At 43.6% G+C, this 144,179-nt stretch overlaps 3 protein-coding genes across 4 annotated transcripts in view; 2 read left to right on the forward strand and 1 right to left on the reverse strand.

The window, feature by feature from the left end:
- Positions 1–6,747, forward strand: part of LOC147618881 (complex 1 family protein / LVR family protein) — an 18,108-nt gene extending 11,361 nt beyond the window's left edge. Inside the window, exon 2 of the mRNA XM_086773980.1 lies at positions 6,526–6,747. Within this exon, the coding sequence (XP_086630106.1) occupies positions 6,526–6,599 (74 nt within the window). The 3' untranslated portion in view covers positions 6,600–6,747. The remainder of the gene's footprint in view (positions 1–6,525) is intronic.
- An 11,751-nt stretch (positions 6,748–18,498) lies between these two features.
- Positions 18,499–88,336, reverse strand: LOC147618882 (exosome complex component RRP45A-like). Of its 2 annotated transcripts, XM_086773982.1 has the most exons (9): positions 88,152–88,336; positions 58,722–58,773; positions 58,530–58,618; positions 58,339–58,434; positions 58,113–58,227; positions 57,955–58,035; positions 57,678–57,866; positions 19,096–19,412; positions 18,499–18,997 (listed from the first exon to the last, which is right to left on the reverse strand). In XM_086773982.1, the coding sequence occupies exons 1-9, from the start codon at positions 88,262–88,264 to the stop codon at positions 18,697–18,699; spliced, it is 1,353 nt and encodes a 450-aa protein (XP_086630108.1). In that variant the 5' UTR covers positions 88,265–88,336; the 3' UTR covers positions 18,499–18,696. The 2 variants fall into 2 exon arrangements, with proteins under 2 accessions (XP_086630108.1, XP_086630107.1); XM_086773981.1 differs by having other exon boundaries at positions 58,564–58,773; positions 88,152–88,335.
- Positions 25,688–27,845, forward strand: LOC147618883 (uncharacterized). Its single transcript, XM_086773984.1, has 2 exons — positions 25,688–26,519; positions 27,345–27,845. The coding sequence occupies exons 1-2, from the start codon at positions 25,911–25,913 to the stop codon at positions 27,426–27,428; spliced, it is 693 nt and encodes a 230-aa protein (XP_086630110.1). The 5' UTR covers positions 25,688–25,910; the 3' UTR covers positions 27,429–27,845.
- Positions 88,337–144,179: the final 55,843 nt, after the last annotated feature.

Genomic DNA, 144,179 nt, shown 5'->3' on the forward strand with positions numbered 1-144,179 from the left:
TCCAAAGCATCCATAACAGAACGGATCCGCACAGAATAAGAACCTGTAAAGATGAGGTCATCAACATAGACCACAATGATAACAATCAACCCCCTCTCAAGGAGGATATAAAGGTTCGAATCTGCATGAGAACGGCGCACGCCGAGCTTCTGAAGGAACTCATCAATCCGCTGGTACCAAGCCCGCGGAGCTTGCTTTAGACCATATAAAGCCTTCTTCACCCAGTACACATGATCCTGTTTGCTCGGAACAACAAATCCTGGCGGCTGATCAATATAAACCTCCTGTGTAAGCTCTCCATTCAGGAAAGCCGACTTGACGTCCATCTGGAAAACGGGCCATGTATGATGTCCTGCAAGTGCAAGAACGGTGCGAATGGTAGTTATCCGGGTTGTCGGAGCGAAGGTCTCATCGAAGTCGACACCAGGGCGCTGAGCATAACCCTTGGCAACCAACCTCGCCTTGTGCTTGTCCAAGCTGCCATCAGCTCGGAACTTTGATTTGAAAATCCAACGCACACCAATCACCTTACGTAGGCCGAGGCACCAAAATCCAAGTGCCATTCCGTTCGATAGCATCCAGCTTTGTCTGCATAGCATGACGCCAAGACTCATGTGAAAGAGCCTTGTCTGCAGAAGTGGGATTAGAAGGACCATTAATAATTGTAGACATAAGAGCATAATTAACAAACATGTTGCCCTCATGAATTCGTTTCCTTGTAACTCTGGAAGAACGCCAAAGAGAACCAGGCGGAGGAGCAGAAGGAAGCTCACGTAACCCAGAGTCACGAACTGTCTGATAATACCAACCAGGTATAGATCTGCTCAAACTCGCCGGAGGAGGAGCAGGGTCATCATCATCTGATTGAGTATCCTCAGCGGGAGGTGTAACAATAGCAGCGGGAGTAGGAGGAGGAGGAGGAGGTGCAGGAAGAAGAAGCTCACCACCCCCCTCTGAAGATGTAGGAGTCTCGTCGAACACCACATCACGGCTCACAACAACTTTACCGGCCTGAGGATCATAAAGACGATATGCCTTGGACACAGTGTTGTAGCCGAGAAAAGTCATGTGCTGAGACTTCGAGTCCAACTTGGAGCGGTGCTCCTTAGGCACATGAACATACGCCGTACATCCAAATATCTGGAAATGAACAACGGAGGCCTCTCACCATGGAAAGCCTCATATGGAGTTTTGTCGGAAAGAGTAGCAGTAGGAGACCTATTCTGAATGTAGACAGCAGTGGAAGCCGCCTCAGCCCAAAAACATCGAGGTAATGAAGAATGCTCAAGCATAGCACGGGCCATCTCCATAATGGTCCTATTCTTCCTCTCGGCAACTCCATTCTATGATGGAGTATATGCTGTAGTAAGCTGTCTCCGAATGCCATGTGTCTTGCAATATTGCTGAAACTCCTGGGATGTGAACTCACCCCCTCCATCGGTCCTGAGAGCCTTGACCGAGTGACCGGTCTCTTTTTCCACCTCGGCTTTCCAATCACAGAAGTGATGAAAAGTCTCATCCTTGGTCTTCAGAAAGAAAACCCAAGTATATATGGTAAAATCATCCACCATCACGAGCATGTACAACGCCTTACTCAAAGACACGGTACTCATAGGACCACATAAGTCTGCATGAATGAGAGCAAGTGATGTCGAGGATCTGTGTGTCGCCTCCTTCGAAAAGGCGGCTCGGTGTTGCTTCCCCTGTAAACAAGAGGAATAAGCAGAAGACGGAGCCTTGATGGTCGGTAATCCATCAACCAACCCATCATTCGAAGCTCGCTGCAGAAGCTGATAGCTCAAATGGCCAAACCGAGCAAGCCAAAGAGCAGAAGAAGCACCAGAAGAAAGCAGAGCGGTCAATTTGTAGAGACCACTATCTTGGACTCCCTAAGCCAAGATGCTACCAGTTGCCTTATCACTAACGAGAAAAGATCACCTCAGCACCGTGAGCTGTAAGAGCACTCACTGACAAAAAGGTTAAAAGCCAAATCTGGAATATACAGAACGTCAGAGAAGTACCTCTTGTCCTCGTCAGAACGGAAGATGGGGATAGTGCCATGACCATGCACTGGCACAGAAGAAGAATCACCCAGAGTGATCTCGCTTGATCTGGCAGTGAAGTCCTCGAACCAATCTCGATGGGGCGTCATATGAGCAGTAGCACCGCTATCAACAATCCAAGACCGTGACTGAGAAGTCACAAGAGCAAGTATACGCCGAGTACCTGCTAAGATAAGAATTCCATCATCCTTTTTGGGTTGAGACACCGCCGTTGAGGAAGAGTTCTTTGTTGCTTCATCACGCTTCTTCTTGTGACACTGGGGTGACTTGTGACCCTTCTTGCCACAATACTGACATTCAATGTCCTTATTCTTTGAAGATTTGTTGTCTTTATCCTTATCGGAATCCTTGGAGTTCTTGTCAGAACCCCCTTTTCCTTTCTTTTTTTGAGTCTTCCCTTTATCTCGTGCTGCCAAAGCTCCATCAGGGCCACCGGAGGTGCCAGTCCGCTCCTCAAAGCGAGACTCAATCTGCATAACGGAGGGGAGAACTTCCTCCCAAGTAACTGGACCAGGACGAGGAGAAGAAACCAGAGACTAAAAGTATGCATCAAACCTCTCTGGAAGTTTGGAGAGCAGTTGAATAGCCATATCCTCTGTGGAGATATCCTTGCCACAAACAGCAAGCTCGTTCCGGAGATCTTTCATCTTCGAGATGAAAGCAGATAAAGATGGAAACGCAGAAACTGATAAGTTCATAAGTTGCTTTTCCAATGCCAAAATCGACCCGGAGACTTAATCTCATAGAGATCTGCAAAAGCCTTCCAAACTTCATGTGCAGCATCTGCTGTACGCACATGAGAGAGAACGGCATCCTGACAGTTCAACATCAGGAAGGAGAAAACACGTCGATCATTCGACTGCCAAATATCAATCTGTGCTCGAGTCACACCACCGGAAGCAAGGGTGGGAGGGGTGGCATTGGCCGGTGTAACAAGCCAATCCCAGAGATCCACGCCACGCAAGGCCGATTTCACCTTCACCTTCCATAGGGTGTAGTTGGAACCATCCAACTTGGCAGACTCAGCAAACATATGAAGAGAAGTGGGAGCAGCCATCACAAAAGCTTGGGCTCAATCTCAAGAAATGCACAAACTCTGAAGAAAAGGTGTCCTCCACAGGTACCAAGAGTGCCACCAAAGCGTGCAACACCACAAGCCCCCTCTGCAAAGGGAAAGGGCCACTGGAGAGGAAAACGCAGCAGTGAAAAGGTGCTGTCGTGTAGAAAACAGGCCGCCTGCAGTCCAATCTCCAAGTGGGCAATGAAACGCTGATCAACAAGAGCCAGATGGTTGAATTGGTGAAGCCAATCTGAAGGAAAAGCGACCAGCAGGGTGCTGTCCAGAAAACGCAGCAGCAAAAGCTATGAAAGAAAACGCAGAGGAGTAGGTGCTGAAAACAGGGCTGAATATGGGGCAGCAGAAAGGTTGCTAAACCGGGATCGATGATACCATGAAAGAGTGCACAGAGCGGAAGCAGAGTGGCACTAGAATGTGCTGAACAGAGAGTGCAAGAGAGAGAGAGATATGGAGCAAACTATGCTGATCCAAATCAGCCCACTCTCATCGGGGGAAAAGTCGACATGGTCGGAAAAGAACCCACATGGTCAAAGAAACTATGACCAATTTGGATACTATTCTCCAAGATCCCGACTTGATGAGAATTTTTGAGCAACTATCTAAGAAGATCGAGCAAGAAAGGGGATGAGCAACCAACAAAGGAGGATGCGGCTGAAAATCAAAAGTCTTCATCAAAGAGATCTCCCTCAAAGAGATCACCTAGTCCTCCACCTTCTCGTGGAAGGAAGAGGAGCCATTCCAAATCAGCCCACTCACATCGTGGGAAAAGTTGACGTGGTCGGAAAAAGTCCAGGAGCCAACTCCTTCTTCTTCTCCTTCTTCCCCTTCTAGGTCACCCTCTCCATGGCATGGAAAGAAAGGGAAGAAAGGTAAAGCGCAAAGCTAAGAAATTCAAAGGAGGAGAAAGGATGGTGTAGTTTGCAACATATGAAGGAGCCTATGGTTACACAGACAAAGCCCTCACTTTTATCCGCTGCCAATGCAATATTGCTTTTGGATTCGGAGTCATCCAAGATTTGCATGGCTAGTTTACATATCACGGAGACGGCCAATGCATGGTGGGGCTGTCCATCCCCTTTCCAACAAGTACTTTGGATTACGTAAAGCTTTTGTAAATTACTTGCTTTATTACAAAATTCAAGGTGTAGGCAAGATTTCAAGTGCAGGGTTTAGTGAAAATTGGGGATTTTTTGAAATTTATGCTGAATTGCATGATTCAAGGCAAATGGGACAAATTTCATGCACACAATTGCAGAATTTTTTGATTGACTGCAGGAATTTGGGGGTTTTCAGAAATTCGTGCTTAATTGCACAATTGCAGCTACAGGGTACATAGAGATTTGGGTTTTTTGCAATTTATGTGTAATTGGCACAAAATTGAGCCGAATGGTGCATTAAAATTTGGGGCTTTTCGCATTTGTGTGCAATTGGCACATCATTCAGCTCTCTAGTGCACAAAAATTTGGGGCTTTCCAATTCTACAGGCCTTGATTGGATGTTTATGCATTGATTGTGGAGAGATTTGCATTGCTTGTGTTATTAGGACACTCCGAACAATTACTGCAATCTTGTATTGAGGCAAAAAAAGTTTGCTCAAGAATCTGTGATTGCCTAGTATAGCACTCCGGTGCATTGGGTTTTTGCTTGTAGGTGCTTTTTACAACATACTGGGTGCAAGCGTTTGCATATCTCTTGGTAAAGAAATTTCAGCGTTCTGGCTAGAAATACAACCGATATATGTGGAGTTTTGTCCCAAGAGGACAAATTGGATGGTAGTAACTACTCCCTCTGGAGTTTCATGGTCCAAAACCTTCTTGTGGCCAAAGGCTTATGGGGTTATGTATCAGGTGAACATCAGATGGTGCAAACTTATGTCTTCCAGATGTATTGTATGTGCTTGGGATTAAGAAGAACTTGCTGTCCGTCTCCTCTTTTGCTAAAAGAGGATACGCAGTGAACTTCGAGGACGACAGGTACAGTCAAAGACCGTGAAGGTGGCTATACATTAGTCACTTCCGGCACATTGTACCATGGGTTATATCAGCTTGATGGGTTTGACAGGAGAGAGCATAATGCTCATTTAGTTACCACTTTTACACTTGTCATGCTAGAGGCAGAATTGTGGCATGCTAGGTTTGGGCATGTGAATTATGGTAGTTTGATGCTATTGCAAGGGCATGAAATGGTGCAGGACATGCCTCATGTAGAATTGCCACCAAAACATGTATGTGAAGGGTGCATATTGGGTAAGATGCAGAGAAATGCATTCCCAAAAGATGGATCAACAAGGGCTGTCTGGAAATTACAGCTTGTGGACAGTGATGCGTGTGGTCCTATGCGGACACCATCTATTGGAAAGCATCTATTACTTTGTAACCTTTATCGATGACTACTCTAGATTTGCTTGGGTGTATCCCTTGAAAGCAAAATCTGATGTATTTGCATGTTTTCAGCATTTTGCGTAGTGCAAACCCTCCGTACATATCGAGGGGGTTCTACTTTCTCACCAAGAATTGCCCGTCGCTTTGCTATCTTACAGAATTTGTGACGCGGGCAATCATGCTATCCCTTCTTGCATTTTCAAACCATGCAGCCGTTTTTTGAACTACAAAAACGTGCTAGTGCCGTTGACTCCAAAATTTTGCACTAAAAATGACCCATGCATCATAAAATGTTTGTTCAATCATAATAAGAGGAATCAATATGCTACTTATTGAATTAGCAATTATGCTCAACGCTTGACCATCCTTTGTTTCCCATTCTGCAAGCCTTGCAGGAGGGCTAGTGGGTTTGGCCTCTTGATCGAAACCCTTAACCAAAGAGCATCTTCTCGTCCTGAATTTCCACACAATATATTTTTTCATTTAGCTTCTCATCACCCACGGGCAACTTTTGGCTGCCAGCCATTATTCAAGGACATGTAAGGGTTCCACTGCAAAATCTCACAAAGAATAGAATGAAATAACAAGTGATAATATGCATCCTTATGCTCCAAGGCTCAAGCCACCACTTTTTGTTGACAAACCAAAATTTGAATTTCCTTAAGACTGCTTGCCCCAAGTAGGGTTTGATGGAAGATCCGAAAAGTGGACTTTCTAAATTCTTTTGTCAAGCTTATGCCACTGCAATTATATCTTATATTTGTTGATATAATTGATTTTCTGTTGATTTGCAACTTTTATTATTTAGAGTTTGCTGTTTAGCAAAGCTACTGCTGGTTTTTGTCGTTTTGAAGCACCAAAACAGCTAGGTTTTGTCATCTGGGTCATCCACTGCATAATATGGAATTTCAAATTACTGTATTGAGGATTCATGGGCACTGTAGTTCAATTGTGAAGCTTTTTACTGCAAAATTTTTACCCTAGCTACAATGTTTACCTGCAGAAATAAAGCCCGGTATGGAACACGTTGGAGCCACATTGGAGCTCCCTTCACCTGATAGTAAAAAGAGCTCATAACACAGTTTTTTTCCAGTACAGAGATGGATTATGTAATACCTTTTGAATAAAAAATAGTTGGCAGTTTTTGTTCTTTTTGGAACCTATGTTGACTTGCCCAAAACAACTATTCATTGAAGCAGTTATGAGAGTGCTGGCTTCTCCCTAATGATACGGATCCACCATTGATTTGGCTCTTTTTGAAGGGATGAATTATATATAGGAGTCTTTGTTTGAACTTATAGGCAGTGGTTGGTAGGCCAAAGTGTTACCACTTGGGCTAGATCCCACCCCACCTACTGTTAAACAAAAAAGAAGGTTTATTATTCTGCATTATCAGCTTTAGCATGGAGAGGTAAAGGAACCAGTAAGGTATACAATTTTGTTGATAAAGTTGACTTCTTAAATTTTAGTAGAGGTGCCATACCACTTATAGTTGTTTTTGTTTTGTCATGCATGAATTTCAAGGGTTCACCTGGTATGGCTAAGTATGGATGTGGATTGTGTGACTAAGAAGGGAGAACTTGGCAAGTTTGAAGAGGCTGTCTAGATTATGGTGGTGGTGCTCATTGGAAAAGTTGATAATGATGGTAGGTTTAATCTTGGAAGGTGTGAATGGCGATCACGAAAAGTTGAGACTCAAAGCAAGGTAGCAATGATTAGCTTGTCTTTTGGTTGGACAACACATGGCCAATGATTATGGGTTAGTAAAAAAGGCATACTTGATTGAGTGGATGGAGTGCTTGGGAGTTTGAGCCATTGGCCAAAAAGTTACTTGCTAGACCACTCCAAGGTGGACCATAATTTCATTATAGAGATATTAGTGAGGAAAACATGTGGGGATTTGGACAAGTCCTTGTTGGTATAGTTCTGTGAGCCATATTGATAAGTTGGCTAAAACAAAGTGGTGTGTAATTTGGGCCACAGTTACATTTAGGGTAGGTCACTACCAAATTCAATACAAAGGGCACCACATGTGCTATGAAGCCAAGAACTCGATAGGGTTATTAAACATTACATCCATAGGACGTGCATACAAGTAGAGACATTTCTCTTCAAGATGAGCACAAAAGATGGGTATATCCAGCTTGAATACTTAAGAAATGGGTCAAATTGGGGTGTCATCACAGCTAGAAGAGTTGGCACTCACATGTCAATTTGAGTTTTCCCTCCATGATAGAATCGACACTCGCAAGAATGAGAGATTTGTGATGTGCATGAGGTTAAGATGAGGGAGCTTTCCATCGTTTGTAACTAGCATAATAGCATACTATGAAATTAGAGGTTTCTCCCATCACCTTTTCAAAGACGGGTTTAGTTCTCAAAAATTGGCCATAGAATATGAGGACCAAAGATGTGTGGCATTATTCATGAGATACAAAGGCATAGAGACAAACTCATGAGTCTAAGAGGATACAACATGCATCGTATTATGCAAGCAAACCGCAAGAAGTAGGATCTTTCACATCACAAAACTTCAAATTCTAATTGCACCACCATAGAGAATAATAAATATTTTTGATGCGATACAATGGATGGCAAAGCTTCATACCCATGTGCTGTTGTGGAAGAGGTTCGATGGCTTATCTAGAATTACAAATAAAAGCTAGATATAAAGCTAATAGTAGTAGCTAATGAATTGTAAGGAGGAGGAGTTGATAGTGTCTATAAAAAGGCCTCGATACGTAAGGTGACCATGACTAGACTACATTGGTATGTGATTTAAGTCGGTCCTATTGTGTTTAGAACGTTGAACTAGCCTATAAAGAACTAACCAACAATTGCTATGCAAATATCTCACCTTCCACAGCCATCGTGGACTATCTTGGGACTCGCAAACTCCAGACAAGGTATCCAAGAGTAAAGTCTAACAGAGTGAGACTCGCTCGTCACTATGAGGATCTTTACTTTCCTGATCCAGTAGAGCGACGTTAGCATATGTGGTTCTCTGGAGGGCGAAGTATTCGCGTCAATACCAATCAACGATAGAGACTCAAACAGAATATCTTGCTAGCCATTATCTTGATAAGACTAGGAGTTGTTCATTATGTACAACTCTATAATCACTCACCCCAGAATTTTAGTGGAAAAGATTATCTATGTGAAAGTTCTTTGAAAAAAAAAGGTATCATTATAGGTGGGAAAAATAAATTTTGGAGATGCTCTTCAAAAGAGAAGAGATACATGTAAGACAAAGGCCAAAGGAGTTATGGGATTTACATGTGTTATTTTTTTTCAAAGGCTAAAGGAGTAGTGGGACTTACATATATCTCATAGAAAAGACTATTCATGTGTGAAAGGTCATAGGTGGGAAAAATCAACCCTGGAGATTTCCTTTAAAAGAAGAAGAGAGATATGCAAGATATTTTTTTGTAGTAGTCAAAGTGAATATTGAAAGGAGATATTTATAAGGTAAGAGACATAGTTGTGTGTGATGATGACATTGACATTTCTACTAATGTAGGTCATTGGAAGGCATGCATTAGATCAATTTTTTCCATGCAATGTAATGGTGAGTTCATGCTTGGTTTTTTTGGAGCCAATTACTATAGGTAACATATTTTGATTGAAGATAGTATTTGTAATGAAGTAGATTTGGTGTCACACACACATGGAGGATGGAGCCTAGGCACTTGGGTTTATTTAGAGTCATTTACATATGTACCTTTGGGGGACTTGGGCTATATGATATGTTGGACTCATGGGCATTGCTATTATCTTTCTTGGAGCTTCATGCTTCTTGGCTATGGTGGTACTCCCTTGAGTGCATGTGGTACTCCATCAGAAGTGCATGTGGTACTCCATTATGAGTGCAATCTTCTCTCTCTCTTTTCCCCATCATTATAGTGGTATCAGAGCCTTGTCTTTGATCCACGATTTCTGAAAATTTCAAGTTTCTTGATTTTCTTGGAAATTTTATTGATATTGATTGAGTAGGGCATGGGGAGTGTGGAATGCTTGGATTATCTTGAATTTTTGATTTGGTTAAAGTTTTGGGGTCATGGGTTGGCTGAGGACCAATTTCTGAGGCGGTCACTCCAAAATTTGAAAGGAGGGATCAAAAATTGAGAAAAATTAGTGGCTTATCTTGATTAAGTTTTCCGAATCCAAAAAGTTTTTGATTTTCCCTTCATCTATACATGCCTGATTTCTGAGGGTAATAGAGATTTCTTCCTTTTCCATTGATCAACATTTCTCTAGGGTTTTGATGAAGCTTTTCAAGATCTTCCAAATGATTCTAGTAATGGTGCTTATGCTTGATGGATCATGGAGACTTATGGATTGAATTGCACCAGTAAGGCGATCGTTTTGCAGTCCGTTTGTTGCATTTTGCTTACCTTTAGCTTGGCTAAGCTTAGCCTAAGCTTAGCTTAGTGTCAAGCTTACAAGGGGGGCAAAGCTTAAGCCACGATTTTCAGCGTATTATGAAGCGATGAAGCCACCGGTTGCTGCAGTTTTTCTACAACCTTCGTGGAGATGACGCCTTGGATCTAGCACCTATCAAGCTTGTCCAATGATGCCTTGCAAATATTGGAGTCTTTGGAGGTGCATGAAGGTGATGGAGCATGGAGAAGAAGGTGGGAAAAAACCTAGTAAATGGGTATCGTGCAAGCTATTTTGTCAGCACCAGTGGCTTGTACCTTACCTTTGCTTGATTTGATAAAGCTTTGACCAAAGTTGTGGAATGATATTGCCACATGTTTGTCAGAGCAGGTATTGCTACAAAAGGGTCACCATCAATGTACTATACACCCTGAGATAAAGCATGTTATGCCAGTTCCTATCAACAAAGTAGGAAAATTTTGTGAGGACGATCAGGGAAATGCTACCCTCCCATTAGAAGTGCGAAAAGTTGCTTCAACTGCAATGGGGCATGTTAACCTATGATGGACATTGGGACGTACTATGTTTTACGTCATGTAATTAATTTAAGTATTCTGATGAGTGATGAAGACGAGGAAAAAAAACTTTTTTTTTCAAAATTTTTAACTTAGATTTGTTATGAATCTATTTATTTAGGGTTTTTTTTGGAAGGGGGGAGGGAGGGGCTTAGAGCATGCTAGGAACTAGTTAGTTACATTTAGAATGCATAGTTGCATATAGTAGCTTTAAATCTAAAAGATGTTTACATTTCTAGCATAAAAGGTTTTGGATAAGCCTAGAGCTTAGATCTATTTTTTCATTTGATTTATATTATTTTTCTTACAATAGAATAGATAGATAGGTTAGCAAGGCATTAGGAAAGATGAATCAAGCAAAAAATCACACAAAAATTGAAAGAAACTCTTGATTTTAGCTAATTTCCACTAATCCACTAGTTTTAACACTTGGTAGAGTCAAGAGATGAAAAACAAAATATTGCTAATTCTTGCCAATTTTTACTAATCTTTTGGTTTCATGCTTAATATAGTCAAGAGATGAATGTTGTATATTATATTGATTGGGTCTCATTGAATTTAAAATCATAATGTCCATGCTTAGGAAATCCAATCTGGATGCTAACGGCATGAAAAATCATCCCAAATTTTTTTAAAAGTTACATGGTTTTTCACGCGTGGGTGAAATTTGTTTTTCATGACATTAGAATTATCTTGCTATTCTCATCAAAATGATAGGGATTACATGGCTAAGAATAGAGCATTGTTCGGATAACCTTATCCAAAAGTCAAAATTACCATGAAAAACCACATATTTTTAAACATGTGAAAAAGAGTTTCATGTGAGTTTTTCTCGGTACGACCAATTGAGCTTGTACGAGTCTTTCATGTTAGAGTTTTTCATGTTTATGACCAATTCACAAGGTTATGAGTTTTTTAGAATAGAGTTTTCCATGGTACAACTAGTACGATTATTTTACGCCATGAAAACCAAATACTTTCATGTCATGAAAAACTAGAGCTAAGGTCAAGGAAGGGCAATGAGACTTTGGGATAAGATTTGGAGAAGTGGGAAGATACTGTCCACCACAAGCTTAGAAGATATGGGGAGGAAAAAAATTGAGACTCAAGACACCCCCTTAAAGTGGACTTGGGGAGATAAAGGAAAACTTACCTCTCAAAAAGGGTCGAGGGGTTTGTTATTTCTTTAAAACAACACCAAAAAACCTAGACCCTTAAAAAATCAAAACAAATTACAAAACCCATAAAAACATCCAAACAAACTATAAAATTCACCAACTCAAATGAACAAAATTAGATCTAGTAGTAACTAAAATCTACCAACCCTTGAGGTCCATGTCTCAAGTACAACTTCATATATCACATATGCCGTGTATTGGACCCATCATATATCTTTGAATGTGCCACCAGGGTTCACAACTTTAGTGACTCCTATTTCCCAGTGTCTAGTCCTTTGCCAACCATAATGATTCCCAATTTCTTGTAAATGCTTGGACTCTCAACACTCAACACTCAACGACCCTTGCAACCCGTAGATGCCCAAACTTTAGCGATATTGAATAATCTAGGAATGGTGCTCTAAACTCAAGAGAGGACCTACACATGGTCCAAGGGAGACATTGAGAACTATGGCCATAATAATATCCAAGCTCATGAGAAAATATGATGGATCTACTGATCATGTGCAATTGTTTGAGCATCGATGTGAAGCTTGAATTGCCCCACCAAGGTGCATGCAATTGTTTGAGCAGCGATGCGAAGCCTTTGGAAATCTGAATTGCCCCACCAAGGTATATGCATTGAATCTATGCTTAGGGGGAAAGGCCAATCACTTTGATACCTGTAATTAAGATAAAGTTTAGAAATATGAAGATAGCCTTTACCTATGGATTCTCTAAGCAAAGCACTAGGTGGAGTGTAGCAATAGAATTCTACATCATAGAGCAAAACCCTAACAAAACTATAAGGGATTATAACTTGCACATGTCAATAGTAACACTATTTCCTCATGAAATTAATGAGAAACACTTTGAAAAATGAGATCATAGTCTCAAATCTAGATTCTTTGCATCAATGTTGCAAAAAGAACTAATTTGGTTAGATGACAAGATAATGGGGGAGGATAATTGTGAAATGAAATATTCCTCGTAAGTAGTGTTCGTGAACCATTATCTTCTTTTGTTGCCGGTTTATAGAGCTTCCCCAAGATTCCAAATGGAGGCAAGGTCTAAAGAGAAGAGAAATTGATCTCTGAAATGTCCATGAGAAAAGTATATACCACCTTGCTTGAAAACCTTGGAAAGAAACCCCAAAAAGGGGATGAGCTCACAATCCCTCAAACATCTTCCACTTGTGGAACAAATGTGTTTTGTGATGTGTTATGTATATTGTCAGTACTACCATCCCAATTCACATTATCCATACCCTAAGTTGGTATGTCTATACTACATTTATTGTAAAACTTTACATCATGACACATCACAATGTCTCCATTCATGTTTAATAATTATACTAATGTAATCTCAAATCCAAGGAACCCCATACACACATCAAGTCTCCTTTTTCCAAATAGAAACAACCCAAGGGGTAGAAACATCTAAGGAAGCCATTGGAATTAGACAAACATTGCAACACTTTTATTTTCAGGAGACCACATAAGGTGGAAAACTATCTTACTTAGAGAACTTTAACATCTGTAGTACATGAAAACTTACAACCTATGTAAACATCATGCCATTGATCACAAGTTTATAGACTACCCAAGGAGAGTTGCTTTGCAAGGCCCCTCACAATACTCAACACACAATATCATAAGTGTGTAGAGTGGACTATTGTCCAAGGTCCCACTAAATGCTTACAATCCAAGGTGCGAGCAAAGGAAAAAAGCCAGCAACAAATGACTCTACACAATGGGTGGAGAAGAATGTTTTAAAATAGAAAACCACCAAAAAGGACTAGCTCCTAAACCCAAAAGAACTAAAGATACAAAAATTGAAGAGGTTAGGTACCTCTACACAAGGAAAAGCACCATGCAAATGATGGGTCCAAAGAGGTGAAGGCCACACACAATGTTGAAGCATCCACCTCAAAAGCTACCCATAAAACCACAAAACCCACATGTGCAACAAGTGTTCAAAAGACAGTTCGTTCTCATCACATATGGACAAGTGATGAGAACATGATGATCCAAGAAGTGCCCCTAATATCCCCACCCATGCACCAAAACCTACCTTATCACCTTAGGTTGAGAACCACATCCTTGGAGCACATGAGAAACATAATAAGCAGTCAATGTCTAATTGGATCACCTGTTGTAATTGAACCACATAATGTTAAATTTATAAAAGAAACTTAAACACAAAATAGAAGAGGATGTGCAATTTCCCTTAGGAACTATTTAGCAAAACCAATTTTTTGACAAGAAAGAGTCAAAAGAAGAATCTACATACGATGTTGTAAGCTAGTCATCAATTGGGATTATAAGATATAGAAAATCTAAAGGTGGTGTCGCTACACCTCATTACAGATCCATATTAGAAGCGCACTTACCTTGTGAAGATGATGATGTAGCTTCCATCTTTGCATACCTACCTGAAATGCACCGAGACCTAAAAGACTATATGGAAGGGCATTCTAATGCTGAAGGTGAATTACCAAGATATTCAATTCCCAGGGCTTACCTCTCTCACTCTTACTTACTCTCACATAATGAGAAAAGGACAGCACCAAGAATCACATACTCTACTCTTATCTCTCTTTCTCAACAAGATAGAGCAAATATACATGTGTAACTCAATTGGCACAAAGAGGGATTGTGATTTTTCATTATGAGAAATTCACATATATATAACTGGTCCTTATTCACTTATATACATATTCACACGGGTGCTAGAACTTAACCTTAACCTACTAAGCTTAGTCATTTGCTAGCTTTTCTCATAATATTAACAACTATTTGAGTGTCATTTTTTCCATTTACATAGTACTTATTGGGGTACTCCCATGTGTAGTAGGGAGCCCAAAGTGGGGTTAACATCCTCCCCTACTTGATGTATGTTCCGCCGTCCTCAGGACATTTAAGGCTTAAAATCCCTGTCTCCCCAGCTTAAATCTGTAATGATTCCATCTGGCTTGTATCTTGTCGAGAGTTCTTCTAAAAGTATGGAAGGGGTGTCCAAAATGATGTTGTTATGGCTCACCCTAACCTCCCTTGAAACACATCCAACAAGAGATTACCTGGTGAACCGCAACTGTCGTGAGATGAGGATCTTTCCAATGGCCGAGCTCGTAACCCTTGAGGTCTCCAAGCTCTACAACTCCGTGAGAAGCATTTCCACCGCGCCTCCTGTCCGAGTGTTGTCACACCGCCGCGTTGCACTACGGGTACTCGTCCCTCCTCTCATCTCACTTCACTCACACACACTCACTAGCATGCATTAGGGAGAGAGATTAGCAAGAGCAAGACTCAATCACAATGGGAGAGTATGTTGTATTATGAGAGATATTCACTTATATACATGGCCATAAGTGTTCAAACTCACTTAAACTGTGGCCGACCAGGCAATTTAGGCTCAGAAGAGACCTAATGCTATTACAATGAGACTACTCTCATAATATATCCATGAAGTACACCACTTAGGACTTCATCCTAACTTGCTACCACATGCTCTTGAAGCGAAAATCGCCATAAATACTCTGTCACACCATTACGGACGCCCGTCCAAGTTGTAGCTTTGGACACTATTGTCAGCAGGTAAGACTTGCATCACTTGGTCATACACCCAGCGATCCTGAGGTATGCGAATCCCATCTATAGTCACAGAGGTGTCGGCCCTGGGAGTACCGAACCAAAATAAATGGATCATCTTCAACTTTTCAATCCAACGAATCCGCTTTAGGTCGATGGTAAGATTCCCAATTCGATCTGCTCGGATGAAGAAATATCTCGGCCCACAACTCTAGAAATCTCTACCCCATCCTCTTTCAATACGAGAGAAATGAGGGAGGGACATCTTCTCTAGTATCTGCACCATGGTGTCACAGAACTCGAAATTTGAGGAGTGACTAGCAGTCTCGAGGATGCATTGAAAAACTAGAAACTTCGAGTAAGCATCTTCCTCTTCCTACAATCATTCAAACATCAATTCAACTTGTTTTTTTAGTAGGATGTTTTTATTAATTAGCATTATGTTAGGTAAAACATTCATTGCAAAACAGTCCTTAAATGGCAAATCCTAGGAGCTAAGATCGGCTTTGATACCAATTGTAAGGTTCCCCCTTCTAAAATAGGGGAAACACTTAAGATAGCCCACTAAGTCTTAACTTGGAAAAAATTTCCTATTCATCGATACCTTGACCATGTAGAGATTCAAGGATACGATTCATACGTAAGACTTAGTCCTATCCCGCAGGGAGAGCGTGATCTTCTAAAAATCAAATCACCCATAGAGTAATTGATCATAAATTGGGCAACTACTAGACTTGATTTCTAGAGGCAACGCTTTTTTCCTCATCCATGCAAGGCACAGCCGCTGGCCTAGTCTTCTAGAATAGAGTTGTCCAAGAACCTATTTATCTAGCGTAGGGCTTTCACTTAATCTGTTGGAAAGCTACCCGACAAATCGGATCCACCCGTCCGCAGGATGGTGCCATCGGGGGATTCCATCCTCCCACTTTCCACCCTACTCGCGTCAATTTATTTTCTAATTAATCCTACACCACTGTTTGACATAAATAAACATGTTCCTTAATTAAGGCCCTTTCACAAGATTTGTTAAAACAGTCTTTTTCTACGATACAATAATGCCAAAGATAAGATTTATAAAAAAAGTTTATACATGAATCAATTCCATACAAGTCAAACCGGCTCTCTTATTCTTTTCCTTTATACTGCCGATGATCTAGAATTCGACCTTCCAACCTCTACATGCTGGGCAAAACCCTACGAGACCATACACCTTATCGTCGTGAGAACTCAAGCTGGCCTGTCACCCTCTTAGGCTCCATCGCTCGATCCTCCCGTCTCTCAGAGGCTCTCAGAGGGATGTCTGCACACTAGGGTGGGCTTTTCACCACACTAGCCTGGGCCCTCAGAACTAGACAACATCATAATCTCTCACCTCAATCGACGAACCTTATTCTCCCAATGGTATGAGGGATACCTTGGGCCATTCCCGGGCTTTGCTATAACGACGTCGCCCGGCTACACAAGCACGGAACGGAGTTGGCGTCGAAGCCAGGAAAAACTTCCACTCTTTAAAGATAACAATTTCAATGCAATTCATTGAATACAACATCACTCAATTCGTAACTTCATACAATTTTATGTCATTATTTTAAAAAAGAAAAGATACACATTTATTAACACTTATACTTAAAAAAAACTCTTCTTTAAAAGATAACCAAGCTAACTTGGCCATCATTTCCTTGAGGAGCTTGTAAAGGGAGAATTGGAGCCGCATCGGGAGCATCTTCTCTAATCTCGTTGCGCGCTCCTCTCGAGGTAATATTCTGACGTTTCCGAGAAGGGACCATCTTGGACGTCGTCTTGTAGGGCTTGCTGTCGCGGTCGAAACGCTCCAGTCAGATCTCAATTCTGAGATTGTTTGCTCACCGTATGAGCAAAAGACCACAACGCATGAACCCTCTCCAAGGCTAAAACCTCTTGCTAAAGTCCACGCAAATTGGGAGAGGGAGGGGGGGGAGGGGGAGGGGGGCGGAGAAGAGTTAAGGACACTACCTCCTAGCAAGAGGGAAATAGAGAAAAATTACCTTATCTGAAAAGTGACAAATGAGGGGATGTGGAGAGGGGTGACTGTACTATAACAAGTACACTGTACAGAGACAGACGGCGGTACGAACGCCGACACATCAGAGCATAAGCTACGCAGAAATGCCTGTTGTCCATGGAGCACCCCGAGGGTTTATATAACTGTGGGGTACGAGTATGGGCGCTACGCAAAGCAAGGACAAAAGGACGGTGTACCAACAAAGGCTGTAGATCAATGGCCTACATGGCTCAAGGGGAAAGATACGGTGTCGGTTAACAAGAAAAGGAGTGGTACGCATGTACCTTATCTGATCAAGGACAGCATGGGTGTCCACGTAGCTACGTGTGGACCACACAGTGGACGACCGTCCTTTGGTTCTTGTGCGGCCATCGTACGGGCACCCTGGTAAGTATGTACGGTCCAAATTTTAGAGCGAGGTCCCTAAATTTGGGACGTCGACCTCGATTTGCGTGCCAGATTGCCTCGGGGAGAAAGGAAATTTTTTTTTTTGTCCGAGATGTTCTCCGGGTCGTTGGGGTGCAGACCGTTCATCAATCGGACGCCCGGTCGTGCATTTATTAAGGTTTAAAGGTCGTCGCTTTTTAACTAAAAATGACTGAAATTTGTGTATAAGCTTGATCCGGTGTCCGTTTTGGATGCTGTAAAATCCTATATTAGGGTAAAATCGCGCGCAGATTCTAAATTTGGGCTCAGAATTTAAAGATTCTAAGTAGAAATGACTCATTTAATAAAATCATTGATTTTTATACCATAAAAACTCATAAATTTATCTATTACATGGACATTTCTTTATTAGTGAAGATGGGTATGTTACACCTGTACTCCATCCACGAGGAGGAGAACACATGATGAGCCCACTAGTCAACAAAGACAAGCTCCCTCAAAAGAAATTCTTCTCTTTTTAAGTACTTGTTTGCCTAAAGGTCAAGGCTCCAATATTACTAGCATTATCTAATTATCAAAGCAAAAGTGGGACATATGTAAAGTGCACCTGATCAACCTTAGTAACTTATTCTTATAATAAGATAACTAGCCCACAATGAGCAATGCCCTTTACAGGGGTGATATCTGGTGTGATATGCACAGCGCTTCTGTAGAGGTTGGACTTCAATTACAGCAGGCTCTGGCCCAAGGTAAGAGGTACCATAGAGAAGAGAATCTCGCAAACAAGAAAGTTAGAGAATCGAAGACTACAACAAGATTTTCCCCTCATAAACAAAATGAGCCTGCTTTCAGCAAAAAACGGAGTATTCATAATATTGCTTTAAATTTATCAAAACTGTACAGTGGGTTGTGTGCCCAGATGTACTACTTGTGGTGAGGAAAGACCAGGAAGCAGAAGTTGCAACCTTATGGCCACATTAAGGACATTCAGTAGTGAGTGAGGCATACTGAGTAAACACAAGCAGAACCACACATCCCAAAGGGTCAGGCTTTTGGGCCACCTGCCTCCTTTTTCTTTAAATTGTTCCTTTTTACAGCATCAAGTAAACTGAGGGGCCTGCTCTTCATGGCAGATGGTGCATCCCTCTCTGTATTTCCTTCCTCTCTTGATGCCTGGATGCCTACTCTCCCCATTTTCTGAGAAACTAGACTCGTCTCAACCTCCGATGCTGACGCCATTTTCCTGTATTGGTCCTGCCCACCAATGGACCATTGGAGCTCACCGAAAGCACTTGCTGCGGATAGCCTTGTTGAAATTCCTAAGGACGGTATTTTATCATCTTCCCTGCAAACACTTCACAGTTAGCTATGTACAGGACTCTTAATGCCAGGAGCCTTGGTTTGGTCTACAGCTTGTCTGAGAAGATCAGCTGTGAAACATACCTCTGTGGAACTGCACCTTGAAACAAGGAATTTCCCGGGCGCCTCTCAAGCCTTACAGTTCTCTTAACCTCCCGCTTTACAACTCTGCCAGACCTGAAAGAATCATAAATCTTCTCCTTGTCACTGTTTGAATCATCATCACTGTCGTTGCTGCTTGAATCATCATCGTCTAAGGTGCCCAGATCACTTGTAACTACTTTTTCTAGCATGGTATCTCTCATTTGATCATCTTTCTTTACTGTCACATCCTCCACCCTGGAGATATTCCTATGCCTTCTGATCTTCCTTTGTGCTCTTTCTAACTCATGAGCTTCAGCCTGCAAACACATACATGAACAGACATCACATGAATTTTATGAACTTGACAACCTACCATTCCAATGCATTTGAATCATACAGATCACTCGTTTATAAAAACTGACCAAAAACTTGACCCAGTCAATAATGGGAAACTAGCGATGACTATTACTAGAAAACTGTTAGCCATGTCTAACTATTGAAATACAACTTCTTGAAGAAGTTGCTAGAGCTTACAAGATTCCCCCATTCTAGATGAGGTCACCCAATGCTTTGCTCCAAGACATTCCAACTTCTTCCCACAAGTCAAGCCTAAGGTGCAAACATCACCTGCCTATGAAGAACCATGCCCCCACCCCATCCTGCTGTGCACACCACCTCCTTCAATAATTGCACCCTACAGCTTATTGTGCTCCACCACCACGTTAACATATCTTTTCCATGCCTCCTTGTTCTGAAGATTGTGTTTACAATAACAAGGTTCATGGATTTTAGCTAGCATCTCTAGATTTTTGTTCCCACAAAGGATGCTTCGCCGATTCCTTTGCATTTCCACTTTCAGTATACCAAGAGTCAAGTTCCTGATTTCTCCCTGCCTCGGTTGTCTCTTTTGCATAATCAAAATTATCTGAACAATTCATATGTAGCAAGCCAAATCCAAATCTTTTATTATCTTTCAAGATGGGAAGCTGAAGTTAACTCGATAAACATATTGAGCACTATATCTACACTATTGAAGCAATGATCCCATGTGAGGTCGTATGAAAATCCATTTTGTCCCTACAAACACAAAACAGACAAAACGTTTTGAAACGAAACGAAACACTCTCAATCGATATGCCAATGTGCAGCAAGACCATCTCAGCTACTACGCTTCAAACTATCTAACGGTCCCAATAGCCATTTCTCATGTATTTGATTTTTTTATTTTAAAAATTTGTTCTCCACCTCTTCTTCTTCCTCTTTATATTAATTTTCTTTAAAAACCCCTAATGACGAAATGATGAAATAGACGAAACGTTTCTTGTGACCATGTGTAAGTCCCAAATTTGACTTCTTGGTAATTGCACCTATTTTCACACCCAATTGTTAAAATTTCTTACCAGTATTCCACTAGTTCATCAATTTCTCACTTTTTCCCAATTTATAAATCCCAATTTCATACTCTCAACCTCAATGGTCGAAACACCGTTTTTCCCCAATTCGACTTCTTGGTAAATTTCATCTAATTTCACCCGACTGTTGAAATTTCCTAAAAGTGTTTCGTTGGCTCTTCAATTTCTCACTTTCTAAAATCCCAATTTGATACTGAAGCCTAATTGCACCTAATTTAACACCCAATTGTTGAAATTTCCTACAATTTCTTCAATTTATCACTTTTCCCCAATTTATAAAACCCAATTTCATACTTTCAACCCCAATCTCATCTGAATTATTCAAATTTCCTAAGTTCTCCATAATTTCTCACTTGATGCCATGCTTATCTCATCATCCTGCATACAAGATTTAGTGAAATCCTTGAGCTCCGGCATCTCCATCTTGAACAACTATTGATCTTTAGAGAATAAAACCTGTGCTAGCTTTGACTCGACTCATCCTCCTCCATACAAGATTTAGTGAAATCCTCGAGCTCCGGCATCTCCATCTTGGGCAACTATTGGTCTTTAGAGAATGAAACATGTGCTGGCTTTGACTCGACTGCCACCGACATCGGTACTTCCTCAAGATCTTCCACCAATATACACTCCATAATTGGGAAAACGGTCTCCGGTGCCACCACTTGTCTTCGATGCTCTTGGATAACCTTGGAAACTCCCTCTTGCTAAGTTTCTATTATGTATCTAATGCTAACCGTAGGGTTAATCGGCCTAATCAAGGGGCTAGGGAACCTAAGGCATTAGGAAAAGTAGGCTGATTATAAGGTTTAAAGATAACCTAAACGCAAGCGTCTGATGCTCACTTGGTGGAAAATGCAACTCCTACAAGGGCAGTCCAGCAAAACACAAGCATAAAACGCACATCACAAAGTTGTCCAGTAACTCCTCCATCAGAGGACCAGCATTCAGTCCAAGACACCAGCTTTCTGCTCGCTGCTGGCCACTGTATGAAGTTGCCCAGCACCAGCCCATCAAATTGAAGCTACTAATTTAGGGCTTTTGCAGAAATTTAGAGCTTTTGCAGAAATTTAGGGCTTGAGGGAGGGAAATTGTGTGTGTGAGAGAGAAGTTTGTGTGAGCCTTTTTTTTCAAAATCAAGCCTCCTACATCAAATTGGAGCTTTTGCAGTGCACTGGAAGGTCTGAGCTTCTGCGTTAGGGTATCGTTGCCTTCCGCTACAAAATCTCCATCGGCATTGGCATGGAAATGTTGTCGAAAGAGACTACCCTGTGCACCAACTTGTCACGGCTTGAACCTCCATCTCTCTTTGCACATGCTCCATCCTCGCACCATGAATGCTAACACATCCAAGGGTCCATAAACTAGTAGTTGAGTAAAACCAATGTTTATTGACCTCCATTGGGGCACATATACTAGCCTTCAATGAAGCTTATGTCCAAGACAATGCGACTATGCCATAAAGTGTTGACTAGTCATCTCAGGTGTATTCTAACAAGGAAATTTAAGCTAAGCGTAGGTACATATGCTTAAGTTCTTAATTCTTAGGGAATTCTAAAGTAGCATTTGTTTTGTTGGGATTTGGTAGACCTATAATAATCTCAGGATGCTTGTATATACATATGTATTGAAATCATAGTTGTCAAAACTTGGCATTGGTAAGTACTAAGGTCCCAACCCCGTTCTCACGTTTTTGCGGAGGAGCCGTTGTTGTCAACCCCATTGAAATGTTTGCATTCCAACTTGTCAGCCAACCTTTTCCAACTCTGTCTGTCACACAAACACGAGGATGAATAAGACCTTTGTAGAGATGCTATAAGCATATGCTTAAGGCACCATCTGTTGGCTCCTAAGTGTGCGAAACTTAATAGCATAGTCTTTTACAAGTAATAGGCTTTTGTTGTAGATTGTGCAGCTAATCCAGCAGCTGGGAAGATATTTTATCCGTATGAAACCTGAGTAAAAAAGCTTCTTTGAGGTTACCATATGTGAGGAAATGATTCTGATCACATTGTGGTAGCCATTCAGTGGCCTTTTTGCCTAAGGTTCCACGTTCATCCATTTTCGTTCATCCAAAACTGTGGGCCTCATTCCATTGGCCAACCATATGTTCTCAAATTGTGCTAGCAGGATGAGGTCTATATTGGCCATGGGTCAATAAATAATAGCAAAGGTGGAGACGGCTTCTAGTTTGATTCCAGTTTTAGGACCTACAATGGTCACATTGCTCGTAGGTCAGAGCCAAGAACACTGCAAGTCCAAGGTGTCTAGGAACTGGGCCCCTTGTAAACTCGAAGGGCATCTATCAAGCCATGCATGATCTTCTAGACCCCATTTATAGGGTAATGTGTATGGTAAGAGAACTATTGAAAAAGAATTTGCTCAATGCTCCACCCTCATGTTGTTACTGCTGGTGATGGATGTGCTCTGCCCCCTATACAATGAGTAGCCATTGTGTGGGGAGCACCTGGGTGCCGCACGGAGTTCCAGGTTAGACCCTGGATGGTGGCCGAATGTGGCTAGACAGCTAGGAGACAGCTTATGTAGACTTGGCACTCTCCAAAGTAGGATGAATGCTTGTGTAGGCTTTGTGACCATGTTAGTGACTACTAAACAATAAACCGAGGATACACTATTCTCGGGTTGCGGGGCCCGTTTGAGGGTCCAAACAGTCACATAGCTTGCACAAGCAAGCATCCTACTTGGCACCGCAGCTTCCACGCCCATCTGAGACCGTATGGACTCTCAAAGAGGTCCAACAACCCAAGAATAGTGTATCCTCCGTTTGTTGTCCAGTGCTCACTAATGTGGTCACATAGCTTGCACAAGCAAGCATCCTACTTGGTGAAGTGCCAAGTAGGATGCTTGCTTGTGCAAGCTATGTGACCACATTAGTGAGCACTGGACAACAAACGGAGGATACACTATTCGAAGTGCCAAATAGGATGCTTGCTTGTGCAAGCTATGTGACCGCATTAGTGAGCACTGGATAACAAACGGAGGATACACTATTCTTGGGTTATTGGACCTATTTGAGAGTCCAGACGGTCTCAGATGGGCGTGGAAGCTACACAAAGTCCTTACGGAATCTTGTTGTAGTCTAATATGGTCCCAGTCAGATGATATGGTCGGTTGGTCATTTTGGACCAAGCCGTGGCTTGGCCAATGTGGCTGACCTACATCCATGCCAACCCCAGACACTATATGTTGACTAGTTTGCTAGCCTTTGTTTTCAAGCACTCTTGTAAGCAATGAAGGCCTTGGACTGTTAGGGTTAGGGTTTGGAGGTGCTGCAAACACAGGCGTGGAGAAGCAGAGAGAGAACACGACTCTTTATGTGTATTCAGATAATGATGTGAAGTACAATAGCCACATAATGGCGCACTACACTTTTAACAGGCTTTTGGGCGGCTGATCTGCTCCTGCGAGCTCCGCCTCTCCCCCTCCCGCTGCTTCTCGCCGTCGTGCCCCCCTCTCTCCCCCCCGCCTGTCCCCCGCCTTCTCCTCCGTCCTCTCCCCCGCCTCCTTCCTCGCACCATTCCTCGCCATCTCTCCCCCGCCTTCTGCCTCGCATCCTCCCCCGCCATCGCTCCCCCGTCTTCTTCCTCGCATCCTCCCCCGCCTCCTTCCTCGCATCCTCCCCCGCCTTCTCTCCCCCCCCCCCGCCTCCTTCCTCGCTTCCTTCCCCCGCCATCTCTTCCTCCGCCGTCTCTACCCCCCACGCCTTATCCTCCGCCTCGCTTCTCTCCCCCGCCATCTCTTCTCCCCCCCCGCCTTCTCCTCCGCTGCGCGGCTCTCCCCCCCCCGCCTTCCGTCTCGCCCCTCCCCCCTCCGCAAGCTCCCCCGCCTCAGCTCCCCCCTCCCCCCCCCGCCCCGCCCCCGCTATCCTCTAACCTTCTGCCTCTCCGTTTCCTCGTAGGGCTGTGTCCCTCCCGTTGGTGACCCCAGTTTCTGGCCTTTTCCCTCTGGAGGACTCCATGGAAGCCGCTCCGACTACCCCTGCCGATTCCGGTCTCCGTCTGGAGTTCACAGCTGCAGATCATCAGTTGTTTGTTTCCACAGTATCCGCTCTTGAGGCCTCCTCCTTGGTCTGCAAGATAGTGGGTAGCCGTCCGATGCGGAGAGAGCTTCGCGACCTTCTGCAAGGCAGCCTCGTTGGCGTGCCTGCCAAGATCGTCAGCGTCGATTTTTTGGGACGTGGCTACTACCAGGTGGATTTCGAGTCCCCCCAGGCAGCTCAGATGGTGCTGGCTTGGAGCCCCATTGCCCTCCGCTCATCCCGGGCGTTCTTGGCGCGATGGACTCACGGTTTCGACCCCGCTTCTGACCCGCTAGCAGGCGCGCCAGGTTTTCCCATCACTATCTGCTTTCCTGGACTCCGTAGGGAGTACTTGCCCCTCTTGTCATCCATTGGCAAGGCGTTCGGGCAGGTGGTGGAGACGCCTCAGACAGCGGCTTCAGTGATAGCTTGGGCAGCAGGACTCCCGGCCATTCGTGTTGTGGTTCCGTCACCGGAGTCCCTCCCGAAGACGATCCTCCTTCCTTGTCTTTCTGGAGGACATTTGATACAGCGCGTGGAGTATTCGGGCCTCCCCGGCCAGTGCTACACCTGTCGGGAGATGGGCCATCTCGCACGTGCCTGTCCCCGCAAGGGGGTTCATCCTTCACGCTCTGCCGCCTCTGGACCCCCTACAGGAGACCAGAGGGGTGGCCATCCACCTCAAAGACCGGACATCCCTGGCTCGTCTCAGCAGGCGCCATCATCTGACGAGCAGGCCCCGGCGGAGGATGCTGCGCAGACCCAGGAGGCTGGCGGATGGCAGGAGGTTCGCCGGCGGAAACGCCCGGCCCGCAGGGACCGTCGCAGACGCCAGCAGGCAGCACAGGCTGGCGGACAGGCGACTCCGGCTGGCGTCCAGGCACCTACCCGCACCTATGCTCCAGTCAGGGATAGGCGGCCAGCAGGTCCTACCCTGATGGACGAGGATTCAGACTCAGTGCCCGTTGAGGCCGCCGGTGGAGCCCCCCACGTGGAGACCCCGCTCCCGCCTCCCCCCGCGGGGGACCCCGCCCCCTCCATGGAGCAGATTCCTGAGGATCCCGGGCCGCACTCTGCGACCCCCGGCTCCTCTTCCCCTCACCCGGAGAGCACTCCTTCCACCCCACCTCTCCCCCCCAGCCCCCCCCCTCCCGCCTCCCCCGGCGGCCCCCCCTGACACCTATCCTCTGGCAGATGCCTCTCCATCCTCTCCTCGCTCTCCCCCCTCCTCTCCGCGAGCCCCCATCCCTCCCTCGGCCTCTCCAGGATACTTCGCCAGACCACCCACTGCCCCGGGGCAGCGCAGCTGGGTAGGCCAGAGTTCAGTCCAGCGGCTGTTCCACCGCCACTTCGGGCCGGTGGAGATGGCGATCCTAGCTTCGTCCGCCACAGAGTTCCCTCCAGCCTCCCCTGGGGGGGCCCTGCAAGTGATGGGGCTCCCAGTGGATTACGGTTTTTTCAGGTGCCTCCAGCTGGATGCTGGCCCGTTCGAGACACTGGTCGCGCCCTTGCGAGTTTGCGTGGTGTGCCATCCCTCTCGTTCTCCTTCAGTGGTGAGCAGCATGGTGGCCTTCTCCTTTCCTCTCAGTGTTGCCCCAGACACAACATGGGATTGCAACTCTGTAGAGGAAGTTTTGCGTGATCAGATACTGGAGTTTTCTCACCACTTCAGTGACTTGGGGCTCACGGACCTATTGCAGACCCGATTACACTCAGCCCGCATGAGCTTGTTTGGTATAGGAGATTGGCGGGCGGATCCGGTCCACACCTCAGTTGAGGCGGTGCTACTGATTCTCCTCCATGCCGCCCCGAGGGTGCAGCCTACCTTTAGATACATATATGCAGAGGATTGGTCTCACGCCTATGCCCTGGACAGGGCGAAGGCGGAGTGGGGCTGGACACAGAGACAGGTCACCCTCTTTTTGGAGAGACTCCGCACCCGGACAGACAGTGACTATTCTCCCTCCAAGCCGGTGCCCAAGACTCACAGAGTGGAGGGCAGATCATCCAGGCCGGCTGAGAGGGGTGAGCCAGTGGCGGCTGCTTCACTTGCCATAGCTCATCCATGAGGATCCTCTCATGGAACATCCAAGGTCTCGGTGGACATCGTTGCTACATTGGTCGGGGCAGACTTCGCCAAGAGATCCAGAGGGCTCTCGTTGGAGGACCCATAGATATCCTTTTCATCCAGGAACACCACCTTTCTGCCGAGCGTACCCGCACCTGCGGGAAGATCTTGCCAAGCAGGAGTCACACTTTTTGGTCACCGGCATATGGCTCCCAGGGGAACCATGGTGGAGTATGCATCTCAGTCAGCGAGCAGCTTCTATCCGAGGTTGTGGATTCTGGCACTCTGGTCCAGGGTCGAGCGCAGTGGATCATCCTTCGGGTTGGGGAAGACCGCATTGGCTTCCTCAACTTCTACGCCCCTAATGGGGCGACCGGGAGAGCCGAGTTCTGGAGCACCATTAGGCAGTCCCTCCCCATGGCAGACCATTGGTGCCTAGGGGGGGATTGCAACATGCTGGAGGATGCAGAGGACAGGATGGGGGCCAGCCACCACGAGACCATTCATGGGCCGGAGCTCGCTGCCTGGGAGGAACTAGTGCTGCAGGTGAGAGGCCAGGATCCGTGGACTCTCTCGGAGTTTGGCAGGTTGCAAGGGAGTTTATCTTTCTCGCGCTCGGATAGACGGGCCACAGGAGTTAACCTTTCCCGCATCGACAAGTTTTACATTGATGAGTGGGCTTGTGATAGAGGTGGCACTGTGGGCATACTTGCAGGCTCCTCGTTTTCAGACCGCTTTCCAGTGCTTCTCCAGATCGAGGACCCTACGAGAGGAGAGCGAGGCCAGAGCGTCCGGATTCCAGATTGTCTCATAGAGGAGCCCGAGATTGCGACCAGAGTTGAGCAGGTCTGGCAGGAGCTGCAGTTCAGGAGAGGATCGGCAGCCAGCGATCTTGCCAGGGGCTTGCAGGAGATCAATAGGATGCTCAGACAGGCTGCCCTGGACCGTCTGGAGGCCTTCAGAGAGCAGGAGAGGAGCCTGCGGAGGAGTCTAGCGTCCCTTCAGAGACTCCAGGAGAGGGATCCTACGAGCCCTTGGATCTCAGAGCAGATGGAGTCAGCTCGCACAGAGATCAGATCCATCGAGGAGAGGAGGGTGGAGTTCCGATTCCATGCTCGGGCTTCTTTTTGGACACAGGCTAGAGACAGAGTGACTCGAGATTTCTTTGAGGCGACAGGGCCTCGCTTCAGGCGAGAGGGTCTCAGGCGTCTTCGGCAGGCTGATGGCCAGGTTGTGGTGGATCCCCCCAGGGTTCGGGCGATAGCCACAAATTTTTACAGGGATCTGCTCTCTGCTGAGCCAGCAGACGACAGGGTGAGAGAGGCTCGGGAGGCAGTCTGGAGCTTCACGAGACCGGTTGTGCTGGCCCATTTGCAGCACTCCCTTCTCTCCCCCTTCTCGGATACAGAACTGGAGGAGGCTCTTCAGGCACTTCCTCGGGGCAAATGCCCAGGAGAGGACGGCCTCTCAGTGGCTTTCTTCCAGAGGTACTGGGGTCTCTTACATAGGGGCTTCAGATTGGCATTCTAGGAGATTATGGAGTCGGGAGACATGCCGGACAGCATGGCAGAGGGGTTGATTCACTTGATCCCCAAAGAGGGAGGAGACAGACTGGAGATTAGACAGTGGAGACCGATCACCTTGCTAGGCACGGCCTATAAGGTCCTAGCTAAGGCGATCAGCAGGCGGCTTCAGCCTCACCTTCCGGACATCATCCACTCCACGCAGACAGGCTTCATCCAGGATAGGAGCATCTTGGATAACATCTTCTCTTTTTGGGAGGCTACGGCTTTGGCTAGATTTCGGCAGGAGGATCTGGCACTGCTCCTTCTCGACTTCGAGAAGGCATATGATCGGGTGGACTGGGCCTTCTTGGAAGGCACTATGGAGAGGATGGGCTTCCCCCCTCAGTGGATCCGTGGGGTCTCTGCACTCTACACATCGGCTCATAGCCAGGTGCTGATACAGGGCGTGCGCGGAGAGAGGTTCCAGCTCTCGCGCTCGATGCGGCACGGGTGCCCCTTGGCGCCCTTTCTTTTTCTTTTTGTGGCGGAGGCCATGAGCACTTTTTTGACGGCACAGGATACAGGTTTGCGGGGCCTCCAGCTCCCCATCCGCACCTCGGAGGAGCTCCTAGACTCGGAGTTTGCGGATGACACTGCTGTCTATCTTCAGGGAGGAGAGGAGAACCTCCGCCGCTTCGCCTCAACCATGGACAGGTTTTGCAGAGCTTCGGGCGCTTTGATCAACTGGCACAAGTCGTGTGGGTTGTGGGTCAGTTCTATGCCCCCCCCGACTTGGAGGCCAGTTGATGGTTTTCAGTGGCTGCCCCCCGGCACTACAGTGCGCTATTTGGGATGCTATGTGGGCATTGACATATCTCCGGAGCAGCAGATAGCCCCCCTTCTTCTGAGCATTCGGAAGAAGCTTCTATATTGGAGTACTGCTCGTTTATCTTTGGCTGGCCGAGTGGTTGTGGCCAACCAGGTTCTGCTTGCTACCATGTGGTACATCACTTCTTGCTGGGCCTTCTCTCGGGCGTGCATTGGCCAGGTGCAGAGGCTCATCAGGAACTTTCTTTGGTCCGGTGGCGACAGGCGGCCCGCCAGGGCCAAGGTGGCATGGGCTGTGATCACTCAGCCGAGGGAGAGAGGCGGCCTGGGGATTGTTGATCCTATTTGCCAAAGCCGAGCTTTGCTTGGCAAGTTGGTAGTTTGTGGCCTCCTACCAGGCGTTGAGCCGTGGAAGGAGTTTCTTGTTTCCAGGATTCTCAGCCGCACTCCTTCTCTTAGCGGCCCCTGGACCCCCAGCATCAGGTGGATCTTTACAGAGCAGCGATCCAGAGGAGTGGGCCTTGGCTTCGAGGAGCGTTTTGCAGCTAGCCTTCTGAGGGCCTGGGCACATCTGAGGCCGTCACTCTTCCAGACTCCCCCGGGCACCAATGAGGAGCGCCTGAGGCAGCCATTGATCTGGAACCCCTTGATCCGACTTCCCAGTGGTCATATGGTTGGATCGCGGTCTCACGTGTCGTGGGGCACGTTGAGCTCCGGCCCAGCCCAGTCCCTGGACGACTGGATATGTTTTCAGCAGCCGCCTCTAGAGGCTCAGGAGAGGAGACTCAGCAGGATGAGGGGCAGAGAGTTGATGAGACAGGACATTGAGGCGGCCCTCCCCCGGGAGTGGCGGACCCCAGTACAGGACCCTCCACCTCCACTGTCACATGCACTCTGCACTAAGTGCATGGTGACAAGATGGCTCATCATCAGAAGTGCAGCATTTGTACAGTTTTAGAACCCAATAGGATGATTTTTGTCGTACGCCGTGACCCCATTGTACATCCTCAGTCCAGGATAAGTCAGGCACGAGCTACGTAGGTCATTCCTCAGCCATAGCGGGTCAGTCAGTCAGTCAAGTCCCTTAACCCACTTGGAGAGAATCATTCATGCATGTAGAGTCAGTAGAAGCCTTAGGGTTTGCATCAGAAAGCACTCTGCATCTTGCATAATATGCATACATATGCCTGTGCATCATTTAGAACATCCCCAAAGCCTTAGGGAATTTACTGGGATTTATCTGGTATTTTTCCCATATTTATTAGTATTTATTTATCATTATTTGCATTATTGGGCATTTATAAATATTAACTTTATTAAATGACCAAGCTCCAGTTAGTATAAATAGGCTTGCCTAGAGCCTCTTTTGCTCATTCAGTCTTCATTGTGCTAAGAGCTCTCCTCTCTCTCTTGCTCTCAGCATAAGACTAATCCATGCCCTAGTGCCCATAAGCTTTCTTCTCCAGCCCTTGAGAACCATAGCTTCAGTCCAGCCCTAGGTGTTTGTCCTCAGCCTCTAATCAGCCCAGATTCAGCATCAGTTCATGCCCATAGTTCAGCCCACAGTACAGTAGAGTTCTACGCCAGATTTCAGCCTGTTTTCTCCTGCGTTTTCTGATTCAGCAGGGCAGCAGTGCTGCGTTTCTGTCCAGCAGCTCCAGATACCTGTGTTTTGCAGTCCAGCAGCCCTACAGGTCTGCGTTTCAGCTCCTCAGCACCCCTACTCTTCAGCGTTTCTGTCCACAGCAGTTTCCAGCCCTGAAGATTCAGTCCACAGCAGTTTCCAGCCCTGAATCTGCTGTTTGCATCAGTGTCCAGCCTTCTATGCATCATCAACACATTCAGCAGTCATCTGGTGAAGGTAACACAGCATTCATATGTGTTTTCAGCATTCTAACAGTGTGTAGAACAGTCCACCTTTTGCTTCTTTGAGCCTCAGGTGTGCAGCCCTTCCTCATGCCCTTGGGAGGAGTGCATAGGCTCGAGATCAAGTCATTGAGGTGTTTCTACAGCAGTGTACAGATCAGCCCTACTCCGATCCTCCGAGATCTTGCGTTTGGCTTATCTACAGTCCAAAGTCATTCTCTCTAAAGTAATAAAGCAAATACTATCTCGTTATCGGGATAGGGGGCCCTTCAGTGGGTAATTCGGGACCCAATCTGGTGTACAGTGTTCATATCTCTCTCTCAACTCTTTAAAGTTTGAAGTAAATGAAATGGATTGCTAAACTCACGAAACTCAGGATACAGAAGACGGTGTGAGCATATTGTGTGACAGGATCAACCAATACAAAGACTTCCGCTGCATATCACATTGGTATCAGATTCAGATAGTCCACACACACCGTATCCTAGCGTGGGGGCATCCTCGGATGGTTAGATTGCGTTCCGGCACGACCACCGACTTCAGCATCATGTCTACAAGAGAGAGTACTCATCAGCCGGAAGACGTCTCCCCCGAAGGAGACCTTGCTCTTCCGCCTACAGCAGACACCATAGCTCTTCTAAGAGCTCAGAACCAGCTACTCATGGAGCGTCTCCAACTCTTGGAGGCAGCAGCAGCACGTCCTTCTACACCTCCAGCAGCACCCGACTACATCTCCCTCTTCTTTCAGATGGAACAACAAAGGAGAGAGGATGAGGCCCGAAGGAGAAGAGAAAAAGAAGAAAGACGGGACTATGAGGAAGCCCAACGCAGGATCGACGAAGACCGGCGTCAGGCTGAACTCGCCGCTCGGGAACACCAACGTGAGCTTGATCGAGAACGTATGTTGCTCGAACACCAACGGGAAAAGGAGGCCATACACTTGAGGTATTAGCAGCTCTCCTCAGTCTCCCCAGTCATAGGTGTCACCAGCCAGCAGCCCGCATCAGCAACCACCATCATTCGCAGTCAACCGAATTTCAGCAAGTATGATGGTAAGTGTGATCATTCTTCAATTAATCAATTTGTTCATCAATTTAATGCTCATTTTCCATTAGCTAGGATCACAGACCCACAAGACAAAGTCCACTTAGCGGCTCCCCATCTCACTGGTGAGGCAGTCACTTGGTGGCAGCATTGGTCTAGTATTCATACTGACCAGGCCACAGGTGTCACAGCCTTTGACTGGGACATCTTTGTCCATGACCTGAAGACCAGATTTCTCCCGCCCCAGTACATGACCGGTCTGAAAGACGAGTTCTATGGACTCAGACAGAACGGTTCCCCAGTGCTTCAGTTTTCCGGTAAGGTTATTACTTTAGCACAGCAGTTAGGGTTATCTGAGCAGGCCAAGATGGAGCAATTCATTCGTGGATTGGACTCCAACATTCGGTTCACAGTTCGTAACTTTGAACCAAGTACATATGACCGGGCTCTGACTCTCGCTCAGAACGAAGAAATGAAGCTCAACGGGGGCAAGCCCAAGCAGACATCTCAGTCCAGTACCAAACCCCAGCAGCAGCAATCAGCTGCACAGACAGGGAAAGGTAACGCATCTTCTAAAGATGCTAAGAAGGACAGCAGTAATAGCTCCAGTTCAGGGGGTAAAAAGGATAAAGAACCTAAGAAAACCCCTGATGAAAAGGCTAAAGCAGGCATTACTGGAGGTTATCTTCCTCCAGAGGAGCAAAAGAAGTACCAGTCAGAAAATAGATGTTTTTTCTGTCATATTATAGGGCATGGTAAGAAGGATTGCCACAAATGGCAAGCGGCACAAGCTGCCAAAGCTCCTTCTGCCACAGTTGCCACAGCCTCCCCAGCTCCTCCAGCCCCGCCTACTACCTCAAATGCAGTTCAACTTTTACCTTCCATGCATCCTATACCATCCGTGGTATTTGATGCTAAGCAGGAGGGTGAGAGCGATGCTGCTCAGAAGAGCCTTATCCGAGCTTATGGCTCTGCCCAGGGCCGACAGTTTGTAGTCCTTTTCGATATGGGTAGTTCTGAAGACGCCATCTCTCCCCAGTTGGCTAATAAATTGAACTGCACTTTAGTCCCATATCATCTGGATGTGGACGGGTTTACACCTGGTCTTCGCACCCACATTTCCCAGAAGGCACAGCAGTTTGCCTTTGAAGTTCAGAAGGCCTCATTTCAACGAGATTTCATCGTCTCCCCTCTGTTAGGGTGTGACATGATTTTAGGAATTCAGTGGTTCCGTCAGTATGAGCCTATTCCCGATTGGGGACAGGACACTTTTACTATTTGTAAAGGTTTTCCTGAGCCTGTCATGATTCGTGGGGATAGAAGCATTCTTGGCATCCCATTGATTTCACATCTCCAGGCCAGACGAGCTATCCGCAAGGGAGCAGAAGGAGCACTCCTTTATGTTCGTGCTCAAGCAGCCCCTCCCTCATTAGTAGCATCCATTACATCTTTAGTCCCTCAGTTAGCAGACCTCCTATCCAGACACCAGGACATTATGCTTAGGGACGATCTCCCACCCAGTCTCCCACCCTCTCGCCTTGAGGACCATCACATTGATTTGGTCCCTGGATCAGATCCTCCTAGCAGGTTTCCCTATCGTCTTTCCAAGACTTTAGAGGGCGAGTTGGAAAAGCAGTTATCTGAGCTTCTCCGAGCCGGATTCATTCGGCCTTCTTCCTCCCCATTTGCTGCACCTATCCTATTTGTCCAAAAGAAGGACAAGTCTGCACGCCTTTGTGTAGACTACAGGGCATTAAACAAACTCACTATCAAGAATAAGTTTCCTATGCCCAGGATAGAGTACATTTTGGAGCGTTTAGACGGTGCTAAATTTTTCACTAAAATCGACCTCAAGAGTGGTTACCATCAGGTCCGCATTTTTGAAGTTGACATTCCAAAAACAGCTTTCAGGACAGAGCGTGGTCACTACGAGTTCGTAGTCATGTCTTTTGGGCTTACAAATGCACCCGCAACGTTCAATAAGATGATGTCTAGGATTTTCGCAGTCCACATTGGGAAGTGTGTTTTCATATTCCTTGATGACATACTAGTCTTCTCAGCCACTGCGGAGCAGCATGAGAAAGATGTGGAGAAAGTCTTGCAACTTTTGCGAGATAACCAGCTCTACATAAATGCCAAAAAGTCTATCTTTGGTGTTAAGGAAGTTCAGTATTTGGGCTACATCATCGGTTCCGATGGGATTAGACTGGACCCCTCAAAGGTTCAAGAGATCTTAGATTGGGATATTCCTAAGACCGCCCAAGAAATCCGTTCATTCGTAGGTCTTTGTCAGGCCTATAGCACACATGTCCATCAGTTTTCCAACCTTGCAGCACCTCTTACCGACTTGCTCAAGGAGGTGAAGACTCGCAAGCAGAAAGTCTCAGTTACAGGTAAGGCACTTGATGCATTCCGTGCACTCCAGAAAGCTGCCTCAGAAGCACCTGTATTAAAGTTAGCATCATGGGACGAACCTTTCGAGGTCATCACCGATGCCAGCAATGTAGCCATAGGTGCAGTCCTCCAGCAGGACAATAGACCCGTGGCTTATTACAGCAGAAAGTTGGATGTCGCCGAAAAGAATTATTCGGTATATGACAAAGAGCTTTTGGGTGTGATCACAGCGCTTAAACATTGGAAGCCTTTTCTTTATGGACAGGCTTTCACAGTGAAAACAGACCACCAAGCACTTAAGTGGCTTCAGACTATGCCAAGTGCCCAGTGGAGTGATCGACAGGCCAGGTGGAGTCAAATCTTCCAACAGTTTGGAGGTATGATTGAATACATCCCTGGTAAGCATAACCCAGTAGCAGATGCTCTCAGTCGAAAGTCCAGCATCCAGGCAGTTCAAGAAGCTACCATTCTCGAAATCACGGGGAAGGACTTGGATAGTATGAAAGACCAATATGTCGACTCCCCTGAGTTTGGTACTCAGTATAGTTTGGCCCTCACTTCCGAGCCTGGCCACTATTCAGTACAGAACGGTTGGTTGTTCTACAAGAACCGTCTCTGTGTTACTCGAGAAAAGCGTTCCGCTCTTCTCCATGATGCCCATGACTCCTTAGTTGGAGGACATAGGGGTATCAACAGTACCCTCGAGAAATTAGAACGGTCCTTTTATTGGCCAAAGATGAGGCGTGATGTCTATGCACATGTACAAGCCTGTAAGATTTGTCAAAAAGTCAAGGTTCCCCATACAAAGAAGGCAGGTTTACTTCAACCTTTGCCTATCCCCGACGGACCTTTCATCGACATATCTATGGACTTTGTAGGGCCTCTACCAGCATCCACTGGATCCCGTAACACTCAGTGTTTTACCATTGTGGATCGCTTTAGTAAGTTCTGCATGCTCATCCCATGCACGCATACGGCCACAGCCGAGGACGTAGCCCGTCTGTTTCTCAAGCATTGGTATCCAATTTGTGGTTTGCCTAGCACCATAACATCAGACAGAGATTCCAAGTTTACCTCGCATTTCTGGAGGGCATTATTTGAAAACTTTGGAACTAAGTTGCAGTTGTCTAGTGCATTCCATCCCCAGACAGATGGCCAGACAGAAATTTATAATCAATTGGCCTTTGATGTCCTCAAGTCATACTGTCATGACCAGCAGTCCAAATGGGAGCACTATCTTCCGCTGGTCCAAGCTATCTTGAACGACACGCATTCATCCAGTGTCGGACGGACTCCATATGAAGCAGCCTTTGGTCGCCGTTTTTCTTCTCTTTTGACGAGAATGGTGTCTCCATCTTTAGAGGCTAATAAAACCACGGAAGCATTTTCCGAGATTATTGAGTCAGTCAAAGACCGCTTGACCAAAGCTCAGGAAGCATATAGCAGACAGACAAATAAATCTAGACGAGATGTCCACTTCAAGGAAGGGGATTGGGTCTATTTGCGTATCATGAAGCAGAGATTGAAACAAGTGGGCAAACGTTGTCCCAAGCTTTCTTTCCGTAGTTTTGGCCCTTTTCCAATAGTTAAGAAGATAAGTGATGTCTCAATGAAGTTAAAGTTGCCTGCCAGTTGGACAATGCATGATGTTTTCCATGTTTCTTGGCTAAAACCATATGTTGGTCCAGAAGTGTTTGATGTTTCAGATGAACAGCAGCCAGACGTGGTAGACGAGGCAGAAGTTATGGAGCCTGAGCAGATCCTTCTCCATCGATGGAAGCATGGTTCCGGTCGACGGATTCGTCAGTTCTATACGAAATTCCGAGATCGAGGCACCCACGAAGCCGTATGGCTCGACGAGGAGTTCTTCCAGGAGTACCCCCAGTTATTGGCGGACTACTTGGAAGCCATGAACCTGCCGCCAAGCTAATCAGGAGGGAATGTCACATGCACTCTGCACTAAGTGCATGGTGACAAGATGGCTCATCATCAGAAGTGCAGCATTTGTACAGTTTTAGAACCCAATAGGATGATTTTTGTCGTACGCCATGACCCCATTGTACATCCTCAGTCCAGGATAAGTCAGGCACGAGCTACGTAGGTCATTCCTCAGCCATAGCGGGTCAGTCAGTCAGTCAAGTCCCTTAACCCACTTGGAGAGAATCATTCATGCATGTAGAGTCAGTAGAAGCCTTAGGGTTTGCATCAGAAAGCACTCTGCATCTTGCATAATATGCATACATATGCCTGTGCATCATTTAGAACATCCCCAAAGCCTTAGGGAATTTACTGGGATTTATCTGGTATTTTTTCCATATTTATTAGTATTTATTTATCATTATTTGCATTATTGGGCATTTATAAATATTAACTTTATTAAATGACCAACCTCCAGTTAGTATAAATAGGCTTGCCTAGAGCCTCTTTTGCTCATTCAGTCTTCATTGTGCTAAGAGCTCTCCTCTCTCTCTTGCTCTCAGCATAAGACTAATCCATGCCCTAGTGCCCATAAGCTTTCTTCTCCAGCCCTTGAGAACCATAGCTTCAGTCCAGCCCTAGGTGTTTGTCCTCAGCCTCTAATCAGCCCAGATTCAGCATCAGTTCATGCCCATAGTTCAGCCCACAGTACAGTAGAGTTCTACGCCAGATTTCAGCCTGTTTTCTCCTGCGTTTTCTGATTCAGCAGGGCAGCAGTGCTGCGTTTCTGTCCAGCAGCTCCAGATACCTGTGTTTTGCAGTCCAGCAGCCCTACAGGTCTGCGTTTCAGCTCCTCAGCACCCCTACTCTTCAGCGTTTCTGTCCACAGCAGTTTCCAGCCCTGAAGATTCAGTCCACAGCAGTTTCCAGCCCTGAATCTGCTGTTTGCATCAGTGTCCAGCCTTCTATGCATCATCAACACATTCAGCAGTCATCTGGTGAAGGTAACACAGCATTCATATGTGTTTTCAGCATTCTAACAGTGTGTAGAACAGTCCACCTTTTGCTTCTTTGAGCCTCAGGTGTGCAGCCCTTCCTCATGCCCTTGGGAGGAGTGCATAGGCTCGAGATCAAGTCATTGAGGTGTGAGCATATTGTGTGACAGGATCAACCAATACAAAGACTTCCGCTGCATATCACATCCACAGTGGATGGGCGTCTTTACTCAGCATGAGATCCTTCTAGCGGTCTGCGGCACAACAAAGAGAGTCGCCCCACTCACTTTCGAGGTGGGAGAGGGTGGCCAGCTTCAGAGGACACGACTAGATTTGGATGAGCTCCAGGGTTGTATTTTTCAGAGGGTGCGGGTGGTCGGCTTTCATCAGAGACAGTGGCATGTAGACCCCTCACCGGCCTCGATAGGGGAGGACTGTTCTTGGAGATTATGGGCTTGGGACAGCAAGCCTCTTATTCGCCTTCAGTGGGATCCAAGTGAGTGGTTTTGGCGAGATCCCTACTCGGCCCCTACCAGCCCAGGCATCCCCTTTTTTCAGTACACAGCGAGGCTGGGGCGGCGGATTCAGAGGCACAGGATAGCGGGCACCCCGGCGGCGGCCGAGCATTGGCGGCGACAGGGGCTCTCCCCTGCCTTTCTTAGGGACTTCTGGCAGCGCCTTTGGGCCAACTTTCGGCCCCGGAAGGTGACGCTTTTTCTCTGGCTTACAGTGCATAGAGGACTGGCTGTGGGGGCCTGGCTAGCTTTTGGCAGACACCCAGCGTCCTGCCCTCGGTGCGGCCATGCACAGGAGTCGCAGCGGCACTGCTTATGGGATTGCCCACAGGCACAGCAGGTCTGGCAGCGCGCTCCCAGGATGGTTTTTGCAGGCTTGCCAGGTGAGATGATGGTGACGTGGGGTGCGGTGGCTTGGGCCACGGACAGCGGCCCGGCCCTTGGATATGAGGACGTCCCTGGCAGTGCGACCATCCAGGTCTCTGACAGGGCGATGGCGGTGGTTCCGATGCCAGACTTTTCTTCAGCAGTCTCCCAGGAGGGGGACGGGCACAGATGGGAGATGATCAGCAGCATGACGGCTTGGCACATATGGAGAGCCCGATGCAGGGAGGCCATTGACCGCCAGGCGACTCCACCGGCGGAGGTCATACAGGCCCTCTGGGTGGACATCATTCACACCTTGAGAGGACACTGGGGGAAACTTCAGGGCGACTCGGATCGCATGAGAGGTCACTGCAAGGCTTTCCTCCGCACTTGGCAGCCTGGCCCTTTCCTCATCGCGAGGGGCGAGGATGTCACTTGGCACTATAGGCCTCCAGTTTGGCTCTCCTCACCTCCCACATGTACTACTAGGTAGCCCCCCCCCCAGAGAGCGGCCAGCCACGGGGGTGGAGCTCAGGTGTTCACTGTGTGGTTTTTTATCCCTCCTTGTGAGGTGGACTTTGTAGCCTTATGGCGTTTTCTCATTAACTAATAGAAGGATCGTTTTTCCCAAAAAAAAAAAAAACAATAGCCACATAATAAAGTGACCTAAAAGGATGTGTTCACATGTCCGGCCATAAAATGTGCCGGGTGGACCAAAACACTTATAAACTGCTTATAAGTGATACTAAGCTAAACTGGGGGAAAAAACCTCCACTAACTGAAGTAAAAAGTGCCCCAGTAATCTACTGATGATCACTAGCACTCCTCTGGATGCATACACAGCATAAAACCCAACAAACCCCCCTGGAGTGATATGTGATCACTGTACATCATCCACCAAAAGGAAACAAATTCAAAGCAGTGCGGAATGCTTCGAATTTCGGACGTGGTAATGCCTTGGTGAAGATGTCTGCCACATTCTGATCTGTAGGACAGTAGATCAGACTGATATCACCTGCTTGGAGTCTCTCCCGAACAAAATGATAGTGAATCTCAATGTGTTTCGTGCGAGCATGAAACACAGGATTCCTGGCCACAGTAATGGCACTCTGACTATCAGTATAGATAGGTGTAGGCTCCTCCATTGAAATATCCATATCAGTCATGAGACGACGCAGCCAAACACACTCAACAGTAGTAGTGTAGGTTGCTCTGTACTCTGCCTCACAAGACGAAGTGGCCACTGTGGTCTGTTTCTTGCTTAGCCAAGAAATGCATGAAGAGCCAAGAAAGAAACAATTTCCACTAGTGGAATGTCTGGTATCAAAATCACCAACCCAATTTGAATCACTATAAGCGTATAACTGCATGTCACCCCCCTCAGGATAAAGCAATCCAAGAGACAAGATACCCTGCAAATATCGAAATACACGCTTCACAGCTTGCCAATGTGACAACCGCGGGCTGTGCATGAATCTGCTCAACTGAGAGACTGCATACTGAATATCTGGCCGTGTAGTACACAAGTAAATAAGGCACCCAACAGCCTGAGCATATGTAGTGGCATCAAAGGAAATACTATCATCTTGTAGTGACACTTTTATCCCAGGCTCCATAGGAGTACTAATAGGCTTGCAATCCTGAAATTTAAACTTCTCCAGAAGTTTAGCAACATACCGAGATTGCAACAACCCAATGCCTTTGTTATCCTGCATAAACTGTATGCCCAAATAGTAGTGTACAAGCCCCAAATCAGACATGTCAAATGTCTGTTGCAGTATCTCTTTAAAAGCTGCAATTTTGTCATCATTAGATCCCATGAGCAAGAGATCATCTACATAAAGACTGATGACCAGCAGATCTGTCTCTTCTTTCTTTACATACAAGGTGGCTTCTGATGGACTGTTCACAAATCCTTGAGTGAGTAGGAAAGCATCTATCTTTGCATACCAAGCTCGTGGAGCTTGTTTCAAACCATACAAGGCCTTTTTCAGCCTGCATACTTTCCTTTTATGACCATGTTCTGCAAAACCCATGGGCTGATATACATAAACTTCCTCCCCCTCCTCGAGGTCCCCATGTAGGAATGCAGTCTTTATGTCCAACTGGTGAACAACCCAACCACGATGCGCAGCCAATGCAATGACACACCTAAGTGTCGACATACGGGATGTAGGAGCAAATGTCTCCTCATAATCAATGCCCTTCTTCTGTGCATAGCCCTTTGCAACTAGACGGGCTTTGTACCTGTCAATGGATCCGTCTGCATGTCTTTTCAACTTATAGACCCACTTAGTACCAATTGCTTTCTTGCCTTTGGGCAGATCAACCAAATCCCATGTTTGATTCCTTTTAATAGAATCAAGCTCATCCTGCATGGCTTTGTTCCAATGCACATTATCTCGTGCATCCACGAATGAATTAGGCTCATCATCATCCTGTAAACTGGCTGCCATAACCATATTCAAATCCATGATGTGTGCATGCTCATTGGTCCGTGTCTCCCTACGAGTACGACCAGCAAGAGGACCCTCTAAATGGCTGTCCTGTAATGTCCTCAAATACCATCTAGGTATGTGTCTGACCTGTGGTGCCTGCTGCCCCATATTTGGTTCAGCTTCTGGCTCAATTTGCTGCTGAATTTCTGCACCACCTTCATCATTTGCTGGCTGTCCTGTACCCTCATGAGTTGGATCACCAACTGTGGAATGAAACTCCATAGGTAGTAGACCTTCAAACACATCATTTTCAGCCTAATTTGCATCATAACCAGCCATGGATATTTCTGATTTTTCATCAAAAATCGCATCCCGACTAGTGAATATCTTCCTGGATAGTGGGTCATATAACCGGTAGCCCTTGCTCTCACGGCTATACCCAACAAAAATGCATTTTGTGGCTTTATCATCCAACTTCCTCCTCAACTCTTTGGGTATGTGTGCATATGCAAGACACCCAAAGATACGAAAATGTGATACAGAAGGCTTGCGGCCATGCCAAGCCTCAAAAGGAGTAATGGAAACCAATGCCTTTGTGGGACATCGATTCAAAATATGACAAGCACACATGACAGCTTCCACCCAAAAGATATGTGGTAGCCTCTTTGCCTTTTAGCATACATCTGGCCATCTCCATGAGTGACCGATTCTTCCTTTCTGCAACCCCATTTTGCTGTGGAGTATAAGGAGTAGTATACTGATGTTTTATACCTCTACTCTCAAGAAAGGAATTCAACATGTGTGACATATATTCCCCCCCTCGGTCAGAACGGAGAGTCTTAACCTTGCATCCTGACTGTGTTTCAGCAAGTGCTACAAAGGCCAAAAATGCATCATACACCTGTGATTTATGTGTCAAAGGATAGACCCAGCATATACGAGAGAAGTCATCAATAAATGTAGCAAAATAGAAGCAACCACCTAATGACTTCGTCTGCATGGGACCACAAAGATCACTGTGTATAAGCTGCAACTTTGCAGTTGCTCGTAGAGCCTGATCACGCGGGAAGGAAAACCTATGCATTTTTCCCAAAATACATCCTTCACAAATGTGATCTGGAGGCTTCTCCATGAGAGGTAGATCTGTAAACATGTTATGTCGCTGCATAAGCATAAGACTACCAAAATTTACATGCCCCATGCGAGCATGCCATAACTCCGAATCAACCATAGCTGGAGTAAGAGTGAATGCATTATAAGCAGACTGATCCACTGGCTGAAATGCATCCAACTGATAAAGTCCATGACATAATATACCAGTAAGCATCAAGGTCAAAGCATTAGCTTTGTCTCTGACCATGCATTTATCATCATCAAAGTGGACTTGCATACCACAATGTGCTAGAGAAGAAATGGACAACAAATTCTTCTTTATCCCTGGTACATATAAGGCATCTGTAAGGCGGAGAATGGAGCCATCAATGGCTGTGAGCTGAATCTCCCCAATGCCACGAACTGGATATGAAGCATTGTTGGCACACTGAACAGTTTTGCCAACAGGGGCAAGGCCAACATCACAAAACAAATCCCTGCGAGATGTGATATGCTTTGAGGCACCACTATCAAAATACCAAGTACATGCATGCTCTGTCATACTGAGTGCCTGTGAAGACCAAGAGGCATCATAGCTGCATGTATAGAAACAGTAATCCCTGTCCTCAACAAAAGAAGCAGTCTCTGGAGGAGCTTTAGAGGCATCATTTACAGACATCCTAGATTCTTTTGCCTTCTCTTTGGCAATCCTCTTTCTACACTCTGTGATGTAGTGACCTGGCTTCTTACAGTAATGACATTTGCCCTTCTTCTTGGGCTGTCCATCACCTTTCTTGGTATCCTGAGATGAACCACCATCACTTGAATTCTGATTTGAACTCTTTGGCTGAGTTTTTCCTTTCCCCTTTTGACCTGTAGTAAATGCTTGTTCAGCACTTGTGTTCATATTCATATTCTTCCTCATTTGCTCTTCTTGTAGCAAGAGAGCAACAAGTTCCTGATACTTAAGGGGTTCAACAGCATTCCTCATGCTGAGGTTCAAAGAGATATGAAAAGCCAAGTAAGATCTTGGCAAAGAGTGCAAGATGGTGGACACAAGCTGTGTCTCAGGAATAATCTCATCCACATTGATGAGTTGCTCTCTCAAATCCTGCAGCTTGTTTAAGTGGCTAGACATATCATCTCCTTCATGCATTTTCTGATTTTCCAGGCCTCTTTTCAAAAATGAGATCCGAGCCTCATTACGAGCAGCATACATCTGCTCCAAAGTCACCCATGCATTCTGTGAAGAGCCAACTGAACGAATATGAGGTATAATAGACCTTTGTACTGACAATGCAATGAGTGACAAGGCTTGTGCATCCCTGGCATCCCATGTCTTCTGAGCATTTGTTCTTTGAACAGGCAATGGCTGCCTTGGAGCCTGTACCTGTTGTCCTCGTCCACGAGCACCCCCTTGAGGAGGAGTCTTTGGAGCCAATGGACCTGGACGTGGTTCATCACCACTAACAAAATCCCAAAGACCTTTTGCCACAAGCACATTTTTCAGCATAAAACTCCACAAGGAGTAGTTCGTGCCGTCCAATTTGTCTTCCTTAGACAAATACGTGAATACATCACTCTGCTGTTGATTTGCCATTATGCCTATGCACAATGTTGTACCTGTGTATCAAAAAACCCAATAGCAAGAACCCTGAAAGCAACTGTACTCCACTGAATACAGTTGACCCAAATATGCCTGCACTCTCAATCCTCTGAATGTGCAGCTCAATGCACCAGTGACTGAGTAGAGCAGCAAAAATGGCTTACACAATGCCAAAATGCCCAAAAATGCCCAAAATTACTGCACCCAAATTTTGCAAGAAACCTGTAGAGTTTTCTTTGCAAGAAAGTCTGCCTGTATTTGCCTGTAGATTTTCACAGAGAAAATAAAAATGCCCAAAAATCAAAAATTGTAATGCTTACCACTGTTGTACTGAGTAGGTTGTGGTACCTCTGTAATGAACAAGTACAGTTGACTGTACTGTGCAGGTACAGTCGACTGGTACTGTACGAAAGCAGGTACGGAATCAGTGCAGAGGTTGGGCGAGCAAGTACAGTACGAAAGCAGGAGGCGACTGTAGACAGATGTGCATAGCGGGTACTGTGCAGGTACGTTGATTGTACTGAGCACTGTACGGAGCAGGGCGACCAGGTACACAGCTGGTACACGTCGTAGGTAGCTGCAGTCGATTGTATGCAGGCAGGTACAGTACGGTACTAAAGGCGGCGCTGACAGGTGCAGTACGGTACTGAAGGCGGCGCAGACTGTGTACGAGCAGGTACAGGTGTACGGGCAGGACAGTACCTGAAGGAGGCGCTGATGATAGGTGCAGTATGGAAGGTGGTGATAAACAGTACCAGTACGGGCAGGGCAATGCAGGCCAACCTGGAGGCTCTGATACCAAATGAAGGCCTTGGACTGTTAGGGTTAGGGTTTGGAGGTGCTGCAAACACAGGCGTGGAGAAGCAGAGAGAGAACACGACTCTTTATGTGTATTCAAATAATGATGTGAAGTACAATAGCCACATAATAAAGTGACCTAAAAGGATGTGTTCACATGTCCGGCCATAAAATGTGCCGAGTGGACCAAAACACTTATAAACTGCTTATAAGTGATACTAAGCTAAACTGGGGGAAAAAACCTCCACTAACTGAAGTAAAAAGTGCCCTAGTAATCTATTGATGATCACTAGCACTCCTCTAGGTGCATACACAGCATAAAACCCAACAAGCAAGACATTCTCCGTCTAGAGTCTGCCTAGATTGCCATCAAAGCTCCTTATCCGAAGCACACAGGTGGGCAAACAACCATCACTTTATAATCAAAGTTTGCAAGCAGTAATAGTGTTTACTCTCTACTTCTTTCTACAATTAATTGTTTTGTATTATGGAGATCTTGCTTCCACTATTGTGTTTTCTTACAAGAACCTCTAGCTTTAACCATACATGCAAGTTCGATGCAACCTTCTTCCATAAGATTGAAGTTGGGTGGTGAGATGTGAAATGACCCTAATTGGTTGTTCCCTCTAACCATATATCCCACTCCATGATTCTTAAAAAAATCAGGAGCCTTTTAAAAGGCCATGCTAGGAGAGAAATCATGAAGCCATGAGGGGAGCAAGCATTGCATGAGGGCCACATGGATGTAAAACCGTAGTATGAATCTAGTAAAGCTCTTAGAACAATAGACACCATCGAACTCTTCGAATAGGCCTCGTCAATACATGCAAACTACTCTCTGAGATCTTTGATCCTTATAAGAAACTCATCCAATCTCCCTCATTTATATGCTCAGACTCTAACTGCTTGTGTAAGTAGGCCACTCATGCCTCGTTATGCACCTGGTAAAGCGCAACAAACGCATCCCAAGCCTGCTTGGCAATTTACATAAGCGAATATGAGAAATAATGCTCCTTTTTAACGGAAAGTGCCACCAATGCATATACATGTGTAGCATCCATGCCATCCCGCTTGGCTTGTTCCGTTTGGTGGAGGTGTGGAGACAAATGCCACAATTACATCTAAACTAGTATCACCATCCAAAGTACCTGTACTATCCTGGGTTGGCGAGACAAGGTGTGTCTCAAAGCCAATAACAACATTCCAAAGCCCTTACATGATGCATCATATAGAACCACAACGGATAGTTGGTCCTATCAAGTTTATCCTCGACAGAAAGCATCCCAAATACATCACTCCCTGCAAATAATGAATCTCTAACACAAAATGCAAATATCCCAACAACCTGCACGTATTGTCAATGTCCACACTAAATGCAACCGAGATGGCTGCCAGTAGATCATTGATGACGAAGAAACGTGCAAAGTGTATGAAAAATGGCATAGTGTAGAGTGTAGAAATGTTACTGACAAGGAGACAAAAGTCGATAACAATGATGACAATGCTAACAAAGCTATATGATAAGCTCGAAGATCCGATGTTGATGTTGATGCTGAAGCAGCGATGACGGCCCTGTTTGCACGACAGATGTATGTTGCTGCTCTACAAAAAACCTAAAATCGAACAAAGACAATGCAAATTGAAACTCCCCTGAGATGTTTGCATAATCTTACAGCATGCGAACGAGCTCCAAAACGCATCCGAAACGGCCTGGAAGGTGCCAAAACTTTGTTAACGTAATGAATGTAGTTAACAACACACTATAGGGCACACCTTCTCCACCTAAGAGGATAGCTCAATTTGAGACAATCAGAAGAGCACCTCAAGAAGGTGACAACGAGGGAGTGAGAGCCAAGAGAACTTTGCTATGATACACAAAGGTAGCAACACACAAATAGATGTAGGAAGCACGCAGAGATTGAGAGAAGCACAACACTTATATTGATGCGAATAAGTGACGTACAAGTGAAGTGACACGATACGGTCACTTACACAATCACTCATAAGAGTGTGTACACACGCTCGAGGGAAAAACCTCCTAAGGAGGAAAAAAATGCCCCAGTCCATTACTAGCCTACATCCACACATCAATACCATAAAAATGGCTACAGCACTACGACACCACAATGCTCCGTGAAAGTCTCGTCCCTCCCTCCTCCCTCCCAAACCCAAAAAACCTCTTCCTCGAATCTGCCCCTAAAGAACAAAGACCCTAACAAGCCCCACAACCGCAAGCGCCCAACAGGCAAGAGTGACGAAACCCCCACCAGTGAGGCTGACGCGATGGGAGCCACACCCTAGTGGACATCAAATCCTTGGTGTAGGTTCATGATATTAACATGGCAGAGCCCAACGGCCGTTCCGTGGACCCCCACTAGGTCCCACCCTCACCCCTATCCTCCTCATCTTCACGTGCTCCACCTACAGTTTCGACCCCAAGCGCAACCCATCAATACATCCTTGGCTTCTTCTTCGACACCCCCCCCCCCCCCCCCCCCCGCGTTCCCCCTGACCTCTGTCTTTCATCCGCCTCTTAGTGGAACGGTAGCGGTGGCTACCCTCCCGCAATCCTAACCCCCTCACATGCAATATCGATCTTAGCAGCAATACTCAAACTACATATGCTCCTTCCCAATATCAACATTCTCCCAGAGTCCACTAGAGCCCCTCTTGTAGCATATGCCAAGCTATGACCGTGTGAAACAACGAGGCCTTCTTTAAGCCCGAGTTTAGTGGGTCTTTAGCAATCCTTTAAACAGCATACATGAACTGAAAGATGTAGTCGAGACAACACCAGATGGGGTCCCAAATTACCCACTGAAAGCCCCCCCCCCCCCCCCCCCCCCCCCCCCTTTTCTCTACAAGCATGAGTATTTGCTTTATTTCTTTTGGAGAACTGAATACAAGCTGAACTGTGTCCACAAGACTAAGTGGACCAACGGACTAACTGACCACCAAACGCAAGGACAAAGAGACCAAACGCTGGGTAGAACTGTGCATAAGCTGTAGGCGAACTGTGAAGCTATCTTTGAAGAGAATACACAGGCCCGAGACTGAGGGTTGGTGTGCTGAGAACTCTGGGAAGAGACTGAGCTTCTGATGTCTTGGGCTTGAAAGCACAAAGGATGCTGAAAGTATGCAAAGCTGGATGCCTAAGCACACATGCTTGACTGATGCTTGAGAACTTGATTTTTATCTCATGATTTATGGTCTATGGATGGCTCACCCTTTTATATGCCAAAAGAGTGCTGGTCGGCTGTTTTCCTGCTGTCAGCCTGTTTATTATCTGCCACAACTGGTTTATTAGCAGTAAATGCTCGCTTTGGGTCGTGGGCTTGTTTGTTTGCTGGCCGACTGCAGTCAGCCCTGGTCGATAGCTGTCTGGCCTGGCCAACTGCTGCCCAGGCCCTGTCTAGGGCTGCCGACTGGGCCTAGATGGTGGCCAAACGTATTTAATGCTTTTTGCAAGGCTGCCGTTGGCCTTGGTGGTGACCTTAAGGTTGGCCCCTACTACATGGATGCAACTAACATGTCTCTAATGCATACTACTCCTAAGGCTGACATCTACATGCACCTACACGAGGACTACTTGCTGAATTCTCCAAAGTGGGTTAAGAGGACTGACTTGACAGACCTCTATGGCTGGGAGACTAACCTACGTAGATCGTGTCCTGGACTGGGGCTCACAAAGGGGTCACAGCATACGACAAAATATCCTATCAAGGTACTACTTCTGTACATGTTTCTTGCATTGTTGATGAGCCAGTTGTCACTGTGTACCATAGTGCATGGGTGCATGTGACATTCCCTCCTGCTTAGCTGAGTGGTAGGTTCATGGCTTCAAGGTTGCCAATAACTGTGGATACTCGAGGAAGAATTCTTCATCTAGCCAAACGGCTTCATGGGTCCCTCGATCTTTAAACTTGGTATAGAATTGGCAAAGTCGTCGTCCGGAACCGTGCTTCCAATGATGTAGAAGTATCTGCTCGGGCTCTATCACTTCTGTTTCATCAACCATTTCTAGTTGCTGCTCTTCTGGAACATTCTACATGAAGGTCCGATATAAGGCTTTAACCAAAAGACATGGAAGACGTTGTGCGTTGTCCAACTGTTTGGCAATCTAAGTTGCATTGCAACATCACTTAACTTCTTGATGATGGGAAAAGGACCAAAACTCCTGAAGGATAAATTTGGACAACGCTTGCCCACTTGCTTGAGTATTTGCTTCATGATCCTTAAGTATACCCAATCGCCCTCTTTGAAGTTGACGTCTCTCCTTGACTTATTTGCATGTCTGATATAAGTCTCCTGAGCTTTGGTAAGGCGCTCTTTGAGTGACTCAATGATGGCTGAAAATGTTTTTGATGTCCTATTCGCTTCCAAGGAAGGAGATATCATCCGCGTAAGAAGGGATGAAAATCTTGGACCAAAGGCTACCTCGTAGGAGTTCTACCAACACTTGATGAGTGTGTGTCATTGAGAATCACCTGCAGCAACAGGAGACGAAGCTCCCACTTCGACTACTGATCATGGCAGTTGCTTTAAGCACATCGAAAGCTAGCTGATTGTAAATCTCGATTTGGCCATCGGTCTGAGGATGGAATGCACTGGACAATTGCAATTTGGTACCAAGGTTGTCAAGCAGAGCTCGCCAGAAGTGAGAAGTAAACTTTGGATCCTAATCTGCAGTAATGGTTTGTAGCAAACCACATACTGGATACCAATGTCGGAGAAAGAGTTGGGCTATATCTTCTGTTGTGGCCGTCTATTTGCATGGTATAAGCATATAAAATTTACTGAATTTGTCAACTATCGTCATACACTCAGTATTCCAAGATCCAAAAGATGCGGGAACTAGTCCAACGAAATCCATCAAAATGTCGTGAAAAGGACCCTCAGGAACAGGCAATGGCTGAAGAAACCCTGCATGTTTTATGTGAGGTACTTTCACTTTCTGACATATGGGACATGCAAAAACATAGTTGTATACATCCCTGCGCATCTTCGGCCAATAAAATGATCTTTCTAACTTCTCCAAAGTATTGTTGATCCCGCCATAGTTATCAGGTACGAAAAGTTCAATTCGGTATGGTACGTTCAAATACGGTCCCGGAACGCACCGCTAAATTTTAAAAATAAAAATACGGTGGAGGTACAGTCCATTAAAAAATACTTTAAAATATAAATATAGATGCAAAACTTTTACCCAAAACATAAAAATTTAGAATGTTGCAAGTTGCATAGAAAATAAAAGTAGACAAATGTACACGTGACATGTCAAAGAGTCATGAATATATATAAAGCCGCAAAAGTCGGCATGCCACATGGGCAAGTACAAAAAATGTGGGTACAAAAATGCAAAAAGCCCATAGAGGACTATAGAGGCTAAAAGCCTATGTCACCATCTATGTCAGGAGTCAAGACTCAGAGCTATCGCTAGGCTCTTCAATATCCTCACTAGAGGAGGACACCTCAGAGCTCCCACCAAAATCCCCGTCGCTAAGAACATTGCCCTCATCGTCATATTCGGGCTCCCGAATATCACCATGAACTGCCGAAGAAGACTCCGCAATGAAAGCATCCTCAACTCTAATCGCTGCGGAGGTAGAGCTCCGAGAGCCACATCTTACATAGGTAGCAACTGGGCGATCAGAGCCTCGAGAGCCAATGGTAAGAATAGGCCGAACCTCTACTCCACTTCTAGCTCGACGGCCATGACGAGTGCGAGAGACTCGCCTATTAATCTCCTCTAGCTCTTTGTAGAGCTCTGCATATATGGCCTCCTCTCCATTACGCTCCTTGTGGACACTTTTAAGAGTGTCCACCGTCAACTTGAATTTGTCGACGTCTACCTACAAGTTTTATAATTGATTAGGGGCTAAATAATAAAACATTGAAAGTTATGTAAGTCTAACATGTTACATAACAATATACCTGTCTAGCTTGACTCATATTATGCATTGCATGCACAATGCGCAAGTTATTGCGGCAATAGACCAGCCGCTCTAACGGTCTCGTGCTCAGTCGATTGCGTAACTTAGTGAGTAGGAACTCCAGTTCCTCTCACATGCACCCGAAGAGCAATCCTAATCCATAATAAAAATAAACAATGCTCAAGTTTCTAGTATCTACACATAATTTAGTAACTTGGTGCCAAGTGGTTAGTGGTTACCTGCGCTAGAATCCTCAAAGCCACTCTTTGTAGGTGAGGTTGTTGGTAAGCAAATGACTCCCACCAAAAGAGAGGCTTCACCATAGAATCGCTCCTCCAACATACCGCATTGGCGAATGCGGAGCCCCTCTGATCATTATAGTTGATGAGCTCCTGTAAGAACTGAAATTGCACATTCTCATCATCGGGTAATGCTTTTGGTAAGAAAGCATCCCTAGCTGAAAGCAACTCTTGATCAGTGAAAAGTGGGAGTGTTTTGTAGGCAGGATGCAACAAAGCAGCAAGGCCATGGATAGGCCTCTTCATCCACTTCCATCTCTTCTCCACGAGTGCCAAGATAGCATCACGTCGAGGAGTAGCCTCAAGGGGATCACTATGAATTTTAAAATAAAGGGGAGAATATCGTATATGAGAAAAATGAAAGAACAGGTATTTAGATTCAACATTTTATTTTAGTTTATTACTTATTCTTAAAAAGTTGAATCTTATTTACCTTGTTAGCATATACTCTCGATCAAGCTCATCGAGGACTGTGGTGCGGGTAATCTCGGCAATGGCCTCTCTGATAAAGTGAGTGAGGAGCCCCATGGTAGCCCCCTCCATGCTTGTCATGCGTGAAACCCTATACAAGGGAGTAACCGCAATGACTAGGGCGCAGACCTGGCGCCAGAACTCCTCTCTCAAGCATAGCCGTTGAATGGCTCTTGCCTCATCGACACACGAAGGCATCTCACCTTGTATCCATTCCTACCACTCCGGTGAAACCACTGTTACTTGGAGCTTAGGCGTGACATCATAAAGGCACTCTAGAAGAAGCCACATGTAGGCAAAGCGCGTCGAGGATGGCTTCTCCATCTCCAAGTAGCTGTGATAGCGGAAGATAGCAAGGGCCTTGACTTTTTGACTGAAAAAAGTGACAATTTGAGTGGCTTGTGTCACCACACTCTTCACCCACTCTAACATGCCTATGCCCTCCATAAGCAAGTCAAGGCAATGAGAGGCACAAGGAGTCCATACTATGGACTTAAACTCCTCCTCAAACAAGCGGTCCATCTTGCAGCAATTGGACGCATTGTCCGTAACCACTTGAACTACATTTTCAGGGCCAACCTACAAGAATGATGGACCATGGATCATGGATGCAATCATGCATGATGCATGAAAAAGGAAAAGAAATGAGACTTGAAAAGTTGAAAGTTGAGTAAAAGGTAAAGGCTAAACTTTGAAGCTTCAAACTCAAAAATTAAAATTGTATCTTACCTCAATTATGGCTTGTCGAATGTGGCGATAGATGACCTCGCCCGAGGTTTTCTTCCCCGCCTTTCCGGCATCCACGGCCCGCAAGAAGTACGTGCCAAGAGGACAAGATACTAGAATGTTGAGGATGCCCCTCTTCTTTCTATCGGTTTATCCGTCAGAGAGGATGGAACACCCATACTTCACCCATCCCGCTCGGACAGGCTCGAGGGTCTTGTTGATTCTTTCCTTTTCTTCATCAAGTGCCTTCGTACGCATGTCGTTGTAGGTGATACCATGCCAAGGGCCATGGCATGGTCCTACTTTGGCAATGGCCCTCACCATCCTTTGCCATTGAGGAGTTTTGAGGACACGAAATGCGAGATTGCACTCAATGATCGTGCGTGTAATCTCCACATTTGCGTCTTGTTGCTTTGCTCGGACCCAAGAGAGAGAGGCCACATTTGCTCCAATGGAGCCTCCAAGAGTGGCTTGCCTCTTGTGTGGAACCTCAAACTCACTTTGCCTCTTTGATGAGGGAGTGGAGTTGGTGAAGGGGGAGAAGGATGCGGAGAATGATGAAGAGGATGTATCCCTTGCCAGCGGGATGACTTCGTCTTGAGCGGTGGGAACGGCAGGGGGGACTATTCCACTATCACTTGCTTTGCCAAGCAAGGAGTACTTCTTCACAATGCTATCAGAAATGTCTTGAGGGATCATCTTGCAAGGTGCAACTTGCCCCCCCATCTTGGAGAGATGTGCAAGAAGCCTAGTGGCACTACTAGTGTAGGCCTTGCCACAATACTTGCAAGTCCACTTCCATGCCCCCGACTTCCCCTCGTTCTTCTCATGGGTAATGGCATGCAAAGTAAAGGCTTCATGCTTTTCTCTCATGGTGAAAGAGGAGAGAAGGGTCCCGGGAGAAGGAAAGGGAGAGGTAGGGAGAGACTTGAGGAAGAGGGAGAGAGAGGGAGAGGGAGGGAGAGGCTTGAGGAAGAGGGGGAGGCTTGAGGAAGACTCAAGACTCAAGAGGGAGAACCTAGAGGCTTGAAAGTTGAGGAAGAGGAGAGGCTTGAGCCTTGGCCCTTGAGGAAGAGGGAGAGAGCCTAGAGGGGACTCAAGGGATAGGATAGATCATAGACTTGAGCACTTGTGAGGGGAGGGTTGAGCAATGAGAACTTGTGAGGATGGGGTTGGGGAGGACCTCTTATATAGAATCTAGATAATAGGGAAAAGAGCCTAGAGCTAAGAGACTCAAGGCTCAAGCCTCAAGCAAAGGCAACCAAAGGGTTTGGGCCTTAGCAAGTTGGCAAGGCAAGCAAGCAAGAGCCCCAAAAAACGCCCATCAAACGGCTCTCCAAACGGGTAGAAAACGGCAGAAAAAACGGGCGAAAATGGTGAGAAAAAAAAAGGGGCAAAAACGGTCAACTCTGAAACGGATCGAACCGAATCGTTCGAATCGAACTTTCCCGGCGGTTCGCAAACCGGAGGCAACTATAGATCCCGCAATGAGACCACCAACAAGTGAATCATGAGCATCATGGAGGAGTACCTGTCTCTTCTCCCTGAGAACACAGAGTCGACTCTTGTAAAAGAACCAACCGTACTGAATGGTATAATGACCCAGTTCTAAATAAAGGGCCATACTATAAAGAGTTCCAAATTCTAGATAATCTGCATACTGTGTCTTCATAGTAAATACTATCTAAGTCTTTTTCCTTGTATCCCCAACACACTGGACTCATGTACTGTCTCAATACTACCTTTCCAACTAAGGGCATATGCTACAGGGTTGTGCTTACCCAGCACATACTCAATCATTCTGCCAAACTGTTGGAACACTTGGCATAGTCTATAGCAATTTCAAGGCCTAGTGGTCTGTCTTCACAGTAAATTATTTTCCATAATTAAAAGGTTTCCACTGTTTCAAGGCTATGATAACCCCTAGCAACTCTTTGTCATAGACAGAATAGTTATTTTCGGCATCATTCAACTTCCAACTGTAATACGCCACGGGTCTTCCTTCTTGTTGCAATATTGCTCCAATGGCGAGATCACTAGCATCCGTGATCACCTCGAAGGGATCATCCCATGATGCGAGTTTGAGGACTGGTGCATCAAAAGCCGCTTTTTGCAGAGCAAAGAACGCCTCTAAAGGCCTTACATGTGAGATTGAAACCTTTTGTCTTCTTACGGAAACTTACTGGGTGGCTCAGCTCCAAGTACCAAATCGATACGATGGTCTTCAGAACGAGAGGGTGGGGGTCTGAGTGGGAGATCATCCCGCAACATGATGTCCTGAAACTACTGGAGGAGTCATGTCATCTGTGGCTCTAATGGAGTCGTGGTGGATGTCGATATCTATCATGGGGGGACATAGATCATCGCACACTCTGCTCCCTTTCTAATAGCTCTATTAGCCTAGAGATGGGAAATGAGCGGAATACCCTGAATGCTCCGATCCCCACGGATGATAGCAGGCTCAAGCAAACCTTTGACAATCGTGAAGGTGTCCTGTCGCCATCAAAAATGGGTGCATACTCGTGGAACCACTAAATCCCTAGGATCATGTCACGCCGGAGAAGGGGCGAGACAATGAAATCCCTCTGAAATTGGGCCTTCTAGACTATGAAGGTGAACTGTTGAGCTTTCTAGGTGATATGGGTACGCAAACCAGGAGTGAACCCGTCCACATCCAAATGATAAGGGACCAGGGCACATCTTATCTTGGTCACCAAATGTGGAGAGATGGCATCTTCGGAACTGGCCATGTCGAAGAGAACAACAACTTGTTGCCCCTTCGATGTGCCATAAGCTCTGATGAGACCTTTCTGACACTCCTCAACTCTACCTTCCTGCTTATCATCGAATACCACTACGGGTACTGCATTCAAAGCAGGCAAGAGCTGCACAGCATTGGTGGTTAAGGGCGAGGGTGGAGGGGGTGGTACAGCTGTGACGGTAGGCACTGTAGAGGCTTGTTGCTTGCCATTTGAAATAATCCTTCTTGGCATGTCCCGTAAAGGTGGCAGAAAAAACAACGGTTCTCTTTGAAGTACTGCTCCTCATCTGACTGTAGGAATCCTCCAATAAGGCCCTCCTTGATCTTTTCTAAGTGTCTTCTTGGGTCCATCTTGTCGCTCCTTCCCAATAGAAGAGCTATTCTGGCCCTTCTTCTTCTAATCTTTGTTGTTAGATGTCCCCCTTACTTGACTGTTGGTTAAACGCCTGGTTTTGTTGGGTCGTCTACGTTTGCTGTTGCTACTAAGGTTTGGAGGTGACTCAAGTGGTTTGGGGCTTACCTCCATTGAGCATCATATCGTGGTTCTGCACATGATTCAAAGCTCTATTGTAACTCTGGGTTTCGAAGTTTCGAACAGGAAACCAAATGTTTGGATCCAACCCCCAAATGAACTGCTTCAACTTCTCCTCGGACTTCCCCAACTGCCAAGCTGATGTGATCACTTTGTTGGAGTAGGTGAGCAGAGGGAAACCGTCTTGGGTGAGTTTGTAGAACTCGTCTTCAAGATTAGTCATGTACTGCGGAGATAGAAACCTTGTCTTCAGATCGAACACGAAGATGTCCCAATCCTAGTCCAGTAAGCCAGTGTAGGACGCTGTGTGCAAACAGGACCAATGTTGCCACCAAGTGACTGCATCACCTATGAAGTGTGTAGCCGCCAAATGGACTTTATCTTGGGGGTCTGTGATCTTGGAAAGAAGAAACTGGGCAACAAACTGGTGGATGAATTAGGTCACAGCCGAATGGTCGCACTTGCCGTCATACTTAGTGAAGTTTGGTGAGGCACGGATGACAGTTGTCGAGGCTATGGTTGGGGTTGTGGAGGACTGAGAAGGGGTGAAAGAAGTTACTAGAGTCTGCAGTGTTTGTTGGAACGGGTCCCTCAAGTCTTCTCGATCATGTTGCTCGTGGTTCGCCTTTGCTTCGAGCTCTGCCCGTAGTCCTCCTCTTTGGCCTTGCGTTTGGCTTTCTCTGCCAGCTACTCAGCCCGTCTTGCTTCACAGTCTCGCTCTTCTTTTTCAGTCATCCATCAACACCACTGCTCCATTGAGGAACTTTGTTCTTTGGGTGTCTCTTGCTCGGCCAAAGTCTCTTGTAACTCTGCCAATTTTTTTCCATTTGGGCTCTTTCCAGTTGAATTTGGAGTTGCCTTATCTGCTCCCTTGACTTCCGGTTGTCTCATCTTCTTTTTGCAGACGCGTTTCTTCGAATGGTTCTTCTTTTGTAATGCCTTCGAAGCTTGATGCCATGAATGGGCGAGTGGTTTTTCCCAATCTCAGCTTTACCATCCACACAATGCTCTCACCCTAGGTTGCCAAGTTGAATCACGTCCCAAGCTATGATACCAATGTAGCATATGCCAAGCTAGGACCGTGTGAAACAACGAGGCCTTCTTTAACCCTGAGTTTAGTGAGTCTTTAGCAATCCTTTAAATAGCATACATGAACTAAAAGATGTAGTTGAGATGACACCAGATGGGGTCCCAAATCACCCACTGAAGGCCCCCCCTACAAGCAAGAGTATTTGCTTTATTTCTTTGGGAGAACTGAATACAAGCTGAACGATGTCCACAAGACTGAGCAGACCAACTGACTAACTGACCACCAAATGCGAGGACAAAGAGACCAAACGCTGAGCAGAATTGTACATAAGCTGTAGGTGAACTGTGAAGCTATCTTCGAAGAGAATACACCGGCCCGAGACTAAGGGTTGGTGTGCTGAGAACTCTAGGAAGAGACTGAGCTTTTGATGCCTTGGGCTTGAAAGCACAAAGGATGCTGAAAGTATGCAAAGGCTGGATGCGTGTTCAAATCATTTTATGTTGGTAAAGTTAATAGCCTTAGGAGGTTTGATTTATAGCTTTTTCACATGCATAAGGGATAGTCATGTTGTAAGAGGCCGGTTCTGTTGTGGGAGATGTTTAAGCTTTGTAAGGGTTTATTTTTTCTCATTCTTTCCTAGGAATGGCACTTAGAGAGAGTTTTTTTGGGGAAACATTTGAGTGCTTTGTGAAGTTTCCAAATTCTCTTCTCAAGAGTGGCACAGGGGAGTTTTCTTTGTGAGGTGAGTGGCTATGTGGTCACAACACACCCTATGCTTAATCAAGTGGGGGTGTTGAAAAATAAAATGATCAAAGCTATGTGATCAAAACCTTAGTATAAAAACACCATAGCCTAGGAAAATCTAGGAAAAGTAGACGTGTGTGTTTACACTCTTTTAGAAAGGTGTGGCAATCACATGGGTTGCTAAATTGTAAAAGTGGTGTTTGTGCTCTACATAAAGAGCAATTTTGAACTTAATAAAGTTTCTACGTGGTTGTGTAGTGGAAAAACATATCATCTCATTATTGTTCGTCTTGTGCATCATTTCTGAGAGAGAGAGAGATATCAGTTTGTGTTAAGCTCCAAAGTTCTAAGCTTTAACACCAAGGAGAGACCTTGAAGGGCGGCAGCCTCTTCTCTTAGCCATGCGGATCACCTCATGGAAAGTCTGCGGTCTAGGCAGCGCCGATAGCATTCAGTGCAAGATGGCAGTGCAGGACCTTTAACCTTTAGAGGGCCCTCATTGGGAGCAATCTTGACGTTCTCATAATTCCAGGAGGCAGGACTGTTAGCTGCAGGAGGCTTCTCCTTTCTGATCCTTCGCACTATTGGCCCTCATAGGAACCACAGAGGGGTTTGCTTCTCCGTCAGTAGCCAGCTCCTGACCCAAGTGGTGGATTTCGGTCGATCAATCCATGTACAGCCCATTGGGTGTTGCTCTCTCTTGGGGAGAGCATGTTGATCTCCCCAACATTTACACACCAGATGGGGCGAGAACGAGAGACCAGGTAGACTTTTGGATACAAGTGCAACAGGACCTTCCCCAAGCAGACCACTAGTGCATGGGGGGGGGGGGGACTTCAACATGATGGAGGCTCTAGAGGACCATAGCGGTGGCAGTACCGACATCACAGTGGATAGGATGCATGGAGCTGCGTGGGGGGAACTGTTTTTTGCAATGAGGGGCCAGAACGCTTGGCACTTATCATAGTTTGACCATGATCTTGATTCCCCCAATCTTGTACAGCTTCATTACTTCTTTTGGTAACAAAATACCCTGGAAAGGGGGAAGGTATTAAGCACTGACCACATAGAACACCCACAGGGTAGAATACCCACTACTAGGGCATTCATTCTCAAGCACATGAAAATAGAGCTTTAGGGAAAGCAAATAATAAAATTTTACTTTCCGAATAGACACGAGCTAATGGCTTTCCTAATACTCACAGCCTTCTTCAATGATACGGTGACGTCTGCAACCCTTGTGGATGCGATCCGTAAGCAACGCATGATATCACTAGAAGTCACGCCAACACCGCCTCCTTTCTGAATGGCACAAATATCACCGTGTATGTTCAAAATAACAGTCATCCTTCCTCTCATTAGCAGTTCTTCTTTGTAGCTTGGGTCCATGACCTGTAATATTCTACACCATTGTCAAATGTAAGGCATAGAAATCAGCATAAATAAGCATTCAAAGGAATACTAAAAGGAAAACAAGTACCACAAGTTCTCCTTCTCCAAAGAACCCAAACGTGACAGCAATTGGCAGGTAGTGAATGATCAATGGAAGAGGTTCCCGTATCTGAAACACATTCCCAGTAAAAGCATATATTATAAAGGAAAACAAGCATTTTAGAACAGTGTAAACAGCATTCAAACCTCTGGAGGATGGATGACAACATCCTGCCCCTCAGCACCTCCAATACTGCATTCAGGTCTGCGAAAAGACAACAAGGCAGCTAGTGCTGCAATGCTTGCTGCATCTATCAAGTTCCTGCAGAGGCCCAGGTAGAACCATTGATGGTTAAGCTCTTCTCAAGCTGCAACATGCAGTATATAATGGATCATAGCTCGTGTTGAAGTTTAAGCATAACCCATCACCCACCCTCCATTATCAAGTATACAGATATCAATGCGTAACGACCAGACTGCCTTTCCCGATAGCACACATAAGGACTCTGTGTCTATGGCCCTGCTTTCCCTGCATTTGGGCAGGATAGTAAGAAAACAACAAGCAATTATTTAAGATGAAAAAAACCACTCTTTTGACTTTGCAAAGGGGTAAGAGAGACAGACACGATACAAAAGGGTAAGAGAGTCCAGTCACAACCGCAATCCACGATCAATGACTCGCCCGAGCTCCACGGCACTCTCTCCTGGCCGGCCTGCTTCAAAAGTAGGATCAGCCATGGGAGAAAACTCTGTATATACCACAAGAGTACCCTCATTCGGTCGGTCAAAGTAGGGTTGCACCAACTGGCAGCTCACCACACACATTACATGAGTCTTGCCTAGCTGGACCTCTGCAGCACCATCTTCCCTGGATCAATGATAAAAATTAGCATAGAAAACTACATCACAAATTCCCTTCTCAACCCTCTTTACAAAAGCATTTTGTTAGTGTATTGTGTTTGTCCATAAATCTTTAAGCGTTAAAGTGTTTAACTATTTGCATACGGTGCCCAATAAGTGCTCACACCTACCTAGGTGAATTACATTGGTATCAGAGCCTAGTTGTTTCCCTCCTCTCAGCAGGGAAACGATCTTGTGGGATTAAGCACCGTATGCCCAATTCAACTCCACACACATGCTTTTCTAGACGCCCAATTCAATAGCATCCCATTCATGCTATCAATTCTCGGTTTTCTTGCTCTACTACTGAAATCCTAATATGTCTGCCATGTCATCAACTGCCCACTGTATGGCTGTATGGACAACACCACACGTCCCAGGAGCTGGTCAGCTACTATAGAAGCTGCAAATTCTGGTTTGGAGCTAACCCAGGTGGTCCCTAGTGCTTGCATGTGCTCATGGGTGTTGCCCGTGAAGTCCCTTCTACCGCTGCTGGAGCATTCCAACTACTACAATAACCCCATTGCTACCTGGTATTGTACCCGGAAGTGTCCACCAATGCCTCTGTGAGGCGAACCAACACCGAGGGAATGAGAGCCACGCTCTAGTACAAGAGTGCATGAGTGTGCATGGTCTCAAAACGACAGTTACGCGCTCTCGTATCTCACATATGGTGAGGGTCTCGTTGTGACTGTGCTACTACAACATCTACACTGACTATATTGTTTGGTACATGTATTCAATTCTTTTGTTCATGGCAAGCTTGCCACATGGTGCTCGTGGTTATGTACAACAAAATACTCCAAGAAATACAAATGTACTGAGGAAGGTCGACCCGTTTCGGCCCTAGTGTTGGTGTCTTGTGCAACACTTTATTTTTCAGCTTTGTTAGTGTGTTGTGTTTGTCCATAAATCTTTAAGCGTTAAAGTGTTTAACTATTATTTGCATACAGTGTGCCCAATAAGTGCTCAAACCTACCTAGGTGAATTACATTGGTATCAGAGTCTAGTTGTTATGCCTTGGACACAGTGCTGTATCCGAGAAAAGTCATGCCCTGAGACTTCGAGTCCAACTTGGAGCGGTGCTCCTTAGGCACATGAACATATGCCGTACACCCAAATATCCGGAAATGAACAACGGAGGGCTTCTCACCATGGAAAGCCTCATACGGAGTTTTGTCGGGAAGAGCAGCAGTAGGAGACCTATTCTGAATGTAGACAGCAGTGGAAGCCACCTCAGCCTAGAAATGTCGAGGTGGTGAAGAATGCTCAAGCATAGCACGGGCCATCTCCATAATGGTCCTATTCTTCCTCTCGGCAACTCCATTCTGTGATGGAGTATATGATGTAGTAAGCTGTCTCCGAATGCCATGAGTCTTGCAATATTGCTGAAACTCCTAGGATGTGAACTCACCCCCTATGTCGGTCCTGAGAGCCTTAACCGAGTGACCGATCTCTTTTTCCACCTCAGCTTTCCAATCACAGAAGTGATGAAAAGTCTCATCGTTGGTCTTCAGAAAGAAAACCCAAGTATATCTGGTAAAATCATCCACCACACGCCACGCAAGGCCGATTTCACCTTCACCTTCCATAGGGTGTAGTTGGAACCATCCAACTTGGCAGACTCAGCAAACATATGAAGAGAAGTCGGTGCAGCCATCACAAAAGCTTGGGCTCAATCTCAAAAAATGCACAAACTCTGAAGAAAAAGTGTCCTCCACAAGTACCAAGAGTGCCACCAAAGCCTGCAACACCACAAGCCCCCTCTGCAAAAGGGAAAGGGACACTGGAGAGGAAAACGCAGCACAGAAAGGTTGCTGTCCTGAGAAAACAGGCCGCCTATTGTCCAATCTCCAAGTGGGAAAAACGCTGATCAGAAAATGCCAGATGGCTGCTGTTGGAGAAGCCAAAGCTGGAGGGGAAAAGACTAGAAGTTGCTGTCCAGAAAACGCAGCAGCAAGGGCTGTGTATCTGGGAGAAAAACGCAGAGGAGAAGGTGCTGAAAACAGGGCTGAATCTGGGGCAGCAGAGAGGTTGCTAAACCGGGAGCGATGATACCATGAAAGAGTGCACAGAGCGGAAGCAAAGTGGCACTAGAATGTGCTGAACAGAGAGTGCAAGAGAGAGAGAGATATGGAGCAAACTATGCTGAATATACTGAAGCAAAACAGTCCCAAGCAAGAGACACAGATAGTCTCATAAGTGAGGGAGCAAAATATGTACAAGACTGAATAAGAAAAGAGAGGCCAGCACCCACTATTTATAGTAAGGGAATGCTGGCTAACTGGAGCTGATAAACAAGCCAACTGGAGCTAATGGACATGGCCGACTGGTAAATGCCAAAAAGGCTGGGAAAAATCCCAGAAAAATAGTAAAAAAGGGGTGGCCAGCCCAGGGCCATGCAAAAGGGACCAAATGGGCACCATAAAAGAGCAAAATTTGGGGATGAATATGCTAACAGTTCTTCATGCAGAATGTCCTCCCCTTCTCTTGTGCTTGGCTTTGGGGAGCATCTTGCCCTCACAGTTTTCACCCTTCACATAGAGTGACCTTGGGTTTGGCCTCTCTGGCAGATACTCCCACCCCTTGCACCTCTAGAGTTGCCCTTAGGCAAGAGTTTCCCAACATGATTTTCTTCCTGTCAAGATCAACACGCACCCATTATATGTCGCAAGACACAAACACTGTCAGAATATGCAGCGGAGATGAAGACAAAATCTGAAAACTCAAGTGCACTGCAGAAAAACACAGCAATAGAGAAGGAGAGAGAGAGGCGTGTAACTCTGCTATATATACACAAGAAAATCCTGGTAACTGAATACAATGAGTGGGGGGCCAAGGGGCCATTTTATATGGCCCCTATGAACCAGTCGGCCAACATAAAAGGCAGCCAACAGCCCTCTGATGACACTCAACCTGTACTATCTCCAATTGGCCAACAATCTGCAGTCGGCCAGCACTCAGGGTGAGGTGAGTCGTGGAGAAGCAGAAGCAGAAGCAGTCGGCCATCATAACTAGGTCATCCAAGAGCCATAGGACAGCCTCCCACACCAGAAAAATAGAGAAAAATAGGGAAAAAGTATGGAGAGGGGAAAAATGAGAAAACACCTAAATCGAGCGGGCACACCCACAACAGAGGCCCTGGTGTAAATATACAGACAGGAGATGACTGCTAACACCCCCTCTTAGCTCCTCGATGTGGAACCAACCCCAGTGAGCTCGAGTGCCGCCGGTGCAAAGCCTGAGATAGAGACTTCGTGAAGAGGTCCGCCGCACTGTCCTCCGTCGAACAGAACTCTAGCAAGATGTCATCAGCAACAATCTTTTAAAGAACAAAATGCCTCTGGATGACCATGGGTTTCTCTAGTGGAAACCCAATCCTGCCAAGTAACCTCTACCACCTCGCAAGCAGCACCACAAGGAGCCCGGTACTCTGCCTCTGTCGACGACAAGGCAAAAGATGGCTGCCTCTTACTGCTCCATAAAACTGCTCCTGAGCCAAGGGAAAAACTGTAGCCTAATGTCAAGGTCCTCGTGTCTAGCTCTCCTCCCCAATCTGAGTCACTCCATCCGTGGAGGCTGACTCCATCCATCAATACCCCTCCCATGTAAAAGAGTCCAAGATCCTTCGCATGCTGCAGATACCACAAGATACGCAATCCTGCCTGTGATATGCAGCGGAAGTCTTTGTATTGGTTGATCCTATCACACAAATGCTCACACCGTCTTCTGTATCCTGAGTTTCGTGAGTTTAGCAATCCATTTCATTACTTCAAACTTTAAAGAGATGAGAGAGAGAGATATGAGAACTGTACACCAGATTGGGTCCCGAATTACCCACTGAAGGGCCCCCTATCCCGATAACGAGATAGTATTTGCTTTATTACTTTAGAGAGAATGACTTTGGATTGTAGATAAGCCAAACGCAAGATCTCGGAGGATCGCAGAGCGGCTGATCTGTGCACTGCTGTAGAAACACCTCAATGACTTGATCTTGAGCCTATGCACTCTTCCCAAGGGCATGAGGAAGGGCTGCACACCTGAGGCTCAAAGAAGAAGAAGGTGGACTGTTCTACACATTGTTAGAATGCTGAAAACACATATGAATGCTGTGTTACCTTCACCAGATGACTGCTGAATGTGTGGATGATGCATAGAAGGCTGGACACTGATGCAAACAACAGTTTCAGGGCTGGAAACTGCTGTAGACAGCTGATTCAGGGCTGGATACTGCTGTGGACAGAAACGCAGGCCTGTAGGAGTGTTGATGGACTGAAACGCAGCAGTTTTGGGGCTGCTGGACAGAAGCTGCAGGGTACTGAGGCTGCTGGACAGAAAAACGCAGGTGTCTGGGGGCTGCAAACTGGCGTTGAACTGAAGATGAACTGTGGACTGAATCAGGGCCTGAACTGAGTGCTGAATTCAGGGCTGAATGAGACTGAAGGCAAGCACCTAGGGCTGGGCTGAAGCTATGGATCTCAAGGGCTGGAGAAGAAAGCTTATGGGCACTAGGGCTGGATTAGTCTTGGGCTGAAAGCAAGAAGGAGGAGAGCTCTTAGCACAATGAAGACTGAATGAGAAAAGAGACTCTATGCTAGCCTATTTATACTAACTGGAGGTTGGTCATTTAATAAAGTTAATATTTATAAATGCCCAATAATGCAAATAATGCTAAATAAATACTAATAAATATGGGAAAAATACCAAATAAATCCCAGTAAATTCCCTAAGGCTTCGGGGATGTTCTAAATGATGCATAGGCATATGAATGCATATTATGCAGGATGCAGAGTGCTTTCTGATGCAAACCCTAAGGCTTCTACTGACTCTACATGCATGAATGATTCTCTCCAAGTGGGTTAAGGGACTTGACTGACTGACTGACCCACTAAGGCTGAGGAATGACCTACGTAGCTCGTGCCTGACTTATCCTGGACAGAGGATGTACAATGGGGTCACGGCGTACGACAAATATCATCCTACTGGGTTCTAAAACTGTACAAATGTTGCACTTCTGATGATGAGCCATCTTGTCACCATGCACTTAGTGCAGAGTGCATGTGACATTCCCTCCTGATTAGCTTAGCGGCAGGTTCATTGCTTCCAAGTAGTCCGCCAATAACTGGGGGTACTCCTGGAAGAACTCCTCGTCGAGCCATACGGCTTCGTGGGTGCCTCGATCTCGGAACTTCGTATAGAACTGACGAATCCGTCGACCGGAACCATGCTTCCATCGATGAAGAAGGATCTGCTCAGGCTCAATAACTTCTGCCTCGTCTACCACGTCTGGCTGCTGTTCATCTGAAACATCAAACACTTCTGGACCAACATATGGTTTTAGCCAAGAAACATGGAAAACATCATGCATTGTCCAACTGGCAGGCAACTTTAACTTCATTGAGACATCACTTATCTTCTTAACTATTGGAAAAGGGCCAAAACTACGGAAAGAAAGCTTGGGACAGCGTTTGCCCACTTGTTTCAATCTCTGCTTCATGATACGCAAATAGACCCAATCCCCTTCCTTGAAGTGGACATCTCGTCTAGATTTATTTGCCTGTCTGCTATATGCTTCCTGAGCTTTGGTCAAGCGGTCTTTGACTGACTCAATAATCTCGGAAAATGCTTCCGTGGTTTTATTAGCCTCTAAAGATGGAGACACCATTCTCGTCAAAAGAGAAGAAAAACGGCGACCAAAGGCTGCTTCATATGGAGTCCGTCCGACACTGGATGAATGCGTGTCGTTCAAGATAGCTTGGACCAACGGAAGATAGTGCTCCCATTTGGACTGCTGGTCATGACAGTATGACTTGAGGACATCAAAGGCCAATTGATTATAAATTTCTGTCTGGCCATCTGTCTGGGGATGGAATGCACTAGACAACTGCAACTTAGTTCCAAAGTTTTCAAATAATGCCCTCTAGAAATGCGAGGTAAACTTGGAATCTCTGTCTGATGTTATGGTGCTAGGCAAACCACAAATTGGATACCAATGCTTGAGAAACAGACGGGCTACGTCCTCGACTGTGGCCGTATGCTTGCATGGGATGAGCATGCAGAACTTACTAAAGCGATCCACAATGGTAAAACACTGAGTGTTACGAGATCCAGTGGATGCTGGTAGAGGCCCTACAAAGTCCATACATATGTCGATGAAAGGTCCGTCAAGGATAGGCAAAGGTTGAAGTAAACCTGCCTTCTTTGTATGGGGAACCTTGACTTTTTGACAAATCTTACAGGCTTGTACATGTGCATAGACATCACGCCTCATCTTTGGCCAATAAAAGGACCGTTCTAATTTCTCGAGGGTACTGTTGATACCCCTATGTCCTCCAACTAAGGAGTCATGGGCATCGTGGAGAAGAGCGGAACGCTTTTCCCGAGTAACACAGAGACGGTTCTTGTAGAACAACCAACCGTTCTGTACTGAATAGTGGCCAGGCTCAGAAGTGTGGGCCAAACTATACTGAGTACCAAACTCAGGGGAGTCGACATATTGGTCTTTCATACTATCCAAGTCCTTCCCCGTGATTTCGAGAATGGTAGCTTCTTGGACTGCTTGGATGCTGGACTTTCGACTAAGAGCATCTGCTACTGGGTTATGCTTACCAGGGATGTATTCAATCATACCTCCAAACTGTTGGAAGATTTGACTCCACCTGGCCTGTCGATCACTCCACTGGGCACTTGGCATAGTCTGAAGCCAATTAAGTGCTTGGTGGTCTGTTTTCACTGTGAAAGCCTGTCCATAAAGAAAAGGCTTCCAATTTTTGAGCGCTGTGATCACACCCAAAAGCTCTTTGTCATATACCGAATAATTCTTTTCGTCGACATCCAACTTTCTGCTGTAATATGCCACGAGTCTATTGTCCTGCTGGAGGACTGCACCTATGGCTACATTGCTGGCATCGGTGATGACCTCGAAAGGTTCGTCCCATGATGCTAACTTTAATACAGGTGCTTCTGAGGCAGCTTTCTGGAGTGCACGGAATGCATCAAGTGCCTTACCTGTAAACTGAGACTTTCTGCTTGCGAGTCTTCACCCCCTTGAGCAAGTCGGTAAGAGGTGCTGCAAGGGTGGAAAACTGATGGACATGTGTGCTATAGGCCTGACAAAGACCTACGAATGAACGGATTTCTTGGGCGGTCTTAGGAATATCCCAATCTAAGATCTCTTGAACCTTTGAGGGGTCCAGTCTAATCCCATCGGAACCGATGATGTAGCCCAAATACTGAACTTCCTTAACACCAAAGATAGACTTTTTGGCGTTTATGTAGAGCCGATTATCTCGCAAAAGTTGCAAGACTTTCTCCACATCTTTCTCATGCTGCTCCGTAGTGGCTGAGAAGACAAGTATGTCATCAAGGAATATGAAAACACACTTCCCAATGTGGACTGCGAAAATCCTAGACATCATCTTATTGAACGTTGCGGGTGCATTTGTAAGCCCAAAAGGCATGACTACGAACTCGTAGTGACCACGCTCTGTCCTGAAAGCTGTTTTTGGAATGTCAGCTTCAAAAATGCGGACCTGATGGCATAGTTGTTTCTCGTACGCGTACGAACCTGTTCGTACGTACGAGTCGTACGGTACGATATCGTGCGGTACGAGTTAGGTTTTTTTTTTTTCCCCCAAAAATTTTTTTCCCTTGAAAAAAAAATTCCAAATGCTAAAAAAAAAATAGAAACCCTACTTTACGAAGATCCCAAATGCTCGCAATACTTCGCAACTTTCGTGTCCACTCAGTATTCCATATGGGGTTGTGGAGAGACCTAAAAAATTTGGCGAGGTAGACTGGTAGTGTACACTTGATTGGTAGGATGAGAGAATCTTGCTACATCACTTGGGGATCCCTGGTATAGGTAGGCTAGACAATTAGATTCTCAAGTTATGCACAAGGGAGAACATTTGGACATGGCCATTTTGATCTAGAGAGGAGTCCCTAAACTTATCACCCTAGATGCACTCCTCGTATTTGTGCAAGGACGGTCCCTTAGTCATAAACGCTACACTGGGAGACCTTTGGTATTACATTACCCATCCAGGTTCTTTTTTGGAGACAATCGGGAGATCCAACCGGGAGAGACACATATCCATGTACTGGTTTCTCAAGCACTGTAGACTCCTCCCCTCCCAACCTTCCCTCACATTCAAGCTTGAAGCTCCATAGCTTGTAAGTGTAAAAAATAAAAACCGTATTTTATCGTACCGTATCCCAAAATTTCATATCATACCGAATATTCCCGTACGGTATCGTACCGTACGGTATCGTACCGTACGGTATTGTATTTTCGTACCGTGACAACTATGCCTGATGGTAACCACTCTTGAGGTCGATCTTAGTGAAAAATTTAGCACCGTCTAAACGCTCCAAAATGTACTCTATCCTGGGCATAGGAAACTTATTCTTGATAGTGAGTTTGTTTAATGCCCTGTAGTCTACACAAAGGCGTGCAGACTTGTCCTTCTTTTGGACAAATAGGATAGGTGCAGCAAATGGGGAGGAAGAAGGCCGAATGAATCCAGCTCGAAGAAGCTCAGATAACTGCTTTTCCAACTCGCCCTCTAAAGTCTTGGAAAGACGATAGGGAAACCTGCTAGGAGGATCTGATCCAGGGACCAAATCAATGTGATGGTCCTCAAGGCGAGAGAGTGGAAGACTGGGCGGGAGATCGTCCCTAAGCATAATGTCCTGGTGTTTGGATAGGAGGTCTGCTAACTGAGGGACTGAAGATGTAAGGGATGCTACTAATGAGGGAGGGGCTGTTTGAGCACGAACATAAAGGAGTGCTCCTTCTGCTCCCTTGCGGATAGCTCGTCTGACCTGGAGATGTGAAATCAATGGGATGCCAAGAATGCTTCTATCCCCCCGAATCATGACAAGCTCAGGCAAACCTTTACAAATAGTAAAAGTGTCCTGCCCCCAATTGTTCTCATGCTGCTCCGCAGTGGCTGAGAAGACTAGTATATCATCAAGGAATATGAAGACACACTTCCCAATGTGGACTGCGAAAATCCTAGACATCATCTTATTGAACGTTGCGGGTGCATTTGTAAGCCCAAAAGGCATGACTACGAACTCGTAGTGACCACGCTCTGTCCTGAAAGCTGTTTTTGGAATGTCAGCTTCAAAAATGCGGACCTGATGGTAACCACTGTTGAGGTCGATCTTAGTGAAAAACTTAGCACCGTCTAAACGCTCCAAAATGTACTCTATCCTGGGCATAGGAAACTTGTTCTTGATAGTGAGTTTGTTTAATGCCCTGTAGTCTACACAAAGGCGTGCAGACTTGTCCTTCTTTTGGACAAATAGGATAGGTGCAGCAAATGGGGAGGAAGAAGGCCGAATGAATCCGGCTCGGAGAAGCTCAGATAACTGCTTTTCCAACTCGCCCTCTAAAGTCTTGGAAAGACGATAGGGAAACCTGCTAGGAGGGTCTGATCCAGGAACCAAATCAATGTGATGGTCCTCAAGGCGAGAGGGTGGGAGACTGGGTGGGAGATCGTCCCTAAGCATAATGTCCTGGTGTCTGGATAGGAGGTCTGCTAACTGAGGGACTAACGATGTAAGGGATGCTACTAATGAGGGAGGGGCTGTTTGAGCACGAACATAAAGGAGTGCTCCTTCTGCTCCCTTGCGGATAGCTCGTCTGGCCTGGAGATGGGAAATCAATGGGATGCCAAGAATGCTTCTATCCCCACGAATCATGACAGGCTCAGGAAAACCTTTACAAATAGTAAAAGTGTCCTGCCCCCAATCGGGAATAGGCTCATACTGACGGAACCACTGAATTCCTAAGATCATGTCACACCCTAACAGAGGGGAGACGATGAAATCTCGTTGGAATGAGGCCTTCTGAACTTCAAAGGCAAACTGCTGTGCCTTCTGGGAAATGTGGGTGCGAAGACCAGGTGTAAACCCGTCCACATCCAAATGATATGGGACTAAAGTGCAGTTCAATTTATTAGCCAACTGGGGAGAGATGGCGTCTTCAGAACTACCCATATCGAAAAGGACTACAAACTGTCAGCCCTGGGCAGAGCCATAAGCTCGGATAAGGCTCTTCTGAGCAGCATCGCTCTCACCCTCCTGCTTAGCATCAAATACCACGGATGGTATAGGATGCATGGAAGGTAAAAGTTGAACTGCATTTGAGGTAGTAGGCGGGGCTGGAGGAGCTGGGGAAGCTGTGGCAACTGTGGCAGAAGGAGCTTTGGCAGCTTGTGCCGCTTGCCATTTGTGGCAATCCTTCTTACCATGCCCTATAATATGACAGAAAAAACATCTATTTTCTGACTAGTACTTCTTTTGCTCCTCTGGAGGAAGATAACCTCCAGTAATGCCTGCTTTAGCCTTTTCATCAGGGGTTTTCTTAGGTTCTTTATCCTTTTTACCCCCTGAACTGGAGCTATTACTGCTGTCCTTCTTAGCATCTTTAGAAGATGCGTTACCTTTCCCTGTCTGTGCAGCTGATTGCTGCTGCTGGGGTTTGGTACTGGACTGAGATGTCTGCTTGGGCTTGCCCCCGTTGAGCTTCATTTCTTCGTTCTGAGCGAGAGTCAGAGCCCAGTCATATGTACTTGGTTCAAAGTTACGAACTGTGAACCGAATGTTGGAGTCCAATCCACGAATGAATTGCTCCATCTTGGCCTGCTCAGATAACCCTAACTGCTGTGCTAAAGTAATAACCTTACCGGAAAACTGAAGCACTGGGGAACCGTTCTGTCTGAGTCCATAGAACTCATCTTTCAAACCGGTCATGTACTGGGGCGGGAGAAATCTGGTCTTCAGGTCATGGACAAAGATGTCCCAGTCAAAGGCTGTGACACCTGTGGCCTGGTCAGTATGAATACTAGACCAATGCTGCCACCAAGTGACTGCCTCACCAGTGAGATGGGGAGCCGCTAAGTGGACTTTGTCTTGAGGGTCTGTGATCCTAGCTAATGGAAAATGAGCATTAAATTGATGAACAAATTGATTAACTGAAGAATGATCACACTTACCATCATACTTGCTGAAATTCGGTTGACTGCAAATGATGGTGGTTGCTGCTGCGGGCTGCTGGCTGGTGACACCTATGACTGGGAAGACTGAGGAGAGCTGCTGATACCTCAAGTGTATGGCCTCCTTTTCCCGTTGGTGTTCGAGTAGCATACGTTCTCGATCAAGCTCACGTTGGTGTTCCCGAGCGGCGAGTTCAGCCTGACGCCGGTCTTCTTCGATCCTGCGTTGGGCTTCCTCATAGTCCCGTCTTTCTTCTTTTTCTCTTCTCCTTCGGGCCTCGTCCTCTCTCCTTTGTTGTTCCATCTGAAAGAAGAGGGAGATGTAGTCGGGTGCTGCTGGAGGTGTAGAAGGACGTGCTGCTGCTGCCTCCGAGAGTTGGAGACGCTCCATGAGTAGCTGGTTCTGAGCTCTTAGAAGAGCTATGGTGTCTGCTGTAGGCGGAAGAGCAAGGTCTCCTTCGGGGGAGACGTCTTCCGGCTGATGAGTACTCTCTCCTGTAGACATGATGCTGAAGTCAGTGGTCGTGCCGGAACGCAATCTAACCATCCGAGGATGCCCCCACGCTAGGATACGGTGTGTGTGGACTATCTGAATCTGATACCAATGTCATATGCAGCGGAAGTCTTTGTATTGGTTGATCCTGTCACACAAATGCTCACACCGTCTTCTGTATCCTGAGTTTCGTGAGTTTAGCAATCCATTTCATTACTTCAAACTTTAAAGAGATGAGAGAGAGAGATATGAGAACTGTACACCAGATTGGGTCCCGAATTACCCACTGAAGGGCCCCCTATCCCGATAACGAGATAGTATTTGCTTTATTACTTTAGAGAGAATGACTTTGGATTGTAGATAAGCCAAACGCAAGATCTCGGAGGATCGCAGAGCGGCTGATCTGTGCACTGCTGTAGAAACACCTCAATGACTTGATCTTGAGCCTATGCACTCTTCCCAAGGGCATGAGGAAGGGCTGCACACCTGAGGCTCAAAGAAGAAGAAGGTGGACTGTTCTACACATTGTTAGAATGCTGAAAACACATATGAATGCTGTGTTACCTTCACCAGATGACTGCTGAATGTGTGGATGATGCATAGAAGGCTGGACACTGATGCAAACAACAGTTTCAGGGCTGGAAACTGCTATAGACTGCTGATTCAGGGCTGGATACTGCTGTGGACAGAAACGCAGGCCTGTAGGAGTGTTGATGGACTGAAACGCAGCAGTTTTGGGGCTGCTGGACAGAAGCTGCAGGGTACTGAGGCTGCTGGACAGAAAAACGCAGGTGTCTGGGGGCTGCAAACTGGCGTTGAACTGAAGATGAACTGTGGACTGAATCAGGGCCTGAACTGAGTGCTGAATTCAGGGCTGAATGAGACTGAAGGCAAGCACCTAGGGCTGGGCTGAAGCTATGGATCTCAAGGGCTGGAGAAGAAAGCTTATGGGCACTAGGGCTGGATTAGTCTTGGGCTGAAAGCAAGAAGGAGGAGAGCTCTTAGCACAATGAAGACTGAATGAGAAAAGAGGCTCTATGCTAGCCTATTTATACTAGATGGAGGTTGGTCATTTAATAAAGTTAATATTTATAAATGCCCAATAATGCAAATAATGCTAAATAAATACTAATAAATATGGGAAAAATACCAGATAAATCCCAGTAAATTCCCTAAGGCTTCGGGGATGTTCTAAATGATGCATAGGCATATGAATGCATATTATGCAGGATGCAGAGTGCTTTCTGATGCAAACCCTAAGGCTTCTACTGACTCTACATGCATGAATGATTCTCTCCAAGTGGGTTAAGGGACTTGACTGACTGACTGACCCACTAAGGCTGAGGAATGATCTACGTAGCTCGTGCCTGACTTATCCTGGACAGAGGATGTACAATGGGGTCACGGCGTACGACAAATATCATCCTACTGGGTTCTAAAACTGTACAAATGTTGCACTTCTGATGATGAGCCATCTTGTCACCATGCACTTAGTGCAGAGTGCATGTGACACTGCCTCCCAAAGAGTCCTCTGCAAACATGAGTTCAACAGCCTTATCAAGAAGCTCCCATCCAATTTGGTATCGGTGGGATGCCAAGTCCTGGAAACCTGCGGAAACCTGTAACGGAACCACAAAGCCTGGAGAATGTGCAACATCCACCTCCTTCTGCAAGTAATCAACTGTCACCTGCCTTGCCTTCCGATAGGTCCCCGTGGAAAGAACTTCCTCATCTTCAGGAGTTTCTTTGTCCCGAATGCTACGAGACATCAGAGCATAGGTTACCTGTAAAGTTTCCTCTGACTGACAAACACAAAAACTACCAACATCTGTACTGGAAAGTTCCTACCAACTACTACCATCATCTGGCAAGCTATCCACCATCTAGTCCTGGGAAGCCTGCACCTGCAGCATATCCACACTTAAGTGGCCATTACCAAACCGCCACTCATCACAAAACTAAGGACCTGGGAGAGAGAGTGCTGAAAGTTTGTAAACTCCATTCTCCACTCCACCTTCCCAAACTACCTGGCCTGTTGCTTTGTCCCGGAGAGCAACAAAATGCTCATCAAACTCCACCCTTATGCCAGTCTTGCAAACCTCATGCCCTGACAACAGATGAAAACCAAGTGATGGAACATACAACACCTGGGAGGAATGCTTCCCCCCCTCTGCCATCGGGAACTATCTCCATCCGGCCCTCACTGTATCCCCAGTAAGAATGTGACCAGAATACCTACAGGGATCCTGTAAATCTGAATGGGAAGGAGTCATGTGCCTGGAAGCACCATTGTCTAGAATCCACTCCCGAGTATCCGTAGCGGAGAGTCCTCCAACCTCCTCCCTGCACGAAGAAAATGAAACACTGGTGTCCATAACCTCCATGTGCACAAAAGCTGGAGTCCTCACGGTTGCTGCTGAGGATTCGGCACCCTTCTAGGTGCTCCGCTTGGGACACTGCCTCCAATACTGGCCTTTCTCGCCACAATCATTACAAGTCCTCTCTGCCTTCAGATTCTCGCGGTCTGTGTCGGACATCTTCTCAAAAGACTTCTCCAATGAAGCCTTCCCTTTGCCCTTGTTGTTACGGCCTTTCGATCGTTGGCCAGTTAAGGCCTCTGAACCTCCGCCCTGTGGAGGGTTCGTGAATCTTTCCTCCTGGTCCAAGACCATGGGCACAAGCTCATCCCATGTGAAGGTACTGAGCCTGCCCCACTGGTAATCAAAGAAGAGTAAAATGCTGAGTACTGAGAGGGCAAATGCGACAGCAGCGTGATGGCCATATCCTACGATGATATCTCTTTCCCATCTTGGAGAACTTCTTGCTGAAGAGCCTGCAGCTTGTTGATGTGCTCCCGCATCGTCGACGACTTTGCAGGATTCATCACCCACATCTGTACTTCCAAGGAGATCCTCTTCATGGGCGATACCTTGTTATAGAGAGAAGCCAAATGCTACCATATACCTCTGGCCACCGTCATATGCTTGATATGATTGATTACCTGCAGTGTGCAGTTGAGGAAAATGAAAGAACGGACCCTGGCGTTGACACGATCCCACAACTGTGCTTGTGCCTCGCGTTCCTTCCGAATCGAACCCCTTCCTCTGACTCCGGCTGTGAAACCCCAACAACAATGAAATCAGCAAGGTCATAAGACTCCAAAACAGATTCCATCATTACCTTCCATATCCCATAGTTGTTCCCGTCCAACTGACAGTCCACTGGGAACGTGGGGAGTGTCCAGATCTTCACATGCCTCTCGGCCATCTCAAGTAATTCTGCCATTGCGGGAGTGTAACTGAAAAGGGTGGGTGGGTGGGAAAAAAGAAGAACTTAAACTTGCAAGTGGCTGTCCAGTAAATCAACCCGCCTTCCTCTTGCTTCTCCTCTTCCCAGACGGTCCAAAACAGTCCACCAATCAGCAACACAACAGCCCCCCTCTTGCTCACACAGTTCCCAAGATTTATCAAGAGCCTAGAGCTCTGATACCATGTCAAAATATGCAGTGGAGATGAAGACAAAACCTAAAAACTCAAGAGCAAGTGCATTGCAGAAAAACACAGCAATAGAGAAGGAGAGAGAGAGAGGCGTGTAACTTTGCTATATATACACAAGAAAATCCCGATAACTGAATACAATGAATAAGGGGCCAAGGGGCCATTTTATATGGCCCCTATGAACCAGTCGGCCAGCATAAAAGGCAGCTGACAATCCTCTGATGACACCCGACCTGTCATATCTCCAATCGACCAGCACTCAGAGTGAGTTGTGGAGAAGCAGAAGCAATCGGCCATCATAACTGGGTCATCCAAGAGCCACAGGAGGACAGCCTCCCACACCATAAAAATAGGGAAAAAATATGGAGAGTGGGGAAAAATGAGAAAACACCTAAATCGAGCGGGCACACCCACAACAAAGGCTCTGGTGTAAATATACAAACAGGAGATGACTGCTAACAAACACGTGCACACATGCCCATCCTTGGGTTTATTCGGGCATCCCCGACCCTTTGCACACATGCACAAATATGTTCACAAGCATAAATCAAATAAACAAATGAATGCACAAAAAGTTCCTTGGTTTTGGCACCAATTTCTTGGTTTTTACACCAATTCCTACTGTATTCCAACTACCCATGTCAATGTCTAACTATGGTAGACTAACAGTATTCATATCCATGTACTCAGTTCTGATTTCCTTAATTGATGAACAATGCCTCCATGAGATGGTTAGTCCCATGACTCATGTACAAGAGATTGTGTTGTTCAATCTCAAAGTTGCTTCTTTTGGATACAACTTGGACAACAACCCTCGAGTTCTAGAATACTCAATTCCTTATAGTGGAATATAATCTCCTTTGTTCCTCGTCCCTTGGATGTCAAAATACAAAGGTCCCTCGGCTTTTAATCAGTTGTCGTCAACTAAAAAGCTTCCTGATATGCTTGTAAAACCTGTAGATACTCCGCAAAGGAGTTCCCATCCACCCACTTCTTGAACTTGACAAGGTACTTTATAGTAACCTTGCCATGCAATCCTTTCTTTCCTTATAAAAGACAATCTTCTCTGGTTGAAGAACTTCCTCTAGCTCTTCAACTTCTGGTGGATCCTCGTTTACTAGTTCCAAAGGTTCGAGATCCTTATAAGCTCTTAGGAGACTCACATGAAAAGCATTGTGAATCCTCCAATGATCAGGTAATGCTAGTTTGAAAGCCACATCGTTGATCTTTGCCAATATTTGGAAAGGTCCATAATACCTATTGGACAACTTAGGATAAACCTTCTCTTTGCCCTTCTTCTTGCAAAGCCTTGCTTTCTCAAACTTCAACAATATTCAATCACCTTCCTTGTACTCCACTGCCCTTCAATGCTTATCCGCAACATTTTTCTGCTTAGCCCTTGACCTCTCTATGGCTGTCCGCACCTATGCAAAAACCGTATTCAAACCTTTGACATACTCATATGCTGCAAAGATCTCATATTTAGTCCTTAGAAGTGGTGGTAGTACAACTTTGCCACAAACAACCTCAAATGGTGCCTTTCCTGTGGAACTAAGCACTATATTGTTGTAGGCAAACTCTACTAGTGGAAGATACTTCTCCCACTCCATTTTCTATTCTGCCACATAGCACTTTAACAAATCCAATATGGCTGAATTTGCTATCTCAGTCTGGCCATCCATCTATGGATGATACAAGGAAGAAAAATCTAATTTCATCCCCATATTATCAAACAATGCCCTCCACAACAAACTGGTAGTTCTGGGATCTCGATCACCAACGATAGACTTCGGTATTCCATGATGTTTGAACACCTGTGCTGCCAGAAAAATCCTTGCTATGTGGTTTGCCTTGATGGTCTTCCTTATTGTAATGAAATGAGCTTGCTTACTAAACCTGTCCACAATGGTCCAAATACCATCATTCCCAAACTTTGACTTCGACAAGTCAAAAATGAAGTCCATCGCTATACTTTTCCATGGCCTCTCGGGCACGAGTAGAGACATAAGCAATCTTGGAGTCTTTTGACGATTATACTTAACCTTTTGACAAGTTAAACATTCGGATACATACTTGTCAATATCCTTTCTCATGCTAGGCCAATAGAAGTATTGTTCCAATGCCTGCGTAGTAGAAATACCTCTATGCCATAAGTACGGTGGTGCATGTGACTGTTTGAACACTTTTTGCCTCAAATCCTTGGTTACGTATAACCATGTATCCATCATCAAATATCCCTCTTTCAGGGAATAGTGATTAAGTGTCTGACCATCCTCTAGCTTTCGCATAATCCCACCAAAGTCTTCATCTTGCACAGTGTGATCTCTCATGGAATCCAACTCTCTATGATAGGCAATGGTCACTGAATGTACATGTGGTCTCTAGATAGAGCATCTGCAACCACCTCCTTCTTTCCACGTGTATGGATAATCTGGAAATGAAACATGGACAAAAAGTTTGCCCACCTCATATGCATCTCGGAAAGCTTAGTTTGGGTCAGAAAATATCTCAAACTTTGATGATCCGTCTTCACCATGAAATCAGCCCCAAGCAAATAATGCTTCCATGAAGTAAGAGCATGAATCAAAACTAGAAGTTCTCTCATAAACCTCCAAGGGTTTCTCGGCATGTTGCAACCTTCGGCTCTCAAAGGCAACCACATGCCCTTCTTATTGCAATACTGCCCCTATACAAACCCCACTTGCATCACATTCCACCACAAAAAGTTTCACTAGGTCTGGAATGTCCAATACCGGTCGAGTAGTAAGCTTCTACTTCAATAAGTTGAAGGCATGTCTTTGACACTCACCCCATCTGAATACTACTTTGACACTCACCCCATCTGAATACTACTTTCTTCTTGGTTAGATCATGCAATGGAGCGGCAATGGTGGCAAAGTTTCTAGTAAACCTCCTGTAATAGGAGCATAACCCCAAGACACTGTGCGCCTTATGCACGGATATCAATTCTGGCTGATTCTTGATGGCCTCAAGCTTTGCTGGATCCCTCTACACTCCTTCCTTAGACACTATATGTCTAGACTCTAAGGTAATGTATTTCTTCTAAGAAAAACTCACTCTTTTTTCCATTGATGAACAACTTGTGCTCCTACAACTCCTAAAATACCTTAAGCTAAATGCTTTCTGTGTTCCTCTTCAGTCTTGGGAAACACAATGACATCATCAAAGAAAGTATCTGCATACTTCCGATGTGGTCTAAAGATCCAATCCATCATGCGGTTGAAGGTAGCCGGAGCATTTGTGAGTCCAAAAGGCATCACCAAATACTCATACAATCCAAAAGTGGTATGGAATGCAGTCTTGTGAATATCTTGTGGCTAGATCCAAATCTGATGATAGCCACTCTCCGACTAAAGAATGCCACACCTTCCAACCAATCCAATATATCATGAACCCTCGGTATAGAAAACCAATTCTTGATTGTAATCTTGTTCAAGGCTCTGTTATCCACGGACATGGGGAATGAGCCATCCTTCTTCTGCACTAGAAGCACTCGAGAACAAAAAGGGTGAAGAACTAGGCCGTATTATCCCCTTTTATAGCAAGTCCTATACTTGTGTCATAATCTCTTCTTGTTGTACTGCACTCACACGGTAAGGAGGTCGATTCAGAGGTGAACTCCCTGGAATCAACTGTATCACATGATCCTCTGGTCGCTCAAGAGGCAACTCTCCTTGAATAACATCTATGAAGCAGTCCTTGTATCCCTCTAGAAACTGTAGTCTTGTCCCCCCGTGAACACCCAGTTAGTGACATGGTCTCCTCCACCCAGCCAAGTTAACAGCGCGAGTGGGGAGGGTCCACCCACTGGCAGCACAATCTGGCATTCAATGGCAGGGCTCACAAAGCGACGCCGATAGCGGCCTACATGCAAAAGCGATGCTCGAGGGCAACCGAGACAGCGCACACAGAGCGAAAGCAAAAGCAGGCTGTGAAGTGAAGACTACGATGAGCAGCAAGGATTGAACCAGCAACAGAAACCCTAAGACCTGGGGGCTACCACATGTAGAAGATAGGAGGATTAGGATTAGGCAAGTGAGTGTTCCGGAGGTTGAAACTCCATGCTGGAGAAGAGAAAAAGGGGGAGAGAGAGAGAGAGAGATGCGACAGTTCTGGAGAGAGAGAGATTGCACGAACTCAATGATTAATGATTTGATTGATCATTAAAATGCAGTTTTATAGGCTTTCCCCATACCAAACCATTTGACCCTTGCTTATCCACCTATAAGAGGTGGTTCACAACTTCACACACAACTATACACTTAGCCTTTTAAGGGGCTGTTCACACATGTTTACACACATACCCAACATGGAAAAACAAACAAACAGTGTGTTGGAATATATATCATCTCCAGAGGGTCTACATACACTTTCTCATGCTTGTGCTGGTCATTTTATGAGACCCTTCATTAGCATATTTTAGCAGATATTATTTGGGATTTTTCTACCATTTTTAGGCTTTTTATAGCATTTTTATGCTACATGATAGCTGTCAGCCTGCTACAGCTAGCCAACCAACTCATAGGAGGGATATATAAGGGTGCACACCCTTCCCCTCATTTTCCATCTTATTCTTGCATATCTGCTGGAGGTCATTGGCTGTTGCAACAGTCTCTTATGCTTGTAAGCAACTACGGGCTTCCCTCGTGCTCATTTTCAGCAATAATCGACTGTTCCCAGCCTTCTACAGTTCGTGCTTTGGGCCTACAACCTGTGTTTGCTCTTTCTTACATGGTACAGAGCCAAACGCTGATCTACAGGTAAGGAATTGCTGCATTTTTCTGATTGGAGTAGAGGCTTTATCAATTTGCTGCGTTTTCTGCATCTGTACTACTGGACTGCTGCGTTTTCGTTGTTGGAGGCTGAAGCTCTCTTCTAGGTGCTTAGGACGGGATTCCTAAGAGATTTGCTTTCTCTATTTCTCTTCTCCCACCCTCCCTCCCTCCCTCCCTTTCTTCTTTCTCTCCTCTTGCTATGCTCAGCTTGAGAGGAGGCTATTTGCTGATTTTTTACAGCCCTCTTCTTCAGAGAAGGTTTCTTGTCAGAGGACATCACTTCAGGAGATTTCTCTACTGCTCCTCCTCCTCCCGTTGATACTCCAGCTCCTTCATTGCCTGGATCCCCTACTCCCACTCCCCAGGTGGTTCTTCTTCCCAATCTTTCTTCTCTAAGTTTCTCTCATCCATGTCTTGCTCCCACCCCTATCCATATACCATCCTACAATCCTCCCCAAGTTAGTGATTCCATGAAGCAACCAACTATCATACTTGGTCTTTCTACACTTAATTATTGCTGGAAGGAGCAGGTGTGTGGATGCTTATCTCCACACCTCACTTGGTAGACCTTGCTTCTTTGAGAAGCATATCATCATCCATTGCATGACTCCATCTATACAGGCAGAGTTTGTCTCTACCCGAAGTAATGCTCATCGATAGAGGAGGTATGGGAGAGTTTCGACAGTGAAGATTGCCAAATTGGAGTCATATCTGGAGAAGCTTACAACCAATGAGTCAGATAACTTGATTGAGAAGATTGGAGAGTTCACCCGTATCAAGCTGCAGCTTGAGGAGTACGGGAGCATTGTTAGCTAATGTCTAGATGCAGCCACGCAATAGTGGGGAGAAGAGGAAGAGAGATGATAATCAACAAGATGATCAACACAAGATTAAGGGGATTGTGGGAGTACAAGATGTAGTGGAAAGCATGAATTCATTATACAAGTAGGTCCTTTTTATAGGAGAGACCTCATTATATATTCTACGCATATGCTAGATGTGATGCCACCACATATGCTAAATAAGATTCCACCACATATTCTAAGTATGATGCCACCACATATGCCAAATATGATAACACCACATATGCCTTTTAAGAGGCTACTCCTACACAAGAGACTTATAGATACTAGCGGTTGTTCACACACATTGAAACCGCTTTATTTAAGGCTTACATGCAGTGCTAGTTTACTCAACCACCTAACACTTATTTATTCCCACATTAATCACTATTAATATTTAACATTCCCCCCCATAGTGATAATGTGGCTAGAAAGCCCAGTCGTCTTGGACTAGGTTTACTTTATCTTCTGCTTGCTGCTTCTTGTCTCATCGGAGGTAGAAGAAGCCGAATTTGCAGTCTTCATCAGCTTTTAGCTTTGCGAGCCTCTTCCGACACTCTTTGATGTAGTGTCCTGGCTTGTGGCAATAGTGACACTTTCCTTTCTTCTTCTTGGTGTCACCCTATGACGAGTCCACTTTGCCTTTGTCCTTGGAGAAGTAGGCTTTGTCTCCTTTGCTTATATCACCCCTAGATCTATTCTTCCTTGTCTGCTCTCTTGAAGAAGTAATCCAACAACTCCTCCAAGAATATAGGATTTCCTCCTCCTCTCATAGAGAGATTCAGAGAAGTATGGAAACTCTAATAGGACTCAGATAAGGAGTTAAGAAGGGTGGTGACCAATTTCCTGTTATCAACTACCTCATCTATATTCAGCAACTGTACTTTAAGGTCTATTATCTTGGTAAGATGATCTGAAATGGAATCACCTTCATTCATGGTCAAGTCATCAACCTCCCGCATCAAGTACATGACTCGTGCTTCATTACGGGACTGGAACATGGTCTCAAGGACCACCCAGGCAGCCCTTGCAGAGCTGCTGAGGTACAATCGAGCACTTGACTAAAAGAGCAATCATGGTCATTGCTTGAGCATCACCGGCATCCCACCGTCTTTGCTCTTCAATGGGTCCAAGAGGTGGTGCTGTAATGCTTGACACAACTTGTGCCACAATCTGTGTAACCCTTGATGTCGAGGCACCAGGAGTTGGTGCAACAAGATGAGTCTCTTGCCCCATGACAATCTCCCATAGCCCCTTGGCAATTAAGAGATTCTTGAGCATGAAACTCCATAACGAGTAGTTGGGATCATCAAGTCGATCTTCGGTTGTCATGAAGGCACTGAATCCAAAAATCTCAGTGGAAGCACCTCTTTGCGTCATCCTCACAGTAGTACGAGATTTCCCAAAGTTGGAGAGAGAACTAGAAACAGAAAAGCCCCCCCTTGATGTGAGGTCTTGGGAAAATACGAGAAAAGGAGAGTTTCGGGAGTGTGCACACAAGGCACGGAGATATGACGAGATTGAAGGTGCGATCACTAAAGCATACCAAAAACAGGGTGTATACTTGAGTGAGTAAACACAAGACTCCGGGAGTAGTGCACAAGAACAAGAGTGCCTATGGATGCTTCCACTTAGAAAACCTTCCCTTATGAACAAGAACCCCCAAATATGCAGCACAGAGGCCTTGAATTTAACAAAAAAACGTATGGAAAAGAAAGCCTCAAATCTGTGTACCTCTGTGAACAAAATGCTTGTGTGAGCTGATTTGTATCTCCCCTTTTCTCCTCCCTTTGGCTCCCAAGCAAAGCAGCCAAGCAGGTCTTACAACTGGCTGAGCGGCGCACCAAGGCGGAGCCGAGCAGGGTGGCGGCGCACGCAGGGTGGTGGCATCCGACACAAGCGGCAAAACTAGGCGCAGGTGGCGGCAGGAGCCAGACGGAGGAGGCGTGGTGGTAGGCGCCAAGCACAGGGGCGGAGGCAGCTCGTTGGGCAGAAGCGCAGATGAGGCGGGCAGCTCGGGGCTAACCACCGGCGGCCACGGTTGGCCGCACACTAGTGCCGTCCAAATACCTGGCGGCGGGCAGCTCTGAGAAAGCAGCTGAGACGGCGGCGGCGTGTGGTTCTGGCTGCAGCAAAACCAGCTCTGATACCACACTGCTAACTAATGTCCAGATGCAGCCACGCAATAGTGGGGAGAAGAGGAAGAGAGATGATAATCAACAAGATGATCAACACAAGATTTAACGGGATTGTGGGAGTACAAGATGTAGTGGAAAGCATGAATTCATTATACAAGTAGGTCCTTTTTATAGGAGAGACCTCATTACATATTCTAAGCATATGCTAGATGTGATGCCACCACATATGCTAAATAAGATTCCACCACATATTCTAAATATGATGCCAACACATATGCCAAATATGATGTCACCACATATGCCTTTTAAGAGGCTACTCCTACACGAGACTTACACATACTAGCGGTTGTTCACACACATTGGAACCGCTTTATTTAAGGCTTACATTAGGTGCTAGTTTTCGCATCTTTTGATCTGGGACACGAACATAAGCAACACAACCGAAAACACGTAGATGAGAAACAGAAGGCTTGTGTCTTGTAAAAGCCTCCTCTAGAGTCATCCCCTCAACCGCTTTTGTGAGAGAGCGGTTAATGAGATAAACTGAGATCGCCACAGCTTCACCCCAGAAAGCAGGAGGGGGGCCTGCATGATGCAACAAAGAACGAGCCATCTCTTTTACGGTCCGGTTCTTCCGTTCCACAACTCCATTCTATTGAGGAGTGTAAGGAACTATGGTCTGTTGGTGAATGCCCTTTGACGCAAGGAAGTTATCAAACATTACAAACTTGCCACCATTATCAGTCTGGAGAAATGAAACTGTATCCCTAGACTGATTTTCACCATCACGATCCAAGTCCTGAAATTGGCAAAAGCATCTGACTTGGAGCCAGAAAACATACCCAGGCTTTGCGAGTGAAATCATCCACAAGAAGATAATATCGAGCCCCTCTAAGAGACTCAACCTCCATGGGTCCAAGTAGATTTGCATGTATAAGCTCTAGTCTTCTGGTTGCACAATGAGTGGCCTCCTTTGGAAATGCATCTCGATGATGCTTGCCTATCATGGAGGATGAGCAAATGTGTGAAAGAGACCTGAGCTGAGTTAGTCCACTGACAACTTGCTGAGAATGAAACTTCTGTAAGGTAGCAATGGGTACATGACTGAAGCAAGAGTGCCACAAAGAAGTATTTGCCTTAGAAACCAAAGCCATCAAGGGGGTCAAAAGCAAATTAATATGTGAGTCAGTGCGAGGGGTCTGGGAAGAAAAGTTGGTGATCTTGTAGAGACCCCCATCATGGACTCCATTGGCAACAACCGAGAGAGTCTTCCTGTCAACACTTCAATGACATCATGGACTCCATTGGCAACAACCGAAAGAGTCTTCCTGTCAATCACTTCAATGACCTCATCATCAAAGTACACACCAAGTCCCTTTTGAGAAGCTTTGTACACTAAAAACAGATTTTTGAAAATTTGTGGTACATATAAAACATCATGTAAGGTGGCAAAAGAACCCAAAGAAACATTACCAACACCGGTGACAAGAAGCGAGGAGTTGCCGCCAATACGAACTGAAGAAGAGAGAGTCTTGTAGTCCTCTAGGATATGGGCTTGATTGGTCATGTGGGCAGAAGCACCACTATCACCAATCTATTCCACCGCTTCAGGTCCTCTTCTGGGGAAGTCATTGTTGTGTCACGAGGAGTGAATCTTGTGAAGAAGTAGATGAATCTGTGACTGCCATGTATGCAACTTTGGCAGATCCCTCCTCTGAAACTTTGTCCTTGCCCTTGTCTTTGGTGTTGTCCTTGTCAAATGCTTTGGAAGCATCCTGCGCTTTATACTTGGCTTTGGCTGCTCGAGAGTCATCACGACGAGCAAAGGAGCGAGCCTCAGTATGACCTGTCTTGCCACAGTAATCACATTCATTGCTTTTGTCCTTGGACTCCTTTAAATCCTTTTTACCCTTGCCTTTGCCTTTGCCTTTGTTTTTGTTGTTGTTGTTGTTGGAGGTCCCTTTCTACCTTTGCCTTTGCCCTTGTCAAAGGGAACAAAAGCAGACTCCGACTTGCCTTCTCCGTGAAGCATGCACTTGTCGTGGAGATAACTCACAACTTCCTCAAAAGGGGGGGAGAGGATCACGGAAATAAATATTATCCTTAAAAGAATCAATGGAAGCAGATAATTTACCAAGAAGTTTATGGATGGGATTGTTGATGGTGCTTATTAAATATTAATAGTGATTAATGTGGGAATAAACAAGTGCTAGATGGTCGAGTTTCCAGATGCCGAAGAGGACATGAGTGTCTCTTCCTCGAGCTCTTGTTGTCGAAGAGGTTGGCTTTGAAAGAAAGTGAAGCAAATAGAAAACACAGGTGTAGGCCCACGTACAAGACCTGTAAATGCTGGCAATTGATGTTTATTGCTGAAAACTAAGCACGAGGGAAGCCCGTAGGTGTTGTACAATGATAAGAAGCAGAAGCAGAAGCAGCTGCTAATGACCTCAAGTGGATGCAAGAGAATGAGATAAAATGGGGGAAAGGGGGGTCAGCCCTTATATACTCCCTCAAAGTGCTGATCATCCCGCTACACAACAGACCAATGGCATAAAATGCTTTAAAAAATGCCTTAAATGGTAGAAAAATGTTGAATAATATCTACTAAAATATGCCAATGCAGGGTCTCATAAAATGACTAGTACAAGCATGAAAAGGTGATGTAGACCCTCTGGAGATGATATAATCCAACACCTCCTCTTCAGCGCCAGAGGGTCAATCCAATACCAGCACGCTAAAGAAAGAACTCCAAAAGTAGTCGAAGTTCGGTCCAGGGGATCCTTTGGTTGATCAATGTCCTATAAAGCATATAAGACTAAAAAGGATCGACGAACACAAGACGAAGTAGAACACCACCTCCTCTCGAATCGAAAGGAAGAGGTATAAGTTGCAATAATGGACGCATCCAAAGCAGGTGATGTAGAAGCAACACTAAGATCAATCCAGAAGAAGTTCTCAAGAAAGGAAACCACTGATAGCTCCTCTATATCTGCAACAAGTATCGATACCATAGTGGACTCCTCTGAAGAAGAAGAAGAAGAAGAAGAAGAAGAAGAAACAACTGTAGGTATTAGTGAAATAGGAGTCAGTGACACCAAAATGCCTGGAGAAGGGCTAGGAACAACCACCAATAGAGCAGTCACCGGAGAAACCACAGAGGTAGCAACTCCAAAATCCACCAAAGGTACGCTAGATGAAAATACTGCCTAGGATGAAGTCTGAACCAAAATAGACTCTTGGAAGTAACCACCAATGAGAATTCCATAAAACCCTATGAAGATGCCTCCTCTTGAACATAAGAAGCGGAATCCTCCTCTAAAAGCATATCTTGTAGCATAGGAGGGGAACCCAGAGAAATATCATCAACACCATGGAGAGGGTAGGCATGATCATCTGCAATGTTAACAGAGGAAGAAATGAGTGGATGATCCTCAACCTCATCCGATGTGACCCTCACCTCTATTGAAGAAGTCATAGTTGTGATCACTAGGATTGTGTCTTGTGGAGAGGAGAAAGAGAATCTGAAACTGACAAGGGGGCCACTTTGGCCCTAGTCTCCTGATGTACAGAGGCAATGCCTGAGTCTGAATACCGCCTTTGAAGTTCAAGCCACAACTGAGAGGTATCATAAGAAGCAGATATAAATTCCACATGTATGGAAGGTGACAAAGACTGGATGATAACCATCCTCGCAGAAGCATCATAAACTCCCCGATAAACAGGATCCAATAACTGAGGAGAAGCAACAACAGCCCTAAGACAAGAAGCCTCCAAAGTTAACTGAGTCCAGTATGACCAAATCTGATAGTTGGTAGAAGTAAGGGGAGGGTTTCCAGAGCCATCACCACCAAGATTCCAAACCTCCTCAAGAAAGACTAGAAGAGAGGGTGGGTGGGAGATCCAAGCACTAGAGAAGAAACTGTAGAAGGAGCAACTGGGGAAAAATCTCTTAAAGCCATGTCCTCTGACAAGAAACCTTCTCTTAAGAAAGGGGCTGAATTAAAAACAAAATCAGCAAATCCTCCTCTCTGGCTGTGCACGGCAAGAAGAAAGGGAGGGAGAGTGGGAAACTAAAAGGAGAGGAACAAGGAAGATCTCTCCAAGCTGTAGATCCCTGTCCTCAGCACCTAGAAGAGGGCTTCAACAATCGAATTAGTAAAAAAATCAGCAATCTATGAGAGACTTGAGAGAGCTTAGACGGGCTGCCGGCCCTCCCTTATAGCCCCGCCCCCCGTCTAGACAGTCAAACAAACGAAAACGGGTAAAAGCAGGCAAGTCCCAAACGGTCAGAAACGGGCGGCAGAATGCAGAATCGGCGGGAAAAAAATGACTGCGACCCGTGCACCTCAATCACATGTCCATACGCCTCGTGCGGATAGAGGGGCGCCTCGTAACAACCCTACCAAGGGCCCCACATACGATGAAATCTAGGCATTGTCCACATCTACGCATAGAAAACAATATACACAAATTAAAATAAACCATGCACACATTGTCTGCATCTTAATACATGTTTTGGAAGAAACCACATGTACTTGAGATCCCTATGTCATTTGGCTCTCCAACATCCATCAAATGCCCATAGCCACTTTCACATGCTCCAAGATGCAACTAGCACTCACTAAGGTGGCCATGTTCACATGCTCCTTCATGGCCAGGGTCTCCAAGATGCAACTAGCACTCTCTAGGGAAGCACGGCCAAGACATGCGATGGCTGCATGCGGTGTGATGTGTCGTACACCCATGTCCATGCATGTTAAAAAATTAGTGATATAATCCGGAAAAATTAGGAGGCGGTTACAGTTTGCAGTCAGGAAATGCAACTGTTTCTACGCTTGACAAGTATCATTACTACATACATGTTCCCAAAAGATCTCACATAATCTTTTGGCTTGTGAGGGATAAACTGAATTAGATCCTCTCACCAAACAAGTTCCTCATTCACGAGCACTATCTGCAGCTCCCAAAACTTTAACATCAAGCTCAGCCTAAAAGAATCTATTTCAATTAGTTGCCCTCCTTACAATAACTGGTGCAAGACCAATCTACCCTCCATGCTCCTAATTAGGAACTGTTTCAAACACATGTTGTGACCCATCTCCACCAGATTGACTGGCTGGGCAGCCGTTTGGGTGGCCAGGCCGGCCAGCGGTCAATGCTTAAGCCGGACACGTCTCAAAAAGCAGGCTGGGTACCTGTTGGGCAGGTCAGGTAGGCCAGGTCATGCAGCAGGCCAACCACCTACATGGGGGCTTATAAATAGGCATCCACACCCCCCCCCCTCATTATCATCAAAGTATTCCACACCTTCACCTCTTCAACGAGCAACCCACACATGATTGGAAGAGCAAGAAAAAGGATCTGCAGCCAGCGTTTGCATCCGGACAGTAGGGTCTACTGCAACTTGGGGGCTGAGATCAGCAGAGATTGATCAACCTTTAGTACTTCAGGACATTTGGTTGTGCATCCATTAGTTGCATCAATACAAGTTTAGAGTAGGATTACTTGTGACTGATTGTGTGTTTGCAAGACTTCTCCTATGCATCTATAATTCAAAGCACTAATAGATGCGGTTTCTCTGTGAGATCAGCGCATTAAAACAATGGCAACTGCATGGCCAATATTATGTTGAAGTTCATGTAGTACAATAGAAAAAAGTCTTCTACCTTCAATTTCTGAATGGATGGCTCTGATTGTGTCTCCTTATAACATTTGAAAGATTCATCTCCTTTAGTCATTCTTTTCTTGAATATTGGTAAGATTACTTGCTTCTACAAAGAATCCTCTCAGCCTTGCAAGTTACCACATTACATAAACAAAGTTGTGCGGAATTGTTCAGGAGACAATTCCATACTTTGGTGCTCTGAGGTGCACAAGAGACGGCTGGCCACACATGAATAGCATAAAGGCTCATTGTGCTGCCTACGCTTGCACCCCGCTCTATATAATGTGGTACAATAATGTCAAAACCAGGCGCATTGACTCAGCGACCATGCCATGTACATGGTTCCCATTCCCATGACATGGAAGGAGTAATCGGTACAAGCTATGGTGGTAATTGACAATTCTGCACTTTGGTGGAGACCGGCCACAGATGAGGGCCACTAAGGTTTCAAAAACGCCACTGCAGCATGCATGGATTGGATCATCAAACAAATGGTAAGAGACATTCCACTCTATCCTATGACTCGAGGGTTTAGACTGTGGCTTTCCACCAAACACATGGAGAGAGGCTTATAAAAGGATGGGTAAAACCCACTCAGCTAGCTTCATTGTGGTTCAACAACCAAGGGCATCATAGCGAGCTTAATTAACTGGCTCAAAAGGTGCTTAGGATACTCTAAATTAAGCACTAAGCACTCTAAAGTAAGATAGGTTAAGCACGATATGTAGTAAAGGGTGGAATTGTTGGCCACCAGGCCTCGGCCACGAGTTCTGATCGCCTTTGGGCGGGCATGTAAAACCGCCTCCGGGAAGGCACAACGAATATAGTGACTACAGATGGCTCTACTCGAGGGGAAACGAAAAAAGGGTAGTTTTGTAGCGATTGAAGGAAGCAAAATGAGGTGGGTACCTGGCAAACTTGATGGTGAGCCGGCGAGAATCGAAGGGTCGGCGACCATCGATGCGCTGGTCCTCCCTCAGCGTGGCAAGAAGGAACTCTTTGAGTGAGGCAGCCATCGCCATACTGCTACACGAGGTCTCTCTCTCGAAGTTGTAATAACATCTCAGGAGCTTTGAAAGGTTTAAACGTTTGTTTTTTTTTAACTAAAAAAATGGAAGTTATTATTGATGATTGAGTGAGTCTCTTGCCCCGGTTTCTCTGCAAACATGCATTTTTACTCTCTCTCTCTCTCTCTCTCTCTCTCTCTCTCTCTCTCACACGCGCACACACACACACGAATGCCACGGTCAAGGAGAATCATCAAAATCTCAGATACTCCATGTGAGAGTAGTCAACTACAGTGCAATCTTGTAATCAGTAGACTGCAGTTCCATCGATTTCAACGTCCATTCTTGTCATTAATTGACTGTTGACAATTTCCATCGACGAGCGAGCAAAGGATTCCAACGTTTTCCACCGCTTCATTACATGCTACATGCGACACGTGGCAGATAAAATCTGCAATCGTTGGTGATTTTCCAATCGCTTGACTGTACAATCACAGGTTTTTCCAATCGCTCGACGGAGCAATCACGAATAGTTTAATCGTCTAGCTTTTGCAATTGCTAGCTTGAACAATCGTCGACTTCTTCATTCGTTTGCATTAATCGTTTGTTGTGCAGTCCAATCGTTTATAAGTTTTTTCCAATCGTTCGATTGTATTGGTTCACTATCGTTGACAATCGCTCTGATTTTCCATTCGCAGCTTCTTCAATCGACGAGTCCAATATTTCGATCTTACAGTTCAATAGACGAATCCCCTTGTCCGATCGTTTGATCCAATCGTTCGATCGGTGGTCTTCTAATCGTCCAATCAGTGTTTTCCAATTGTGTGTTATCATCCGATCAGTGGTCTTCCAATTTGATCAATGATCTTTCAATCATCCAATCGGTGATTTTCAATAAACCGATCATACCCCTCTAATCGTTCACATCTCTAATCATTCGATCTTACAATTCAATCGACGATTCACCTTGTCTATAGTAGTTCAATCCAATCATCTGATTTCTTATTCTCCAATCATCCGATCGGAGACTCCAATCGGTGATCTGACTAAGATTTTTTAGTAGCTTTTCAGAGAGTTCTAGTGACTTTAATTCAAGCTTTATTACAACATCTTTCCTTTTCTTTAATTCTCCAGCAGCAGTCAGGTATGGATAACAACTTTGCAAATGATTTGTTTGTATTCTTTCCAAAGAGAATAAATTAGATAGGTTAAATTACTACCTGTGGAGTTTTATGATGGTGAGAAGTTGTAATGTCAGCGGGGTGACGACCCATGCCCTCACGCAATTGCTCCTACTACTCCTTAGAGGGGTTAGAGCCACCAACAACACATTCCTCAAATTACTATTGCCCAAAGAAGATGGGATTCACATGATGCTCAAGCTTTGGCATTGATTGCCTTGTCAATTAAAACGTCTATCGTTTCACATATTCGCCCTTGTAAAACATACATACTTGCTTAAAACACTCTATAAGTAATATATCATGCTAAAAATGATTGAAGGATTGCCTATCTCACAAGGCAACTTGATAATCAAAATATTCAAAAAAAGGGGTCCATGAATGAACAATTAACAAATGGGATCCATAAATGAATAATTAACAAAAATACAAGACTTGAGAGAACAACTTCTTAATATTTATGAAGTCATTCCTGAAAAGGATATGATTAATATCATCCTTAATTCTTTGCCTGCATCTTATATGGGTTTCAATGCTTCCTTCTGTCTTTCATTGAGAGGCAATTGAGCCCCTCTTGCCTATTAGAAGCTTGAAAGCTTAGAGGAATAGTCCAAAAAGAACGTTTCTGAGAGTTATAGCAGTGATCAAGCTTTAGCAACCAAGAATAAGGGCAATAAATTTCAGTGAAAGACCAATTCTAACAAAATTTTTGAGGCTAAGGGTGATTCCAAATAACCAAAGAAGGTGACTTATCGGTATTACAAAAAACCCGACCATGCAGTTAAAATTTGCTATAAACTTCAATACAAAGAAGAGAAGAAGAAGTAATCTAATAAGGTTCCATCAGTTCTACCTATGATGATAAGAGTTCTAAGAAAGAGAACTCAGCTAATGTTATTGTCCATTAAGACTTCTCAGTTATGGCTATTTGCGTTTTATAATCCTAAATAGGATACATGTCTCAATGCAACAACTGTCGTCACTGTGACAATTGGTTTCTTAACAGTGGTGCTTTTAAGCACATAACTTCTCAATGAAGTTTGGTCAAAAATTTAGAAAATGCGCAAAATGGTCACAATGTTACATGTGCCAATAATGCCTCTTACCATGTTAAAGGTATTGGTGAGATTGTTCTCATTATTATTAGTGGTGAGGATCTTTGTCTTGAAAATGTACTTTTTGTTCCAAGTATTCACAAAATTTTGCTTATGTGCCCACTCTAGCAAGGGATGGTCTTCATGTTAAATTTACAGAAGATGACAAATGCATTGTCCATGATAGAGAACACAATAAATAGATTGTGCTTATTGTTCGTTGTGACCATAGGTGGTTTGTACAAATTGGACATGTATGACAAGTGTGATGTTGCTTGTCTGGTAGTCACTTCTAGTGCAATGAAAGCTGCCCAGTTGTGGCATGCTAGATTTGACCACACTTTTAATGGTGGTTTGATGCTTTTAAAGCAACATGGGATATTAGAGGATCTTCCTCATCTCGATCCCACCACCAAGATATGTTTGTGAATCTTGCTTGTCGCCAACCTTTCCCAAAGAATGTAGCTAATAGAGCTAATCACAAATTGCAGACACAGTGATATGTATGGTCCAATGAGGACTACTTCTTTATATTTTGTTACATTCATTGATGATTACAACAAATTTAGATGATATTACCCTATGAAAGCAAATCCAAAGGTATTTTCTCATTTTCAATACATTTTTTCTATGGTTGAAAATGAAATTGGCTTAAAAATTCAAACTCTCCATTCAGATAAAGGGGGAATATATGTCCAATGCCTTCAACGATTTTTTGGCACAAAAGGCATCAAGAATTACTGTACAAGTCCCGATACACCATAGCAAAATGGTGTTGCTAAGAGATGCAACAAGACTCTCATGGAGTTGGTTAGATGCATGGTTAAAGGTCAACGGCTTCCACACAATTTTGGATTGAAGCGGTTCTATATGCTACCTATGTGCTGAATAGGTGCCCCACTAAAGCTTTGAAAACTATCACTCCTTATGAGGCTTGGTTCAATCAGAAACCTAAGATTGAACACATACATGTTTTTGGTTATTTGGCATATGCACATGTGGCAGCACAAAATCAAACTAAGCTTAATGATAGGGTAGTGAAATGTATTTTTATTTGCTAGAGTGCTAAAAGCAATGGTTACCATCCCTACAATCCTCTCACTAAGAAGAGTATTGTTAGTTTTTGCAAAGGATTCTATCTATCCAATGATATAATATTCAATAAGAATGCCTATGCTAATTCACTTGACATGATTGAAGGGTTTTACCTATGTCAATATCCTGATCCTCAACAGATTTCACCTACTGATCCTTGTTTGCTGCAAGGGAGGAATTCTCCAAGATTTGATGCACCAATTTTAGATCAACTATAGTAGAAGATGCAATTCATGCTAAAAGATCAGCAACAATAAATGAATCTAGGGTTATGCCTAGATGGGTTAGAAGCACCATGTAAGATATAGCAAATTGTCTACTCCTTTGCAGAGTAGAACTAAATCCGATGCTTGAACCACTTCTTCAGCATATATTGTTGAGTTTGCATCTCTTAGTTCTCTACATGATGCAGATGAACCTGAGTATTTTGAAGAGGCTCGACAAGATCCATATTAGGTGAAAGCCATGTAAGATGAAATTCATTCCATTTAAGAACATGGTACTTGGGATTTAGTGGATCTACCACTTGGTGCACACAAAAGCTATTGGTACTAAGTGGGTTCTCAGAGTCAAGAGAAAGGCAAATGGATCTATTTAAAGGCCAGACTTATTGGAAAAGGTTATGCCTAGCAGAAAGGAATTGATTATAATGAATTTTTTTCTCCCACTTTACGGTATTACTTTGGCAGCCCATTATATGGATGGAAAGTGCACCAATTAGACATCAAAATATCGTTCTTAAATGGTGACTTATAGGAAGAAGTTTATATGAGTCAACACTTGGATTTGGCCAATCTAGTTAAGAACAGAAAGTATATAGGCTTAATAAAGCTTTATACAGTTTAAAACAAGCTCCAAAAGCTTAGTTCATGCCTATTTAACTCGATAAGATTTCAAAATAGTCCTACAAAAAGCACTTTATATGTAAAAAAGGACAAGCAAGATTTGCTTATAGATGACATGCTAGTGATAGGCACCAATGAGGATTTCGTTACAACTTTCAAAGGTGACCTTACCTCAGCTTTTGAGATGTTAGATCTTAGTCTTTTGCACTACTATTTGCATTTACAGTTTATACAACAAGATGAAACTATAGTTAAGTAGTCCAAGTACATCAACTACTCAAGATGATAGTATAGTCATTAAGATGATAGTATAGTCATTAAGCAGTCCAAGTACATCAAGGCACTACTCAAGAGGTTCATTATAGCTTTCAAAGGTGACATTACCTCAACTTTTGAGAGTCTTTTGCACTACTATTTGCGTTTGCAATTTATACAACAAGATGATAGTATAGTCATTAAATAGTTCAAATACATCAAGGCACTACTCAAGAGGTTCAGTATACAACAAGATGATAGTATAGTCATTAAACAGTTCAAATACATCAAGGCACTAGTTAGAGTGCAATGGCACTTGCAAAGAATCTTGTCTTTCATGCCAGGTCCAAGCACATTTAAGTATATTATCATTGTATCAGAGAGAGACTCCGTGATAAAGAGATCAATCTAATCTATTGCAGTGCACATGACAATGTGGTAGATCTTTTCATTAAAGCTTTATCACGTGAAAAGTTTGAGGCCTTCTGCAAACCTTTGGGCCTCTTCTCTTTCAAAGACTAATCTATAATCTCTGTAAATCTCACTTTGTACTATAGGGGGGTTTGTTAGATATTTGGTAGTACTGTACTGTGAGGTCATGTATTTATGCCATAGGCATTTTTATCCCGCTAGATTTTTCCCCATGACAATCTAGGTGTGAACAAGCACCTTAGGGTTAGCTAGTATATAAGAAATCTCATCCTCAGTTCAGGGTTGCTATTCATTTTCATACTTTGTTGTGCCTTCAGCTATTGCTACAAGTGAACTAGCCTTCTACACACTCTCTCTTTCCCTTGTGTTCTCTTTAATATGTGAACATCAAATGAGTGAGTATTTGTAGCTTTTCTTGCATCAAAGCTAACAATAGATACATAGTAGGTGAGGATCAACTATTCAAAGTGAAATGAAAAAAGAAAATATTTTTCGTGTTTATGAAAGGTAAAAACAAATCATGAGATAATTATGATACATCATAGATATAACATACAACTAAGAGGGCCATAGAGCATTCCTAAAGCATCCTTAAGTGATCCATTAAAGCTAAGACTTGAACAAGATATTGTACCTAAGAAAAGAAAATGAAGCTAAAACATGAACAAGATATTGAACCTAGTAAGAAAATAACATAGAAACATCACTAGATTTTGTTATGCTCCCTTCATTGGGTTTTAAGCTCATTTTGTTTGAAAGCTACAAGATAAGAACATTGGACTTACAAAGATAGCTGATAATTTTTTATGCTGTAGTTAAACCATCCAAGCACCGAGTTAAACAAAGATAGAATGTGTCCACATGATGTCATCTATATTTTATGTTGATACCTTCTCTTAGATATTTGTGAACTCTTCTCTTCAAGGTAGAATATGTAGTAACATGAATCACAGATTTCAGGGATAGCAAGATAAGTGGCATGTGGGTATGGACCTCAATCTAAATGCATTAGTTGAGCACACTTATAAGACTATTGGAAACGACTCATGATGATGAGTCGTCTCACTAAAGATGCAAAACCTCTCACCAACCACCATGATGTGTAAATTTATCCCTTGTAAATTTCGGACTAAGAAACCCCTCTAAAGTATGTGTAAGCTCGTACAATCACACTAGCTCTCTCCCACAATTTCCTATTTAGACAACCAAGAATAGTGTGGAAGATCACAATCCATCATAGATCTCAAATGATTTTCTATTTAGACAACCAAGACTAGTGTGGAAGATCATAATCCATCATAACCTTTATAACTAACTTCAAGGTCTAAGTCCTAGAAAAATGTGTAACCTTTATGACTAACTTCAAGGTGTGAGTCATAGAAAAATATTTATAAGCCATATGTATAGGTAGCTATATAATGTTGTAGCTCTATATAAGTATAGAGCCCCTCTTTTAAAAATAATTGATAAATTGAGCAATTTCATTTATGTAGAGTCTAAAGAGATGATGGAAACCAATAAAAAGCTCTTCATGATATATTTTCTCTTCCATTTTTAAAATTACAAATGGATTTAGTGGATAATTTCATGGAACATAGACATGAGGTAGTGAGTGTTATTAGAGGTGAAAATCTCGCATGGGTAGTGGGGATTGTAAGATGGGAAAAGAGAAACCAAGTAAATCCCACATGTAAAGGTAGTGTGGAAGATGAAAGGGTCTATATAGTCCAAAGGGACTCCTCCTATCTTTAACTCCCCCAAAATTGTCTCTTGTGGAAGATTGGAGGGCTCGTTAGGCAGAGTGAGGACTTGCCTTAGCATGCCAGAACCTCCACACATGTAGATGTGAGTGCCTCTAAGGGTGTTATCACACACTGGGCACATACGTTAGCCAATCGTCAATTTCTTCCTTGGTGTGGTAATCATGACGCACCATGGGTCATGTGGCAACTCTTGGTTTCCACCAAGATGATATTAGAGCCCTAGTTCATGGTCGTGAGCCACTTCCCTCTATGCTCGATTTTTAAGGGGCTATTAGAGGTGTAAATCTTGCATGGGTAGTGGGAATTCCAAGATGGGAAAAGGAATACAAGGCAATGTAGAAGACTAAAGGTCCAAAGAGATCCCTCCTATCTTTAACTCTCCCAAGCTTATCTTTCGTCGAAGACTTGAGGGCTAGTTAGGCAAAGTGGGGACCTACCTTAGTATGCAAGAGCCTCCATGTAGATGTGTGCCTTCAAGGGTGCTAGTAGCAGCATATGTTGGCCAATTGACAATTTTTCCTTGATGTGTGAACCATGGTCCCGGGCCACTTCCATCCATGGTCAATTGGAGGAGGTGTATCTCTCATGTGGGTAGTGAATATGGGAAAAAGATTGCCAAGTAATCTCTCATGTAAAGATCCCACATGTAAAGGCAGTGTGAAATATGAAAGGGTATGTAGGGACCCCTCCTATCTTCAACTCTCCCAATATTGTCTTTTGTGAAACACTAGAGGCAGGTCCCCACTTTGCCTAACCAGCCCTCTAATCTTTCACAAAAGACAAGCTTGGGGGAGTAGGACCTGGCTTGGCATCAACCCTTGTTGTGGTTTCCCACAACTCATGTGAATCAATAATAGACCTAATCTTGAACGTCTAGAGAGTGTAGTTTGTCCCATCCAACTTGGAAGATGGACACACGTGGCTGCATTATTTGCAGGTTGGGCTATCTCTCCAAATCTGCCTCTTCAAACAGCAAAATACTAAAACAAGCTTTGCCTAGAGCCTATGCTTTGATATACCATGTTTAAGTACACAAAAGTGGAAGAAGGATCAACACAATACAAAGCACTGAATTGTAGAAAGAACTAGGGAGTAAACAATATTACTAACTTTTAAACTTTAATTAGAAATTATGTGTCCACCCAAGTGCTTGGGGTAAGGAGCTTTGATGACAATCTAAATAGACTCTGGACAAAGGATATCTTGCCTACAAGAGTGCTTAAACATAATGAACTCGATGATAAACTAAGGCTGCCAAACTAATCTATATATAATACCTATAGTCAGCATGGACATAGGTCGGTCATGTCACCCAACCCAAAATTCAGTCCAAAATGACCAACCAACCATATCATCCGCCGACTAGGACCATTTGGACCCTTAAACGAGCCCCGCAACCTAAGAACAATGTGTCCTCAATTTTTTATCGAGCACTCTCACTAATGCAATCACATAGCCTTCACAGGCATGCATCTTGCTTAGTATTGGTAGAGTGCCAATATTACATAAGCCATCTCCTAACCATTGATGTCCACCATTCACTATCTAAACTGGAAACTATAGGGTCCCCATCATGATGAACACTCATATCGGGGGACTTACAAAAAAAACACATCCGTCACCCACACTAATAACATAAGGGTGGAGCATTGAGCAAATTTTTTTCCTATAACTTATATCATAGGCTCTAGGTAAAGCTTGTTTTTTTGTAATTTGCTATTCAAAGGTTAACTTGGAGAGATCACCCAACCTGCAATAATGCAACAACTCGTATTCGTCCTCCACCATTTGCTAATGGAAAGTTGGATGAGACAAGTTACACTTTCTAGAAGTCCAGTATTAGTTCTATTTCTTAATTCATATGAGTTATGGGAAATCGCAAACAAGGGTTGAAAGCTGGGTTCTACTCCGGATCTAACAGATCTACTACAGACCATACCACCATATCCTACCCTCACTTTGGCATGGAGGTGCAAGAATGTAGATATGCTATTACGCTATGTGCCATCGTCACTAGCGTTACTGATTCAACATACTACCATAGCGTTACTGATTCAACATACTACCATAGCTTTTAAAGCAAGGCAAGTTCTTAAGAACTACTAGTATAAGGCAAGGAATCAAACAAGGATTTAAAACCTTGAGAGTCAACGTGGAGCAAAAAGGCATTGTGAAGAAGAAGAAACAATGCATTTCATGTTGTGGATAAAGAATCTGCAAGACGAGATAGTGACGCTAGGGATCACTAAGACCAGTGAAGAACTTGCACCACAAAGATACATCAAAGTATTACCCCTGAAGTATAATAGAAGTCTTCAAAAAGTTGGATACTACTCTGAGTATGAGTATGAGTACGGCAGATCATCCGGAGTCTGATGGTCAAACTGAAAGAGTTAACCAAATTCTAGAGGATATGTTGCGTTCTTATGTTAGTAAGAAGCAATATAATTGGGAAGAGTACTTGCCCTTATTGGAGTTTGCCTATAACAGCTCCAAACACTGAGCGACTGGATTTACACCATTCATGTTAATGTATGGATTCCAGCGGAGATCTCCAATGGCTGTAGGCCTAAAAAAGGAGAAGATTCAATCTGTCAAGGATTTTCTTGAAGATATGAATGATATGCTCAGAGCCGCACGTGAGAGCATTCGTAGCGCTCAAGATCGCGCTAAAACTTATGCGGATAAAGGACGAAGAAAGGTGACCTTTGCAGAAGGTGACTTTGTATTCCTCAAGGTTCCTGCACAGTCAGAAACCATGAAAACGGGAAAGTGTAATAAACTTTCTCTAAGATACTGTGGTCCTTTTAAAATCCTTAAGAAGATTGGGGACGTAGCATATAAACTTGAGTTACCGGAGAGTTCTCAAGTCCATCCTGTCTTCCATATCAGTAAACTGAAGAAATTAGTTCACGGGTTAGAGAACGCAGTTTCTCCAGAGATTTTGGTGGACTTGATAGAGCCACCAAAGATACCACATGAACCTGAAAAGATTCTACAGTATCATGACAGACAAACCCGACATAAAGTGTACCAGGAGGTACTTGTTAAATGGACAGATAGGGATGAGGAGGTAGCTACCTGGGAATGCCGTAGTGCAATTTTCCAAAAGGTTTCCACAGTTTGTTTTCGAGGAAGAAAACTCTTCTTAAGAGGGGGTAATGTCACGTAGGCTGTAACGCCTGTGAGACCGACAGCGGCAGACCGGATGGCCATATCCGGGGTTCAGTGGGAGAGGACGCCCATACGGAGTCATGGGCGGCCAGGCTAGTGTGGACGGCAGGCCACACACTATATAGCCTGGGGGATGAGGGGCAATCCTCATTCTTCCTCTATGGCTGGGTGGTGAGCCAGAGGCCGTCCCCTCTTGTGGTAACGCTCGTAGCGGCGTTACCGGTATCTAACCCTTTCTCTTTTTTAGAATTGTTTTTCTTCCCATGTGGGACCACCCTCTTAATATATAGGGGGTGGTGGTGGCTCATAAAAAAATAATTTAAAAAATAAAAAAAATCAACAGCCAACCAGCATCCTTTGGCTAGCCATCCTCGTCACCTTATGGGTCCCCTCCCTCACTTTCTACGTGGGCCGCTAGTGTATACAAGGAAGGCCGTCACCTTACGGCCGCCACCTTGTGAGCCCTGCCTCTTCTCTCCCTATCATCACCTCCTCTCGGTAGCATCCACCTGTCCTCTCTTTGCTATCAACCTCCCGCTCAGCTCTAGGGTGACCATTCTTGTCTACCATTCCCACCCTCTCTCTCATCTCTACACCTTCTCCCTATGCACTTTCTCGCACTTGCATCTTCTCATACTTTTCAACTACCGTAGAAACAAGTGAAGCAGCATCACAACCACGAACTAAGAGTAATTTCTATTCGGGAGTTCTCAATGATGAAGCGGGCATAGTATCCTCACATCGATTTTTTCCCTCTTAAGAGCCTTGTAAATCCACCCTTATGAATTGTATGTTTAGCCAAATAATATGCCTATGGCATCACCCTTGTAAATACATTTCACTCCAACTTTGTTCCCACCACCACTCTTAGCTCCATCATGAGGGCCTAAGGTGGGGTATTGTTATGGGAATATATTTTAAGCCCTCTTAAACATATTATTCTACCCTCTTAGATAATTTGGGGACGCTTGGATTATCTTTGCATCAAGCCAAATTATGTCAATATCATGGGTGATGCCATTATAAAGATTAATACGTTTGGTGGATATTGACGTATGTTTGGGGCCTCCAATGTTTGTTTTAGTTGGTTTGTATAGATAGGTGATTCTTGGGTTACTTACGTGTGGCAAACATGTGTATGGTTATGGTTTGTATACTTATGAAATATTTGTTTCACCAATTTATTGTTGGTTATTTTATAGGTGAAGAGGATTTCGAAGATTGAGGAGAAATTGCACAAATTTATTAATTGGCACATCATTTTTATAAACAAGCTTTGTATATACATATGCTAGCTTGTGCACATTTTGATTTACTTGGAAAGCCTTAGTTTATCAACAAGCATAGACTTGAACTTTAATATTTTGTAAAGCATGATATGCTTTAAACCCTAGCCTCAATTTATGGGAACTCTATTTTGAGCATAAGAGAGTGTCGTGCAAGAAAAGCACCTTTTTGTATTTTTGGAGGACACGGCCTAAATTGGAATAAAGTAATCTGTAAATACTCATGTATGGGGATAGGCCACACACATGAGGGGGGATGATTGCACCCAATCTTGGAGTCGTGCTTTGTGAGCTAAGTATTTTCTTGTGTTATTTGTGTTTTACTCAATTATTGAATATGTGGAGCATGTAGAATTCGATGAGTTAATTTGATTTAATCAATTCTTGCAAAGTTTCTTTAAACTGTATTTTCCTAGAAAAATTAGATCTGTGTGAGTGCTATCAGAGGTAGATCTAAGAAGATGGACACAAGAATTGAAGGCTTGATTCAAAGGTTTTTGAAGAGTTACATCTATTATCCAAGGGGCAAAGACCAAAGGATAAAGGGGGTGGCAAACCACTCTACAGAAAACCATGAAACCACCTCTTTCTTCAAAAGTGGTTTTCCCAAATTCATAGCCTCACATTGATCCAACCGTATGGATTGAAGTAGCTTTTTGAAGGAGGTTTGGGTCCCATAATTCAATTTCTAAACCACTACTACATATAGACGAATCCATAATGGAGGGTTCTTAATATTCTACAAATCAATTTCTTCTTAGAAGAAGCTTTAATCACCTTTTGCGGGCTGATTTTTTTTTGAAATAAAAGCTTAATTACACTTTTCTCTTCTTCTCTCCATGGCAAATGGGCAGCGTAGATTCGCATATATCTCTCTCTGTCTCTTCTTCCCCACGGCGAGACAACAACGCGATTTTTATCCTCCTTCATAGTGTGCAGCCGATGGGTTTTCCAGAGAAGAGAAGCGCCGTTTCTTTTTAGCTTTGTAAGCTTTACAAAGCTAAGCTTTAGTTTTAAGCTTTAAAGTAACGCTTTATAAGCTTACATAAGCTTTAAAATTGTATTTTATAAAAGCTTATCTTTAGAAAACCATTCAAGGATCTCAAAGAAGAAGGGTTTATTCAAAGGGAAAAATTTCAGAGAATTTTAGATCTTTCAGAGGTACAAAAAATCTATAGAAAAAAAATTTCAAAAAAAGGTTTCTTAACTCTTTTGAGAAATTGGAAGCCTCTTGCTATAAATTTTTTGGCATCAAAGAATTATTGGCTTTCAGTAAATTCTTGGAGGATGGTGACTAGAGGCCAACCATCTCACGGTGAATTCAACAATTCTAGAGCCAAGTTTTCCATCTTCATTTATTTATTTGCATTATTAAATTGCACTTTCTTTATCTATTTAATTGCAATGCCACTTTACACGCATGTGTAATAACAAATCTTAGCCCTACATAGCAAATTGCTAGTGAGCGAGAACTTCGACGCAAATTAGAGCATTACGTGAAGTGTTCCAAACAACATAAATGTGATTCTTCCAACTCTTTTGACTCAGATGAGGAGGAAAATGATCATGTTAGATGCACTGTTAGAGCTGCCTTGAGTGCTCAAAATTCCCGGAAAGACTCACGAATTAGCCGAAAGGCATTCACTTTCCAAAATTACGATGGTAGGAAGGATGCATGAGTTCTTATTGCATGGATTAGCCAACTAGATAACTATTTCTCTTGTAAAAAGTTCTTAGAAAAGGATAAAATGAAATGTGCTTATAATCACTTGATCTAAAGTGCTGCGTTATGATGGAATGTGATTAAATAAGGTGAACATAGACCTTCAACATGGAAAGAGTTCTAGAAACTCTTAAAGAAGCATTTTCTACCATCTCAATACAAGGCTAAAGCACGTCAACGATGGGATACTCTGTGGGTCAGATTGAAAAAGAGAATGTGTAAGCTCATATTGACAAATTTTGGGATATTCTTTTACAAATTCAAGTAATTGAAAAAGTAAAGGAAAAATCGTAACGTAGGAAATTCATTGCTGGACTTAAGTCTACCATTAGAGTTGACATTAATATGTTTCATCCACATGACCTTAGTTCTGCTATGGACTTCGCTTTAAATTCAGAACGTAAAACGTCTATATCTAGAGATTTTACGATGCAGGCTAAATCTTTTACAAAGTCTACTAAATCTTCTTTTCCTTCTAGTACTTTTGATAAATCCAAGATGCAAAAAGGGTAAAGATGTGACTAAAGGAGATGCTCGGAAGGACAACAACAACAAACCCTCGAATGGTCAACCAAAGAATTGAATCTTCAGATGTTACAAATGTCACAAGGAAGGACACCTCGTGTAAGACTGCCTTGACAAAAAGAAGAATTCCGCATCGGTGGCTCAACTCAATGTTATTGAAGAAGACGACTATGATTCTTTCAAGCAAGAGGGTAACTTTGATCCCGACTATTTGGATGAAGGTACATTTTCAATTCATGCTTTATTGAGAATTCAAGGGAAAATAAAAGGAAAATCAACTTCTATATCGCATGATGATGGTAGCTCGCACGATTTCATTTCTGAAAAAGCATTCAAAGTACTTAACCTAGATGCATTGTACTCTAGTTTACGAAGTAAAATGTGCATTTCAAGGTACTAAGAACAATTGCACAAAAGAGGTTAAGGATTTAGAATTAGAAATGGGTTCACTAAAAGAAAAGAGAACATTCCTAGTGGCTCCTTTGCAAGGTGTGGATGTCATCTTAGGTATGCCATGGAGACATGAGCATAATCCCCAGATTGACTATAAAACCCATACCGTGTGGTTAATAGAAGGTGACTAAGAAATTTATCTTTAATGTTAGACCAAATGTAAGTTCGGACCATTTTTGACCCACACTCAAACAAAAAGATCTGTACGAAAAAAGGAGAAGATATTTTTTATTTTTGTCAACCAGCTTACTTCCCATGATAACTCTAAATCAAATGTGTCTCATAACTCTTTCATCTCTAAGTTCTCTACTAATTGCTTCATAGATGATTTACCGCTTGGCTTACCCCAAGATCGCATCTAGAAGATCATAGAATTGAGATAATTCCTGGTAGCTCACCGCCATGTAAAGCTCCTTATAGAGTCAACATGCTTGAGCAGCAAAAGGAGATCCAAAGGAAAGTTGAAGAACTATTAAAGAAAGAATTGATTAGACCCAGTAGTTCTCCATTTGGTGCTCCAGTTCTTCTTGTTAAAAAGAAGAATGAAACATATTGATTTTGTATCGATTATCGTGCACTAAACAAGATTACTATCAAGAATCGATATCCGATACCTTGAGTGGATGACTGACCAAGTCTTTAGTAAGATTGACTTAAAGTTTGGTTATCATCAGATTCGAATGGACGAAGGGGATATCTTCAAGACTCCCTTTAGAACCCAAAATGGTCATTATGAGTTTTTAGTTATGCCATTTTGTTTGACTAATGCTCTGGCTACTTTTAATAGAATGATGAACATAATATTCTTGAAATATTAAAATTTTGTTGTAGTGTTTTTTTGATGATATCTTAGTTTTCAATAAGAATCATCAAGAGCACGAACAACATTTAGAAAAAGTGTTCTCACTTCTTCAAGAGAATCAGCTCTATGTCAATTCTGAAAGAGTAAATTCTTTCAAGAAGAAATTGAATATCTAGGACACATTGTTTCTGCTAATGGTATTGGAGTATACCCCAAAAAGATTGAAAGCATTACTAATTGGCCTAGACCTTGTGATATTCACAAAGTTCAATCTTTTCTTGGATTATGTAGCGACTACATGAAGTTCGTTAGAAATTTTGCATACATTGCACATCCTTTGACTAAACTTCTTAAGAAATCTAGACATTTTGATTGGACTAGTAGACAGGATCATTCCTTTGCTGAACTTAAGAAAGCATTGACCCATGCACTAGTTCTTACACTACCAGATTTTCAACAACCATTCTTTGTTGTAGTTACTAATGCAAGTGGACAAGGCTTTGGTGTTCTTATACAAGATGGACATCCCATTGCTTATGAAAGTCATAAACTTAAACCAGCACGTAAAGAAATTATAGTACATATGACAAAGAATTAGTTGTTGTTGTTCATGCTTTAAGACTTTGAAACATTATTTAATGGGATCTGAATTCTTAATCAAGATAAACCAGCAAAGCATTAATCATTTGCTAACCCAACCATTAATCTCTGATTGACATAACAAATGGGCTTCATTTATCCAAAGTTTTCAACTGATTCAATATCAACCAGACAAAGAGAATGTTGTGGTAGATGCTTTAAGTAGATGCCCTAGTGTTCACAACATTTATGTTATTCAAAGTGAACCATTGAGTCCTATGAGATAATCCTATGATATGGACCCAAAGTTTACTGAAATTTGGACTAAGCTTAGAGACAATAATTGGAACCCTATTGGTGATTATTTATGCCATGATGGTTATCTTTTCTTCCAAAAGATATTGTGTATTAAAGATGATAGCTATGAATCTGAATGGGAAGTATTAGATGAAGAATCCAAGGTTGAGGTAATTATTGTATGGGAATATGAGGAAGGCCAAGAGAGCATAATGCAGTCTTCAAATGTGCATAACCTCTGGATGATTTGACTTACATTGATTTAGATTTTTTAATCTCTGGCTTATACGGTAATGTATTGCATATTGATGATATGATCAAAATGGATTCGAATAAGATGATTTTCAATATTGTTAATGATGGGATTGCATGTAGTGACGTGAACTATAATGATGCCTATAATGCCATGGTTCCTCATGAAGCAGATGTTTCATGTGACATTGACTATAAATCCAATGCATATAATGATATAGTTGATGATGCTACCGTGTTTTATGTGACATGGATTATGAATCTGATGCATATAGTGATATAGTTGATGATGCTACCCTATTTTATGATGATACTACAGTACATGATGCCCATATGGATGATAGCATGCCACAATAGTCAGATGTGATGTAGGTTTGGAGGCTTCCATTGATGAGCAACCACATGATGATGCATATTCTTGTCATGATGCTATGCATGATGATGCTAATGAGTATTGATCTTCATAGTGAGAGTGCTTTATGTGATGATGCAGATACATATGATGCTATGCATGATGATGCTAATGAGTATTGATCTTCATAGTGAGAGTGCTTTATGTGATGATGCAGATACATATGATGATGCTTTGGAAAATGCCTTAACCATGGATGATGGCTCCATTTCCCATGATGTTGTTGCTCTAGTTATTTATTATGATTCACTAGATGAGGATTCAATTGAGCCATATGATGTTGATGATCTTGCTTGTAAGGATGATACAGTTGTGCACATTCATGGTTAGATGTATGATAATGGTCAGATTTATGATGCCTACCATTTGTATGCTATTTCATTGGATCCAACTTTGTTGCATGATTCGACTGTAGATGCTCTTATCACTTATGATCAGGTTGCATGCATTTCTATGAAAGCTATGGAATATGCTTTTGGTTTTGATAATGATTCGGATAACCTATTGATGATTTGATTGTCCAAGTAGCAATTTGATATCAATGATTCGGTTAACCTATTGATGATTTGATTGTCCAAGTAGCAATTTGATATCCAATGATCCCGATGATTCAAACCCTACTGATGATTCGACTTCCAACAGTCTGACATCCGACATCCAACCATCCAACATCTAACCAGGGCTAAAAATTGAAGGCCTACCCTAGACTTCCACTTGAAGGCCTAGCTACAATCTTGGCCTTTATTTTCACTATTTTAAAGCCTGCTCTTAAAGAAAATTTACTTCTAGTGGCCTTATTTTGCAACCTTCTTCTCAATGGTGGCCTTCGCTTGAAGGCTAAAATGGCCTTGAAGCCCGTTGGAGCCTTCAAATTTCAAGTTTGCATCCAACCTATCCAATATCAGATTGCCATTCGACGTTTGACTCTCTAGCATTCGACTGTTCGGCATCTAGCATTTGACATCCGATATTTAACTATCCAACTATCCAACATCCGACATCTGATTGTTTGATGTCCACGGTCCAAGCATCTGAGCATCAGCAGTCCAAGTTTCAACCATTTGAGCATCTGCCGGATAATTGGATAGTCTGATTCCTAACCATTCGAGTTTTCCAATGCGGAGTTCTTAATGTTGTTTTAGCACTGAAGGTGGATGTTTTTCTCATTCTTTGGTGGCAGATTATGCCCATGCCTTGCAAATCACCCTTTGTGATAATTTAGATATGTATGCTTGGGTATGTCAATTCTTATACTATTTGGAGGATTGTACAACTGATTTTATTTTTTTAGACCCAACGGCATGCTCATTGCCTTTTTTGCCATATGATGCATTCCATGGCACTTACCTCGCATCATCAGATTTTCATGCATAGTTGCACCTTTCTCACACAGATTCCTAGGTAGCCATCAACTTGGCAGCATCCACACCGACATTCTTGAGACCGCTGACTCTCATTGAGCTATGGTTTTATATGGTTATCTTATATGATTTGATTTGCAATGCCTGTACCTCATAGGAGCATTGTTTTACTATCACGTGGGTTCATTTGGATTCACATCCTATTCCCTCAAGCGTGCCAAGTGTTGACTTGGTATTTGGTCACCCATATCCTATGGTTATATATCCAAATGTTTACTTGGTATTGGTCGCCCATATCCTATGGTCATATTTCCTCAAGGTCAACACATAGATTACTTAGCATAATAAAGCATGGTATTATGTCATTAGCCATAGGAATTACAAGATGTCACATCAAGAAGTGGTAGGACTAGTAAGATGTCATATCAAGAAGTGGTTAGGAGTTACAAGATGTCATATTAAGAAGTGGTTAAGAGTTACACATGTGTGGGAGTTACATGAGAATGGAGATGTAGGGCAAGAAGTAGTTATATAAGTTGAAAAGTCATATGGACATGGATATTTAATCCCCCTTTGAATGGGATATACATAGAGAGAGAGAATAGAGAGAATGGAATGAATACAATACTTTTTCTCTTGCCCCTATATGTGTTTAGCTCTTTAGCACCTTGTTTATGAGCTGTAAGTAAAGCCATAAACAAAGGAGGGTGACGATTATATTCCAATAAAACAACCATATGAAAGAAATATAAAGTTAAAAGGTCATATTATAGTGGTTGAAGCATGTGTTATGACAAAAGCTACACATCTCAGGTACAAGTCCTCTATCTCGCAAAGAAAGAGGGGCTTAATGTGTAGCCTCTATATTTGTGACTTTGTACATGCCCTCTACATCCCCACTACATGTGATTGTGAGCACTTCTATGTCCTTGGAGGGGGGGCCTCGGATGTTTGGTGCACTCTATTGTCCATGGGACATGAGTTTGAGTCTTGACTCACCCTCCCCCTCCACTCTAACAAAGGGTCGAATAAAAACATTGTTGGGTAAAATCATGGAAATTTAAAAAGTAGACCTATTTTGGGCAAGGGATGAGAGAGAGAGAGAGAGAGGGAGGAAATTTAGTATTGAAAACTTCTCTCTTTGAAAGAGAATAAATGGGAGGAAAAAAGGTGAAGGAAAAGGAAGATATTAAAATTTATTTTTCTAGTTTTAAAACATGCAAGGCTACTTGAATGAGGCAAGTATGTTACACCCATGACGCTTACCTCTCTTCCACATCTATGCCAAGTTGATCCCGGATCGAAAAACAAAACAAAAAACCTCTCTTCCAATCTACTCTATCATGTGTCCTTCTCATTTAAGTCTTAACTTACAATCTCTTTGATTGATGCTACCAACAATGTTTAATTTGATCAAAGCTCTTGTCCCACTTGAGAAGCATTTGTGTTTTCCACGTGTGCTATAAAGTACCCTTTAAAAACTTAAAGGGAGCTAAATGTTCAGCCCAATGGATCCAATAAACACAAAAGCAACAAATTTCCTTAATCACAATCTCAATGGCTCATCATAAGCTCACCCACATGACACAAAGGGTTTCAATTAACCACTATGACCCAAAGCTCACCAAAAACCACCACTAAGCTCCTTCTAATCCATCACCTCTATAGCTAAGCTCTTTTAAATGAGACACCATCCACCTTCTCTAGATAACAGATCTTTAATAGTCGTTTGATTAATCAAAGGCTTGGAACAAACTTCATTCTCTTTATGAATATACATGTAGGTTCTATGGTCTAAAGGCCTTACACTCGAGAGTATTTGGAAATTTAATAGTTAAGAGTTGTCCAACCAGCATATGGTTAGGCTGGCAAGTCCATCAATGACTACTTTCCATGTGTTCACACTGCGTCCTTTTTGGTTCCATATTGTCTCTAAAATACTACTTACATGCTAAAGACAAAAGGAAGTATCAATCTAGTATTAGTTCCAAAATAGCTCAATAAACAATAGACATGACCAATGTTTTTAATATAGTGAAAATGTTCAAATCAAAATATGTCTGCTTGCTTGTACCTCTTGACAACTATCTTTGAACATGAGAACTATTGACAATATTCAAGCAAGTTGAAAGGGATCTCTTTATGTTGCATGTGCATGTTGGAGACATGCATTCTTCGTGCATGTCTCCACACCACTAATTTCATTGGATGCAGCTACTATTATGACTCTCTTAGAGTATTCATCCACTAAGTAAACATGCTCTCTCTCTACTTACGTAGCGAACATGTACACCATGGGATCTAGTTAGATGGACTATATAGAAATGGTGTGGAGAATAATTTGGCAACATGTCTGAGATAGTTAAAAGCACTAGATGCAGTACTAACAACTACAGTTCTTGTTGACAAAATGGGGATTTCACCATAGTTTGAAACTCAAGAGGGAGTTTCCTTGAGAATAAACTTTAGATTGGTGGATGATCTGAAGGAGTGCTGATGTTCGTGGTAGGAGAGTCAAAGCAAGCACATGAATCACTCAGAGAACCAACACAAGCCAGAGTTGGTGGCAATAAAGTCAAAGAAAGCACATGGATATCTCTCAAATTCTAGCACAAGCTAGAATTTGTGGTTGCCCCAATCGGTTTCAATTCCTACGTTCCTTACATAGAAGGGTGGTGAGGAGAGTTCCAAGAAGAGAATCATGCCAATTGTTCTAAAGGAGAGAGCAAATGAGATTTACCAGTGAAAGAAGTATTTAAGGAGCTAGTTAATGCCTATAGTTCGAGGATGGAGAGGGAGATGTGCTTACAACTTCCTTGGATCTATCGGGTGATTCCCCAAGATCTATGATGGTTGGTATGTTTCTTTTTGAGCCATCATGTGTGATCACTTTGATTTTCAACATGCACGGCACTCTTGAGGTGCTTGCAAGTCATGCGCTTGAAGTTCGTATCATGAAAGACATCTCTACGAACAAATACTTAGAGTGATAAGTGCCTCGGGTCACGTACTCCCAAATAGTCTAATGGGAAAAGGTTTAGTATAAAAGCCAATTTTCTTATGTTTGTAAGGGATTCTTCCATTTTTGCAACAGAGCTAGTGTTTTCTCTACTCTTGCAACTCTCTCATGAACTATTGTGCTAGTGTAGATTAAGTGAGGTTGGAAGCCTTGGCCATGATATACTCGTTTTCTCCTTCTTCTCCTCTTTCGTGAGTAGTTAGGCTTAGCATAACAATAAGTTCTTGCATAAAAATCATCACCCTTGAGAGGATGGTTACATCACCAAATGGAGGAAGAACTATGGTAATGTGACAACGAGGAATGGGGCAGATGGGCTATAGACACCCAAAGGCCCCTACCTTGGCTATAACCCAATCTCAGGGTCTCTTTAAATATCATCCTCTCTTAACTCAAAGTTATCAATCTATACACATTGAGGAGGAAAAAAAATGGACGGGATGGCCTCTATACCCCAGCTACCTTCCTAACTCACTAAGGGCTACTAGGGGAAGGGCTTCCCTAGCAACCAAGGAGAAGGGGGGCACCACCTAGCCAAATGAGGGTGGGCTAGGACACCTACACAAAGACGTGATCATTCACAATGAGAACAAATGATCAACAAGTTCTTTCTTGTGAGCAGTTAGGCTTAGTATAACAACAAGTTCTTGCATAAAGATCATCACCCCTGAGAGGATGGTTACATCACCCAATGGAGGAAGAACTATGGTAATGTGACAATGAGGAATGGGGCAGACGGGCTATAGACACCCAAAGGCCCCTACCTTGGCTATAACCCAATCTCAGGGTCTCTTTAAATATCATCCTCTCTTAACTCGAAGTTATCAATCTATACACATTGAGGAGGAAAAAAAATGGACGGGATGGCATCTATACCCCAGCTACCTTCCTAACTCACTAAGGGATACTAGGGGAAGGGCTTCCCTAGCAACCAAGGAGAAGGGGGGTACCACCTAGCCAAATGAGGGTGGGCTAGGACACCTACACAGACGTGATCATTCACAATGAGAACAAATGATCAACAAGTTCTTTCTCGTGAGCAGTTAAGCTTAGTATAACAACAAGTTCTTGCATAAAGATCATCACCCCTGAGAGGATGGTTACATCATCCAATGGAGGAAGAACTATGGTAATGTGACAACGAGGAACGGGGCAGACGAGATATAGACACCCAAAGGCCCCTGCCTTGGCTATAACCCAATCTCAGGATCTCTTTAAATAGCATCCTCTCTTAACTCAAAGTCATCAAGTTATACACATTGAGGAGGAAAGAAATGGATGGGATGGCCTCTACACCCCAACCACCTTCCTAACTCACTAAGGGATACTAGGGGAAGGGCTTCCCTAGCAACCAAGGAGAAGGGGGGCACCACCTAGCCAAATGAGGGTGTGATAGGAAACCTACACAAAGATGTGATCATTCATAATGAGAACAAATGATCAATAGAGGAGGTCATGACCCCAAATGAACATCAACTCTAATACATAACTCAAAACCCTCCCAAAAGAAATGCTAAGAAACACATGAGAGTCATGAAGAGGAAGGAGTGATCTTTATTTTAAAGGATTCCTCATGTACAAGCGTTGTCGTGGGGGAGGGAGGATGGGAGAGAGTGAGAGTAAGGATGCATGGGATCATGAGAACGTTGGTGCTAAGTGCAAGATTGCCATGGTGTTTTTATTCACATCCTAAATGAACTAGTTGATGAATCATTGAGACCTAATGAGGGTGGGATTAATTTGGGTGCTTACACTATGTGGGATGATGGATGCTCCGTGAGATGCAAGGTGCAAATGAGTTGTGGATGCTTGGGTGTGCTAGGGATGGAATTGGGTATGAGGGGTGTGATTTGGGGTGAGATGGGGTCGTATTGGGTGGGCTTGAGGGCTACTTTGGGGGTGCCTTTGGGGTGTGCTTTTTTTCGTGCTTGAGAGGGGAAAGAGGGGGGTATTTATAGTCCATGAAACCATGGGTTAGGGCTTGGGTTGCGCTCCTAACCATGGTTGGGGAAATCATGAAGGGGGGGCCATAGAGGTGGACTTTGGGGATGATTACAAGCACCCCACCCTAGGTCCGCATGATGGAGCTAAGGGTGGTGGGGACAAAGTTAGAGTGAAATAAATTTACAAGGGTGATGCTATAGGCATATTATTCGGCTAAACATACATAAGGGTGGATTTACAAGGCTCTTAAGAGGGAAAACATCGATGTGAGGATATTGTACCCTCTTCGCCGCCGTCGCAAGATCTCCCGAATGGAAGTGACTCTTAGTTTGTGGTTGTGATGCTACTTCACTTGTTTGTGCGGGCTGAAGAGTATGAGATGAGTGAGAAGATGTGTGAGTGCGAGAGAGTGCATAGGGAGAAGGTGTAAAGATGAGAGAGAGGGTGAGAATGGTAGACAAGAGTGCGTGTGTGTGAATAGTAGAGAGAGAGGGTGAGAATGGTAGACAAGAGTGCGTGTGTGTGAATAGTAATATGAGGGGAGGGAGAGTGTGAATAGGTGTGGTGTGGTGTGTGTGTGTGTGTGGGTGGTCGCCTCAAATACCGCCAAGAGGGGTGATCACTGATAGTAGAGAAGAGGGGGGCCATAGAGGTCCTCGCCCTCCTCCATTATGCACCAGCGATCCACACCATCGGTTCCCAGCAGTGTGGCGGCTAGCTACACTCCATTCCATTCGTTGTCTGCACATGGAAGGAGGGGGGACATTGAGGTGACGACCCGTTCATTGTCCACGAGAAGCAGGAGAGATGGTTGCCGTGAAGGTTGAGAAGGTGGGAGGGGGGTCTTCTCAGAGCCGAGTGGGAGGTTGATGGCGAAGAGAGGACGGGTGGATGTTGAGAGGGGGAGAGAAGAGGTGGGGCTCACACGGTGGTAGCCCCCCTACTCTTGCATCAGCCTGCCACATGATTGAGGGGAGGTGACAACCTCCCTGGCCCACACGGCAAGTGAGGGAGGGGGCCCATAAGGTGACAATGAGGAGAGATGGCGGGGAGTTGTTGGCGACGCATTGATTTTTTTTATTTTTTTAATGAGCCACCACCCTCCTATATTAAGAGGGTGGTCCCATGTGGGAAGAAAAACAATTTAAAAAAAGAGAAAGTCTAAACATCCACACACACACACACACACACACACACACACACATATATATATATATATAGTAGGTCCAAGAGGTGAGCCAAGGTTCATAATACCAATCAAGGAGCACTCAAGTGTAGGGTGGAAGAGCACTAGAAATAACTCACCCTATATATATGTGTGTGTGTGTGTGTGTGTGTGTGTGTGTGTGTGTGTATATATATATATATATATATATATATATATATATATATATATATATATATATATATATATGTATTTATGTATGTATTTACATATATGGAAGAAGTAGGAATCTCAAACATATGTATAGGGTCAATGGACCTTCTAGTAGAAGGGGAAAAATAGATATGCTCCTAGACATATATTGATAGCTTATATGGAAAGGAATTAGAGAAAAATAAATACCCGTCCACTCCAAATAAGGCAATGAGCTAGATAGTGAATTGAAACCCAAACAGCCCGTTCCCATGAGGATTTGATAAAAAGAGAAAATGAGGACACAAGCTACTATGTACAAACACATGCCAAGGTTCCGTTCGAAATTAGGTGCCCAAAAGGTGGGTGTGAAAACCTAGGATCATTAGCCCTCCCCCTGGGCTAGAGGCATTCATGCCTCTAGCTTGTTGATGACGCTGCTTTGGTCGAGGAAGAACTCTTCCTTGTATGCTGCTTATTTGATAACGAGTCCATCCAGACCTCTCGTGAAGTCAACCCTTTGAAAGTATGGCTTAAGCCACCAACCATTCACCCTTGTCTTGTGAATTTTCCCTGAAACATCTTGTAAAACTAATAGCTCTCATTTGAGAACTTCTAAATGATGATAAAAGGACCTTCCCACCACTGATGCAAAAACTTCTTGTCCTTCCAGCTGAAACAACAGTCACACCTGAGCACCAATGATCCTTCTTCTAGATCCTTCTCTGCTAGACCTTCATGGAACTTCAGCCGCTCCCGCTTCTCTACTTATCTCATGTAGTGAGTGATTTCTTCTTCTCTATCCACTACCACCCGTTCCAGATCAAGCAACCTCCTTGAAAACTTTGTCTTTGATCCTAAACCATTGTCTACACTCAATCTGAGACTTGATAACTCTACTTCAATGGGTAGAAGAGCCTCCTGGCTATATACCAAGTGGAAAGGTGTGAAATTTGTTGATGTCTTGAAGGTGGTCCTGTAAGCCCACAAAGCTGTTGAAAGATGCTTGTCCCACTCCTTTGTCTTGTTGTCTACCTGCTTAGTGATGATCCTGCAGATCATTCCATTGATCTTTTCCACTAGCCCATTACATTGAGGGTAGTATGGGGTGGAGTGCCTATGCTTAATTTTCAGCCTTTGCATCAAGTTTATCACAAGATCAAGTGGAAACCTGGTCCCCTGGCTGAAATTATCTCCAATGGAGTCCCAAACCTACAATAAATGAATTCAAAAATGAACTTACTTACGTCTTGGGCTATGATTCTTGCTATGCTAGTTGCTTCGGCCCATCTTGTCATATAGTCTACCCCAACGATGATGTACTCCTTGCCAGAACTGGTCCTAGGGAGAGGACCTATTGTATCCACATGCCCCACTTCTCAAACGGGCCAAAAGAACTAATGGGAGTTTAAGGCTCGTAAAAGAAAGCCTCATGTCCCCTGCTATTTGATATTCCTTGTATGTTTTGCACCAGTGCTGAGTGTCTCTGTGAAGGCTCGCAAGTGAAACCCGCTTGAAGAATCTTCTTGCTAGTTGCCTCTTGAAGCAAAATGGCCACCACATATTCCATCATGATGACAACTCCTTAAAGTAGACTCAATTTCCTAGGAACTTGGTACCCTTCTTAAAATCAAACCCTTACCCTTGCAGTACAATTCACCATTAATGAGCTTATACATGACCGCCGTCCTTGCCAGCCACCGTTGTTGCTCCCTTATCATGTGAGTTGGGCTTTCCCCTAGCTCCAAAAATTGTATGATCTCTTGAAGGTGAACCTCCACCACCACTTCTCAACCCATCCCACTTTCTCCCCTCTAGCCCAACTTAGCTCCTCCCTTCTCTATTTGTCTCTCTTTATCTCTGTATCTCCCACCCTCTTCCCTCTCTCCCTCTCCCCCTCCCCCTCCCCCTCCCCCTCTCACTCTTTCTCCCTTTTCCACCCTCCCTCTCACTCACTCTCCTTTCCTCTCTCCTTCCCTCTATCTCTCTTTCTCTCTCTCCTAATATATTCTCTCTCTCTCTCTCTCTCTCTCTCTCTCTCTCTCTCTCTCTCTCTCTCTCTCTCTCTCTCCTTCTCTCATGCTCTCTCCTTCCTTGCCCTTTCCCTCCCTTTCCCACCCTCCCTATACATAATCTCTCCTTCCCTCCCTCTCTCTCTCTCTCTCTCTCTCTCTCTCTCTCTCTCTCTCCATATGTGCATAATCTCTCCTCTCCTCTTCCCTCTTCCACCATCTTTTCCCTCTCACTCTTTCTCCCTTTTCCACCCTCCCTCTCAATCTCTCTCCTTCCCCCCCCCCTCTCTCTCTCTCTCTCTCTCTCTCTCTCTCTCTCCCAACCTCGTCCCTTTCTCTCTCTGTCTCCCAACCTCGTCCCTTTCTCTCTCCCTCTCCCTCTCCCACCCCCTTCTCTCTCTTTCTCCCAACCTCGCCCTTTCTTTTGGGTACTCACATGTGCATAAAATATGAGCAAAAACTATAGAATAGTAAGAGAGGAGAGACAATGTTGAACTCTACTATATACACTAGTATATATGGTACAAATGAGTGGGGGGGGAAGGCCCACAATATATATGGGCTGGGGTTGTAGTCGGCCAGTGCATAACAGTATATTGTATGCTCGTATATGGAGGAGTGAGACAGAAGAAAGATTAAGCTATTCCTAATGCTTGCTAACACTCTAATGCAAATAATTTCAACAAAAAACACACAATTAAGCTAAAATTAATGATTTTAGTTCTATGTTTAACACTAAAAGAGAGCTAACATTCACTGAAAATTACATTCTATTTCATTGTTTGATACAATGGATGCAAACTAAGCCTAATACAAACTATGTGCAAGCCCTAAGAACACTAAAAACCACATTAACAAATAACAAAAACAACATATTAAGCTAAAAATTAAGTAAAAAGCATTCTTTACAAAAACAAAAAAGAGAGTATTCTACACCAAATTACACACAAATCACCATCAAATCCATATCTTTTTCATGGAAAACCATTAATCAAGACAATGGGCAATGGGTAATGCGTAGATTAGAGGAAAAACAATGGAAAAAGCCAAGGGATGGCTCCTTGGCACAGTGCCAAAAATGTTATCTAACCCTAACTCTCATTGAAACATATCCAATAAGAGATTACTTAGTGAACCACAACTGTCGTGAGGATCTTTCCAATGGCCGAGCTCGTAACCCTTGAGGTCTCCAAGCTCTATAACTCTTTGAGAAGCAATTCCATCGCGTCTCCCACGTGAGTGTTGTCACACCGCCGCGTTGTACTATGGGTACTCGTCCCTCCTCTCTCACGTCACTTCACTCACACACACTCACTAGCATGCATTAGGAAGAGATATTAGCAAGAGCAAGACTCAATTGCACAATGGGAGAGTATGTTGTACTATGAGAGATATTCACTTATATACATGGCCATAAGTGTTCACACTCACTTAAACTATGGCCGACCGAGCACTTTAGGCTCATAAGAGGCCTAATGCTATTACAATGACTACTCTCATAATATATCCATGAAGTACATCACTTAGGACTTCATCCTAACTTGATACCACATGCTCTTGAAGCGAATTGCCATAAATACTTTCACACCACGGGCGCCTGTCCAAGTTGTAGCTTTGGACACTATTGCTTTATATCTTGAATGTATGACCCTTTGGTTTATCTACCTTGACTCCTTGATGTAAGATAATGGTGGTAGCTCTTGTTAACCCTAGCAATGGGTTAACAAACTTCAAAGTACGGCCTCAGATATTCAAGGACATGTGAGTTTGTCGTCGTCGCAAGAAGCTCGGAAGCCAACTCCTGTTTCTCCCTTCGTTCTCAAACTCTTCTTTCCCGAACTCTTCTTTCCTGAACTCTTCTCCTTTCGGCTTTAGCCCTCCTCTCCTCCTCCAGCTATCCACCACACAGGGTCTCTTGTACTTGCTCTTGTGCCAGCTCAGCCTCATTGTCTTCATCTTATCCTTCTGGTGCATTCTCGACATCTAGTTGTCCAAGGGTTTCAGCCCTCCTCTTCAAACGAGAGTGTCTTGATTATGGGTGATTGGAACCTCCTTGACCCTGACCCTTTGCCTCAGAATGTGAGGGACCTCTAAGATCTCCCTTATTCTCCGATCAGGAATAACGATAGGCTCAAGAGTCTTGTTGTACTTGAAATGGAGACACCGAAGAGAAGCCATATCACTGGGCATAATGGTAACATGATGAGCATGTGCTGCTGCAAGGACATAGCTATCCTGAAAGAACTCCACAAGGAAGTCTTCACAGCAGACTCTTGGAGGCATCCAAGGGCAGAAGCCTACCAACACATATCCAAGCCATAATCCACACAAATATCCCTGACCAACCTCTAGAAGAAAAGTCTTGGTATGGCAATGGACATGTGCTTCTGCACTTTGCAAATCTCTCTTAATGTTGGCACAATTCCTCTTTCGGGTCCTTTGAGCTTGATTTATAATATCTATGTTCTTGCCCTTTCCTATTTGTCTTGCTATGCCAGGATTGTTTGGTGAGGTACGACGAGCTGTGGACTTCGTCCTAGCCATGACAGCTAAAACCACGAAAACACATGACAACCTATTATAAATGGAAAAAATAACAATATGATAAAGAGCAAGTTGAGAAAATGACATAGAAGAACCGAATACACGAAAACAAGACATGACCACAACAATGCGATGGTGGTCATCCTTTGACCAAGATTGGTCTGTATCACGTTATCGTAGTCATTTACCGAAACATAAGATTTTGCATTCAAACATCTTCATTCAAATGAAACATACCTTCACACCTAAAACGACCACAATAACGTGATATGGCGTATACTTCTTGGTAGGATGACCTAGCATCGTATTGTGGTGGTAGTTTTAGGGGATGGAAAGGAATTCCCATCTTGCATTTCTCTTTGCTCAAAAAAAACAACCACAACAATGCGATACGACACATACTTGTTGGTAGAATGCCCTCCCCTCTTGTTATTGTGGCAAAGCAACCACAATGGTGCAATACAGAGTACAATTATCGGTGGGATGACCTCCCAACGTGTTGTTGTGGTCGTTTTGGTGGATACAATGTGTTTTTGAGCTACCTACATTAGACGTGCACCTATGCTAAGGTTGTATCTCTGAGAAACACGAAAAACAAGACACGACCACAACAATGCGATGGTGGTCATCCTCTGACCAAGATTGGTCTGTATCGCATTGTTGTTGTCATTTACCGAAACATAAGATTTTGCATTCAAACATCTTCATTTAAACGAAACGTACCTTCACACCCAAAAACAATGGCAACACGCGATATGGGGTATACTTGCTGCTGGTAGGATGACCAAGCATTGCATTGTGGTGGTAGCTCTGGGGGATGGAAAGTACTTCCCATCTTGCATTTCTCTTTGCTACAAAAACAACCACAACAACGCGATACGACACATACTTCCGGTAGAATGCCCTCCCCTCACGTTATTTGGGTAGTTTTGATAGACAAAAGGGGCCTAACCTCTAAGACTTTCTATCCCCCAAGGCGACCACAACGGCATGATATAGAGTATAATTGCTGATGGGATGACCTCCCAACGCATTGTTATGGTTGTTTTGGTGGATACAATGTTTTTTGAGCTACCTACATTAGACGAGCACCTATGCAAAGGTCATATCTTAGAGAAACACGAAAACGACATAGAAATCGAAAGGCGACCCCCCAATAGCGAATACCGACAGAGAAATCCAAAAACTATGGAATCGATAAAAACCCAATGCACGTCACTGTAGGACCTGTGCAAGGTTGTGGAATCAACCACGAAATAGCATAGTCGTGAGGACAAAGATGAAGATGAAGACGAAGACGATGACATTGAAGCAATAGCGTAGTCGTGAAGACGAAGCCGATGACGATGACGAAGACACAGAAGTAACAGAGGTCGGGAGGCCCATGATGATGAAAGTGACGGCATGTAAAATTAAATATAGCATTAATTGGCATTGAATGCACCACTTCAATCACATCATGCACTTTCCGTTAGTTTTGGGCCACGTGGAACCTGAGCCTACCCAATGTTTCCACTCTCATTCCCTTTTTTACCATTTCCACATCACTTGCCCTTCGTTTGAGTCCTTCACTGCGCCTTCGGCAAACCCTGAATCCTTCCTTGTCATCCATTATGGAGGTAAATCTTACCCTTTTATGTGTTTCTTCCTTCTAATTTCCTCATATTTCTCTTTGTTTGGATTGAATTATGCATATTACCCCAAAACGACCATAACAACGTGAGGAGGCATATTCTTTCCATTAAGATGAACTCTCGTCGCGTTGTTGTGGTCATTTTTAAAGAGGGAATGTCTACTACGCTCAACTTTTTGTCATGTTCTTGTTTGGTTAAGCTTTGAGTTGTTGTCTATTAAAAAATGACCATAACAACATGATGAGAGAAATTTCTTCACGTACAACACGCTCCCTTCGCGTTATTATGGTCGTTTCTGTTCTGTCACTGTTTGTCGATAATTTCTTCACATTGTTCGACTTTGGTGCTCATTGATGGCTTGTTTGTTGGGGTTTTTGGACGAATATAGGTTGGCCCTAGCGATTTCGCAGTTGCGGAGGAGGAAGATGAAACTGTTGTTAAGACACCTGAAGTCAGGCTGTTTGACTTTATCTACAAAGTCAAACACAGCACCATCGCCAGCGAGAGATTTTTAAAATGTTCAACACCGAGGCAAATGTGCTGAGGTTCCTTGATTCCTAGCTTGCTACTCAGCACCTTGAGCTCACAAATGTTACTTCTACTGGTCAAGTGGCGTTTGAAGGTGTTCCGTTCATTCATGCCCTTGACTTTGAAGGTGTTCCGTTCATTCAACACCGAGGCAAATGTGCTGAGGTTCCTTGATTCCTAGCTTGCTACTCAGCACCTTGAGCTCACAAATGTTACTTCTACTGGTCAAGTGGCGTTTGAAGGTGTTCCGTTCATTCATGCCCTTGACTTGAAGGCAGACAAAGGAAGTCGTACGAAAGCTTAGATGCCTTCTTAGTAGGTTTTCGTCCAGTGCTCTTCACGAGGAGTGGAAATGCCCACTCCATAAAAGAAAATGCAGCTTTGTTTGCTTTTATGAGGGATTCATTATCTACCTCCATCTACAACTGGATGAGAACTTTGAGGATTCGCCTCTTCTCCAAGATGGATCTCAGGAAGCTTTGGAAATAGAGGATGATATTTATTGGGAGGAGGAGAGGAGGGAGGCCTAAAATGTTGACATCCAGGCTCTTCGTTGTTGTGACACCATCATTCCTGTTGAGCACGACACACGCCAGCATGCGGATGAGGACATTGGGGATGTGCCCTTGTCAATTTTACCCTCGTTTTTTATTGAAGGCAGGCATTATGTCCTCTTGTCAGACATACAAGCTCTATTCAATTTGCAATAGGACTACTGCCTTGTCAATCATCATTGCTTAGCATCTCGAAGAAGATGAAGGGTTTGTCCCCCAGAGACGACAAATACCTCCAAATAGATAGAAAACCAGAGGAAAGGGATTTCTTGTTTGGGGTGGCAGATATACCCTTTGTCAAATGTTTCAAGATGCGGATACTTTACGAGTCTACTTTGCTCTCTCTGAAGACAAGTTTAGGGCTATCCAAGAGAGGCTGAACATTTCCCGTATGGGAGTGGATGGTGAACTGTTGCGTGGTTGAAAACATAAAGTGTCAATCTATGGAAACCAGACATTGTTGTTGAAGACGAAAATTAGAAGGTACACATTGCTAGTAGCTCTATTGATTTATAGCGATTTAGTTTGGCAAGTTCTAATCATTTCTAAAATTTTATCTTCTAGTTGTATGTGGAGTCGGATCCGTTTATCCTTCATGCCTCTCTGGAGCTTGTCATGCACAGCAGGACAAGGAAATGACTCCTCACTGGGCAATTACCTAAAGTCCCTCCTCAGATATCCCCCCCAGGTGTGTTGGTCTACCATTCAAGGTTCTCAAAGGAGACCATTATTTCTGTGCTTAATGTATTAAAGGTTCTTTCAAAGTATTTAGGGGGATATCCAATGAGGTGGAACGTAGACAAATATTTTTTTTTGGATAAGGAATTTTCTCTACGGACCTTTGGACAGGGCCTCGGATACCTTTTTTTAAGAAGTAGTTATTATTTAGCCTATGCACTAGCTTGTGGGCTCTGAAGGATCCCAAGATGCTTCCCCCCTATGGAAAACAAGAGCTTGTCCGTTTTCGGCAACCCGTTTCAAGAGCGCTCCCTCAATCAACTACAAAAAATCCCCCTCCCCCCCCACTGTTGAAGAGCTGCCTTCCTCCTTAAAAAAGACAAGGCTTGATGTATAAATGAAATCATAATAAATCATGTCTTCCTCTGTAATTTTTACTTTTCTTAAGTTTTCAATGTGTTCTACTCAAGATCTCACTTTACTTTTTCTTTTTCTTACATTGAGATATTTATGCAATCACATTTAGCATATCTCTTCCAATTTGTGATAAATCATAATTGAAATATCACTATATACGCTTAGAAAATTTGTTACAAACTCTCCATCAAGGAGGAGTGATGAGCATATTGCGTAAAACAACTGTGACCTTGAAATATGAACAATTAAAAATAGCCATTTGTAAGGTTCCCCCCTTCCAAAAATAGGGGAAACACTTAAGATAGTCCACTAAGTCTTATCTTGGAGAAAATTTCCTACTCATCGACACCTTGGCCATGTAGAGATTCAAGGATACTATTCATAGGTAATACCTAGTTCTATCCTGCAATGGGAGCGTGGTGTTCTAAAAATCAAACCACCCATAGGGTAATTGATCATAATTTGGGCAACTACTAGTCTTGATTCCTTAGAGACAACACTTTTTTCCTCATCCATGCAAGGCACAGCCGTTGGCCTAGTCTTCTAGAATAGAATTGTCGGAGAACCTATTTATCTAACAACGTAGGGCTTTCACTTAATATGTTGGAAAGCTACCCGACTAATCGGGTCCACCCGTCCGTGGATGGTGCCATCAGGGCATTCCATCCTCCCACTTTCCACCCTACTCACGCGTCAATTTGTTCTCTAATTAATCCTACCACACTGTTTGACATAAATAAACATATTCCTTAATTACGACCCTTTTCACAAGGTTTGTTAAAACAGCCTTTTTATAGAATACAATAATGCCAAGACAAGATTTATAAAAAAAAGTTTATACATGAATCAATTTCATACAAGCCAAACCGTCTTTCTTATTCTTTTCCTTTATACTGCCGATGATCTAGAATTCGGCCTTCCAGTCTCTATATGCTGGGCAAAACCCTACAGGACCATACACCTCATCGTCGGCTGCTGGCGAGGACTCAAGCTGGCCTGTCGCCCTCTCATGCTCCATCGCTCGATCCTCCCGCCCCTCAGAGGGATGTCTGTGCACTAGGGTGGGCTAATTCACCGCACTAGCCTGGGCCCTCTCAAAACTAGGCAGCATCACAATCACTCGCCTCAATCGGCAAACCTCATTCTCCCAATGGTATGAGGGATACCATGGGGGCCAACTCCGGGCCTTACTAACGTCTCTGCCGTCCGGCTATACAAGCACAAGAACGGGGCAGCATCAAGGCAGGGAGAGTTGTACCTGTACCTTAATATAACCAAGATAACAATCCATTTACTCAACTAAACCATAGGACTAGAATCCATGTTACCTTCTTAAGAAAACAATCCTTTTCACAAAGATTTTTGCATTTCAACTTGAGATTGCGGATAAGACATTCTTTATTAAGGCATATGCTGTTGTTTAAAAGAATACGAGCTTTAAATAGTAAATCAATCAAATAGATAACTATTAACAATTAATAGAGAAGCCGGGGCCATACCTCAACCCCTAAGAATGATATATAATTGAAAAATAAAATATGTATATACCTTATAGAAATTTATCGTTTATCGTTGCCTTTGCTCGTTAACAAGAGCTTTAGAACTTGACATATGAGAATAGAGTCTTCTAATACCTTGTCTTTTGATTAAAATCATCCAATAATCTCCAAGCTTTATCTCCTCTTACTCATACTGTGACTCTTCTCTCTTTCTAAGGTCTATGGCAAAATAGCATTCTTCTCTTACAGGGCTACGTGATACTATTCTTTCTCTAAAAGAAAAGCTATGGAGTTTTGGTCTCTTCCTCCGAAAGACCATAGCAATCTAAGCTTATTTTCTAAGATATTAGATAAGAATGAAGGGATATATACATCTCAAACTCTAGGATTACCTTGAGGCTAGCCTTCTCACAGTTTTCTCTGTGTAGAGACCCTGACAGAAACAGCAAATTGTTTCGGCCATAACTCTCTGATAAAAACTCAGAATATGGTTGTATAACCAGTCAAAAGAACAGGAAGGCATATGGTCTACAAGCTAAAGTGGGTAGAATAGGCAAAAACGTCTGTACATAGCCACAAACGCACCATCTTTAGAAATGCGTTGTTTTTCCATATTTTTAGTATGCATGGACTCTAAATGTGTAAAAGTACTCTAAATATGACCTCTTATCACCTAAATTTGAAATTCTATTTTTGGAGATACTTATCTCTTAGTTAGAACTATTCTTATGTTCTTTATTTCTTTTAGGATTTTTGGAGCTAATATTTTTATTTTAACACTTTCCTAATGTTTCTAGCCTTATTGTCTCACTCGTCTCTAAGTGCACTCTCTTTCCTTCTTGAAATCTATATTAAAAGAGACACATACATACATGGCGAGGAGGGCAGCACAACAGCCACAACACTTTGCTCTTTGTGACAGTGGACCATCTTACCATGGAGCTGCATTCTTTGAAAAATTGGCACAGATAGCTCAAACTTGGCACCTTAGCCCATATCTCTTCCTGCATTAAAAAAGTATGGTTAATTTTTGACAAAATCTCCGTTGAATATAGTTCAAATGAAAAAACAAATATGGACACAAAACAGCCACAACAACGTGATGTGGGTCGAAAGTCCATGTAGAATGTCCCATATCGCATTGTTGTGGTCGTTTATCGAAACATAAGATTTTTCATTCAAACATAAGACAGGGCAAACATAGTTTTAATGGTGTGATGAGGCACTATAAAAAAGTGAATTTTCCTTGACCCCCAAAACGACCACAACAACGTGATACGGGGTATACTTGCCGATAGAATGACCTAGTATCACGTTGTTGTGGTTGTTTAGCTCTTGAAGTGTATGTTCTAATTTGTTTGAACGTCATTCAAAAAACGACCACAACAACGCGATATGACATAGAACCCAACTCTTAATGACCAATATCACGTTGATGTTATCTTCTTTGTTTAAAGTGTGTCTTGCAATTTTGTCTCATTGACCTCCTCGGCCTTCTAGTAATTGTTTTAAAATGCACTCAAAGTCAAAACACCGTAAAATAATAGTTTGTTGATTAAGATACCTAGTATGAATGCTAACATGCTCATGTAATCAACTACAAACAAAAAACCTAGTTAACATGCAAAAATTTTGCAATTAGGCTCTACATAAAGGAGTTTGATTTTTTTGCGAGCTTTATTTGGTGAGCTTTTTTGAGATAAGATAGTTTTATGCGAGCTTGTAAGAAAAACGATACATTTTGGTGAGCTTTTATATAGTAAGTATTTATGAAAGAGAAATAAATACATTCACATACATATATACATACATACATACATATATACATGCATATTCTCAAACATACCTATGTATGTATTGTACACATGTGTGTATATATGTATGTATGTATATATGTAGGAAGGTAGGTAGGTAGGTACATACATGCATGCATACTTCCAAACATATACATGCATGCATACCTACATACCTACCTACCTACCTACCTACATGCATGCATACCTACATACCTACATACCTACATACCTACCTAACTACCTTCCTACATATAAACACACATTTTATGTCAAAGAAACTTAAATATAGGTACAAACATACCTATCTATGTACCTTTCTTCCAATACATACAATTTATGACAAGGATACTTCAACTTTTCATGCATACTCAAAGACCAGTATTTATTTTAACACAAGTAAAAACAAGTATACCCGGTTCATATTTTCTTACAAAAAGATTGAGTTCACATTTCCTTATTCATGATTTACATCTTTGTTTCCTCCAGTCATTGGACTTTTTGGTCCTCCCCTTGAAGCGTGACTTGCTGCACTGTTTGTTCTAGATCTATCTCCAAAACTTACTCTTCTTACTGTTCCCCAATTTTGATGATGTCTGCTCTACATGACATAACCTGGACGATGTGAGCATTAGTCTACTTCCGTTGTCCTCACCCTCTTCTGTTGAATAGTCTCCTTATCTCCATGTAGAGGCCTTGATTCCTCATACATAGGAGTATTAGCTACTATTTCATGGACCATGCGAGCCACTTGTGGTGGTGTCGGTCTTGACCTTGCTGCCACCCTGTCCAGCAACTTGCTCAAGCTTGGTCCTCACCTTTGTGCTTCCCCATCTGATATGCATATTGCTTTGCACTTTGTAGTAAAGTGTTTGCCATATCTGAAATGCACGCATCATACAAGCTAACCTTTTTCTTATATCCTTCACCAGCAAGCCAACCCCCGTGTACACTTTCAGATAAGTTTGTTCGAGGGGTTTGTGCTAAATCCACCGAGCTTAAGACCACCTGCACACAAGAGGTTTCATACATGAATTCACAAAATTGACTCCAATCCAAATACATCCACCATACAACATATCATTTCTCCATAAAATTTCTCACCCTTGACATGAGGTTGCCCTAATGTGCTATTTGTACTTCCCACCAACTCATCCACGTATCCATTATTGATAGTTTTTCCTCATGAACATGTCCATTTCTCCACCACTCACGAATCTCTTTACTTTTTAAGAAAGCTGACTCCTTATTGGTTGCCAATCTCCATTCTTCACACAAGTCAATATGGTGTTGTCGACTTTCTACCTTCACGCATTGTCTAGCATGCTTCATCAAACTTTTTTTCCAATGGAATAAGCACGTTCGCTCCCTATTCTCCATAATGTTGTGCGGACCCCCATTGAAAACGGTCTTAATTGCACACCAATTTGACCCTGCTTCATCAGCCCATAAACCCATAGAAGTGTGCGGGTGCATAACCGCATTGCTCCATTGTGCTATTCAACATTTCCCAAAATAGTACTTGGCTTTTTGTATCCTCCTCCTTCATTTTGCATGTGGCAATTGTCAACAGTTCTTGAACACTAGGATTTTGGAGAGAATTTTTTTCAATCAATCATTCAAGGTAAATGAAAGAAGGAAAAAATAGAAGTACGTAGTCTCACCTTGGTCGTAAACATGACAAGCCATTGTTGACCAACCAAAAACTTGATGAGTGTGATCAAACAAAACCCAGGACTTTGCCAAGTCACCTCCACTATCACACCGCATGCGATTCACCAAGTCCATGCCTGATGCTGGTCCTCGCAAAGACATCTTAAAGACATAACACCTTGTCCTGGGAAACGGCTACCTTGTATAAATGAATAGCGAGATCTTCTCTGTATAAGAAGGATGCTATCAAAGCCCTCTCCTGCCGCCGGCATCAATTTTCTTTTCTCCTAGGATATAATGCGTCTAAACCTAAAAAAACATAATTTCACAATAAAGAGAGGACCGAATGTAGAAAAATACATCCAAATATAATTAAGTTACAGAATGAATACTCACCTCTGGTTTTCCACAAGAGGACTCAACTCCTCCAAAAAATTGCAAAGCTCATGATCCCCAATACTTGTAGGTAGCTCATCATTTTGATTCATCATGGAGGAAAACAGCATATCCTTCACAATATCCATCTATATTTTTCGAGGACCTGCACTTCTCTGGGCTTTCAACACTTGAGAAACAAACATTTTCACGTGCTCCAACATTGACCTTGAAGTTCCTAGCTAAACTGGATGTTCATGCAGCCCAGTGTGGAGCATCATTCTTGTAGTAGTTGTGTCCATAAGGCATTACGTAATACAGAATACATTTACACACTTGCACACAGTGTGCAGTTTTGCGACAAAAGTGACAAACTATTTTAGTTTTCTCATCCTCTGTCAGAAGTCCAACTGCAATCTTTTTTGTTAGATGTCCATGAAAGAAGGTGTTGTTACACCTTTTATTGTTCAAGTAAAAAGGATAGCTGAGCCTATGGCACTCCAAAGCATCAACACAATAGCTAATATGCACGGTACAACTTACAGACATGTTTGATTTTAGCCGGAGCAACGGGGGGCAAGGGGGGAGATGTGCAGGATGTGCAGGTAGATAAGAATGGCGGCGATGGTGAGGGGAGGAGGCAACGACGGTGGAGGTGGAGGGGGAGGGCGAGGACGGGGGGATCTTTCACTACACAAGCTTGCGAGATTTACTTAGTGAAAGCAAGGGCCAGACGTCGGAGCAGCTGTGGTGCGACGTGTCACAGAGGTGGAGCTGAAGAACAAGTTGTTAGAGCAAGTGGCCACAGGGTCTACCTCCAGGCAGGTGTGACCCCCCCTTGCCCCCCGTTGCTCCAGCCAGTAGTCCAGGCCCCGGTAGAGCTGGGGGATGGTCTGCGCTAGCGCAGACCTGCCCTTGGCTCTGCCGGGGGCCTGCACATCCTGCACATCCCCCCCATTGCTCCGACCAGTCCAGGCCCCCGGCAGAGCAACGGGGGGCAAGGGGGGGATGTGCACATCCTGGTGACCCCCCCCTTGCCCCCCGCCGTTGCTCCGGCCAGTCCAGGTCCTCGGTAGCAAGGGGGGATCACCAAGATGTGCACATCCTGGTGATCCCCCCCTTGTTGCTCCGGCCAGTCCAGGTCCTCGGTAGCAACAGAGCCGGGGGTAGGTCTGCGCTAGCGCAGACCTGCCCCCCGGCAGAGCGTAGACCTACCCCTGACTCTGCCGAGGGCTTGCACATCCTGGTGATCCCCCCCTTGCCCCCCGTTGCTGCGGCGGCCAGTCTAGGCCTGTACTGCCCCTTTCAGTCCCCTAAGGGACTCCTCCCATCCCCCCCGTCCCCCTGAGGGGCCCCCACAGCCAGTCGCCATGGCCGGCCTGAGAGAGATGTACTGACCTTTCGTCTCCTATCTGTCATTTAGCTCAAAGTGTTTGCTACTCATATTCAAGGCAAAAGAGAGAGAGAGAGAGAGGGAGAGAGATGGCTCCAAGAAAAGTAGGGAAAAAACAGGCAAAGACTAAGAAAGGTATATGATGTGAATAGCTAAGATTCTACTGAGATTGTGAATTTTTTTATGTTTTTAGATATACTTTGTTACATTCCCGTAACGCCGCTACGGGCATTACCACAAGAGGGGACGGCCTCTGGCTCACCACTAGCCATAGAGGAAGAATGAGGATTGCCCCTCATTCCCCAGGCTATATAGTGTGTGGCCTGCCGTCCACACTAGCCTGGTCGCCCATGACTCCGCATGGGCGTCCTCTCCCACTGAACCCCGGACATGGCCATCCGGTCTGCCGTCGGTCACAGGCATTACAGCCTACGTGACATTACCCCCCCCTTAAGAAGAGTTTTCGTCCTCGAAAACAAACTGGGGAAACCTTTTGGAAATTGCACTACGGCGTTCCCAGGTACCTACCTCCTCATCCCTATCTGTCCATTTAACAAGTACCTCCTGGTGCACTTTATGTCGGGTCTGTCTATCACGATACTGTAGAATCTTTTCAGGTTCATGTGGTATCTTTGGTGGCTCTATCAAGTCCACCAAAATCTCTGGAGAAACTGCGTTCTCTAACCCGTGAACTGATTTCTTCAGTTTACTGACATGGAAGACAGGATGGACTTGAGAACTCTCCGGTAACTCAAGTTTATATGCTACGTCCCCAATCTTCTTAAGGATTTTAAAAGGACCACAATATCTCGGAGAAAGTTTATCACACTTTCCCGTTTTCATGGTTTCTGACTGCGCAGGAACCTTAAGGAATACAAAGTCACCTTCTGCAAAGGTCACCTTTCTTCGTCCTTTATCCGCATAAGTTTTAGCGCGATCCTAAGCGCTACGAATGCTCTCACGTGCGGCTCTGAGCATATCATTCATATCTTCAAGGAAATCCTTGACAGATTGAATCTTCTCCTTTTCTAGGCCTACAGCCATTGGAGATCTCGGCTGGAATCCATACATTGACATGAATGGTGTAAATCCAGTCGCTGAGTGTTTGGAGCTGTTATAAGCAAACTCCAATAAAGGCAAGTACTCTTCCCAATTAGATTGCTTCTTACTAACATAAGAACGCAACATATCCTCGAGTATTTGGTTAACTTTTTCAATTTGACCATCAGACTCCGGATGATCTACCATACTCATACTCAGAGTAGTATCCAATTTTTTGAAGACTTCCCTCCAAAAATGACTGTTGAACTTTCTATCTCTATCCGACACTATATCTGCGGGCAGGCCATATAGCTTGTAGAGATGTTCAATAAAGATTTTTGCCAACTCTGGCATTTTTGCAGTTTTCTTCGTGGCAATAAACTTTGCCATTTTAGTTAACCTGTCCACTACCACCCATACCGAGTCATTCCCTCGACTCGTCTTGGGTAAACCGGTAATGAAATCCATGGAAATGCTTTTCCATTTCCCTTGAGGAATCTCCAACGGATGGAGTAGTCCTCCAACCTTAAGACGTTCATGTTTATTGACCTGGCACTTACTGCATTTCAGCACATAAGTCTGGATGTTCTTAAACAAACTAGGCCAATAAAACTGTCTTTTTACTAGTGCATAGGTCTTCTGAATCCCAGGGTGACCCGCACTTGGACTATCAAAACTATACCCCAAAGACTCGGTTAGTTTCTCCGGACTAACTCTCGCTTCGCTACCCGCCGCACCTACGGCCAGTCTCTCCGGACTAGCATTACGTGCCGGCGAGGAAGGTGGGCGAGGCTGTGACAAAGTGCATACGCGTACAGTGCGCCAGACCTCTGTAAAGACAGGATCATGCTCACACAAGCCATGATTTGGTATTTCAACCAAAATCTTAAGGCAAATTTCATGCCTTATTTTGCATCATGTCATTAGCACAGAAGCTAATGTACTGGAGAGCACTCTAGTAGTGCAAGTTCTTAGACCATGCTACTAGATATTTGTAGACTACGCTACCATGTTGCATCACCAACTTGTTAAAACTTCTCCTTGGAAAGCTCTACGGCCATAGGAGAAATAAACGAGCCAATCTAATCATACATTACAAGGATTAGTTCCAAAGCTGAGAGATACTTTCTCTCTTAGAGTAACATCTTTGCACAAGCATATGCTCTAGAATCTTGTTGAGTTTCTAACTACCATCAATCTACGGATGGTTAAACTCCACTCTAACTCAGAGTAAATGTAAATTTTTGAAGATTTCCCTTCAAATATAACAATCAAACGTCCTATCTCTTATGCCATACTATATATGCGGGTAGACCATATAGTATGTGGAGATGTTTGATAAAGATTCTTGCACCACTACGGGTGTCTGGAGTTACATCCAATCACTTACAACTCTTTGTTGCTATTACCAGACACATCCCTTCAAGTATTGTCTGGACTCACACAACTATTCGAGTTTATGTGATATTTGAGGATATCCCTCCTTTCCCTCAAGAAAGGTTTTTGTCCTCAAAAACTCTACTCTCAAGCGGACTACGCGCTAGTGTCATAGGTCCAAGAACAAATCTAGACCGTGTTGAATATCATATGTTATATTCTTGAGTCCTTCCAAGAAACTTTTAAACATCTTGCAACGAAGATGTGGTATAGTGTCTACGCACATATGGTGGTACTATTGATAAACTGCTTTGCAACAGATAAGTGGTTTCACACTTGTAACAAAGTGCTTCATTGTTGCATATTTTTACCCTTCATAAGCGGTTACACACTTATGAATCATTTGGGTGGGTTGTACCATCTATCAAGAAAAATTTTAAACTACTAATAACCACATTATCAATTCACAGATAATGACTGAGCTTGCTGCGAAGCCATAGGTTGCTAGATAATTGATGGTAATTACACAAGCCCAATGTCTCATTACATCATACATTCAATATAAATGCAAACATCACAGTACTTCGTGATGATGAACTTAGGAATTTCATCCTATCCCTGTTTGGTGTTGGTATGAAGTACTATGAGAACATTATTTGTTGCTGCCTCCTCATTATAGCGGCAAAGCTACCTACCCATCACATGTGGCAATCTCTACCAAGCTATAATCAATGACAAGCAAATAAACGAGTACTCTTGTAAGAACTTCATAACTATGTCTCACACCAAACTCATAATCACTACGGATTAAATGCAAGGGCTTGCAAAATTGAATGTTATCTGATAGGTAGAGGGGATCATCAAACTACGGATGACCTCGACAACTCACTAGGACTAGTGATGTGTAACTTTTAAGTTACTCCATTCTCCTTGCTTATTCCATACCATTGAACAAATCGGTCCCTCGATTTGAGCAACGTCAACATATTTATGAGTACCTCGATACTCATGGATTGTGGTTCGGTAATTTAAAATGTTGATCTAGAGTATCTTTCACTTGAGGATCTTAATTTTATTAGCAGCTATGTATTAGTAGTGAGTAACTACGTACCCACTATCATCACACTAGTGAGTAACTACGTACCCACTATCATCACACTAGTAGCTCCATACTAGTCTGTGAGTAACTCCGTACCCAATGGCGTACCTCCCCCGAGTGGGAGTACGATATACAGCCATCTATAACAAGATGCTTAAGTCACTTGCTGCTAAGAAGTGACTACACAAATTGACCCCTTCAATTGCACATTGCAGTACAATTTCTGGTATTACAACATGAATTTTTGGACGTCCTTATCATAGAGGTCAACTTAAAAACTAGTGCATAGGTCTTGTGGAGTCTCGGCTGACCTAACCACACCATTGGTGACTTTCTACAAAAAATGTGGCGCCGAAGTCACCACCTATGTACTTTAACTCCGTAAAGTACATGGTCTTCATCTATCATCTATGGAAGTTGTAAAACATTCCTGCGATGGATTTTTATCACCCTAAAATTATTGTGCACTATTTTAGTGTGAAGAGCTTTTTTCCTGGGTACCATGGTTCACCCCAAGCTCATCTTTTGCTAAATTCTCCGATTTAACAAAAGATATGTCTGCCTCCGAACACTCCGGTTCAGCCCCAGACTTTGAGTTTACTTCTTAACACTCCGGTTAAGTCAAAACTCACCAGATACAGTAGGATTTACCACTAAGCTCTCCGGCTTAGCCTTCTATCCTAACTCAGCCCGAGTTTATGTACACTTCATATGTCGGATCCGATACTAACAACAACCAGGCTCATCTGGAGTGAGATACTATTCACTATTGCCATGTAAAACCTTATTAAATCCTAGAAATGCTCCACTCATTTCCCAAGGGTCATAGGACTTATAGGGTTTACACGCACATGAACTTTGTAAGCAAAATAGCCTGTCATGCAATATTACAATTGCTTATGTAGGAAAGTAATATATTTCCCAAATTCATATGGTAGTAACTAAAATGTGCTCACAATCGCACACTTATGTTGAACATAGGCAAGACTACACTTGCAAAATGCTATAGGGCGTCCCCCATGCATGAAACTGTCCAACCAAGCTAGTCTTACTGCTAACTCTAGATTTAGATCACGCCGGAACTAAATCACTCTGTTAGCACTAGCACACCATCATGGTCTTGCTACCTAGAGCTTCTCCGAACTCTGTAACTGGGTTTTATCCCAAATCATGGCTATATTTGTAATTTTCAAAGTTCAAATTTTATCTTGCACACTTTATCACTACGGACAAGTGTACATACAGACCTGCCAAAGAGTCAAGTTACATGCACAAGTTTTGGCGTCCCATTCCACCAAGACTACAATCGATTCCGTGAGAATCGGATGTCCCATACCATCAAATTACCACCAAACCAATTGATGTGACATATAAAAAGGCTCTTTCCCCCCTCGAAAGATCACCACAAACTCTCGAGCAGTGGGATGTCGACGCATGGCAATAAAAAGAAGAGAAAACCATGCTAGTAAGTTTAAGAACAGTTCTCTTCGTCGATCAATTCTATAAGGGCATTGAGCATTACATCTCAAGACTATACCCCTTCAGATTTGTTTGTCACTACAAAACAAACACAAATTTGTCCGAACAAAACTTTAACTCTAGCAAGACGACGCTCGCAAAAGTGGAAATTGAAATCTGGCGAGGCTACGCTCCCAGAGTCTAACACTAGTCATGTCTAGAGAGTACGTTGCTAATGGGGTCATGTGATCAAGGCTACTAGCAGGTAATCGACAAACGCGACCTCAATCCCAGCTATCTTTAATGCCATTGACCAATTTTAGAAGTCATGACCATGGCAAGACTGCGCTTGCAAAAGTGTTTCTACGGACTACACTTGTTCGTCACAATGGACCACATCCAAGTAGACATTTTTCATTGGGTCTAAGCACATTGGAGTCACGAATTTCTTCTTGTGGACTTTCAACAAGAACAATGTGTCTGATCTGCTCTCATATTACTTTGTGGTAAACCACGCATGTTTGTTTGACTCTTAGCGAGGAAGCCCAATCACAGACACCTGTGTCCTCACATGTATCTCCTGCTAGAGAGGAAACAGAAGCGCATAATTCTCTTGTTCATGAGGAAGAAGCGCTTGTGTTGAAGAACGAAATTGGCTCAATGAGCTCACCTCCTCCAACTCACACGGAGATGCCTGAATCTAGTACTGCTCAAGAGGAGACCCATAGAAGGCTTCTTGGAAAATCTATTGAATTGGGATTGCTTGGTGATGTATTCACTAAGTTTTTTGTGCAATGCAATTCCTCTACCCCATTGGTCCCTTTATGTAGGTTGATTCCAAATGAAGCCATCCGTACAGTTTCTAGCCAACTTGAGGTGTTTCATGATTCCTTTGACTGCCATGGCTATGTCAAAGCATCTCCTCCTTTTTTAGTTTCACTTACACGTCCTGGAAGCTCTATGTATTTCGCGATCACACAAATAGACTTGCAAGAATGGGGACCATACTAGGTGGTACAACATGACAAATTTGAGGATGAAATTAGAGGAACTAAGTGGGAGGATCTCAGTGTGGTGGTAAGAAGTTTCTTGTTTGGGATGGCAATCATCGTGTGAAGGCATGGATGTCTCGAGTGTGCGAAGGTATGTTCTTTTGAATGCCATAGAGTGATTTTATGCAACATTAAAAGTAATATATTGTAATATCTTTATTTTGTTTTCTCTAGCTTGGTCTCATAGCCCCTCACGCCATGTCCGGGTCAAATGTCAATTTTTGGTTGTGGACAAGAAGCAAGAAGGAGAATTGTTATTGGCTTTGCAATCTCAAAATGAGTAAGTGATCTCTCTCTACTTAATTATGGACATTGTGAAGTTCTTGGCTCATTGTGACTCTTTACAACAGATTGGTGCGCACTAGTGTTACACCCACATTGTCACATGAGATCTTCATGTTTCAACGATTTGGAATGGCGGACAAATCATCCATATTGGACTACCTTGGTGAAGACGTAAGGAGGTGGGATTTAATGGAGCTTAGTTTGGAGCGACGAAGAAGTGGAGAGCAATGGTACAATGCTCCAGCTACAATCTTCCCACAGCTTGTGTGGAAGGTAGTGTTTGCATTTTCCATCTTTTATTAATAAACGGATTATCAATGTTTTTTAATCATGTGAGTGATAATGAGTCCTTTTCGTTATACGTAGACATCGTTTGAAAATGCGGTGAAGCAAGCTATATCATGCATTGATAGACATGCCATGGGGTTGCAAGAATATGAGACAAAATGTGAGAAAGCTAGACGTGTTGTAGAGCAAACATTTCGAGATAGAGCATACAAGATGCTCATAATTGTAAACCCAATGGTCGTTTAACTCGTATATAACTATGATTGGTCTAAGAAGGGATTGGTTGCTCTGACCAAAGAAAAGCTCTACACAGTCACCATATCTCGGATTTCATCTCAAAGGTATGTCACATGTCAATAAACCTCCCTTAACATAAACTAACCTTAACATCTAATCTCTTATGGCTTTGGTATGATGCTGAAATAGGAAGACGGAATTGCTTCAAATGCTTATGACCGAGAGGGCAAAGGACAAGGTAATTTTGGAGATGTTTGGGGATAACAAAAAGACGTTGCTGCATATGAAGAAAGAGTTCTATTGGGAAGAGCTAATAGGGGAGGCGGACTCTATTTTGGAGGGTTTATTGGTATATGATGATGTTATCTACACCCCACCATTTATGCAATGGGTGAAAGAGGAGCGATCGAAACACATACCATGGGTCTTCCATGAGGTGTGGGCAAAGATTGGAAAAGTGAAGGAAGGCCAAAAGCAACCTGAGGTGGAGAATGCCGCAAGGAGGGTTGTCTACAGGTATATATCTTCTAATGCCATTCTATTTTTGCAGAAAATACATATACGCATTAAAAAAATATTTTAGTGCTATTTGTTTTATTTTGGATATGTAGGTGGGTCCAGCTACTCATTGGCCAAGGTCTAATGGACGAAGAGATGGAAGCAATCAAAGAATGGGCAGATCCGAATTCCTCGAAAACAATGTACCCGAAGGAATGGGTTGAGAGAGGGGTTTCTGATTGGGAATATAAGAGATGTCCTTGGTGGTTGGACTATCCTCTAAATCATGTGCCTCCAAGTGAGGAGCTCCTAGAAAAAGGTACTTTTTTGCTTTCTACTGAATTATATGCATGTAAATGTGTATGCATATGTATATGTATATGTAAACCTTCCTACCTATACAAATACATACCTATACATACATATAAATATATATAAACTATCCATATGCATATACATATTAGATACATATACATACATATATATACATATACAAATACATATGTAAACATATATGTACATATACATATGCATACATAAATACATACCTACATACATACACTAAATTATATACTAAATTCCTACATACATACAAAGTTCATGTTACATTTAAGATTTGGCATGTTAGATTTTAAAGAAACATTGTTGAGTTTTGAAGTTTATTTTGGGTTTTTTTAGAAATGCAAAGGAGATGCTGTCCAATTTTTTTACAAATTTGTACATACATGCATACATACGTACATACATAGTTCATGTTACATTTAAGGTTTGGCATATCATATTTTAAAGAAACGTTGTTAAGTTTTGATATATACATACCTACATACATATACATACACATACATATACATAGATACATACCTACATACATATACATATAAATATACATATACATATGCATATACACATACATATACATGTACATATACATATACATAGATACATATACATATGTTATATATATATATATATATATATACATACATACATACATATATACACATATACATACATATATATATACATACATATACATACATACATATACATACATACATACATACATATATATATATATATATATATATGCATATAAACCTACATACATATACATATACAAAAAGGTCTGGGGATTTCTACCTTTTTACTAAATTATCTTGATCTATTTCTTGAAGAATTTAAGAATTACCAATCTGAGCTTGAAAGAGAGCCCCCAACTCAAGAAGACTCTAGAATACCTTCCCCATAGCCAACAAACTTGACCCAGTCTCCAGTAGTTGTTGGATCCTCGCGCGTGGCCCCAAAACCATCCACACCACTGTCACGAGTGCCACAATCACACCAAGAGCATACATCTACATCGTCTCAAGTGCAACATGAGAGGTGAACAAAGAGACGTCTTGACATTATGCATGATGTTCAAGAGGGAGACCCCACAAATGAAGATCAAGAGAGAGACCCTCCAGAGCATCTTCAAGAGGGGGAGGTGTCAGGACAACGTGACATCCTGGACATGACTAGTAAGAGTACTTTCCATCGCAAATTTATTTTGAGAAGTGTGTGCTTTTGAAATGCATCTCATTTTTTGTCTTGTTTACTTGCAGGTGAGAGATGTTTTTCACACATATTGCTGGTAGACGTCCACACTCTTTCGGAGGGCTCAGATAGGTAAAAAGAATAATTTTGCCATATAATTAGTTTTCCAAGTTATACTTACCAAAACCAAACATCATAAATCTTTTATGTAGTGTGGAAGAATTCTTGATGAAGATTCCCAAGGCTCTATCTCATAGAGGTGCTCCCTCAGATACAATGGCTCGCCTCATATGGGTTGACTTTCCTACAGGTTTACAGGTTGTTGATGTAGATACGGATGGGTGTCCCTCATGGAATCAAGTTTCTTCATCATTGATACGTGCCACACTCAGTTTTGTTGGTTTGTTTGTGTGGCTGATGAGGGTTGGCTTGTGTGTTTGAGTCTAATGGATCAACTTCCTAAAATATATTCCATGGGAAAGAAAGTTGGATTGGTAATGCATCGAATAATGTCTGTTCATCTGGATTCAAGTTATTTGTATGAGAATGGAGAACGGGTGAGTCATAATCTCTCAAATATTTTCCTTTATGTATACATGTTATGTGGTATGGATATCCAAACATAATGTTTTCTCGTTATTTATGGTAGGTGGATACATTGGCGCTTAGTATGTTCTATCGAGTAAATTGCCATGTCCCTATTATTGATCGCGAGGCTGGGCAAAATGTTTCAAAGAAGTTATTCAACGCTCAACAAAATTTCATTTTTGAGAAGAATAAGAAGCATCCATCCCAACGCATGATGGTCTTGGAGCGCTACATTCGAGGTGGTGCAAAAAGATCTCCTATGTTCTTTAGGTGAGATAATTTTCATTCTGTTCATTTTCATAGCTACTTTTTCAAAATACTTAGATGCACGTTTATGATTGCATTTCATTGTAGGTGGCTAGTGGAGACCTTCTCAAGTGAAGGAGATGGTGTCTTGGACGTTTTTGCAGGATGTGGAGGCTTGGGACGTGCATGCCAAGAGTTAAAAAGGCACTATATGGGGATAGAGAATGACATGGAGGTAGCCAAAGCATGTCTGGGAGATTTCTCATTAGAGGATAGGTCGGGATGACACGTAGAAGAATGATATAATTTGTGGATCAAAAGACTTTGTAATCGAGATTGTCATGGTTTGGAACTTTAAAGATCGGTATATACATTTTTGATCTTTAAAAGATTGTGTTTTATATTTAAGTAAGTAAGAAAGTATGTATGTATGTATATATGTTAGTGCGTAGGTAGCTCTTGTATGTATGTATGTATATGTACGAGGTGTATGAATTTAGGTAGATGTATGTATATATATAATTATATCAATAAGTATGATGTGGATCAAAAGACTTTGTAATCGAGATTTTCATGGTTTGGAACTTTAAAGATCGGTATATACATTTTTTATCTTTAAAGGATTGTTTTTTATATTTAAGTAAGAAAGTATGTATGTATATATGTTAGTATGTAGGTAGCTCTTGCATGTATGTATGTATATGTATATTTTGTATGTGTATATGTATGAGGCGCATGAATTTAGATAGGTATATGTATATATGTAATTATATCAATAAGTATGATGTGGATCAAAAGACTTTGTAATTAATATTTTTATGGACTAGATCTTTAAAAGACTGAAATTTATATTGTTGATCTTTCAAAGCTTGTAATTTATATATAAGTAAGCTCTTGGTCCTTTACAAAGCTCATAGTAAGTTCTTGGTCCTTTGCAAAGCTCGGACTACTTGTTCATTGCTCCAAAAAGCTCGGCAAAAAAAGCTCGCAAAAAAAATCCCCCTACATAAAGGAGAGTAAAAAGAAAGCAAAAACCACACCATTTCCACATCAGATCCCACTCTCGTTTGTGGCACTCCACTATTCAAGAGTGTGAGCAATGGGTAAACCATAGATTAGAGAAGCTAAGGGATTGCTCCTCCCCACCAGCAATGGCAAAAATGTTAAGGCTAATAGATAGCTTTGAGGGAACCACTCACCTCAATGTGTCATGGGGATTTTTCTGATGGCCGAGCTCATAATCCTTGAGGTCTCTCCAAGCTTTACACTACCATGGGTAGCTTACCATTTGCCTTCTCCCGCAAGCATGGTCACATCATTGCGTTGCACTACATCACTCACACACACACACTCACTAGCATGCATTAGAGAGAGGTTTAGTAAGAGGGAAAGCTCATTTACACAAAGGGAGAGTGTCTTGGCATTATGAGAGAAATTTCCTTATATACATGGCCATAATTCTTCACACATACTTAAACTATGGTGGGCTGGTGCCCAAAGCTTCTATTTGGCCTATTTCTTATACATTACTTCATCTCAAATGCCATCAATTATCCATTAGACCTTTATGGGTGCCTGTCTAAGTTTGAGATTTGGACACACCATTGCTTCATAGCTTATTTGTACATGAGTTTGGTATGTCCATCCTTGACATTTGATGTAGATTACTCCATGCGAGTCTAGAGGTAGGTGCTACCTAATATTGTATCAAACAATTATTACTACCTTAAAGATTTGGAAGGACATACTTACTCGTGTTCTTTAAGGATCTTCTTGTCACATACAACTACAAATTCTTCCAAGGAAAATTCTTATCTTAGGGTATAATTGATTCCCAATAACACCAACCCTGTCACTATTACACAAAAGTATGTGCCCTAAGTAGACCTATCTCATAAAATAAGATATGTGAGCCTACAATAAAGGCATAAGCTAGTTCATAAAAAAAGGTGTGAGCCTAAATGCATGAGCCTGCATACATGAACCTACATAATTGGGCCTACACATGTGAACCTGTAGACATAAACCTACATATACATGTGAGCCTAACAGAGGTGAACTTGCATACGTGTGACTAGAGCCTATATACATGAACTTGCATACGTGAGCTTCCGGATGTGAACCTACATACGTAAGTCTGGAGACGTAAGCTAGATTTGAACCTACATATACGAGTCTGGAGATGTGAACATGCATATGTGAGATTGTATACGTGAACCTGGATACATGAGTCTAGAGACATGATCCTAGCAAAAAACATTTCTTTTTGTTGCTTGAGGAGAACAATTTCAAACTTGATTTTCAAAAAGCAAGACATTTCACCAAAGTGCAATAGACCATTTCATCATGAAGGGTTTTCACTAGAGTGAAAACCCTTGACTAATTTTATTAGAAATGGTAAAATAGTAGACTATAGTGCATCAAACCACACTTCCTTAAACCCATCTAGTCTTTGGTGTCCAAGAGCAACTCAACAGAATGCTTCCTTGTTAGAAAGGAAAACCTTTTTCAAATCCACCTCCAACAACGAGATTTGTGATGAAATGAGTTAACTAACATAGACGTGAGAAAAGGAACAATGAAACACCTAGAAACAAGAGCTCCCACGGTCTTCCAAGCTCTAGATTCACCAAATTGGCTCTGTAAATAAGAGCACCATAAACTTTATGAAAAGGACACTAAAACAACCACCCTATTTTTGGGTGAAGCTCTAGTGAGAAGACCAAGAGTAGGACCATGAACATCAAGGTTCGCTCCTTTTAGTTGCTTTCTTGAACAAAAATAAGCCTTCTTCGTTTCTTGCTTCCTTGAATGCGGTAGATGAAAGTGTTGCTTTAGGACTATGTCTTCATTGAATGATTTTGTTTCTTCTACTCCTCCTCCTCCTCCTCCTCCTCTCTCTCTCTCTCTCTCTCTCTCTCTCTCTCTCTCTCTCTCTCTCTCTCTCTCTCTCTCCCCCCATCATCATCATCATCTTATGTGTGTGTTATAGGCTCTTTGTTGAATTTATTGTTATATTAGAGTGATGCAATTGGTTTGCTACCCAAATAAAGACTCCAACACATTGTCTTAAGTCTTCAAGTGATTATTCTAGATTTTTCACATTGCCATGTACATATGGTTGTTATGGATTGTGGTTAATATTTGGCTGTCTTACAGAGAGGATGTGTTGGCTACCCACGGGTCCTTGATATTCAATTTCTAGGATTGATGTGAGATCCCTCTGCCCCCTCCGCGCACCGAACTCCCCCCTCATGCGCGGGGCAGGCAGGGTTTCTCACTCGAGCCTCGCCCACGAATGTCCGGGCACGAGACTAGGCTGGTGGTCACTCCGAAAACCGAAACCGGGAAAATTTCCCATGCCCGAAAAGCGGGGACGATTCCACCTTTTTTGAATTTTCTTAACGAATTTTACTAACGTGATCGATTCAGCTATCCTTCAACTGAATAAACCAGATAGAAGGAAACTATCACTGATATAATTTGATCATTTTAGTAAATTCAACGCTTTTTTCCTGATCAAGATCAGGCACAGCCGTTGATCCACTCATTTGAGAAATTTATCAGGGAATTGACTAGCTACTCGAATCCTAGCGTAATCCTAAGATTTTTTAGTTTGATTATTAAAACTCCACTGATTCCACCCTAACCCCATCCGGCCCATGGATTAGCCACCACCCTACCCACTGGAATCGGTGGAACCGAACAAGTACTCACCCACCCATAACTGAAATGCCATTCTTAACTTTAGCTTTAGAAAACAAATACGCACACACTCCTCTTTAAAACTTTAATCTATAAAACAATCCATTGACAAACAATTTACTTGTTACACATGTCATACTTCAAAATTTCCATTGAGTCTTTGTTTCTCACAAAACGGTATCACTCTGGACTCTCCGTTTAGACCAGCGAGTCAACAACGAGATCCAATGATAGATTACAATAAACATAGGTCCATCATATAATATCTTCCTCGACATACACATGGATATCCTCGGTATCACGAGCCCGTGCATCTCCTAGTCAGAACCCTCCAGGATCCTCCTTAGGTGTCCTGGCACTTCACCTAGGGACCGCTTTGTCGGCCCTCATCCATCATACCGGAAGCGCACCATTTTAACCATACCGAGGCTGGTCAAGACCTGGGCAGGCTTTACCGCGTGAGCTATCCCTTAAACACTCCCCGCCAGCTATTGCAACCGAACTTTCCTTAGAAAACATAAATGCCAAATGCTCCCTCCAGCATTCTAGCGTAAGACAGTCCTTTTAAGAAAACAGGGTTTCTATGCAAGTTTTCAGTTTTGATTTTGTTTGAATACCATGAATAAATCTTAAATCCATATCTCTAGATCCAGGTCTGAATTCCAAACCGAATTCCTCGAATTCTGTTAGCTTGATCCTCAGATCAAAATCAAAGTCTTAACTTAGTTTCAGATTCAGAGGGGGATTTGAGTATATTTTTCCTGAACTGGGCACATCGTCATTGATTGAAATTGACGAAGGAATTAGGTCTTGGTCAATAGTCTGAATCAAAGTTTGGGTCTGTAAAGGTTCCTCCTAAGCTATCTTTCTCGAAAGGTACTATTTCAATTTCTCTTTTTCTAAATTAATATTTACTTATAGATTTCTAAAACATGAATTCCTTATGAGGAATAAAATAATCATTTATCTCAATCTCTGACTTCGATAGTTTAATTGAACTTTCTCATTACCATCTTAGTGAATATGAAACGGTAGCATTTCTTCTCATAGATTATCTACTTAAATCAGATAAATGATTGGATAGATGTGATGTGAATAGAAGTGATGAGAATATGAGGTGAATAGATGTGATGAGATAAGATATGAATAAGATAGATGATGATTGGATGGATGGATGTGATGTGAATTAGATAGATGCGAATGGATGGATGTGATGTGAATTAGATAGATGCGAATGGATGGATGGATGTGATGTGAATCAGATAGATGATGATTGGATGGATGGATGTGATGTGAATTAGATAGATGCGAATGGATGGATGGATGCTCAAAAAATCCAGAGGCTAATTATATTTAGTTGAGACGTTTGAGGTAGTCCCATACCAGATGCACTGGTCATATGTTGTGGTAGTGTGGTGTGAATAGTTGGAGCTTCCACACGCGAGTAATGTTCAACCAAGGGTGGATAGCTTGAAGTAATGGGATCAAGCTTGTCTAATAGAGTTTTCTCAAAAGAATCTATATGGGGCTGGCAGCCTGCCTGTCGACACATCGAAGGGGAACCTTTTTCTAAGTGGAAATTTGTGTGGTTCAAAAGGAGTTTCTTGTGTGAGAATCTTAGGGTAGTAGATGTTCCCAAGATGTCTATGTACACTCTATGCCCTTCTTTGTTTGTGAATCTCTGAACCTTAGGGTTCAAAGGTTCAACTACATTTTCTTCATTTACCCCTTTGGGTCACATGATCTTATAGATCTGATGGTGGCCATCCACATATTCCACTTCATGTGTGATTGGATTGATCATCTATTTAAGGATGCCAATACACCACCCATTAGTGGACATTGAGGTTTTGTGAGATTCTTATGATCCAGTGTGAGGGAGGATATCTCCGTTAAAGGTCACCATTTTCCCACTCAAGATTGGGTTTGTTCTTCTAGACATTAGGGGGTAAATCTAGACCACTATTGGCAAAGTAGAAATCATTCGATAGGCCGGTTTGTAAACATTGGAGGTTCTATGAAGTCCTCACTTGTTGATGATCAACTATCAAGGTCAAGGCAAGGGTTTTTGAGGAGATGTGGGGTTAGGAATTGCTCAATTCCTATCCTGCTACTTATCGTGGGAGCACGTGAGGCAACCTCACTTTCACTATCTTCATACAGAGGGTTAGTAGTACTAACACCACTACCTTCCCTGATCTCGCCAAAAGTGGGAGCACCACCTGAGGCAACCTCACTTTCACTATCTTTGTACTTACAGAGGGTTAGTAGTGTGACTGCTGACACCACTACACCTTCCCTGATCTTGCAAGTGCATGCGGTCAATCTCCTCACAAAAATATCTACTCGTAATCACGAGGTTCTTCCTAGGCTTAATCTCGGATTTTTTAAAGAAAGATTCAAGGGGACAGAAGTGTTATACAATGTTTGAGTTTTCTTGCCCGTGTTCCCTTGTATAATGTCTCTTTGTGTGTTACTTTTTTAATTTTTAAAGTGTATTTTATGTGAGTAATTGCATAAAGTGTCGCTAATTTAAATGCTTGTGCAAGTGTGTTTTCTTTTGTGTAGGGTGCCACGTAGTTATCAATTACAACATAGCACACAACATTAGATTATCACTTTACCAAATTGAGCATTAGAATTTTTACCATTCAACTTATCTACGTTCATCACACAAAGTGAAAACTTGAGAGCATCAAAAAGTGGAAACGTGATAATGATTTTCAAGATGAATAAATGATAACCATGCACTCTACTCTTTCAAGGAACTATGATTGTGTAAGAAGATGAGTGTGCGTGAATGTGTATAGATACAAGTGAATGTGTGTAGATACAACACAAGACAAAACAAGTGTATATATAAGGGTGGAGTGGCCTATGATTCTTAAAAACCTAAGTGGGCTCAAAAGCGTGAGGAACACACCTCAGGGGGGGGGGGGGGGGGCAACACTAAGGAGGCCACGAGATATGAAGCTCACATAAAACCGAAAGTCCGAGAACAGGGAACTCACACCTCCTCGGAGGCAACACAAAGGAGGCCGAGAGGTATGAGGCTCACAGTCGTGATGAAGAGACCCGCGTGAAGCTAGGTAGGACCCTGACAAATCCACTGTTAGATGCCAATGTGAAGTAAATGAGGACATTGAATACACAAATATGGTACCACATAAGATTCTTTCACTTGAATGCAATAAGACAAAGTGTCACAAGAAGCTAATGCATATGTGCAGCAATAACCTGCCACTCTAATCAATTTAAAACTCCTTGCCAGTGGGTGGGTGAGTCTCATCTACTCCCACCCCCAATTCTGGCAAAAGGTTAATAACTGATTCCTCACCACTTAAGACTTTCAACTTCAATCATGCATAAGGAGAAAAATAAAATTCTAGCATTGACTCCCACTTGCCTAAGCCAAGCAACCCACTACCAGGTGGCCACACACTCTGCTAATAGATGCGAAGGCACCCGCACAATAGTCTTACCCAACTTTAGAGCACTCTCTGAGGAGAGATCAATCTAGCTATAGTAACTCAATTTGCTCAGTCATTTTGTAGATTCACATGCAATGGTGATTAGCAAATCACTTGAGAG

This window comes from Cibotium barometz, chromosome 34 (genome assembly GCF_041138505.1).
Source record: "Cibotium barometz isolate CiBa-2024 chromosome 34, ASM4113850v1, whole genome shotgun sequence".
NCBI lineage: Eukaryota > Viridiplantae > Streptophyta > Polypodiopsida > Cyatheales > Cibotiaceae > Cibotium > Cibotium barometz.

What these genes read in the sequence shown, in the direction of transcription:
- LOC147618883 (XM_086773984.1), top strand. Translation starts at nt 25,911, where the DNA reads ATGGCGATCCTAGCTTCGTCCGCCACAGAGTTCCCTCCAGCCTCCCCT. An exon ending in ACTATTCTCCCTCCAAGCCG is followed by an intron (nt 26,520 to 27,344) that starts GTGCCCAAGACT and finishes CCTCGTTTTCAG; the next exon opens with ACCGCTTTCCAGTGCTTCTC.
- LOC147618882 (XM_086773981.1), bottom strand. Translation starts at nt 88,264, where the DNA reads ATGGCGATGGCTGCCTCACTCAAAGAGTTCCTTCTTGCCACGCTGAGG. An exon ending in CTCACCATCAAGTTTGCCAG is followed by an intron (nt 58,774 to 88,151) that starts GTACCCACCTCA and finishes TCATTGATCCAG; the next exon opens with GGAAGATGGTGCTGCAGAGG. An exon ending in TTGTCATCCATCCTCCAGAG is followed by an intron (nt 58,036 to 58,112) that starts GTTTGAATGCTG and finishes AATGTGTTTCAG; the next exon opens with ATACGGGAACCTCTTCCATT.